The sequence below is a fragment of the Eulemur rufifrons genome, chromosome 27, assembly GCF_041146395.1.
Source record: "Eulemur rufifrons isolate Redbay chromosome 27, OSU_ERuf_1, whole genome shotgun sequence".
Classification (NCBI taxonomy): Eukaryota; Metazoa; Chordata; class Mammalia; order Primates; family Lemuridae; genus Eulemur; species Eulemur rufifrons.
In genome coordinates, this window is record NC_091009.1 from 28399009 (window position 1) to 28523949 (window position 124941).

The following is a 124941-nucleotide window of genomic DNA, read 5'->3' on the forward strand; positions in this document are numbered from 1 at the left end:
ACTGGGAGGTTTTGAGCAAACGAGTGACATGATTTAACTTAGAATTTGTTTTTTTTTTTTTTTTTTTTAGAGACCAGGTCTCTCTTTGTTGCCCAGGCTGGAGTGCAGTGAATATTCACAGGTATAACCATAGCTCACTGCAGCCTCAAATTCCTGGGCTCAACAGATCCTCCTGCCTCAGCCTCCCAAGTAGCTGGGACTACAGGCACACCACTACACCAGGCTTAATTTAGAATTTTTTTTTTTTTTTAATTCCTCTAGTTGCTTGTTGAAAATCGCCACGGAAGGGTCAAAGTCGAAAGCAAAGGGACCTAGTAGAGGCCGATTCTGGAAAGAGGTGACGGGGCTCGGACTGGAGTCGCAGCTGTAAAGAAATGAGAAGTTGTCAGATTTCAGAGAGATTCTGAAGGTAGAGCCAACAGGCTTTCCTGTTCAGTGAGATGTGGAGTGTGAAAGAAAGAGGGAGACCAAGAATAGCGCCACGGTTTTTGGTGTGAAAACCTGGCAGGATGGAGTGTCCACTAGCTGGGACAGGGAAGGCTTGCAGACGGAGCGGGTGTGGGGTAAGCTCGGGGCACTTAGACCTCCAAGCAGAGATAAGTGCTGTAAGGAGTCCGGAGTGTGAGAGATTTGGGTTGGAGACGGAGATTTGGGAGTCGTTGCTGGAAGGAATTTCTGCTGTGGGTGGAAAATCAGGCCAGATGATCTCTGAAGTCCCTTCCCCCTGTGAAGATCCTAGGATTGCGTTGATTAGGAAAGCAGTTCTTTCCGAAGCTGGTGGCTGCTTGTGAAGACTTGTCTGCTGGGACTTCGGAGGGATGAGACCGGGAGCCATGTTTGCCTGGTTGGGATCAGCGTTCTCCTCCTGACAAAATTGTCTTTCGTGCAGTTTGACCTTCCTGAGACTCAGTTTCTCTATCTGTACCCACTGCACAACGAGAGGGCTGTACCAAAAGACTTCTCAAGACCCTCCAGCTCTGAAAACGGCCGCACTGTTTCAAAGGCTTTCTCAGATTTTATAAGAACATGAGAGACGTCGCCCTGGGGCCAGGCCTCTGCCTCTGACATCAGCCCCCGCAGAGGGGCTGTGAGTTGCTGTACACGGTGGAGGCCTCGGGCTGGGAGAGCGATGCCAGTCCTCCTCGTCGTGTGTTTCAGGATCTTTCTACTTCAGACCCCAGGGAGGCTGGGAGCCTGAGCACAGCCCAGGGAGGGCACAGCAAGTGGCTCTGATCACACTAAGGCTGAAGAACTCGCTCAAGGCCCTTAGCCTACCTCTATGGAGCTGCTGCCTCCGGACGAATCTTCTGCCGGGAGGCATTGCAGTTTCTCTCTGGGATAAAAATCTTTGTCTCTTTCTCGTTCTGCCCCCTTTTGGCTCTAAAATCCTCCCCGTGCCATCTCTGCACAGAGGAATTCCCAGCTGTCTCTTCCTTTCTCTCCTCAGCCTCCAGCCCCCTCCCGGAGCTAATCCCACCTTCTCTATTTCACCCTTTCCCCTCTCCAGGGGCATTTAGGTCAAGCCGAGGGAATGAGTCATCCTAGGTGGGGGAGGGGCTTCGAGTCCATAAATGGGCAAAAACTCAGATTTCAGGTTTTAGTGTCTAGGAAAAGGCCAGTCTCTTCCCTCTCCCCCCACCCCCCACAAAGGAATTCCCCAGGGAAAAGGAAGGAGCCCGGGGCTGGCTTTGACCGGATGGAATTCTAGAAATAGCAGAGCTTTTTAGGAGATAGGTTTCGGTCTGACTCAGCTCCCCCGATAAACAGACACTACCGGCCAGGATTTTCCCAGCCCAAGAGGCCAAAACCCCCATTTCCTAATGGAAGTGTTTGGCCATGCCTCTGGGGTTCTAGGCCCGGCCAGCACCGGTTCCTCTGTCCTCCTCACCGCTCTCTCCCCAGATCAGAATGCGGCTCAAGGCCGCACTGACCTGCGCTCCGGCAGGCAGGGCACTGAGCTATTCCAGCAGGGCCAAGCACGCGTCCCCAAGCTAGGGTAAGGGTGTAGTGACCTTCCAGAGCTCCCCCCAGCTGGGTTCTGAATCACCCTCCAGACCTGGCCTGTACAGTGTGAGTCTTTGCGACCCCCTGGCTACAATCACCAAGCACTGTTGTTTTGTCCATCGAGAGGGTCCCTGGTTAGCAGCAGCTTCATCCTGGCAGCAGGCTAGCCACTAGCAGGGACCCCTTCTCTCTCAAGGGAGCCCCTGGCTTTCTCTGCCTCCCTCTGTGCATGGGAAAGCCACTGGAGAGGCAGGGGGACGCGGGGGAGAACCGGCTGGCCTGCCCAAAGGGCCTCCCACGGTGGGTCAGCCTCCCCAGGAGCCTTTTCCCTATTCAGAGTCTGGGCCTCACTTTGCTGCTCAGAAACCTTCTTTGTCAACAGGCCTAGGAGGCGCGGGGGCAAACTCCTGAAGTTCCAGGACGGGCATGGATTCAAAGTGCCAAGTCATTGATTTATAATGAAAAACAACTGCATCCAGCCAGCCAGACCCTTGGGTGTGCGGGTGAGCACAGTCACTGCGGGCGGCAGCTTCACACTCGGAGGAGCCAAAGTTCGGTGGGACGTTTACTCGAAGAGCCTGGGAGCTGTGCGAGCAGAGCTGGCTGGCTGGTCCTCCTGGCGGTGCCAGCCTCTCTGCCAGGGTGGGCCTGGCAGTCCCCTTCCCCAGCGCAGCTCTGGAGAGCTCCCCGGCACACGTTTGACACCACACAGACGACCTCACTGGCTGGCACATTCCCTCCTTCCGCAGAGCCCGCTGCAGTGACTTAGAGAGTCACTTTCACAGTCTGCTCTTGCCGTCACGTTGCCGCAAGGATTCAGTGAGACAACACATTTAACAGGCTTTGTGAGCAATACATCGCCAAAGAAAACCTGAGGAGTGAGAACAGATACTCAATAAATGTTTAATAAAGAGCCTCCACCTGCTTGCCCGGCCCCAGCCCCTTATAAAGGGGAATCTGAGCGTTAAATCAGTGAAAACCTATTCCCTAATAAACCATCCATATTTACTGAGACCTTACTATTGTTCTAGGGGCCATGGAAAGTACAGAAGCAATTAGGGCACGGTTCCCCTCCCTCAAGGAATTTACACAGAATGAAGTGGGAGCTATAAACTAACACCTACAGGACGGTCGTTAACAGCACGGAGGTGAGTGAGCGAAGGGCGTGTGACTGGCACAGAAAACGTGTAGGAAGCCCCAGAAAATGTGTAGGAAGCCACTGCAGCCCCAGTGGCGCTGGTGTGGCGGGACTGCTTGTGTGGACATGGGCTGGGCTGGACACTGGCTGTGGTCAGTCCCCACTCTTTCATCCCTGGGGTGGTCGGCCAAGGAATAAGCCGCCTCACTGCGGGGTTCTAGGTGCCTGGCCCAGAAAGGGGTAGGGTCTTCCGTGGGGCTCTCAGCTGAGATTTGAGAGTCCAGGTCCCCGCTCACAACCCACATCTGCCTTGTTCCCCCCCAGCCATGGCAGGAAATGCCCGTGGAGGCCACACCAGGCAGACATACGCCAGGGATGTAGGGGGGCTGGTCAACCTCCTCCCTTGACATTGACAGCCACGGTCAGGGGCAGGCTGGGGCCGCAAGCAGCTGGCTCACTGACCCTGTTCCTGCGGAGCTGGAGGCCCCCCCCACCCCCAGGCTCAGCCACTCTGCCTCTGGGTCTGGAGGGGCTGACTTTCTGTAGAGGCCTCTTAAAGCCTCAAGGGCAGGCAAAAAACGGCAGCTCTCTATCTTCCACAGCTGCGCCCCCGCTTGGGCCACCTCACACCCTGAGGCCCCTCGGGGCAGTCTCTGCAGTCCCCTCCCCCATCCCCACTTCTGCACTAGGCAAGATCTATCCTCCCCCACCCCACCTGCTTATCTCAGAAAAAAGCACCAACTTGGAATCGTTAATTCTGTGTGTGATGTCACATATCCCCGGCCCAAATTAATTTAAGGGGCGAAGGAGTGGATTACACTGGTTAACACTGAAGCAACTGGCATGGCGCTAGAGCACTGGTTCTCAAAGTGTGGTCCAGGGAACCCTGGGCGGGGGTTCCCCAAATATTTTTAGAGAGTATACATGGTCAAAATTGTTTTGCTAATAATATGAAAACATCATTCGCCTTTTTCACTGTCATTCTCTCATGAGCATACAGTGGAGTTTTCCAGAGACTTCACGGTGTGTGATACTACACCACACTGGATGCAGAAGGAGGTATAAGAATCCAAGTCTGCACTACAATGTGAATATTCTTAACACTACTGAACTGTTCACTTAAAAACGGTTAAGGTGGCAAATTTTTTGTTATGTCTTTTACCACAATTAAAAATTTAAAAATGAAAAAAAAATCACTTGCAAAAGAGGTAGAACAATGCCACACTCTTCTCACTAATTTTTTTTTTGTTTTGGAAAATATGGTTATTTTTCATAGACAAGTAATATTACTGTTATCCTAAAATAAGTTAATAACTATTTAAAAATTTTCTGTTTTCATTTCTAACATGGTAAATACCGGTAGCTATCATTCATCCACATAAAAAGAAGCTCTTTGGGTGTCCTCAATAATTTTTAAGAGTGCAAAGGGGTACTGAGGTCAAAACACTTGCAAACTGCTGCTCTCGTGGGAAGGAATCAGATGAAAGAGAGGATGTCCAGTTACATCTGAATTTCAGATAAATGAATAATTTTATAATATAATGTTGCATGGGACACGTTTAACTAAAAAATTATTCATGTTTAGCTGAAATCCAAATTTAAATGGGCGTTCTGTATTTGTATTTGCTAAGTCTGCAACACTACCAGCAGGAGAGATTTAGGATAGACAATAGGATGAACTTGGGTCAGACACTGGGACTCTGACCCAGGGGAGGATGCTGAATTCCGTATTCTGCACAGCTTTATGAAAGGTGAAGGTGGCTGAGGGCCTGGGCTCAGGCCTCTAAATGCTTAGGGTTAGAGTTTACCGTCAAGAGGTGCGACCTTCCCCCAGCGGGGCCAAAGACACACCCACCCTCAAGAAACCCAGGCAGCCAGAGGATGAGCAGAAAACACAGGAAGTGGTGGAAGTGAAACAGGGTGTCAGTATTGTTATTAAAAGGAGGAAGTGACACCGGATGGGGACAGGGGACAGAGGCCTCTGGAGGGTGTCAAAAACATGAGGTGGTGAGGTCATTCAGCTCCCCTCTCCCTTGTGCTGTGCTAAAAATAGTTATGGTTGTGGTTGGGGTGAAGGTTGTGAGAAGCTGGGGAGCAAATCTCCATTCGAGGTCTGGGTGGGGCAGAGCAGAGGTGGCGCTGGGGTGGTTGGAGCTTCAGACCAGGTGGCAGAAAAACTTAACATGCATATTTGGGGCTGGAAATAAACAGAGAAATAAAGAAGTGACCTGGGGAGTAGCCAGAGAAGGCCCTTCCCTCCCGCTAAGAGAACCGAGGGCGTGTGCTCCTGCCCAATGGGGTGTCTGCTTTCTCTGTCCCCTGGGTTCCTGGGGTTTGGGATCCAGGCCCGCTTTCTTCCCTTGTCCCTCCTCTCTCACAAGCCACAGCCTGGCAGCCTGGCCCCTTCTGTGGCTCTGCCAGGAGGAAGGCTGCTGAAACCACAGCTCACCACAGAGGCCACGCTGGGTGTGCCTCTGCGGAGCAGCAGGAGCCAGCCAGGCACCAGTCTCCCCAGCAGCCAAGTGCAGCCTTTTCTTGGATCTTCCCCACTGGTGGGCAGACTGTGTCGGGCTTCTCTGAGGCCCCATGTGGGTAGGAGAGTCTGGGATGACTCTGCCTAGGCTGGCTGTGTGACCTTAGGCAAGTCGCTGGACCTCTCTGGGCCTTGCCCTCCTAGTCATACAATTATAATCCAGACTCTAGGGTCTCTCCCAGGCGATGCATGTGGACATACACCACGAGCTGTCGAGCACAGCACTCGGGAAAGAGGTTATGACTTTGAATTTGCCCTGCGTCCCACAGTTTGAACAGGGAAGCTGTCTCAGACTTTATTTTGGAGGCATCAGCTTCCAGATGGCGATTTCTATCTGAGCGAGTGGTTGTAGGGAGCCCTGGTGTCATATGCCGGATTTCAAGTAGGTAAGTTTTTCTGGAAAGAGTTTTCATCCGACCCTCAAGGGAATCCACAACAGAAAACCTGTGAGGAGCCACTGTCTGAGCCCTGAGGCTCCCTCCATGGGAGGTCGTCTGCCAGGAAACTGCACCCCACCCCCAGGTAGGCAGAGGGGCCTCCAAATCCTTGGAGCCAATAGTCACGAAGGCTGGGGTGACCGAAGCATACCTGCTCAGAATGGGCATGGCCACATGGCTCCAACAGCGCCAAGGAGGTTTTCTTCGCAGGCCAGCAAGCTACAGAGCTCATGAGATCTGCACGTGCCAGGGCCTAGCTGACGTTTATTACCACCCTCTACGCCAGCCTGATCTTAGCTGGAGCACCATACTCTGTTGAAGACACTATGTTGTACGAAGAACCTGGATAAATGGAAATGTTTCCAGAGGACACAGGCCGAGCTGTCAAAAGGCCTGTGGAAGCATGTTTTAGGAGGAACAACTGAAAGAAATGAGGGTATTTAGCTCACAGCAAAGAACATAGGGGACATGTGCACTGGGAGTGGACACTAAATTCTTGAAGTGTTGCCAGTGGATTCTATAGGGAGGCAGATAGTAACTTAGCAAAAGGAAATACTTTCTAACAGTGAGCCCTGTCTCACCTGGTGTGAAATGGGGACTCCCCACTGCTCCATACGTTGCAGGAGGGAATAAATTGCAGACAGAATCCAAGCTCTGTCCAATAAGGGCATGAAGAAATGACAATGACCACTCCCCTGTGGTTTGGGAGAGTGAGTGATGCATTATGGGGCAGAGCAGGGGAAAGGGGCGGACCTGAGCCCCAGCGGTCACCATCTGCCTTCACAGGGCAGTCTGCTCTGACTGCCTGGATCTACGCAGTCCCTCCCTACCGGATCACACTCCTGGGCCCCTGACGGGGCCGGGCTGGGTGAGGAGAGAAGAAGCCGGCAGCCCTGAAGACTGGTCTCCGGCTCCCGCGGAGGACAAGCTGGGCTGCTGTGGGCCAGGACAGAGGGGTGGGGATGAAAAGATGGCTCATTGTTGAGTCAGCCGTGGCCATTGTCTGTTCCTGCTCCCTCGGGGGGAGGCGGCTGGGGGAGACAAGGCCTCTGGCCAGCTGGGCTTGTGAGGACAGGTTCCCCACCCTTGTCCTCACAGGTCTGGGGGCAGTTGGGATTTGGGTCCCTTGCCCTCCTCGCCCAGCAAGGCAGGGCCAGTGAGCTGGCGTTGGATGGGTGTTGGGTGTGGGGGGCGCAGTTCTGCTCACACCTTGCTAAGGGGCTTAGGGTGGTCCCACAGTGCAGCCCGGAGGCCCAGACCCTGAGAAACGGCCCTGCCCTGTCTGGCGCGGCAGAGGAAGCAGGCAGGCGTGCCCCTCTCTGGTGATCACATCGGAGCCTGGCAGGCGCACCCTCCCCACCGCACCCTGCCTACACCTCCTTCCAAACCTGCTCTCACCTAGCAGGCCCGGCGAGCACCCCACCCTCCCTGAGGGCCCTGGGGAAGCCTGGGGAGAGCAGGGCAACTCTGGGTCAGTGCCCACAGGTACCCCTACCCCTCCCGAGCCTGGTCTGGCCCAAGTGGCGAGAGCCTTCATTCTGCTCTCGGTCAAGCCCGAGTCAGGGTCCCTGATGTCTCCTTGGGTGGGGGTCACAGAAGCACAGAATGACAGACTGTCAGGGTTGCACATGTGGGGAAACCGAGGTCCACAGAGGTCAGACCCTGCAGCAGGGGTGCTCGGTCTGCAGTGGGCAGGTGGGGGACAGAGGACTCCATGGAAGGGGACTGCTTAGCTCCCAGCGCCCAGCAGGCCTCCAGCTTCAGTCTGAGGTTCTGGGGGGCCCTTACAGCTCCCCTGCTGCTGCCTGTGTTGCGGCTTCATTTCTGTTTGGGCCGAAGGAAGATGTTCTAGCACTTGGGGGGAGACCGGAATCAGGCACCGTGTGGGCAGCAGCGTGGGCTCTGGAGCCAAACACACATGGGCTGGAACCTGCGTTTCCCAACCTCCTGCCGCAGCGCCTTGAGAGGTGCCTGGGTCTCCCTGAGCCCCGGTTTTCTCAGCTGTAAAGTGACCGTAATGAGCATCTCATATGCAAAATGTCTCGCATGTATCATCTCATTCATCTCCGAAGACAGACAAAATATGCCACTTTGGCACAAGGCACTTGAAAAACAGCTGATACGAAAGGGACACTCTGAGCTCCTCCTTTCTCCATCAGGGGAAAAGAAACATTCTCGTCACCAGAGAGAGGGCGTTGGGCTGAGAAAAATCCGCACAGCCAGAGCTTGTTAAATGACCCGTGTTCCTCAGCCTCCCCACACATTTCAGCTACTTTTCCAGAACTGCTACTCTTTGTTCCACCTGTTATACACGTTTGGGGTTTCCCACTTCTTCTTAATGAACACTAAGAGGAGAAAGGCGCAGGGCTGACCCCTCCGAGGGCGCCTGCCCTCGTACCCGAGGAAGCCGTGCTTAACTGACGGTGGCTCGTCTGGCTTCAGGCGTGGGCAGTGGCATTGGCGTTGGGTCCTCATTTTCTGAGACGACGTCCATGCACATGCAAAGTTAGATCTGCGTGTCACTCTCTCCACCCCAAGTTCTCCATTTGTGGGGACACGGAGGCCCAGAGTAGTGATGTGACCTGCTCTGTGTCACACAGCACATCTGACGTCAGCCCCCACAGCCCTAGAATTGACAGCCCAGCCCTTCCTGAGGGGAGTGAGTGCTCTTCCTGTCCCTTCTCTCCCAAAGTCCCCTCACCTGCCGTTTGCCTTTAAGTGCAGACAACCCCTCTCCAGGTCCAACCCCCAGAAGTTTTGGGGTGGGGTTCCCTCCCTCTCAGAAAGCTGTCCCCATCCCTGCCCCTTCAAAGCCCCTTCCCCCGGAACCCTGCGCTCTGGGAGGGGGGCCGGGCAATGCCAGTGCCTGAAACAACTGCATCTCCACTCACACCGCGGGCACCTCCATCCCACCCCAACCCCAGGGCCTGACCAAAGCATCCTGCTACGGGACACTCGCGCCTTTTCTCCAGCGTTCTCAGAAACCTCCCCAGAGCTCCCCGTCAGAACGAAGCTCTTTCTCCCTGGACCTCCCGGGCCCCCCAGGCCCTGTGGCAGCATCGATCTCTGCTTGCCTCTGTATCAGTGGGTGTGTGTGTGTGTGTCCCCACTAGCCCATGAGCTCCATGAGGACAGGGTCCATGTGTCTCCAGTGCCTGACACAGAGCCAGAGCTCAAAACTGTATTTCTGGACTTTACTGAACCTAAAGCTGGGTGGCGTGAGGATCACACGCCTGGTCTCCAGCCTGCCGAGCCATCATGAGCTCTGAGACCCCCAGAGGAGGAAATGGGGAAGAAGGGGACCCCTCCTTGGCCCCTTTTCCTTCGGCAGCCAGCATGCCATCTCTGGGGTCTTCCCCTCCCTGCCCTGCCCCGCCTTGGCCGAGGAGGTGAGGAGGAGGAGACCAGTCAGAAACACGTAACAGGTGTGTGCTGGTGACTCGTCTCCTGCATGGGTTCATGTAAGGACCAATTTCATGGGAAATCCTCTCTTCCCCGCCTTCACCCCAAGTCTGGGTGCCTGGGGCTGACCTCATCTATTAAAAAGACAGGAGGACCCAACTCTAGTTATAGCCAGAGATGGGTCCGGGCAGAAATGGGTGGTTTCCTACCTAGGGTGGTACTGAGAGAACTCGTCTTCCTGCAGGACACCAGAGATCAGAGCCCCCAGACCGGCCAGAGAGATACTCAGATCTTTCTAAGCGTTTGCTTTCGCTTGTCTTCAGTGAGCTGAAATCGCTGCAAGAATAACTAAAGTAAGGCAACAAAGAACGTTTAGCCGGGGAGGTTGGCGGGGTGCAGAGCCTGGGCGCTCAAACCCCACGGAATCACCTCTAGCGCTTTTGGAATCAGAGCAACGTGGCGGATGGCTGCCTGGAGGCAGGGGCACGGGGGAGGCGGCACTGCTGGGCCCAGGATGCTGCTCTGGACTGTCGGTCTTTCCGGGACAGGGGGACCAAAGTCAGGGACTGCGGCCAGGGAGGGAGTGCTCTCCTGGAGGCCCCTGGTATGGGAGGCAGTGCTGATGTCACCACCAGACTGCCCTTCTGGCTGCCCGGGTGACTCAGGAGCTGCCAGCAGGTCTGGATGTGCTGAGACAAGCCCCAGCCTCCCCTCCCTCCCCACACTCCATCCCAGCAGGCCTGGTGGGGGCCAGGTTTCCTCCTCCCACCTGCATCTGGAGGGTGGCTGCAAGCCTGGAGGTCAGGGGTCACTGCTGGTCACTTCTCCAAGCCCTGCCCAGCCCTGCCCCTGGCAGAGCAGAGCCCTTCCTGGGGGCCCCAGACAGCTTGGCAGCATCCTGGCAGGTAGCTCCCCTGGGTGGAGATTTGGGGGTGCTGTGGGGCAGGTGTCATCTCTGAGCCTCACCAGTGTCCTGTCGGCAGGGTGGCACAGGCATCTTTGTCCCCGTGTTCCAGGTGGGGAAACTGAGACACATGGCCTCACAGTCTCAGACCCAGGCGTCCTGCTGCTGATTCCTGCTCTTTCCCAGGCCCCGCACTGGGGACCACGGTCAGGGGAGGGTGGGCCCCCCACACTGATACATTTGCAAGGCCAGGTGGGGGCAGTCAGCCGGGGCCAGGCAGGCCCAACCCGGTCCTCGCTCAAGCTGCGGCTTGGCCTCTCGGGCCTGGGCTGGTTTTGTCTACCAGACTGAGGGGAGAGGCCACCGAGGATAAGGAGGCTCCAGGCTCCCAGGAGGCGGGGCCGTGAGGGCCCATACTGGGCCTTCAGGGGTCAGAGGCTGAGACTCACTCAGTCACCCTCAGCCTGCCCGGCTCTGCAGGGTCAGCCTTAGACTTCTCTGAGCAGTTCCGCATTTTAACATCCTACGGGGTCAGGAACACGCAGGATGTCATGTCTCCTGTGAGCCAATGTCCTGGCAGATGAGGAGACTGGTTTGAGAGAGCTAGAACCTTGTGTAAGGTGAGTGGCAGCTCTGGGATTTGAGCCCAGGTCTGCCAGCCCCTTAATATTGGGGTCCAGACCTCACTTAAGGGGGAACTAAGCCTGCCATGAAGATCCCTCCAGGTGCCCCAGCTCCAGCTCCCCTCTTCTCCCACCCCGTGGCCCTAAGTCTCTCCTGCTCCCCTCTCTCCCTCTGCAGCCCCGAACCACACTGGCCCAGGCTGGCAGGGATTAAGTCACCCCCCTCTGCCCAGCGCTGGCTTCAGTGTTTGCCACGGCTGCACCTGCTGCAGCCCCACAGTTTCAACAAGGCCGGCCGGGCATGCCAGCTCTGCACGGGCACAGTAAACACGCCCGCCCCTGGCCAGCCACCTGCCTGCTGGGTGCTGCCGCAGCAGAACAGTGCCAGCTCCAGGTGGAGGTGAATTCTCAGACCCGGGCTGAGGGGAGTGCACCGGCCTGGCTGAGCCCCCTGGCCCCCAGGGGAGGGGCTGGGACCCGTAGGACGGATGCTCTGGCCGGGGCCTGCCTGTTGGCCCTGCAGTCTGAAGGAGGGTGGTCTCCGGCAGAGGAGGCAGCACTGATTGGATTCAATGTCTCACCTTACGAACCCCAGGTGGTAGAAGGAGGCTGGGCAGCAGTGGGGGTAACTCACCCCCTTTTACAGAGGGAGCTGAGGCACAGACACAAACAAGGAAGCATTAGCGACCATCGAGGAACAAAACCCAACTCCCAGATAGGCAGGGCTTTACCAGACACACTGTAACGATGAGGCGCACACAGGCTGGAGTTCCGTGCTTATTGCAGAGGACCCTGCCAGGGCTGACCTTCCCGCATCTCCACAGTTTGCTTTGCAGCCTCAGGATCTGCTAAGAATGACCAGCCGCCACCCCCCTCTTCCCTCCTCCCTCTCAGTGTGGACTGTGGCTGGCAGTGACATTCAATTCGGGGAAGGCACCTGACCTTGGGGAGGAATGTGGGCAATGTCTGCAGCCTGGAGCAGCCACCCCCCACCTGGGGCCCAGGAATGTGGGCTCAGGGCCACCTGCGGCTCGAGGGTAGGTCTGTGCAGGGTCCAGGACTGACGCTGTTGGAAGGTACCGGGAAGGTCATCTGTGCAACTTCTACATCATACAGAGGGTGGAGATGTCACAGGGTCAATGCCACCCTACCTGTGGCACCAGCACAGCGTCTTCTCCAAGCCGGTTAGGCCACTGTCCGTGACCCTTGGAGTCTCCTGGAGCCTGAGGCCACAGATACAGCAGAACCGCGGAACATCAGGGCCCTACAAAATTAGCAGCTACTACATCCATCCTATATTACAGATGTGGAAACTGAGGCCAGAGAGGGGATGTGAGTTGGCTGTAGGTGCACGAATTACGGGCCAGGACTCAGGTCTCTGGCTCCAGGCTGGGTGCTTTCCCAAAACCCCTCCTGTTCCCATGACGCTGGAGGTCAGCATCTCCTCCTCCTCCTTCCCCCACTGGGGAGACTCAGGTGGCCTCTCCCAACCTCCCACGGGGTTCCTGCTGGGAATCCAAGTCCTTCTGGGGTACCCTTCTGGGGGAATCGCCAGGGGTGGGGGCTGCAGCCACAGAGCAGAGGACCTGGTCGCTAAGCGCAACACCGTGCTCGAGCTCCCGGACAGCAGGTGCCACGAGCTCCGGCTGCATGGCACTGGCCAGGCCAAGCTGTACCAACTGCAGCAGCTGCCTCTCTTTGGGACCGAACCCTGAGAAGGGCTTGGAGCAAGGACTCTGCTGCCCTCTTGTGCCCACACCTGGGCATGACTGCTGTCATCCAGGCCTCGGGCAGCTCATCTGCTCCACGCTAAGGCTATGGAAGTCTTTCCTCCAATTCCTCTCCACCCAGAGAACACTCCGGGAGGGCTGGATGGGGCTGGATGGGTGGGTGTCATCCCTCCCGGAAGCATCACTTACTCCGGAGCTGTGGCTGCACACAGCGAGGCGGGAAGGGTGGACGACGCCTTGTTCCATGTCGATCCTGGAAGAAAAAGGCCTCAGCCAGCAGGTGAGGCCCAGCCCGTGCTGCCCAGAGCGTGGCCACGGGGGAGACGTGGGCTTCCCACAGACAACCTAATCAACCAGCACCAGACAGGATGGTTTGAAAATTTAGAGGATATTTATTTCTGGGGGTGCATGACAGCTGGCAGGCACTGCGTTCCCTGTTCTAGGGGACCCTCCTCTCCTCTGGGGAGAAATCCCTTCTCTTCTCGGAAGTGCCCACGGGGAGGCTGGGAGGTGAAAAGAAACCATACACGACACTCCAGAGCCTTAAAAAAAATAAAGCAACAAACAAACCTCCTCCACACAAATACACACGTACAAAATAAATAGATGTATAAAAGAGAGGCCACGTTCCTCCCATCCCGGCTAGGGGCTGCTTCGGGAGAAGGGGGCTGGGTGGCTTGGTCCCACTCCTCCCAGCCAGGAGTATCTAGAGGCTAAATGGTATGGAAGTGCCCGAGGAGACAGGAGTCAGCCCTGGCTGCAGAGAGAGGAAGGGCGGACCTCTCCCTGGAGCTCAGCGGGGAGGACGGGGATGGGGCGTAAGGGACAAATAAATAAATAAATAAAACCCAACACGCTCCCAGAGGCCCAAGGGCTTAGGCTGAGGCTCAGGGCCCCTGGGGCCTGTTTCCCTGAAAATAGCAGATCCAGCGACAGGCAGAAGGAACATCAGGGAAAACACAAGTCCAAAGCCACATTGCACCTGACCTCCAGAGCCAGCATCCTTCAAATCACAGGCGGCCCAGAAGCCGCCTCGAACCAGCTCTAGAGGGAAGAGGGGTGGGGCGCTGAGCTGCTCTGAGCCTGCTCTCTGGCCTTGGAGGCACCTGAAGCCGAGAGACCCCTCCCCTCCTGGTACCCTCTGGGGCCAGCAGAGCCTTCTTCCTTGCTCTCTTGCCTTCATTCTGACCTTCTCCACCAGGGGGATGGTGGCTTCTCCAGGGTGGACTCTTGCCTAGAGAAGTTGAGGCAGAGCCCTCTCCTTCTCCTATTCTTAGTGGCCTCCCTGACCCGGGGCACCCCCAGGTCAGCTGGGAAAAGTCCCCGTGTGACTACAAATAATCAAAACAACCCAATCCCGGTGTCCTCCGCCGTCTCCAGCCAGGGCTGCACTCCAAACTGCCTTCAGGCCGACAGGGAGAAGGTGTCAGACAGAAGCAAGTACAGACAAGGGGGCAGGAGCTGCTGGAATGGACAGTCTGGGCAGGAGGCCAAACCGGAAACACGAAGAAGTCCCAGGGTCCCTCCTGGAGAAGGTGGCCAGCTGGAGACCGGAGAGCACAGGGGAGGGGCGGGCTGGCCACTCAGCTGGGCAGCAACACGTGCTCCAGGAGGTAGGTGAGGGAGTCCCAATGCTTCCAGAGGAGGAACAGGACGAGGACCAGGAGGGCGGTGCTGGTGATGCGCAGGCGCGTCTTCATGAGGGGCGTGATGAAGTTGGCGATGGTGGACACGAACACCAGCAGCACGGCCATGAGCGCCAGGATCACGTTGATGAACTTGCCCAGCAGCGCCCGCGCGTTGGCGTTCTCCACGCCCTCCAGCTGCACCACCTGCTGCTGCTGCTGCTGCAGCTCCAGCTTGGTGACCCGGGTCAGGCAGGACTCCACGGCCTCCTGCAGGGGTGGAGGGGTTGGCACATGGGAGCTCGGGATGGGCAGGACCCCTAGGCCGAGCCCTCCCTGCCCCTCCCAGAAGGTGACAATACACAAGGTCCCCTCTCCAAAGGCCGGGAGGGGTGTAGGGTGATCAGCAGTAGCTGGGGGCAGAGCCCTGTCATGACGACTCTCTGGAGAGGACGCTGGGAAATGAGAGTCTTGATTAATAGGGAGGCGAGGAGCTGGCCCACTCCCAGCTCCCTCTTGGGGCAGGCTAGAGCCTGGCGGTTCCAATGACTCATCTGCAAGGCTGCCATCCAGGAGGAGGGGGCATGGGCGGCCCTCACTCTGGCCTTTGCGCAGTGCACACTGTGGGCCTCAGGCCTGCCTCGCCCTTATCTCCACCCCATCCCACGCCGCCCTCCCTATCCGTGTGCCCATCTGCCCTGCCAACGGCCCAGCCTGTGCCCGTCATCCCCCTCGAGATAAGAACCCTAACCCTCTGCTGCTGCCAGCGCCCCCGGCACGGCGGGGACCTTCCAAGGTGGCCCCTGGCCATACCTGGATGTCCCGAGCCCTCTCGTAGGACTGGTAGGCCACCTTCTCCTCCATGCTGGCCAGCTCCTGCTTCAGGTTTGTCATCTCATTCTGGTGAAGCTCAGTGAGGTCGTTGAGCTGCTCCTCCAGCCTCTCGTACCTGGCAGAGGGAGAAGGCGTGACACCGGCCGGCTCCCCGAGCGGCCCTTCTCCCCCGGAGCCGATTCATTCATTCTCTCCACAAACAATGACTCAGCTCCCCCCACGTGTCCAGCCCTGCTCTAATTTTAACAGAACAACAATGGGAGCTACTATTTGCACAGCACTGCTTACACGCAGGCAGTGTGCTGAGCATGCTACCCTCATGTCCCCGCAGGACCCTCCCCACCACCCCGTGAGATAAGTGCTGGCGCCACCCCCAACTCCAGAGAGGACACAACTGAAGCGCAGAGGTTAAGGGACCCGCCGGGGTCACACAGCTCCTGAATGGAGCAGTTAAGGACTGACTGACGTCAACCTGGGCTCTTAAGCCCTGGGCTAAGATGCTCTCCTGGGTACAAGGGGACACAGATGTAGAGGACACGGTCCCTGCTCCGAAGGCACAAAGTATCCCCAGACGACTGTTGTATGGGGGGTGGTTAGTTTTTTTATTTTTATTTTTTTTTGAGACAGTGTCGTGCTTTATTGCCTGGGCTAGAGTGCTGTGGAGTCAGCCTAGCTCACAGCAACCTCCAACTCCTGGGCTCAAGCAATCCTCCTGCCTCAGCCTCCCGAGTAGCTGGGACTATAGGCACATGCCACCATGGCTGGCTAATTTTTTCTCTATATATTTTTAGTTGTCCTGCTAATTTCTTTCTATTTTTAGTAGAGATGCGGTCTCGCTCTTGCTCAGGCTGGTCTCAAACTCCTGACTTCAAGCTATCCTCCTGCCTCGGCCTCCCAGAGTGCTAGGATTACAGGCATGAGCCATCGCGTCTGGCCAGGAGTGGTTAGTTTTTAGGCAGGGTTCCCCTTCAATTTTCCAAGCCTCCTTCACATGTACAAAGAAGAAAAAGTGCTAAATAAGGAAATGATCCCCCTAAGTCCCAGGGAGCAAGTGCCAAGCACCAGATAAGAGGCCCAGAGCAAGCAGCAGAGCAGGGCCCGAGGCAAGGAGAAAGGGAGGCAGGAGGGAAGACGGAGGGAAGGAGAGAAGGCGAGACAGCAGCTTGATTCTGGATGACCTCAGAGCTCCACCTGGATGTTCAAACTTCTCATGCGACACATTTACATATCTGACTACACAGGTTTGGACTCATTAAATCTTCACTATCACCCCATAAGGTAGGGATCAAAGTTATCTCCACTTCATGGACAAGGAAGCCAGGTGCAGAGAGTGTTACCTAGTTTACTCAAGGTACATAGTAAATAATAGAGCTGAGATCTGAATCCAAGTAATCTGGCTCCAGAGTCTCCCTAGATGAGAGGCCATGCAGCTGGTCTCTGCCTCAGTTTCCCCTTCTGTACACTAACCATATAACAATTCAGGCAGGGGTCCTCAGATCATCCTGAGATAGGCAGAACCTTCCTTCCATACGCCCCGCAATCCTGTCTTCCAGCTGCCCTGACCAGTCTGGAGAAAGGCTCCTCAGGGCCTCCTCCCGGGCCCCTCCAGCAGCCCAGACCCTTCTAGGTGCTCCTCCGTCTGCCTCCACAACCCTGATTCTGAAGCCTGGTGCTCCTGACCTCACCCCAGGGTCCGGCGGGGCAGCGGGGGGCCGGGCAGGCACCTACCTGTAGCGCTCCTCTTGCAGGCACTGGGTCATGTAGGTGTAGTCCCTCTGCAGCTGAGTCTTCAGGTCCTCCATGGAGTCCTCCAGGTGTGACTGTCCCTCCTTGATCTCCCGCAGCTCCTCCAGCAGAGTGTCCAGGTTTCCAGGGGCGCCATACAGCGTGTTGGACTTGGGGCTCCCCAGTGCCCCACCGGGCCCAGCCCCGGAGTTGCTGCCCGCCCCGGCCGAGCTGGCGCTGGCACTGGAACACTCGTCGTCGCTGCCGTACTTGGGGCTGGACACGAGTGTGGCGCTGCCGCTCAGCGCCCGGGCTGCCTCCTCGGGGGGCCCATCTTCCAGGGGGTCCTTCAAGTGGGCGATGTTGTCGGCACTGCCAAACTTGTTGCGGATCAGGCTGGCAAACTCGCGGGGCTTGGACACCACGGCGGTGTGGGTGGCCTGCGAGAGGCCCGAGAGGCTGCCCTTGACGCCCTCCACCACGCCGCCCCCAAAGCCACTGATGCCTGCGCGCACGTTGGCGCCCACGTCCTTAAGCCCCTGCTGCATGTCCCGCAGCACGTCCTTGGGCTGCCGCGAGGGCCCGTTCTGCTCGATCTCCTTCAGGCGCCGGCGGTAGTGCTCCAGCTTCTTGTGCAGTTGGGCGATGGTCTGGGCTGACTTCTGGTTCTTCTTCTCGAACACCTGCTTGATGCGCGACACCTGCTGCTTGTCCGCGTTGTTGGCCAGCTTTAGGTACTCCGCCACGTTGTCGTCTCGCGCCTCCTGCTCGATCTTGATCTGCTCCGTGATCTTCAGGATCTTCTGGTGCAGGTGGTCGATGGCGGCCTTGGTCCGCTGGGGGTCTGGTGCCCCATCCGGCACGTCCAGGCTGATGGGGCCATCAGTGTCCCCATGGCCGGGGCCGGAAGGGAGGCTCAGGGCCACGAGGTCCCCCTTGTCGACCTGGGGAAGGAGGCAAGAGGAAGCATGGATAAATCATGAGCCGGAGGGCATGCCCCTGGACGCCTCTGGACTTGGTTTTTCTACCTGAAAAATGGGTGCAGGGTGAATAAGAAACTTCAGGGAAAGAGAGTTCAACAGAATACAACCACCACCACAGCAGCACTCCCTTACAGCTGCGTTGCTGCTGGCTACTCACGAAGGGTTCTCACGTCTGCTCCCCACGCAATCCCCTAGCACCCCTCAAATGCAGTCTAAGCAGATCTGCTCCTCCTTGGCCCAGAGAGGTCAAGCAAGTTGCTCGGGGACACACAGCTAGGAAAAGACAGAACCTCCAGCCCAGAACTCTCACTGTGCCGGCGCAGTGAGCAGGTCTGAGGCCTCATTTGAAGCCTCACGGTTCAATTTCTCAGCAATGTGACAAACTGTCTCTCGGGACTCAACCTGCCCATAAGGCTCCTGCCTTGAGCAGGCATCTCCCTGAGAGCTGACCCAAGCCGACACCCGGGGGCCACGCGTCCCTGCCCTCCCCACCCCGTCACGAACACAGCTCCGCAGGCCACCTCACCTCTGCTGCCACCTCTCCTGGGCCCCTCTGTTACCTTCCAGTTCTCTACAGTGGTCGGCAACCTCTTCCGCTTCATGGTGGCGGGAGCACGCGGCCCTTCCCAGCCTCCCAGAGCGGGGAGAGCAGCACACGCCCACCCGCCCTGCTGGCCAGGCCCCCAAGGACTGAAGCCCCAGGGGCGACTCACAGGCCAAGGGAAGCAGGGGCCAGTCTGGGGGCCTGAGGGTGTCCGCTGCCCAGCCTTGCAGGGGGCGACTGCAGAAGGAGGAAACCGTGGCCCCTTCACTCCCCACCAGGCAGTCAGGCTTCCCAAGCACATCGGGGTGGCACAAAACTCAGAGGGACAAGGAAAGGAGAGGAGAGGTCGAGAAAGGATGAGGGGGAGGGAGAGAAAGGAAGGGAAGGTCACAGAAGATAGGAAAGATGGGAAGTGCAAGGTCGGATGAGAGCGCCAGGCCTGGCCCCCTCGGCCTGTTGGAGGATCTCTCTGTCCACACCCGCGTCCCCAGCGTCTTATCACCATGCAACAACGGAAGCAGCAGGAAATGGCTCAACCCCGTGTATTTTTACACACAGCACACGCCAATGAGGCCAGGTCAGATCATTCGCTCACTCTTTGTATGTATGGGAGGGGGCAGGGGTGGGGTCAGATGTATGTGGGGGAAGGGGTGAAACACAAAGAAAGTGGCCTAGTCACACGCACCAGAACCGGAAGTGGCCCATGCCAATTACAGGCAGGAGTCACTGGGCTCGATTTCTGTCAAGCTGGAAAGTTATTGGAAAACACCATTGAAAACAATAGCCTGCCAAACTCAGGAGCCAGGGGAGGGTGGCCCCTCCGTGGGCTTCCTTGGGGCTTTTTAAGGTCACAGTTCCTCTTGCGTTTGCCTGGGTCTTCCCGCACGTCCCCCTGCCCTCCCACCAGCTACACACACCTGCAGGACTCTGCTCCTCAGAACCTCTGACCTTTCCTACCCAAGGAGCCAGTTCCACAGTCTCCCTCGAATGATCTGTCCCAAGGTCTAATTACAACTAGTCGGGCTTAAAACCCTACCCTGCAATTAAACATTTCCCTCCTGCCTTGTTCCCTGCAGTGACTGCAATAGCCCATCTCTCCACTTTCCTGGTCCTCAGGGTCCTTGCCTGTAAAATGGGGTAATCACATGTACTCTCAGGTCTCTTGTGAGGATTATGTAAGATGATATTCGCACTTAGCATGGTGCGAGGTAGACAGAAGGTACTCATTAAATGCTGAGTCTGAATCTAGTCAGCACAATCCTTTTTTCCCCCGGGGAAAAAGAAAATGCCTGAAATCCCAGCTGGCCTAAATTTATTTCAGATATTACACTAACACATTTATTCCACACTGATAGAACTACACAAAATTAAGTTCTATGTGTAACACGTGGCCTTTGATATCAAAGAACTCGGCTCTCTTATAAAGCCACCGTCCTGGCTGGGCGTGGTGGTTCACACCCGTAATCCCAGCACTTTGGGTGGATGAGGTGGGAGGATCACTTGAGGCCAGGAGTTTGAGACCAGCATGGGCAATATAGCAAGACCCCATCTCTACAAAAAACAAAAAAAATTAACCAGATGTGGTGGTGCATCTGTAGTCCCAGCTACTCGGGAGGCTGAGGCGGGAGGATCACTTGAGCCCAGGAGTTCGATGTTGCAGTGGGCTGCGATGACGCCACTGCTCTCCAGCCTGGACTAGAGCAACAGAGAGAGACCTGTCTCTTAAAAAGGAAAAAAAAAAAAAAAGCCGTTGTCCTTTCCAAGATGCCCAACCCTCTTTCACTCTCTTCCTGGGAGAAAGAACATCTAAAAAAATGGGTCTGGGTCTCTGGTGTTGTTGCCATTGCCTTTCTTTGTAATGGAGAGTACATCTGTCCCACCTATGCAGGGGAGAGTGGGAGGAGACAATGAGAAATGGGTGGGAAAATGCTGTGAAAAGCAAAAGTGCTTTAGGACCATAAAGGAGTATAAAATAGTAAAGTCCCCGCCTGCCACGGCTGTCCTCTGGCAGCCTGGCCCTTTCCTCTCTCGACTTGCCATCTGTCTGGCTTACAAATGGAAAAGCAGAGGTGAAGCTGGCTGTGAAACCCCCTGGAAGGAGAGGGGAATGGACACTCCAGGGCCTGACAGCAGGGTGCAGAGGCCAGGGCTGGGGTCCCGGCCCCCTTGCTCACCCCTCATCTCTACCCAGACTGGAGCGTGGGAGTCCTGCGGCAGGACACCAGCTCCTCCCTTGCCCTCCATGAAGGCCTGCAGACATCCTTGGTGACATGACGGTCTACAATGCCTGGACCAAGCCGCTCCGTCTCCAGTCACAGAACATCCCCACTGTGTTCTCCTCCCCAGGGAGAACTCAGCTCCTCCATCTTCCAGGCATCTTTTCCCTGTGGCCTCCCGGCTCTTCTCCAAGGACCATTCTAAATCCCTTGGACCAAGGGTAAAGATGACAGCTACAGTCAGCCCTGCGTATCCACAAGCTCCGCGTCAGCTGATTCAACCAACTGTGGATCAAAAGGCAGTGTTTTACACAGAGGAATTCATTTAATCCTAGCAACGACCCGTGAGGTAGGCAGCATTATTGTTTCCAGTTTACAGAAGGGGAAACCAAGGCCCACGGATGTTAAGTAACCTGTCCAGGACTACACAACTCCTAAGGAAAGCACCTAGAACTTGAATCCTGTCTGACTGCAAAACCCAGGGCCTAACCCTGCCACATCCACGGGCTCAGCGGGGAGCCTGGTCCTCTGCCACCGTCTCAGGAAGTGCAAGTCGAGGTCAGAGGTCTTAACCGAGGCCCCGCCTCACTCCAGAGCAATGAACTAGGAGTTTCATATGGCTGGGACTGTGGGCAAGCAAAAAGAAAGTTCTCCCCAGCCCCACCCTGCCCTCTCCACACCAGGTGCAAATTCTTGGAAACGTCCAAATAGTGGCTGCAGGTTTAAACCACCTCTGAAGACTCATCACTGTGACTTCTCCAACTTTCCTCGCTGGAGCTCACCCTAATCCTAGTGGTCCCCATGAAGATGTCCCTCACCCACCCCAGCCCCCTCTCAAGCTTAGGTGCGCACACACGCGTGCCAGCGTGAGGACGAGAGAGGGAGGTGGTTTGTGTGTATGTGTGTGTGGGGGGGGGGGGAGGGGAGGGGAGCTGGGGAAACACGGAGCGGGAGATACCAGGATCCTGTTCGTGGTTTTTGCTCTCAAGACTGAAACACCTCAGCAACCACTTACATCTGCATTACCTCCCTTGAGTAAGTCTCCCTGCCAACTTCTACAACTCACTGACCACAGGAGATCCTGACTCAGAGACCGAGCTCGGCCCGGCCTGCAGCCTGGAGCCTCCAGAAAGCATCTCAGGACTCCTCCCACGCACCAGCCTCCTCCTCAGCCCCCGCGGCCCCCACCCTGCCCATCAAAGCAGCATGGAGGGGATCCAAGGATGTAGGCAGAGATTGCCCGGAGCCCCAGCCCAGGCTGAGACCCTCCTCAAATGGAGGACGGGGAGGCCTCACTCCGGCATTCAGATCTGCCTTCGTCACACACAAGCTGGCCAAATGTAGGAAAGGTTCTTTCAGGGTTTGGAAAACAAGCAAAACATCCTGCATCCCCCCACCTCTCCTCTCCAGGGTCTTCAGTATGGACCCCCATCCCTGGAGGGAAGCTCACACCTCCCAGGTCCCTGACAGGCTGAGCTGTCTGGAAAAGCAGGGTTGAAGCTGGCTGGGAACTCCCTACAAATGAGAGAACAGAAACTCCTGGGCCTGGTGGTGGAGCGGAGGGGCCTGGGGCTGGGGTCCAGATCCTCCGCTGGGGGTCCTGAAGCAGGACACCAGCCCCTCTCATCCTTCCCAGGAGGTTCACAATGCCTGGTATCCGCTGGTCCAACTTTGGTCACAGAACCCCTTACTTTGTTCTCCTCCCCATGGAGGGAGGCGGCACAGCTGAGGAAGGTGGGGAGCTCTCCAAGCCCTGCTTTCCTGGAACACACACCCCTGGTGACAGCTCCCTTTCAGGACAGGAGAGGGACAGGGCAACCAAAGTAAACAGAGCCAAAGAGCTGGCAGACAGGCAGGGGTACAAGAGGAACTATGCTTTAACAAAGAAAGGAAAACTGGTGAACAAGAAGGCAAAGATGAGGAAGATGTTCAGAGGGATGGAACAGGACAGACTATGAGGAGAAAGAGATTTGCCAAAAAAGAACAGCAATGAGACAGGACACAGGGCCCATGCAGGGCAATTAGAAAGGGCCCTAAATTTGGAGTTGGACACTGATTTAGATCCTGCCTCTGTCACCAGCTGTGTACCCACGTATATGTCATTATCCTCTTTAAGACTTACTTTTCCCATCTGGAAAAGAGGGTAATTCTACCTACTTCAAAGGGTTATCAGGAAGATGACATGAAACACTGAGTAAAGCGAAGGCAGCACGTGCCCCAAAACGCACACAAACAAGAGACGCTTCACACCCAGCAGAACGACTGTACTAATTTTTTTAAACGAGCTGAGTGTTGGTGAGCATGTGCAGAAATGGAAACCCTTGTGCGTTGCTGGTGGGAATGTAAAATGGTGCAGCCACGTGGAAAACTGTTTGGCAGGTCCTCAAAGTTAAACATAGAACTGCCATATGATCCAGCAATCCCACTCCTAGGTATATACCCAAAAGCATTGAAAATGGCTATTCAAACAAACACTAGTACACAATTATCTAAGGCAGCACTATTTGCAATAGTCAAAGGGTAGACACAACTCAGATGTCTGTTAACCGACGAATGGGTAAACAAATGTGCTATTCCTTATAAAGGAATATTATCTGGCCACAAAAGCGAATGAAGTACTGATAATGCTGCAACATGGAGGAACCGCAAAAACATTACGCTAAGGGAAAGGAGCCAGACACAGAAGGCTGCACACTGAATGATTCCATTATATGAAATATCCAGAATAGTTAAATCCACAGGCACAGAAAGCAGATTAGCGGATGCCAGGGGCTGGGGGGTGTGGGAGGAAGGGGAGTGACTGCACCACGGGTCTGGGGTTTCCTTGAGGGTGATGAAAATGTTCTGGAACTAGACAGAAGTGATGGTGCTGTGCACAGCCTGGGTGTGGAAGGCCAGGGTCGTCCCCTGGCTGGGGCTATAGCTCCAACCAGCGTCTCATCACAGAGTGGGTCTGCGGGAGGGCGTCGGGGTCCTTCGTCTCACTGTCTAATGTTGAGCAGACACTTCACTAACACACTCCCAATCCCCCCATCCTGGGCTGGGTGGCTAAAAGGAGGGGCAACACAGATCACCTGACCCCCGGTCACCAGCAGGCGGACACACCCAGGGCCCCTCAGCCGGGAGCAGGGTGCAGGTGGGCCACACAGCACCACTGCTCCTCTCCAAAGTGTCACAGAGCCTCACTCAGCCCCTGCCACCCAGCTCTCTGTCCATGCCTGGCTGCCAGCACCACACCTGGGATGGAGGCCCCCGTATGACGGCCTCCTTACCCCACCGTCCAGCTGGCCACGCCCAGGCACCTGACTCCAGCTCAATCCCTGCGAACAGGCCAGGTGAGCACCAGCAAGGGGAGAACTGTGGAGGGAGAGCCATGCTTCTTCCATGACCCCATCCACGCCAGACTGGCACCTGCTCAGGGAGCCCACCAGCCAGGACCAGGGCCACAGACTTTGTTCTACTATAACTGAGGTCCGAGAAGTGCTGATGAATGTTCTGGATGAGACAAAGATGGGACATTCTCTAAGTGTCTAGGACCCAGCTGTCCCTATTCCTCTCCCTGCTCTGGTGAGACCTACCCTCGGCCCGGGCACACCTGGAGGCGCCCCCTCCATGTGGTGTTGGTGGCACCATGGACTCACCTCCCTGCCCCCTTCCAGCAGCACTAAATGGAGCTGGATTAGGCTGCCTGCCAGTATATGGGAGCTGCCAGAAAAGGGCTCCCCAGCCCTGGCTCCCATGGCCTTCCCAGGGCTGTCACCTCCTCCTGGGCCAGAGCTCAGCGTCCTCATGTGGACCCGGCCCTGGACAGGATGCCCGCTCTTCCTCCCGCACACTAGCCCAGCAGCCTGGACCTGAGGTTCCGGAGGCACACAGTAGACGCTGTCGGGACAGAAAGTATCCAGGCTTAAGTGAAGCTGGGTAGGGGGTGGGACGTACCAGCTACGTAAATCGTGACATGTGGACCGCAGTTCTCTTCAGCAATACAAGTGCATTAAGCATTCTGCAAGACAGACCATGGAACCAACTGCCACTTGCAGAGAGTGTGTGCTTTATACCTGTGCTCCTGGGTGCACAAGAGACCGCAGAGGGCCCCACACCTGACCCTCCCCACCCTGGGGCAGGTAGTCCCTTCCCAGATTTACGAAGAGCCCCTGTTAGGGTCCCCGCAGCAGGCTGACAGGTAAGAAGGGACCGTGCTGCCTGAGCCATCTGCTCAGAAGTTGGAAAGACAATGTGAGGTCACTCCTAGGGAAAAAAAAAAGATAAAGACAGAAAAAGAGCTTTTTGGGCTCATGTGCTTCCCTTAGGAAAGCAGGACAGCCCTGTCGTCCCCGGAGAACAGAATCAGGGGTCGACCCCGACTTGTCTGCGGGTCTGGCTGAGCACCCCTGCAGGATGCTGCTCCCGGGAGCAGGGTCTGGCTTTCCGGTGGGTCAGACCCCACAGGCAAGGGTGGCCCGGGGCTGTCAGGCCACAGTGACTCAGCAGAGAAGCTTTAGTCTGCTGACTGCTGCCCCGTGACTCTGATCTCCGTGGCCCTCTCCACACGGCGGACACTCAGATTTTTCTACTAGTTCCCAGAGGGAGAGGGAGGTAAACCCTACCAGGATGGAGAAGAAAACCCACAGCCAGCTAAAACCCTTCAACCCAAAGGGGCTGTTTGACCTAATGGTGAAGCTTGGAGAGAGGGAACCTGACATTCCAGCCAGAGCAGCCTGGAAAAATTATTCCAACCCTCAGTCCTGAAGTCAGGGGCTGCCCCCGTTCTCCCAGCTCAGCAGGTGTAGCCTCGCTGGGCTGGCGGCTCTGTCTTCCTGGTGGGGAATATCTGGGCAACAGGAAGCTGCTCGGTCCAGCTGGGGATGTGTCCTCACGGCTGACCCAAGCGTTCCCAGGTGGGCCAAGGGGCAGGAGGGGAAACAGCCCACCCACCTGTTCAGTGGGGGCCTGGGAGCTGATGCGGCTTCTCTCCAGACGGCAGGGAGCAAATGCCTAGACCCCTAATGGGGTACACGTATAGCAATATGGACACCTGGGTCGGTTCACCTGGCGCAGAGTGGGGTGAAAAAATCTTGCAGCAAGGCCCCAGCCACCACATGGGGGGATTTCAGGGGCAGCACACGCCCTCAGTGGCTGTGTAAGGCATTCGCGCTGCGACAAGATTTCAGGGTGCAGACTACAGATGCACAAGGAAACTCGCTCACCCTTTCACGCGGCACCTGCTCATCCCTCGGCAGTGTACAGCTGGCGGCCTATTGGCCCCGAAGCTGGGCGCCACATGGAGGAAGGCAGGGATCAGATCTTACATGTATTTGGACCCTTCACCGTGCCTTTCTCTTTGAGCCACCCCCTGCTTCTGGTCAAACCCAGACCCTCCCCTCTCAGTGCCTGGCCTATGGAGAACAAAGCCCTTTTGTCCACATAAGTGTCCTGCACTCTGCTCCTGCCTCCTCACACCCACAGACGCCCCAGAGCCCTCTCCCTCTCTCCCTGCTACCCCAGTTGGGGCCCCGGAGCTGTCCTCTCACTCTGGGGTCTTCTCCATTCTCCATCCTCTGAATTCTCCAAAAGTTCTAAGTACTGAACATTTTGCTCCTTCTAGACTCTCCCACTGTCCACCTGGGGTCAGCGCTTACTAGACCTTCATGCTTCCCTTTCCCCGTCTGTTCCTCCATGGACAGACGGGGCCACGACCAGAGACACCCCTCCACATAAGTTCACATCAGCCCCCCTGGCCCCAGCTGAAGTGCCACACGGCTACTGGCTTCTGGAGGCATCTTTGCCAGGGTTACCGTGTCCTCTTGCACTGGGCACCCCATACCCAACCCCAGGTGCTCTCCCAACACTTGTCAACCTAAGTTTCTGCCCTTCTCCCCCCCACAAGGAGCTCTCTACAACTGGAGAGGAGAGGGTGCCGCTCCCCAAGACCAGGGAGTGAGCACAGCCGGCACAACTGCGGAAATGGCCTTTTTCCATCCCACAACCCCAGCCCTGTCCTGCTCCATGAACTTCTCACCCTCCACCCGCCAGCGGCCTCACCTGTGTGGGCACCGTTTCCCGAGGCCGTGCTGGCGACGAGACTGTAGGGGCTCGAAGGCCCCAGCTATCCGTGGACTGCGTCAGCCCCCCGGGGTCACAGTCCCTGGGCAGCACGGGGCTGGCCGCGGGAAGCCGGGGCCTGCGAGCAGGCGTGCCTGAGCTCCCGGGCTCTGCAGCCGCCATCGCCAGTCTGAGGCCCAGCCTGGGGATTAGGGGTGGATTGGTCTGGGAGATTTCCCCCTCCCCTGGGGCTCACGGCTGCTCCTTCCCATCTGGCAGGGGACGTGGAGGATCACCGAGTGGGAGGACCAAGCTCTGACGAGGTGCCCTCCCCAAGTCCAGCTGTCGCCACTGTGAGTTCAGTGTGCACGAGAATGTCCCGGTGTGACAGGCACCAATAGGGAGTGGAGTGAGGAGGGGTGTACATGGGGACATTGTTCACCCACCCAGATGGGCGCTCCACCCTGCCCCTCCCATCACACGCGTCCAGAAATGCCCCTCATGATCGGAAGCCCCTCTCACACACAGCACGGTCTCACCGATTCCCGCATCAGCTCAGAATGGAAGTGGGCCTCCCAGCCAGGCTTCCGGGACAGCAGGACCTCTCCAAAGCCAAGACTAGAGCCCGGAGGGGGCTCCTTAGCAGATCCTAACACAGCCAGCTCTCCCCAGATCCTCTCCTCGCCCTGCTGCCCTGCCCACTGGCTTAGAGCACCCTCGCTCCCAAGACAGCCTCTCCACTCCAAAACCACCGGGGGGAAGCAGGCGGCAGCCAGCCTCCCCAGGGGAATTCCTCGGTCCTGAGATCCCGTCCCAGGAATCCACTATCTGCTCTGGACACTGCTGTGGCCGCTTCTCCACTAGCTTCTGCTTCCCACCCCCGCTCTCTCTCCCCAGCACTGCCCAGGCAAAAACTCCCAAGATAAAACACGATGGCAAACTCACAACAGTCTTTGCTTCCTTGAACTTCATCCCGACAGCCCCAGCAGGAAATCCTGTGAGTGGCCAGCAGAGGGGGCCAGAGGTCCACAGCGGAGGCCGGTGAGCAGTGAGCAGCGGGATGGGGTGGCCGGCAGAGCACAGGGGCCTGCCGGGTCTCTCTGAATCGCTGCTCAAAGACGACCTGGATTTTGCTCCCACTTGAGCCTACAAGGGACTCAGGGCTTAAATACTGAGGGTCGACATGGGTCACGCTGATGGGGCCGTCCCAAGCTCAAGAAGGTGAGAAGAGATAAGGGCCCAGTGCTATCTCTGGGGGCCAGTGCCAGGGCTTGCAGCCAAAGTCACCAAGATCAGGAGTCCCCACACCCTGGGCTCATGGAAACTGTACAAACATTTGTGGTGGCCGATGACTTGGAGTTTGTGAGGACAGAAGCCGGGCACAGGCACAATACACAGGTCCTGATTTCTGGAGCCAGCGCTGACCTGGAGGGCCAGAGAACACTTCCGGAAGCTTCCCACTTCTATAAATGATCTCCCTCCTGTGGGACTCGATCTTTCTACCGTGCACCCAGCACTGTTCTTGCAAAGCAGTTAACTGTAAGGAAGGCAGGGATCAGATCTTACATTTATTTGGAGCTTTCACTGTGCCGAGCATAAGACTGACCTCCCTTAACATTACATTGTCGAATGACTCAATGGCCTAACTCATTTAGCTGCAATGAAAGACAGTCCATCTGCCACAGCTCTGTCCTAGGTACAAAGACATTCCTTCCCTGCCCGCTCCTTTCTAGGCCCCACCAAGCTAAAATTTTTAACCTTTTCTTAAAAGCAAAAAAGCAGGAAGAAGAAGAGAAGGTGATGGTAGCAGGAGACAGCGGTGGGGAGGGCTGGGTGAGCCCCGGGGCCCTCTCTGTGCAGGAGGTCTTACTCCCCAGGCTTCCGCCATCACGAAGGCTCAGAAGCAGCAGACAGAGGTGCCTACCAGGCCACACTGACCCTTGGGAGAGTCACCCCCGACCCCAGGCACCTGGCATCTCCCTGACAGGAGGTTTCAGCTCCACTCCAGGAGCAACTTAGCCGTCAGCACAATAACCAACAGCAGGAAAAGGGGGGGTCAGGGGTGAACCAGCAGTCCGCCAAGAGAAAAGAAACAAATAGGAGGCAGGGGGATGTCTGCGAGGCAAGCTAGCAGGACAGAGAGCCCTTTCCCTCTCGGTCTGTTCTTGTCCTTGTATGTGAGACGTGTTCCCAAATGTGCCAAGGATGCACAGAGCCCCAGGCACGGTGGCAATGGCGGGAAAGGCGACATGGAGCCCTGGGTGTTAGACTCACATCCACCCTTGTTCTGCCACCTTGCTCGAGACAGCTTGGGCTCTGAGGCTGTTTCCACAGGCGCAATGGGAGGAGTGTGTAGAGTGGGGCAGCGGATGGGTGTGTCTGGCAGGAAGATGTCCCACCGCTGGGTGCCCAGGGCTCTGGATAAGCCTTACAGTGGCCCCGAGTGCTTGGGAGTCAGCAGACCCGGCCTGAACCCTCACCCTGCCATCGCCACTCCGCAGCCCCCAGCCCCGTCCCTGCTGCTTCACAACCGCAGCCTGTGAGGAGGCGGGTGCACTTGCAAAGCAGCAGCCCGCACAAAGGGGACTCAGGGAATGACACTGGTGGCCTTGGGAGACAGGGGAGAGGGTGAATGAGCTGAGCCTCGGAAACTTCTCTGCAGCCGAGTCTGTTCTCCTGGCTGCAGATGGTACGTGCGACCACTATCTCCCAGGGCCCTGTGCAAACGCCAGGCACATCGTAGGTTTCATCAAACAGGAGCCTGGTCTCGAGGTCCCCTCACCGCATGTGTATGTGCACACACGCACCCCCCACAGTATTCCAGATGGCATCTGGAAGACTTGGCCTGGGACAGAAAAACCCAGAAAAGCCGCTGCCACAGGGAGCCAAGTTGAGAGAGCGGCAGGCAGAGGCGGGAAGAGCCGCCTCGATTGCTAAAGCAGCAGGCCCTGAAACGACAGGGACTGCAAAGCAACCCTTCTGCAAAGACAAGTAGCCGCCGGGTATGTGCCATCATGTGCACTTCCTCATCGGTCTTGGCCATCCCCCGCTGCCACCTCCTCTTGGGCCTGGCTGAGATGGAGGCCACATCCCAGTGAGGAGGGGCGGTCACCACCGGCAATGCACAGGGCAGGGCGCTGAGCTGAGGCCGGGGGTCTCTGGTCTCTTTGCACCCCTCCAAGTTGAGCCTGAGTTCGCAGTGACAGACAGGCTCTTGTCGTCCTAAAAGGGTGTACTAGAGGGAAGCCCGGGTCCTGGGCATAGGCTCTGCCCTCTGCACATCCAGAAGGTCTCAGCCCTCTCTTTTCCTGGGTTTCCCTTAGTTTAGTTCCCCATCCCCCATATCCTTCTTCCTCTTCCCTTAATTTCTATGCCATGCCCGTTCTTTCTTTAATAGCCTTTAAATATTAAATTTTTTATTTTCTCTTCCTTTGCTTTATTATTCTTCAGTTCTCTGCCACCCCATTTTTAAAAATCTCTCCCCACTTCCTTTTCTTCCTTAAAAAAAAAAAAAAGCTCAAACCACACATTTTGAAGGGTGGGAAACCTGAGAAGTCATAGGTTTAAGGAGCAAAGAACAACGCTGAAAAGTAGTTAAATTTAGCAGCTTAGAACGCAAAGTGAGGCCTTAAAAAGTCTCAGGCCCCAAATGTACTGTGAACATCTCCTAGCGAGGATTCCTCCTTGGAAGGCTGTCGGCGTCTCTAATGTTCGCCACGCCCACTGGACATGGGGCTCTGGGAAGCGGTCATTATTCAGAGGTCCCTCCCCCAATGCTCACCTTGAGACCCAGCCAGAAGGTGCATCTTCTTAGAAACACATTACCAAAGAGCCCTCAGGGAAATGCTAGAGGAAGGTTAATATTCTTCAGCGTGGCCGGGCATGGTGGCTCATGCCTGTAATCCTAGCACTCTGGGAGGCCGAAGTGGGAGGATGGCTTGGGCTCAGGAGTTCGAGACCAGCCTGAGCAAGAGCGAGACCCCATCTCTACTAAAAATAGAAAAATTATCTGGGCAGCTACTGGGGAGGCTGAGGCAGGAGGATCATTAGAGCCCAGGAGTTTGAGGTTGCAGTGAGCTATGGTCATACCACTGCACTCTAGCCAGGCAACAGAACCAGTCTCTGTCTCAAAAGAAAGGGTACTATTCTTCAGCGGGAACTACAGCAACCAAGGCGGGCATGTTTCCTGGGAACACGTGGAGAGGCGCCACCACACGGGCTGGAACAGGAGACGGAATGGCGGGAGTGCAGCCGGCTGCACGCACACAGCTGCTTCTGGGGTGGGGGGCGAGGGGACCTTCTCTCCTGCTGGTCCGTTGCTGATCTAATGCCACAGACACAGCTGTTTAGGGAGTCTTTCCTGGGCACGGGCAGCAGCCAAGATACCGGGCAGTGGAGAAAACTACTTCCCTAGGCCACTTTTAGGCAAATCAAAATTTGAACCAGGCAGGTAGAAAAGACGGACGATTTCACACCTTTACAGTCACTCTGTCGCCCCGGAGGAGATGCTGGGAGCAGACCCAAGAGAAAGTGACCCAGAGAACCACCGGCATCTTAAAATTTTTGGACAATTTTTAGGAAACAGAATGTCCTCCGCCCCACCCTACTTGCCGAGAATAATTTAGAATGACTCCTTTAACAAAAGCAGAGGACTGAAACACAGGACTCTTGGGCCATCCTGCTGACTCGAGGGCTCGGGGCGTACCAGGCGCTGACGTGATTAGAGGAGAAACGTGTGTGTGCGACATTCTGCTAACCGTAGCAGGCTGTTCGCCCGTGGATGCCAGGAAGGTTTTCAAAGGGACACGACCGGCAACATCCTGGGGCACCCGCCCATGATGGCACCGAGCCCCTGAGAAGGCAGTAGACAGGCACGGGGCCCAGGTTATATTTGGGTCTCAAGCTGCCTTCTCAGACTGCGAGGAAACCTTATATAATGAAGCTGATATGACAGCGCGCTCGTCTTTCCAGGGCAGGGTTCGCCTTTCCGGCTGCCCATAGGAGGCCTCCTGGTCACAGTATCCCCCTGGATCTGATTTAGCTTTTGCTGAGCATGCTGAATTATTCACCAGCTACGGATACGGCCTGGCTCTGGGGTCCCAGGGGTGGGATATCTGGAGGGCTGCGAGGAGGAAAGGGCTGGAGTGAGAACTCCCAGAATCAGACTTAGGGGAAAGTCAAAAAGGACAAAGCGAGCAGGGAGCAGGGGGCCTCTGCGTTGGCCTCTGGAGGGCTTGGGAAACAGAGGCTGGCGGGGGCCAAGAGCGGCAACACCCCAGCACTTGTCCCTGAAGAGAGAAGGCAGGGGGAGAAGGTTACTGTCCCCAGAAACTGCACTCATCCCCTGGCCCCCCACCGAAGCTCAGGGGGGCCCAGAAGAAACGCGGAGGGGTACGTGCATTCGCTGGCTGCCACTTCAGAGCCCTCTGTCCCGCGGGGCACAAACAGAGAGAGCCCAGACTTCGCCTATGAAAGCAAGAGGCGGAGGCAGGCTTCGGGTTAATGTTACTGTATTTCCACTGTCTCACCTGGCAGCGGAGGAGACTGGGGTCACGTTTCTCATCTCAGGGATGTGGCAGATCCCGGGAAGAATACGCTGGGTAGCCGGGGAGACCTGAGCCAACTGCCATGACCATGCCCACGGCACCCTGCCGGCTCCTCACCGTCTGGCACCTGACGGCAGGGCGCCTCTCTTGCTGCTGACGGCAATCAGCGACACGGAGGGCTGACACCCGAACCTTCCTCCTGGGCAGCGCCGGACTCCCAGGGAGCCGAGGCTGAGGGAGCAGGGCGGGGACCCGGCTGGCGTCTCTCACCTGTGTCTGGGCTGGCATTGTCTCAGCCCTGGGCGGGGGCTACAGAGAGCATCGGACAGGGAGCTTGTCTCCCACAAATAGGGCCTGAGGTTAGGGACAAGGGGTGTAAGAGGGCGTGACCTCAGGTCTTGGCCAGGTAACTTGGAAATTATCTACTTTCACCCCCTGTATCATGGGGAATTCTGGACTCCCAGAAGCCAGAGCTAATCTGAAGAGCACTGGGCACTTTCAATCTAGAAAGAGCCAGTGGGTGTCAGCAGGGAAAAAATGAATAAAGGCTAATTCTGGAGGCCAGTTGCTGGCTGATTCTCTTCTTTTTTTTTTTTTTTTTTTGTTGAGACAAGTCTCACTCTGTTTCCTGGGCTGGAGTGCCATGGTGTCAGCCTAGCTCACAGCACCTCAAAGTCCTGGGCTCAAGCGATCCTCCTGATCCTCCTGCCTCAGCTTCCCGAGTAGCTGGAACTACAGGCATGCAGCACCATGCCCGGCTAATTTTTTTCTATATATATTTTTAGTTGTCCATATAATTTCTTTCTATTTTTAGTAGAGACGGGGTCTCGCTCTTGCTCAGGCTGGTCTCAAACTCCTGACCTCAAGCCATTCTCCTGCTTCGGCCTCCCAGAGCGCTAGGATTACAGGCATGAGCCACCGCGCCCGGCCCTGATTCTCTTCTGAAAGTCAAGAGGATGCTGCTGTTTATGGTCTCTGGTGCCAGAGCTTTAGATAAGGAGCAGAGGCCTCATTGTTTGGCCCCTCTCCTCATTGGACAGGGCCCTACACGGCAAGGGGCTTCTCCGCAACAGGAGGAATTTGAATCAGACTCCAGGGAGAAATCTTGGCTCTATAGGTGCACCAGAACTACGGCTGTGGAGGAGCCCCAAAGCCTCTGGGAATAGGGGCTTTTAATGGCTAGGACAAGGAGCAACAGTTCATGCCAATCACAGAGCTGCCCTGCCCCGGCCTGGCGAGCGGCCGGCAGCATGGGCACAGCCTCAGAAGGCTCAGAGGAACAGAGAAGGGACGAGGAGACGAGGCGGGGTGCGGGAGGGAGCACGGGAGCCAGCTGCCCTCCCCCGCTTCTGAGTGTGGGGGCAGTGCGTGCAGGTGGGTGGCTGTGTGACTCGGAACGTGGATGCATCTGAGTGAACAGGCCAAGTGACCCAGCTGGGCCCAGGAGCAGGACCCCTTCGGCCTTGCATGGGACCGGGCCTACGGGCTCAGACACGTCAGGGCCCCCATGGCTGAGCGATGATGTTTGGGAACCTCTCAGCAGAGCGGCCCCACCCACTTCTGAACCAGCAGACTCCCAGACACAAACATACCAGGGCCCCTGGGCAGCTGCCAAGATCTCAGTCTTCTTGGCAAGAGCCAGGGGCTGAGGGCGGCCCTCGCTCGTCATCCCTCCGAGTAAACAGGGGTGCCTGTTTATGCCAGGGCGGAGAAGAAATCTTGCTGTTGGGCATATCTGGAGGGGACTGAGAGGAAAGCAAGGCCAGAGTCTGCTCTGATTTAGGTGATGAGCCGGACTGCACTGCTTTCCCCGTCTGGCGCCTGCCGATAACACCTCCAGGACAGGTCAGGACGTGCTCTCTCCAGCCTCCCCACTTCACCCCGAAGCTCCAAGCTCGTCTGGGGAGCTCTTGGCCCCCTCCCTCCCTGCCTGCCCTCAGAGCCAGGAGCAGCAGGCTGGCCTCTCAGTAGGATCCTGTCCCCAAGCACCTCCATGCAGTCACCTAAGGCTGTCCAGACGCCCTCCTGGCTCTTCCCCAAGCTGCTCCTCAGCCACGCTGGGCACAGGAGGGGAAGAGGTGAGCGGGGCAGGGGCCAGCCCAGCAGAGCTGGCTGTAAACCCAGCACCCCTGCACCATCCCCTTCCTGACCCCCTCCAGCTGGGTGCATCTTGCACAAGCCCAGGGTGGGCAAGGCTGGGCAGGGAGCATGGGGACAGCTGGGGAGAGGTCCTGAAGAAGGCCGAGGGGGAACACTGACGCCCAGCCAGACACGGGAGACACGAGAGAAAGGGAATACAACCCACCGACCCTACATTTTCCATGAACTGCTGTTCAGCAAAATAAAAAAAAAGGCAGGGGACCCGTCTGCTTTCTGAGGAGTCAGGTGGCCCAACTCCATCTCCAATGCACATCCGACAAGTGGCTCTTCCTCCAGCCTCCAGGGCCCGTGTTTCCCGGAGGTTATGGCAACACACAGATGGGGAAACGGATGTCGCCTGCATTCTCTATGCACCTGCCAGGGCCCCAGTGCGCCAACAAGTGACAATTTTTTCCCCACTTATAGATGTAAGACAGAGAAGATGGTTACCTTTCTCAGTGTCACACACACAGTAGAAAGCAGAACCTCAAGGCTGAGAAGACAATTATTTGGTTGTATTTACAGGGAAATGATTGAAAGGACAACCTCAGAAATAGCTAACTGGATCTCGCGGGAACAAATGATGGCCAAACCACCATTGCCAAGGCTGAGCTGCTTCCCTGGACTGTGAGTCCTTATCCGTCCCCGTCACACCCTGCTCCCTTTGGGGATCAGGGTGCCCTACCTTCTCAGGGTGGGGGCTGGGGTGAGCCTCTCCAGGACACCTGAGGAACTTCAGCTGCCTCCAGGGTATTGCAGTAACTCAAGCCCAACAGGGCCCACTCTGGTCCGAGAGCCAGCTGGTGAGTTGCTAAACAATGGCAAGGGGTGTGGGGAGTGGGGGAGGCTTATGAATTAAAAATAGATGCTAGTAATCTCCAGGGAGCTTGCAGAGAACATGTGGGGCTGTGTTTACTCGGGAGAGAAGAATACCTCCTATTCATGCCCAGGGACCCGGGCGGAACCACCCCGGCTTCCCACACCAACCAATGGCCTCCGGGTCTGGGGGAGTCAGCTGACAGAGCAGGCTTTACTGCCGGCTGGAAGACCCCTTTCCTCTAGGATGAGGAAGCAGCTCTCTCCTCAGGACCCCCAGGGCCACACCCATCCTGGAGGGACAGCTCCAGGACAGGAAAGCCACGCACCTGAAGTGGACATGGCAGCCAAGAGATAAGGTCATCCTCCTCGGGCTGAGGCAAACCAGCCCCCTATGGATGCTGCATAAAATGGTCCTTAGCTGTTTCGGTGACATCAGATCTCAGCTGGGTCTTGGGGACAGACCAGGAACACAGGATCTAGTCTCCTCTCCACCAAGACCTAGCTGGGTGCCCTCGGCAAGCAGTGTGTTGATGCCTCTAGGCCTCAGTCTATTCACCTGTAAAATGGAGATGATAATACCTGTTCTGCCAACTTCACAGGTACATTGTTAAGATGAACCATGCTCCCTCTGGGAGGCCGAGGCGGGTGGATTGCTCAAGGTCAGGAGTTCGAGACCAGCCTGAGCGAGACCCCGTCTCTACTAAAAATAGAAAGACATTATATGGACACCTAAAAATCTATATAGAAAAAATTAGCCGGGCATAGTGGCGCATGCCTGTAGTCCCAGCTACTTGGGAGGCTGAGGCAGTAGGATCGCTTAAGCCCAGGAGTTTGAGGTTGCTGTGAGCTAAGCTGACGCCACGGCACTCACTCTAGCCTGGGCAACAAAGTGAGACTCTGTCTCAACAAAAAAAAAAAAAAAAAAAAAAAAAAAAGATGAACCATGCTCCAAACATGGTTGGAACATGGATCTGTTCCAAACAGATCAATACATGTTCCAAAGCTGAAAGTTCTAAATAAGGATATATAACAGTCACAGGAACAACCATTTCCCCCATTATCACCCTGAACCCCGGGAACCATCCCCCACTCAGGTCACCCAAGAGTCTCTGGGCCTGGTCTTTCACAGGTGGCAAGAAGAGAATCCCCCTTCCCCTCCACATGTCTTGGGGACGGTGTGAAGACCAAATGCCGGCCACATGGAGAAGCCACACAGAGAAGCTCCCAGATGATGCGCCTGCCTGGCACCCCCCGGGCCCCTGCATTCCCAGCCAGCAAACACTGACAACCCTTTGCCAGCGCCCACGGGGGCCCACGGCCCACCCCAGCCCCTGTGCCTGCTCGGGCAGCCAGACCTCCTCCGGGGAGCCCCAGGCCACCAGAGGCCACGCAGTTCACATTTTCTCTCCTCCTAAAATAGCCACAGGATTTTTCTAATTTGATCTTTCAAATGTACTGACTGACTCACCTGTGAGAGGTGGGCCTGGCTGCTGCTGCACGCGGGGTGTGCGCTCCTGGAGGGCTGAACACCCTGGTTCATTCTGCCGGGCTTCTCCATCTCTGCATCTCACAAAGCCACGCTCCCCTTCTAGCCGACGCACCCGGAGCTCACTCTAAGAACAGACTTCTCCCCAGTGCAGGCGAGGCTTGCAAATGGTCCAGTCCCATCATTTTAAATACTATCTATATGCTGACAACTCCCAAATTTATGCCTCCAGCTTGGATCTCTCCCCGGGACTCCAGACTTGTACATCTGACTGCTTACTTGGCATTCCCATGTGGAGGTTTAATAGCCATCTCAAACTTAATGTACCCAAAACCCAGCTCTAATTTATGCCCCCACAGCCCTTGCCAGACACCTGTTCTATTTGCCATCTTCCTCCACTCGGTTCATGGCAATTTTTTCTCTCCAGCTGCTGGGCCAAAACCCTGTAAGCCGTCTCTGACTTCTCCCCCTCCGCCATGCCCGACCCAATCCATCAGAAACCTCTGTGGCTCGATCTCGGAAGCCAATCCAGAATCCAGCCGCTTCTCCCCACCTCCACCACTCCCACCACCACCTCACCCCCGGAGCATTTCAACAGCTTCTGAACTAGACTCCCTGCTCACACCCCGGCTCACAGTCTATTCACACGGCAGCCAGAGTGATCTTCTTCAAAGGCATTATTCATCCATACAAAACCTTCCAATGACTTCCCATCTCACCAGGGAAAAATAAAATCAGAAATCCTTTTCCTATGGGCAACGTATGTAACCTGCAATTCTGTATCCCCCATAACAATAAGATGAAAAAAAAAAAAAAAAAAAAGAAATCCTTTTCCTGGCCTCCAGGCCCTGTGCGATCTGCAGTCCCCCCCCTACTCCCTCCCCACCCCCCCACTCCCTGTCCACCCCTCTGATTCTCTCCTACACTCTCCATCATGTTCACGCAACTCCAATCACCCTGACCTTCTTTCTTGCAGGTTCCTTGAATACCCTGAACACATTCCTACCTCAGGGCCTTTGCACTTACTGGGCTGCCCACCTGAAACACTCTTCCCCAGCTATCCACAGTTCACTCCCCCACACTATCAGAGAGGTCTTTTCTGACCAACCTGACAAAATAGCACACCTACCCCCACCCCTCTCTATCCTCTCAGCCTGCTTTTATTTTGCTTCTTAGCACTCATCACCTAATATATTACATAGTCGTTTATTTAATGGCCGTCTCTTCCCACTAGATGTAAACTCTATGAGGGTAGGGGCTTTGCTTTCATTCACTGCTGTATCTCCGATGCCTAGAATAGTGCCTGGCACGTAGTAGATGCTCAATAAATATTTGTTGAATGAAGGGGAGGCAGGGCGGCAGGGAGGTGCACAGTGACAATGTTGCCCACTGCGCCGTTAAAGAAGGGAAGAGGCAGCCACTGACCAGGGAAGGCTCTGCTCCCGACAGATGGACATAACCCCCTGTGGAAAGTCCTTTCTTCTTGAAGAAACCTAGAACCAACGTCATTTGTGGACCATATGAAATGATTCAACATCTAGTGGTGAGAAACTGCTGGAAAATCATCCCTCAGGGTAATGATGATGTCAAATTGTGGTCTGAGGTTGCTCGGTGTGGAGTCCGCTGGAGGTTGGGCCCCACCACTGACGGCCGCCAGCTGGCACACGCAAGGCAGCGTGGCACGGCGAAGTGAGCACTGGCCCTGGGGTCAGGAAACCCAGGTTCTGGCCCCAGCCCCATCACTGAAGAGCTATGTGGCCTGGGACAAGTCATGTCCCCTTTTTGGAATCTATTTCCTATCTCAAAAACTGGGATATCACCGTCTGGCTTACCCACCTCACAGGATCGCTTTAATGAATTCCCGAAGCAATGTCTACAAATGCACTTCCTCAGCTGCAAAAGCGCAAAACCAAACCTGAGCTGCCACGCGGTGCCAGGCATACGGCACACACACAAATGTTTGTGGAATGAACAAACTCCCAAACGTTTGCAAATGTCAAGATGCACAAGAACTGAGGAAACCGTCTGTGTTGACGGGAGCACAATTCTAAACCGTGTGTGTGGAGAGGTAGCTGCTCTGCTGATAATTTATGGTAAAAACAACTCCATACCGGCGTTTCCCTTGGAATCCTGATGCTAGAAAACCCACCGGGCCTCGCATCCCCCAAAAGTAGGACTGTCTGGTCATCCATCATCTCTTCTACTCTCACTTCCTTTCCCTGGGGCTGTCTTCTCCTTCATCCGCCCTCCTACTAGACCTTCCAGACTCTTCCTTCCAGGGCAGACAGGCTGCCTCCTACCCACAGTGGCACTTGGCCCCCTGCAGGCTCCTATTGCAGCTCCACATGGCCTGGGGCCCTCGTTAATGGCAGAGACCCTTGTCACTCTCTCCCCACATTGCACGCACTCTGGAGGTAGGACCAGCATTCTGCTGGGCTCAGTGTTGCTTCAGCAGTGTCACCCCTCACCCTCCTCGCCCTCGTGGACGAGCCTGGCCACCTCTGAGGTCCCTGCTGCTGCACGCTCCCCTCTGCCCTCCCCGCTGACCACTGTCCTGGGGAATTTCAACGTCATGTGAACAGCCCGTCTGACAACCTAACCTCTTAGCAGTTGCTCTTTCACATTCATTGTCTTCCCATCCATTCCTTGTCTGCCACGCTCTGTAACTATACTCTAACCCTTACTTCCCTACCCAACCCCCCGCACCTCAAACGCCAATGCCCTCTCTCCTGTCCCTCTCACTCCTCCTGACTCTCAAGGCACCTGCTCCCTGGGGCCTTAAAATCCCCCAAACCCTTTTCTCCACAGTCATCAGCCTTCTGCCATCCCCACCTCCTTCTCTGCCAGCCAAGATGTCAAGGTCCAACCCTTGGGGCATCCTCTGACCCAAACACCTTTGTCACCCCTGACCTTTCAACATGCCCACCCAGCAACCCCCAGCCCCGGATCCGTCTGACACCCCTTCAGCTCTGCCCCTATCCCCTGGCTGCTTTAGACCACCAGAGGGAAAACAAACCGCAACCCCAGGGGTGCTGCCGTGCGAACCTCTGCACAGCACCAGGTGGGTCACCACGTGCCCCTCCTCAGAGCCGTGCTGGGCCCCAAGCTGAACTTTGTTCCCCTCTCAGGCCAGCTCTCCCCCTCCCCCACTACTCTCTCTCAATAAACAGTCACACCTTTGGCTCTTTCCCCACAGAGACTGAATGTCAAGTAAGAACTCATTTCCGGGCCCAGAGGTGACTCTCTTTGTGACCAAGGGCAGCGCTGACACCCTCTCAATGAGAATGCCCTTCCTCATCGCCACCTGCGACCTCCCCCTTCTAGGGCCCTCTCCTGCCCACATGGGGACATGCTCAAGTCCTTCTCATCTTGGAAAACCCAACAAAAACCAGAGGCCCCAACCTATGTCCTCCTGTCCTCGCCCTTCCCAGCCAAGCTGCACGAGCTGCCCCCACCCCCGGCATCTCCTCAGTCCACTGGAACTGGCCCTGGACGCGGTTTCCAACAACCCCACGGCTTGAGACGCCTACGCTCATTTCCACACCCAGACCTGAGCACCGCCACTGCCGCGCTTCATTCTGTCGTGACTTCCTCCTCCCAGTTCCTTTCTCCTCTCGCTCCAGCATCACCTCTTCTACACACCCGGCTGCCCCCTCGAAGGCCCCTGGGGCTTGGCCTGTCCCTTACATGTCAGCTGGATCTGTCCTTGGCCTCCTTCTCACTTAACACACGCCCCTTTGAGGATCTCACCCATGCCCACAATTCCAACCTCTGCTCCGACTCCCAGAGCACCAGCCCCGGCCTCGACCTCGACCCCATAAGCCCGACTGCCAGTTGGTCCTCCCTAGCTGGACGGCTCCCCAAGGCACCTGCAATTCAACAGGTACAAAAGTGAACTCATCTTTTTCCCTCCAAAACATGTTCCTTCTCCTGTGATTCCTCAGCGAGAGAATTCCCCGTCCCTAACGCTGCTAAGCCAAAAACCTCAGAATCTCCTCTACTCCTCCCCACGCTTTGCCCCTGTCTACGTTCTTACCTGGTACTACTGATTCTCACTCCCAGATGTCTTCTGAACTTGTCTCTCCCTCTCCGTCCCCTTGCTACAGCCTACACTACTGCACTAGCTCCAAAAATGGTTTCCTTGACTCCAGCTCTGCGCTCCCTTCCCCCTCTATCATCTACACTGCGGCCCTAACACCCTTTGATAGCTTCACGCTTCACGCTCAACGTGGCAAGTCTTTTGTGATCTGACCTCTGCCTACCTGTCAGTCCCCAGAAGCGCTGAATGCTCCAACCACAATGACCCCCAGTAACCCCGAGCACCAGCTTGCTTGCATTCACACACGCTACACCCTCCCCCAGGTCTCCCCTGGCTAAATTATACTCCTCCTTCAAGAGGCAGCTCAATGGTTTCCTCCAGCAGGTCCTTGCCGGCTCCCCTCCCCTCTCAGTCCACTCTCCCTCGAAGCTCCCAGAGCCTGTCCCATAGCCTTGCCACCCTTTGGCACTAAGTTCATCAAGTGCCAAACTAGCTTTTCTCCTTCCCAAACAAGCAGCCTTCACAGACTCTTCCCCACCTTCTTTGGTTGGTAGTAATAGTAAAAATGATACCATGCCAGGCTCTACTCCAAGTATTTTATAAATATTAACTCATTTAATCCTACAACAACTCTACAATCGTTATCCCCATTTTAATTGGTGAAACAAAGATGTCAAGTGACTGACCCAGCCAGTAAGTGGCAGAACGAGAGCTCGTTCCAGTCTGTGCTCTACACTACGACACTTACTGCCTCTTGATAGTATGTTTAAGGGGAACAGCCGAAATTAGTATCACCCTGAGCAAAATGTTATTTCGAAACACAAACTCCTAAGCAAACAAAAATTAGCCATTTGGGGGATCGTCTCTTGTTTGGGGCCTAATTATACCTCTGGCTGCTTCAACCAGGACAGATCACTCTGCAGGTGGCAAAGTGCCAGTACCGACCAAGGATGCCCCCAGCTCAGCTCCCCAGGTCTCGGCAAATGGCCCTTACCCCTGAGCCGCCCCTACCTGAGAGGCCCACCTCACCTTGTCTCCGATGCCCTCGGCCTCCTCGGCCAGGAGGTACACGTTGCCGCCATCGGCCAGCAGCAGGGCGGTGTCGGTGGTGGAGGAGGAGCGGGGACGGCACTGGTGCTGGTGCAGGATGGCGGCCAGGCTGCTGTCCTGGGGGGCCTTGCGCAGCAGGTGGGGGCTGCCGCGCTGGGGCTCCAGGGAGCTGCTCTTGGTGCGCCGGCTGCTGCCCCCGCTGCCACCCCCGCTGCTGCTGTGCAGGCTGGCGCCCCGCTTAATGGAGGGCCGGGAGCGGATCTGCTGCAGCACGCGGTTGAAGGCGGTGGGCCGGGCGGGCAGATCGTGCAGGGACACGGCATAGGACACGCGGTGCATCTCCGGGGAGCGCTCCTTCTCGTCCGGGGAGTCATGATCGGACATGCCCTGCTGCTGCTGCTGCTGCTGGGGATCCTGAGACGTCTGGTGCTCCCTCTCCCGCGACCGGCGGCGGCTGTGGAACAGGTGCTTCAGGCCGTGGCCAAACATGGAGCCCTCCGAGAGCTGCTGGATTTTCTTAAGGGGGAAGAGATGAAGAACCCTGGTGAGCAGAAAGCTCTTGGATGCCTAGCTGGGTGAGGGGGAAGGTGAACGGTCTGCCCAGCATGGCTACCACAGCTATCTGAACCTGCAAGATCCCTAGAGGTGGCCTGTCATGCCTAAAAGGTCAGCTTGTAAAAAGGTGGCAACCCACACCTATCCTTTCATTCCCAAAGAAATGCACCCCCACTGTTTCCCACAGGACATTCCGAATAAAACGTGGGTTCAGGGTTTCTAGGAAACATGCCCTCAGGGCTACAGTCTAGGGCCTAGTGGCACGCAGGCAGTACTTGGCTCATGGGACTGGATGGTCTAGACTAATCTCTCCCCCCACAACCCCTCAGTCCTTTCCTCCTTCCAAGTTAGACCGTCCTTCAAGCTGCACTGGCTCATTCAGACCACCAAGCATCCATTCCAAAGATGCCTCACTGAAGCGCTCCTTGGGAAAATCAAGGTCATCCAATTGGGTTATGCCATGGTAGCAGACACCACTAACTGCCTACCCAATGTCCATTTCCGTTTCTGTCTTACCAACCAAACTGCAAGGACTTAATTCACCTTGCTAAAAATTCCTGCTTCACCAGACTCCCTTGCAGCTAGGGGTAGCCACATGATGCAGTTTTGGCCAATGAAAAAAAAGCAAGGTGAGGGTTCCTGGAAACATTTTTGTTTTCTTGATAAAGGCACTGGCCCTACTTCTTTCCATCTGGAATGTGAATGTAATGGTTGGAAATGCAGCAGCTATTCTGTACCCACGAGGTCACATGGTTGATGAGAAAGACCTACACACAGATGGTGGAGCCCAACAGACAGGCCTGGGAACTTAGTGGCCTGTGAAGCCACCAAACCAGTCATGAAAGCCTACCCCGGGATTCTCGTTGCACGAAACAAATGAATCTATCTTTGTTTACACAACTCTAGTACGATTTTCTGTTATGTGGAGCCAATTTCATTCCTGATACAGTTGGCAATAAAATAAACTTTATTTCTATGAGCATACCTTGTAGTGTCGCCAAGACTGTGACCAATTCTTTAGTTTACATTTGGAACCAGCTATCCAAATGGGTATCTTTCCCCTCAGACTGGACCAAAGCAAAGAGGCCCTGGCCCAGCCTTCCCTCTTAGCTCGCCACGGAGATTCTCCAGCTCCTGCTAGGCCAGACTGCTCAGAGAGCGGCCGCTGGACGGCCCACAGGCTGAGGCAACTGCGGTGTGATTCCAGCCAGCTGCTTCTGTCAGGGGACGGCGTATCTGGCCAGGCAGAGCCCTCTATAAGAGCTTTGGAGCTGCTGAGAGGACGGTGGCACTCGGAGCGTCAGGGGAGACCCCACACTCTGTGAATCCTAAGAGGGAAACTCAGAACCCAGTCATTCGGGGCTCAATGAGCCATAGCAGGTTTTCCGACATGAGGAACAACCCACAAGCTCATGAGGCAGCCTCATTTTAAAAAACATTCCCAAGAATTACACACACTGGATTTCTTTCTTTCTTTCTTTTTTTTTTTTTTTGTAGAAACAAACTTACAGAGCAGAAAACTTAGACCATGCAGAAACCAAGAAAAAACAATCTTACATCTTCTGAATTAGCTGACCTCATTCTTATGTTACCTTCCCCCTCAGCACTGATTTTGTGCAGGCAGCTGCTCTTACATCAGGACGTAAATAACTCCATTATTGTGTATTTGTGTAAAATGGGTGGATTTTCATTTTTCACCTCATTTGAGCGCCCCACAATCCTCAAAGTAGGTGAGGCCCTTACATCACCCATTTTACAGACCAGGTAAGTTACATCATCACAACTCGTCATGAACTAACGGTTTATAAAAAATAGTTTTCGAGGGGCTTTTTATTCTGCCTGAGTCTCATTTGATTTTCCCAGATACTAACAAAAGCAACAACCGCAACATTGCCATTTATAGATGAAGAAATTAAGGCTACAACTATTTCTTCTCAAGAACTGAATTCTGGGGCAGCCCTGGAGATGTTAGGTTACACAGTGCCAGGTTTTCCCACAGGAGTTACCACCCACTCAGGGCCAGCCCAAGGCAGGGCTGCGAGGCCCAACTGAACCTGCACTGGGGAGAACCAAGACGTCCAAGGCAGAGTGGACGGTGGAGCACACTCTACCATGGACTTGGAACGGGCCAGATCCTACGGCCTCCAGACTAGGGACGAGCCAGGACATCTCCCTCTTCCTTAGGCCCAAGCTGATATGGGATCTCCCTCCAGGCATTGGGGATGGGGCCAGCTGGCTCTGGCATTGGCCCAGCTGCTTCTGCCAAGTGGTCACATTACATATTACAAATTGTCCTTCTCACATTCTATTCCAGGTCCTGTCCTCTGCCCCCTTTCCTAAACTGGCTCCTCCAACCCTGAGGTCCCTCTTCCATTATCCACTCAGGTAGAAAGAGTTAGTTTCTCCTCAAAAGATTCCAGCAGAAGACCTGGAGGTCGGAGGCATTTCCTCTCCCCGAGCCCTGGGAATCGGGGGGAGGTGCCGGGGAGACCCATAGCAGCCACCACCGTCTGCCACAGTGCCTTGGGTCCTAAACACTTTGGCCAATTGATTTTTAAAATTCTACAACACCATTTTTCAAAGTGCCCGCTGATTTATGCTCTCATTTTATGCTCTCAACCCGGCACCAGCCTAATCTCAGGAGGAGCTGGAATGTGACAGATCATGGCTTCAGCATCTCCATTTTGCAGATGAAGAAACTGAGGCACAGCACAGCTAAGTGGCTCATTCGAGCCACACAGACGAACCCCCATCTTCCGGTCTAGTTTACCTTCACGGGCCTACACACTGATTCCAAGACTAAAGTAGAGATGGCATTTGCCTGTGTCCCAGAACAGTACCAAAGGCAGGATTAAAACAAAACAGAAACGCCTGGGTCAGGAGAAAGTAGACCCCCTGCACTGCAGTCGTGGCTCTGCCTGGGCCCCATCGCAGGACTTGGGCAAGACTCTGAACCACAAAGTCAGCACTTCCCACCTCCCTGGCTGTTCTGCAGCCAAAGCAAAGCTGGAAAGGTGATTAGGTGACCACAGGACCTTTGCCCCAGCAGCAACAAAGAGTCTGTAAAGGTCCAAGGTAAACATGAGGGAAAGAACAAAAAAGAAGTCAAAGAACAGTGTCAGGGGAGGAGGTTGCTCCAAATGAAGGGGATTTTCCTCACTTATAAGGTGCCCGGCGGGGGCGGGGAACAGCAAGGTGACACTGGGGCCAGGCTGCTTCTGTGTGTGGACGTCAGGAAGGAGATGGTTAAAGAGTGACAGGGTAAGTATAAAAAAAAAAAAAAAAAAAGCCCTCAGCACATACATATAACCAGCTACAAGTTTGAGAAGTGAGGAAAACCATGGCGACTAGCTTAAGGGAACTTAGCCGCCAACGCAGCAGAAAGCACCACCTGCTCTGACTAACAGGTTCCAGCTACTAAATGTCACTTGCTTTTCCACATTGACTTTTGCTTTTCCCTCGCTGCCAGAAACCATTTTGGTGGCCAAATGAAGCCATGTACTAGAAACAGAGAGCTGAGATGTTTCAGAGTTAGAGCTGGGACGGACAGAACTCCCGTGCTCCAGGGGAACAGAGCAAGAACCGCTGTCCCCCAATCGACCAGAAGTTAGCCAGAAAGGAGAGCTCCCCGGGGTGCGGGGCGACACCTCGGGAGGTGAGCGGGGGAGGCCTGCTCCCTCCCCTGGAACTATCCCTAAGGTCAGGAAGGACCCGTCTCCTCAGGAGGCATCATCCCTTCAGGAAGAGAGGGGACTGGATGGTTTCCGAAAGATCCTTCCTGAGAAGCCTGCGGTTTCCAAACAGTTAGGCTTCATCCGTCCTCCTCCCTGGGTGTGGGTCCCCTAAAGGGGAAGTTTGCTCCAAAATCTGCAAACACAGCTGCATGAAGCCAAAACCAAAATGCTTCAGGGTACAGTGCCTTTGGCACCCTCTGGTTAAAAATGGCCAAAAGCGGTTTCTAATTCCTACAGGTCCCCATGTTCTCCACAATCCCCAGAAAAGCCGAAAGGATCTTAAAAGGTTACACTAACCTATAGCTAATTATCCCACCTGGCAGCTGACGGTGGAGCCCTTCCTCCCACTTGGGTCTGAAAGTCCCTCTGCCCCACCGAAGGTGTGGCTGTGAGGGTTCGGTGGGGTGACTGGGTCACCCTGAGCCTTTCTTTGCAAGCCTAGGTCGCCAACGTTCCTCTATTTATAGGGTCTCTATGGAAACAGGGCCAACATTAGAGAGCTATTCACTGTAAAAACCCACAGAGTTCTCTCAGGATCCAGAGTGGATTGTGGAAGTCTCCAATTGCCCTAAAGAAGCTTTGGATGGGGAGCCTGAGGGAGGAGCAGGGGAGGACCCACCACCCCGGGTTTGGCGCTGGTGACCACCACGGGAGAGAAGAGTGAGCCGCTGCAACTGTTCAGGCCTGTGTGGGGTTTTTACTGGAAACACAGTGATGAAAGATTTTTGGAATCATGCTTTCTTCTCCAGAATCACAACTGACAATAAAAAAAAAAAATAGATCTAAACTCAGGTGCAAATGATATCCCCATTCCCAATTTTATATGAATTCCTCCTTCCTTTATTTGCTTAGAGAATTCTGCCTGGAGCCAACACAGGTGGGGAAAGGTCACCTCATCCACTGGGTCTTTGGGCAGAACTGGCTCAACATACACCTGCACGAAAGACTTTTATTAAAGTTCTCAGTATGATGTGCTCTCTCTCTCTCTGCCTCTCTGCATCCTACCCATCCTTCACCGCTTCCCTGCTCCAAAAGCCCTCTCTGATCACACCAGTCTGCACTGCTCTCGCCCGACTCTGAACGCATAATCGCTCATTATCTGCACCACTCATTTTGCAATTAATCACGTACCGCCTTGTGACATTGCTTCTAGTACTCTCTCCAGCTGTTACCCAACTTCTCACCTACCGATGGATGGAAGCCTTGATGAGAATTTGAGTGATGGGACGGCAGGAGCTGTATCATCTGCATCTTTGTGTCCCTAACATTACCTGGCAGAAACTTCAATGCAAACGTGGTGATTGCTACGTAATTATTTGCTCATTTATTTTGAGCAGAAACTATCCAAATCTGCAAACCCATCTTACAAAGGCGATTTAATCTTTACATTAACTACCTTTTCCAAAGACATCATCTTTTCCAAAGATTTAAAATGCTCAGTCAAGCAGCCTTTTCTTGTGTCTAACTCAGATCCTTCCTGCTGCAGTTTAAACCCTTGTCTCACTCTATTATCTTAGTTACTGCCAAGACTGGAAGGCTTGGAAGGAGATGAATACAGATCAAGGAGCCAGAATGTGTTTGCTGTCTTCACAAATGGCTTAGGCAGGACTTGGGTAGGGGCTCGTGTCCTTACAGCCAGCTTTGTTTTCCACAGTGGACATCACTCAGTTGACTGTGCTGGACGCCTTTAGTCATTTGGTTTGAAAAGCCAAATATTATTTTTCTAACACAATCACAAAACATACCTGCTATCTCCCAACAGCTGTGTTCTGACATCTTATACAGAGACAGACTTAAATGTTTGGCTGACAAAGGGGGACCCTGTCCAGCCATGGCCTCATTCCAAAAATGCACCATGCAAAGCCTATGGGGAGTTCAAAGACAGACACTGTTTCTTAGAGGAGAGTTGAAAATAGAGATGTGTTTTGAGTTGACCTCTAAGACCACCACGGAGAAAGCTGCCTGAGCCTTTTTTCCCAGCTGCTGACATTCATCCTTTTTAAAAAAACTCCAACCCAAAATTCAGGTCCTATCAGATGTTTCAACTTCTTGTTGAGGGAGAGTCTTGTTAACGGGATTGGCAGTGAAGACACAATTAGCTACACAAAAAGCAGCACATTCTGTAAATACTAAGCCTGCAAGACAGTTCCTACTAGAACAACTAGGGCAGCTGGGAATTAATCTAGAACCAGTATGTGGCAGGAGAACAGAGAGCTTCGTTTGCCACATGCTTTCCCATCGGTCACCAGTTCCTCCAGGGCCCACAGACAGAGCTGTTCTGAACATTACTGAAGGCTGAAGGCGGGGGGCAACCCTGGGCCTCAGGACCCTCAGCCCACCTCACACAAGGCGCAAGTGGGATAAAACAGCAACTGCAGCTCTCGCTGTTCCTGACGATTCCAGTCAACCAGGGCAAAGGCCCTGCACAAGCCTTGGCACTTGCCATCTCACCTCCTCCGTTTAGAAAGCCCTTCTCACTTGTTTGGTAATTGATGTTCTACTCTTTCTTTAAAATCTCAATCTAAACCCACCTCCTCCAGAACACCTTTCCCAATTAACCCCACGTGTTTCTGATTCCATTGCAAGATCCTCGAAGCACCCTTAAACTTGTATGTCCCTTAATGGATAGGTTTTTTTTTGCAAGTATTTGCAAAAAAATACTATTTGACCTGGGAGCTCACCTGGAGGTGAGGGCAGTACCTCTTGTCAAAGAACTGATTTTCCATTTCCTTCTTTTCAGGTTCTACCTCCTCTGATAAAATCTGTCCCAGGGGTCTAGCTCCCACCCGAGATTGCAGGAATCTTCAAGCCTGAATGAATATACCACTTCTTCAGTAGAACGAGGGGCCTGATCACGCAGCAAGGCCCCAGACAGCCATACCTACGTCAGAACATGCCCCCAGAGCCCCCAAGCACACACAGGCCTTCATCCCACCCACACTCTTAAGAAGTAGCTTGTCCTCTCCCTCATTTAAAAAATGGAGAAACAGAGGCCCATAAAATGGATCAAAACTCTGGGCCTTAAAAAAAAAAAAATTACAAGAAACAAATGCACAGAAAACAAGCAGGAGCTTTTTGGGAATATCAATGTTCTTTTCCTTGACTTGGGGAGTGGGGAGATGAGGTGTCTGCTTTGCTGTTGTTATTTAAACTGTATCTACATGTTTTCAGGCACTTAATGAGCATGTTTCACCATTTAATTCAGCAGGTGAAGGTGAGCAGTATACCGTTGGCTGCACGATGCCCAGTGGGCTCTCTCCAGGCGTGTTGGAGGAACACGGCTACGCATGGAGGATGGGCCACCTGTGACTCCCAGCAAAGGTGCGGGGTGAGCCAGCAGGGAGAAACATTCAGGGTTCGGTTCTGACTTTCTCTCAGATACGTGGCTTCTAATTGTTTTTCCTACCTTCACTCTGAGCAGGCAGGAAGACCTCAGGGGAAGGCCCCTGGCCAGCATCCCCAGACCCTTGCTTTCAGGAAAGGCTCTGTTCCTCCGGCTGCACAGGGGTGGGAGCGGCAGTGAGGTCGGTACTTTCCTCCCCTGCCTGCAGGCTTTGGTGACATATCAGCACAGCACCAGCTCGCTTTTACACTCAGCCCGGGCCTCAGAAATACAATATCTACCAAACGCTATATTTTTAACAGGAATGTGTGCTCTGTGTCTCTTTCTGGAATTTCCCCCTAAGCTCCTCTCCTCTCCCATTCTCCCTGGAGCTGGGTTTTCTTGCTGGAGAATTCTGGCATACTTTTGGTCAGCCAGCACTGTCTGTGGCCAGCAACCCCAGCGTCTGCTCCCAATGAGCAGGGAAGCTGGCTGGACAAAGGACTGGCGAATGAGGACAAATGAATGGAGACACGAAATCAAGTGGTTAAACTGGAATCCAAGCCACAAGTGGCTGGGGAATGTGACTCTGAATTGTGGAACTCCTGTTGCAGGAGTGTCTCTTGAGATCGTCCCCGAAGGTCACACAGGTGTGTGGAGTGGCTGAGAAGACCCCCTGTGGCACAATGTCCATTTTCAGTTATAGTTACAGTTTTCAAATTGCAATTAACTATTTTTCTTTTCACTGGCCCTTCCCTCCCTATAATCACAGATCCCAGGCCACCACAGCAGAAATTTACTGTGCACAGTAAGATGCTCCACAGTGCTAAAGGACCAGAGGGAGACCACAGGAGCCCCTGAAAGCACTAGCTGTCACTACTTAAGCATCATTCAGATCACTTCGGCAAAGACGAAAATTCTGTCCTCTTCCCCTGTCTCCCCAACCTCTACGGAGGTGCTTTAGACAGAGCCTCTTGTTTTTGCCCCTTTCTCAAGATGATTTCCTTCAGTGCATTTAATTTATCATAGTGTCTGGAGCTGTCACAAGAAAACAGAAGTAGGACTAAGGGATCAAAAGTTCCTGTCTTCAAAGTTTAAAATGAAAACAAAAGCAAACCAGAACTGCTTATGAGCCTTGACCAAACACAGGTGTGGGGTAGAGGGTATTAAAAATTAAACTTGCCCTTTTCTCATCAAATCTAAAGCAAGTCAGCTTCTACCCAGTTCCAGAGCCAATAATGGACTTTTTCCCTCATTGGAAAACTGTGCCAGCATTGGAAAACAAGTTTGGACACACTCCAATATTCCTAGTCCCTTTTCCCCAGAAAAAGGCTCGGAAAAGTTAAGTGATTTGCCTGAGACCACACAGTAAATCATATTGTGCTGGCTCCCAAGTCCATGTCTGTTTGGGAAGTCCCTGTAAGTAAACATGTTGTGATGAAGCAGAGGTAAACAGGAAAAGGCCCTGCTTGTTTCTCTGTGCTTCCACAAGCAGGCAGCAGCTAGGGTTTCTCCTCCTTGCTGGGTTCATATTGCTGTGTTCGACCTCAGTGGTATGTTTTCTTGGGGGGGGGGGTTGGGGAGAGTCTCCTTTTCTTCTGCCTGATGTCAATTCTGGTTCAGAGGAGTTCAGCAGTTAGTACCAAGGGTGGAGTTGTTGCTATCTGCCCCTGACCAGGATGAGGGCATCACCAAAAAAGAGACAGATGATAGAGGGGGGTGGGAATGAAGGAGCTTAAGGCAGCTTTATCTACGGAGACAAAGACACTGCAGCCCCCCACACGACCAGCCCACTGTCCCTCGTGAAGGCAGCTGGGGAAATGAACGCAGCCAGCAGTCTCCACTGCTGGTCTGAGCTAGAGGGTGAGGGATTTCCAGGGCTGCCTCTCGTGGACTCAGGTGAAGGTCCCACCTGGGCAAAGAATCAGGCTTGCTGGCTGGCCAGGCTCATCCGGACCAACTCAGAATGAGGCTGAAGTCTGCAGCAGAAGGCTTGCTTCCCACAACAGCATGAAGCAAAAGGGGACCCCTTTTCCCGTACCCTCTCACTGAAAACAGGAACCACACCTCCTGACCACATGGGGTGGACTCGGGGGTGACATCTGATAGACACCAAGGACTCCCTGGGCCTGACCAAAGCGTAAGCTTCCTGTGCAGAGCCTATCCAGTAGAATGCCCCTTTAGACATACGGCTAGCCACGGACCTCTGAAAGGACAGCAGCAGAACCAGAGATCAGATTTGAATAACTGCTACAAAATTTTAAAGTACACACAACAAGGACCTAGCTGCCCCCCCTTCACCCCTCCCCAAGGAACACAGACAGGTAACATACACAGGTAAGAGCACACACACTCACCTGCGCTCTGACTTCCTGACTCTGAGCCGCTCAGGCCAAATGAGGAATGTCATTGGCTTATTCTGGTGAGCTCCTTTGTGGCTGCTGCCATAGGATACAGGTTTTATTTAGCGTAAGGGAGTCCTTTCCGTTCCCCTAGCCCAGACCCTGCACCCTCTCTGGAGAGAATTCCCCTGAGGCATCAATCTCCAAGGCATCTAAGTTCCTTGCTAGGGCTGACATCTCGCTCAGCCCCGCGGTGAGTTGCCTTGAGAAGCCTGAGCCCGCAGTCTCTGGGGCAGCTCCAGCAAAGGTGCATTATTTATCCCAGCTGCTGTTTTAATTGATACCGAGATATATTCAATACAGCTCGCCAATTGTCTCAGCAACCTCAGGCCGGAAAATAAACAGCTCCATGTGAACAGTCCTCTCCGATTCTGGTTCTAGCTGCCGGCTCAGCGTGTGCGCAACTTGAACCGAGGCCCCAAAACAGCCTGAGCTCTGCTCAGCCACCTGTCAATTCTCCACCCTGGGGGTTGGTTCGGCAGGCAGGCAGCGATCTCCAAGCACTAGCTTAACCTCTGGCTCCACCTAATGGCAAGAAATCTACAGCCCCCTTTCGCAGATGGACAAACTGAGCTTCATCCAGGAAGATCCCAATGGGAGGAGACTAACTGAGCAAATGAAACGAAGGGTCACCCGCCTGGCCTCCCAACTCTGCAATTTTCTTCCCCTGCCATCCTACAGGAGGGAAAGTGATGTCAACTTTTTAGTTAGCATCTTGGATTTCCCCAGCCCTTTGTCTGCGAATAGCACTTCATACACATTATTCAAACAATCTCAGCTGGGTGAGTCACTAGAACGTCTGCTGAATAATGGGGAACAAACACAGAGGCCTGGAATGGAGCTGAAAGACAGAGGCACAAACAGTACCTGACGTCCCCCCAGGGTTCTAGCCGAGCATCCGCTCATCCTCTCTGACCTCTGCCTGGCTTCTCCCATCACTTGTATCCTGTTAAAGCACTTCTGCGCCGGGTGGCGCAAGACAAGTCGCAGGCTGGGCTTGCCAAGGGATGGTCTGCGCTCACCTTTAAATCAGGAGGCTTGCTTCGGGGACCTGGGTTGGGCACCGCGGCAGCGCCGGCGTCTGAAGTTGGCCCGCCAGCAGAGTTAGCACCCGTGGCCTCCCCAGGCCGGAGGTCCGCGCCCGGCAGGTGGCAAGCGGCATCTTCCAGCCCAGCTCCATCCTCCTCGCCCTGTTGTTGCTGCAGCTCGTCCGATTTACACCTCTTCATGGTGTATGTGGGTCGGCAAGGGGAATCTGTCCTTCCAGCGCACCGTCTTGGGGGAGACCGCACCCCCTCTTACACTCAGAAATGAGGCCTGGGGTCTAAATCATTCACAAGAAAGGGAGTCGGCAGATCACAATTTCTTGAGTTAAAAAAAAAAAAAAAAAAGATTTTTAAGGGAGGGTGAGGGAGGGGCGAGGAGGGAGAGCCTTGATTACAGCTTGGAATAGTTCATTACGACCTGGGGGGCGAAGGCAGGTCACAGTCGAGGCTGGGCAGCCGGAGTCCTTGGGCAGTCATTGGAGGAGGGACAAGGGAGACAACCCCCGACCCCCAAACTTTCTGCTTCAGGGCATGGGCAGGGCAGAGGAGAGCAGGGCGGCCCGGCGCATCCCTCCTGGCGGGCCGAGCTGCTGGGCGAGGCAGGGCACCGGGCAGCCGGCCGGGCAGGTCCTCGTCGGCTGCCCTCGGCGCCGGCTGCGGCCCCGGGCCCTGCCGCCGGCCCCCGCCCCGCATGGGCCGGCCGCGGAGCCCGCAGCGCGCCCGGCCCCCTCCCCGCCCGCGCGCCCCGATCCCCGCCCGCCGCGCTGCCTGCTGCAAAGCCGCGGCCGCGGCCCGAGCCCGCCGCGAGCGCGCAACCTACCCCGCCCGGCTGCCTCCGCCCGGGAGGGGGAAGGCGAGGCAAGGAGCGAGTGACAGCGGCAGCCGGCCAATGGGAAGGCCGCAGGGCTGAGGGGGCGTCGTGCGGCCACGTTTTTAGGGTTGGTTGCACTGTGCGATCCCCCAGGAGAGGTCTGGAGGGCGATGTTGCTGCGTCTTTGCATTGCGGAGAGCTGGCTGCGGAGCAGGGGCGGGGCGGTGGGCTGTGCGAGACGCGGTTTCGGCGGCGGCAGCAGCAGGGACCTTCCCAGGAAAGGCTCCCCCGGGATCTCCCCCACCCATTCGCCTTATTTGGCGGGGAGGAGGCGCAATAGGGATGTTTATCATCACTGGGTTTGGGGGCGGGAGGGGCTCCAGCTTAGCACATATTATTTACATAAGGGAGACACCGATCGCCTCTAGGATACTTGGTCTGAGTCCCAAACCTATGCCTCCGTTCAGAGCTGCAAATGCTGAGGCGAAGGGGTATTCTCCTACCCCATAGCCCCTTTTCCTACTTTAAGCACATTTCTCATATGAGCTTTACTTAGCTTTGTGCTCAGAAATTGGAAAGTCTTTCCTATTAAAACACAATAACATATGTGGGAGTTCCTTGCAAACTGAAGCAGAAAAGGAGTGCTGTCTCTTTCCCCGTAAACCTCAGCCAAACCTCGCCTAGTAGTCTGGAGGCAGAAGAGAGCATATGTTGGGGTCACCAAGATGCGGAGAGTAGTAATGATGACAACCCCGTTTGAGTGCTTGTTGTATGCCTACTGTGCTTACAATGGATTTCGCTCCTCCAGCAAACAGCGCTTCTCACCATGTGGCTCTCGGACCAGCAGCATCAGCATCACCTGGACACGTGAGACAAATGCAAATTCTTGGACACCAGACCCACAGAATCAGAAGCAGTGGGCCAAAAAAATCTGTGTTTTGACAAGCCCTCCAGGTAATTCCCACACATGCTAAGGTTTGAGAACCATTGGCATAGACGGTGGTGAAGGGGCCACGCAGTCTGTGAGTCACAGTGACGCTCTCTAAAGGATTTTACAGTTTACCAATCTCTTTCACACCCGTCATGCCATTCTAGCCTCGCTGCAGTCCCACTAGTCTGCGCGTTTCCTGACTCTGTTCTGTCTTCTTCCCTTTCCAACCACTCATTTGACTGTGTATCCTGGAAGAGACTAATTTGTTAAGAATTTACTTCAGTCAAGCAGCTACTTTCTAAACTAGGCAGCTCCATTTTTAGAAGATAGGAATTTAGGAAGGGCTGGGAATGTAGAACCACCCCCCACATCCACTACACAGTATCGGGCACAATGTGGAAACACAAAGCTATAAGCTTTTATTTAGCATTTTCAATGGTGAGGGGATGGCGGAGTGCCAGTGTAGACCGTGGGCAGAACTAGACAGAACCAGTGGGGGCAGATTCCCATGGTGCAAGATGTAAGGCAGAGGAGTATACTGCCCCCTGCCTGACTTGGCCTGGAGAGGTGCAGAGGCCCCACAGACCCTGGGCAGGTCTACGGTGGCAAGTGGTGGCCAGCAGATGATGAGCACACCTTGACACATGTTCATGACCAGACTCTAAGCTGAAGAAAAGGGCAGGGATTCGGTGTGAACCTTTAAGAAAGCAGAGAGCATTATAATTTTGAATTATGTCTCATTTGTTTACTAAATAGAAGTTGGAGTTAAGTTTGGTTTTTATATTATCATATACATAACAGCTTGATGGCCAAACTTCCTGTTGTGGCCATATCTAGCAAGGTGTGATGCAGGTCAACAAAAAAGTCTGTGATGTGCTTTGTAAAATCAACTAATACTTCACTGAATATTGTATTATCGAATAAATAAGCTACTGCCAAAGAAGTTTGGGTGGGAGGTCAATATGGTGTAGTGGAAAGAACACTGGTTTTGGTGTCAGAAAATACATGTAAGAATTGTGATTCTGTTACTTCCTGCGATTTCTCAGGCAACTGACTCCTTTAAGCTCTTTCACTCTCGGTTTTCTCATCTATAAGTAGGGGCTAATAATATCTATCCTCACATGGTCATTGTGAGGATGAAAGTAGATAATGCATGTGAAAATGTTTAACCCATGTGCTTGGTAAAAAATAATTAACTTGTCCAAGCCCCTTGCCATATGAGAAAGGCAGAATTATCCCACTAAGCTTACTGCTTTTTGTGAACAGAAATCCCAGTTAAACTAATGAAAGAGAGCACTCCTGCTAGTATCAAATTTGCTAAACTGGGGAGCATATAAACAAGGAGGATTAAGAGCAGGATTATGGAATCCTGCTCCCTGTCAACACCCGGTTCATTTAGTTTGATAAATTGATGAAGCTTTCATGATAGAGGATAAAGTGCCAAGATCAACAAAGTGTAGAGTAGGGTTTTGTTTTGTTTTTTTCTTTTTGTAAAAGCAATTAGTTTTGAGAAATAAAAGGCTTCTCTTTTTGCCAATAAGAAGAGGTTTGTAGATTATTCAAGAAAAGTCTGTTTCCTACTCTATAGGAATACTTAAAAAAAATTTAAACATCAAATGGATAAGTAGTTGTCTGAGAGCTATTTTAAGATTAATATACTGAGTAGAGTGCTTAGAAGATAAAAGTACTCTCTAGAGGGACTAGATACAATAATTTTGATCACTGTATTTTAATAGCAATATCATTAAAAATATTCCTTTGTTAATGTAATTCTATTCCCTTTCTGTTAGAGATTACCACTTCCACTCAATGTGGTCCTTAAAAGAAATTGAGTTCTGTTGCATTTGGAGGAGTAAACTATGCAAATAACCCTTAGGGAGATTGGCTGGATCACTGATGATTTCACAATCCCACCACCTAAATACAGGCTTTTTATTGGCTATTGTAAGAGGCAGGGAGGACCAGGAAGGCTCTGCATCGCCCCTGAGTTAAAGAAAGCTCTGAGCCCTGAGCTTAAACTAAATTTTATCCTGTTTTTTACTTTAAATGTACTCAGAAGCATTTTCCACGTTATTACATTTTCCCGTATTATTCCATGTCTAAGTAAACATTTTAAATGACTGCTTAACATTCTATCAAGTGAATATATCATGGTTTAAACCACTATCCTCCTTATTCCAAGACACTTAGTTGTCTCAATTTTTTGCCTTTAGAAATAAAGCTGTAACTATGATATTTATGCAGTAATTGTATACATTATTTCCTTCAAAGCATAGAAGTTCTGATACTAAACTGGCAATGCTTCAAAGCAGGGGTCCCCAACCTATGCTGAGTTGTATAATTATTTCATTATATATTACAATGTAATGATAATAGAAATAAAGTCCACAGTAAATGTAATGCTCTTGAATCATCCCAAAACCCTCCCACCCCCCGTCTGTGGAAAAATTGTCTTCCATGAAAACGGTCCCTGGTGCCAAAAAGGTTGGGGACCACTGCCTTAAAGGCGTAAGCAAACCCAGAATGTCAACCTTGTGATCGTCCCTCTCGCCGCGTCCCTGTACAGCAGATCCCAATGTCTGTCTCGGTCCTGGGACTGGTGAATCTCCTATCTGTACCATGAGAAAGCTGGAAGCTCCTGCTTCTCACGGCAGGTAGGATGCAGATTCTTTATTCTGGGTGCTTCTTGCTCCACCAGTAATAGGAGAAAAGTTACGATAAACATGGCCACGAACAGAGGAGGTCTGTGAGGCATAAACTTAAACCCTGATTGTACTACTCTGTGTGAAAGCCTGGGACTGGTAAAATGGCTGCTTTGTGTCCTTTCCCATCTCTATAGGGAATCCATACAAACTTCTGGACAATCTGTTACTTAAAGCTGAAAAATCTAGACTTTAAAAAGGAAGAACAAATATCAGCTTTGCTTGGAGAGAATCAGTTGTTTATTATTTTAATCTAAAGATAAATATCTATGGCAGTTCTATCTATTATTCTATGTGGTACTTTTAGATATAATAGGAAGGAGCAAGCGTCTGCCATTTAAAGAGAACCACAGGTGTTAGACATTTTGCTAGGGGCCTTGTGAACACTGTCTCACTTAATTCCCACAGCAGCCCTACTAGGTAACTGTATTCCTTCTTTACAAATGAGAAAATCAGCTCAGGTCACAGCACTCATGTAGGCCTGAAATCTGCACTCAGCTCTGGCTCTAAGGCCTAAAATCCTAATAACTCACCCTTTCACAACTAATTTTGAATCACTCTAATGGTGAAGAATTTATCAATGAGTATTATCCTACAGGTCACTATATCTACGTTCGTTCAAATATATTTATGAAACACATATCATGTACAAAGGCTTTATAGGATACTTGTGGAGGATATAGAACAATAAAAGACATTGGTCCCTGCCTGAAAGTCCAGCTGGGGAGATAAGACATAAATGAAATGGAAAATAACAACGCAAGATTGAAATGGTAACGTCCATCAACACTCCCAGGGGCAGATAATTAAGTACCAAGGTCCAGAGGAGAGAGAGATCTCTTGAAGGGATCAAGATGACTCCGTTTACACACATTCATCCATATTGCGAGTGGTAAAAGGATAAAATGGTAGCTTTAGGATGATTCTAATTCCTTAAAGTAGGTAAGAACTCCATAATCATCTTGAAAATAGAATCATTCAATATTTGGATCTCATTAATTTTGCATCTGCATGCTATAGAGTTTTATGGAATATTAGTAATGGAAAAAATGTTCCCTCTTTTTATTCTCTGAGATTGTAGGACAGTGTTTCTGAAAGTATGGTTCGCGGACTACCAGTAACATAATCACCTTGAAATGCAGATTCCCAGGCTCCATTCCAAACAGATAGAAACAGAATTTCTGGGGGTGGAGCCTAAAAATCTGCTCTTTAGACAAGTATCCTAAGTGATATGCATATTGAAGTTTGAGAACCACTGATGTAGGCGAAAACTTGGTTGACAACATTTATTGATAGATTTATGAATTAGTTAAGCACTTACTACATGCCTGGCACATACTCCCATTTAGTCTGTAAAACAAACTTTGTAGGTAAGTATTATAACTTCTATTTTACAGATAATGAAACTGAGGCTCAAAGAGGATTTAAAAACTTGCCCAGGATAACCTGGCTAGAAACAGATAGCCAAACCAAGAAAGCTGCTTACTTTCAATGTCCCTATTTTTTCCATAATGCCTACTGCCCTGTTGCCTAGACTACGCTATGGATACTATGTTTATTAATAATAACAGCTATCATTTGAGTTCCTATTAATGTGCTATGTAATTTAGATCTAAACCTTTCCATAATCTCAAATGATACTCTTGCCATGTAAGATAACTAAGATGGAGAGATATGGACACATAACCTCGAAATTACCTTCCAACAGTGGGAACCAAGATTTCTTACTCTAGTGCCACTTTTTCTCACTTTCACTTCTTCCTGAAAGTTCCTGAAACCTTTTTCAGCTCTGTCAGGACTTCCTTTCCTTGGTGTAATTTATCCAACCCTTTTGCACCAAGCTTGCAATGGCAAACTATGAGCGAAAGTCTAGCTTTTGTGTCTAACAGGCACCACACTTTTTCCAACACGGGAATGGAGATCTGCTCTGAATCAACAGGAAAATGTCAGTTGCTTGAAAAACCTTCTGCTGATCTTGTGACTTCAAAGAGAAAAAGACAATTTAATCAAGGAAGCCTCTCGTGAGCAGGGGAATCACACCATCCCATGTGAGACTTTATTACAGAATAAATCTTTTTCAAGGAGTCTCATATGGCCCTGGGGCATACCCAAGCACATATAAAGACAAAGGGCTGTTTTCATTAGTGGATTCACCCAGGCTTGCCTTATGTTAATATCACTCACAGGATGCTGGTGAAAGAAGATAGTGCTCTCTTTCAAGATGCAATGACATAATACAAGTCAATCAGAGGGCAGATTAGTAATATATAGCTAGAGACATACAGATATGTAATACCCTCCTGGGAATCTAGCTCCAGAAAATAATTCAAAAGAAGAAAACAAGCTGCATAAACAACAACAAAAATGCCTATAGCAGCATTGTTTGAAATAATGAAAAACCCGAAACAACTTAAATGTTCCAAGAATAGGGAGTGGGTAACAATGACATAACAATATAATGGAATGTTATGCTGCTATTGAAAAAAATAAATATGATGGGTATATAGAAACATTAAAAGCCTTTTTTAAATAATATAAAATGAAAGCATTAGAATGCAAAATTGTGTAGAGATGAAAGAATTAGAGCTTTAGAGTCAGACAAACCTGTGTTATTGGCTACACGGACCTAGACAACTCATTTGCCCTTAGTCTCAATTTCCTCGTCTGTAAAACAGGGATAGAAATATCCAGGGTTGTTGTAAGAATTAAAGATGATATAAACTATATGGATAAAATTCGGATAAATAGTGGATAAAGATGGGAAAGGCTGGGCACAGTGGCTCAGACCTGTAATCTCAGCAGTTTGGGAGGCTGAGGTGGGAGGACTGTTTGAGGCCAGGAGTTCAAGACCAGCCTGGGTAACATAGCGAGAACCCCATCTCTACAAGAAAGAAAAAAGAAAAACGTTAGCTGGATGTGGAAAAAAAAGATGGGAGGGAGTACTACTAAAAAGTAATCCTAAGTTTGATGCTAGTATATGGAACTGTTGAAAATTTCATTTGAATGAATCTATTTTTATGATGTCTTAAATTTAATACTATCTTTTTCTCCTTATTCTTCCACACCCTTATACATTTTCATATTCCTTATGCAAGAAATGTGTGTGCATGCAATCTGGAAACTTGCCTAAATGGATCACTAAGCCCTATTTTGAGAAGGGTCCTAGATCAGTGCTTCTGAAATCAGCTCTAGGAAAATGATAGGACCTCCTACCTACTGCTCCCCCACCCCCCACCCCCATCCCTGCAACACAGACACGCGTGAAGGTGGGTCAGCTAAGGGTCTTCTAAGCACATGGTGGTGTATATGAAATTTGTTAGGTGGAGGTCCCTCTCCCCTCTGAAATTTGGGAATAGAGAATGTTCTCATGACCAGGATGCCTTTCATCCATCTTTGCTTCAGAATCCTAACCCTCACTTCCATCAAACCACCTCCCTGCAGAGCTAGATTTATGAGAAAGGAAGACAGGCAGCGGAATAAAATGAATTATTTTCTTTTGGCTAATACAGATTGAGCGCACTCTTTGTGTCAGGCATGGGGTTTGGCACATATGAATGTAAACAGACTAAGGCAGTTGGAATATGAGAAATCAGGCTTCAAAATCTTCTAGAAAACCTCTATCGAGATAATGTTGACATAGAAAAGGATATTGGTAGATTTTCATCTATCCTTCTTCATCCAGGATCAGACCAAAGATAAGAATATAACCTGTTGTAGGTGTAAATAATTTCACAATTATTGGTAGGTATTATTAGTTCCCCTATACAGATGAAGTGAGAGAGGCTCCAAAAAGTTAAGTAATTTGCTTAAAATCATGAAATAAGTAAGCAGCACTGCCAGGACTGGAACTCAGGTCAGATAGGGTAAGGAAATAACCAAAAATGGGTTCCACTGAACTGTCAGGTAACATAGTGGAGAAAGGGCCACAACTATTTAGGCTTTGAAAAGCAATACCAATCTACTAATGTTACTGATGAAAAATGAATTAGCAAAACTATGTTCAGGGCTTCTGGAAAGTTTTGGGTCAGTTACTCTAAATAATTTCTGGAAAACCTTGTTCTTCAATTTGGCAGTAAAACAAAGATGATCTCTGTTTGGGGTTATACCAAATTCCCCTTAATTGATTGCTTTTCCTCCCCATGCTCTGCATCCTAACAGCCAGGGATGCCACTGATGAAATATTCAACATTGGAATGATATTTGATGTATAATTAAATAGAATGCATTTAGCAGTTCAATTTTATAGACCTTTAATCTTCAAGTTAATAAACCTTCATGTAGAGAATCTCAAAAACAAAATATTCTTCAAAATACTATCCTCCTTGGAAAAATACATAAGACTGAATGTGAGTAGTTACTACAGATAGAAAACATTTCTTAAGTATATTTATGTGCCAGGTAAGGTGCTAAATGCTTTCTACATTATGTCATTTAATTGTCACAACCCTGTGTGGTAGGCATTATTAGTTCCTCTATACAGATGAAGTGAGAGAGGCTGCAAAAAGTTAAGTAATTTGCTTGAAATCATGAAATAAATAAGCAGCACTGCCAGGAGTGGAACTCAGGCCAGCTTCTCTCTGACTCCCTTGCTTTTCCCTAAATTTTTACAGGATTTCTATTTCAAAGTATTTCTCACTCATTATGGCTCATTGGATCATCCCAACAACCCAGTGATGTTGAACACGATTGATTCTCCCTTTTAACAGAAGTTACAAAGCCAGGATTAGACTCTAGGTTTATAGTCATCAGCCCCAGCAGCAGCTCAGTTACCTTTTATTAAATGCCTTCCTTCTATGTATGGACTCTGCGCTAAGCATTTTATGTACTTTTTTTCCCATTTTAATCCTTATGATAATCTAGAGGTGGCTACTATTAGGATTCCATTTGGTGGAAGAGAAAACCAAGACTTACAGGAGCCAATGATATGCCCAGAATTATATAGTAGCAAGTCAGGACTAGAACTCAGGTTTGTAAAAATGATAACACAATTGATAAAAGCACCAGCCATGTATTGAGTGCTTATATGTCAGATACTGCTCTTAAAAAAAAAGCTTATTTTGACATAATTTGAGATTATGTTGGCACTGCTCTTTTAAATAGTCACAATAACCCTTTGAAGAAGGTACTATTGTCCCCATTTTACAAGTGAGGGACTAAGAGTCAGAGAAAATAAGTAATGTTTCCAAGGACATAACAAACAGGAAGGGGTAGAATTAGGATCTGACTCGAAGGCCTATTTCCTTAGCCATGAGGCTTTGCTAACTCTTTTACTGTATCCTAACATCCTTGCTGCCCAAACTACGGTCCACAGACCAGCAGCATTGACACCACATGAGAACTTGTTATAAATGCAGAATTTCAAGCACCATCCCAGACTTACTGAATCAGAAGCATATTTTTAAAAGATCCCTGGGCTCCATGCAAGTTACCAGAAGAAAAAAAAAAAAGATGCCCATATAATTCATATGCACATTAAAGTTGGAGAGGGCTGGGTGTGGTGGCTCACACCCATAATCCCAGCACTTTGGGAGGCTGAGGCAGGAGGATCACTTAAGGCCAGGAGTTCAAGACCAGCCTGGGCAATAGCAAGACCCTGTCTCTACAAAACATAGAAAAAGTTAGTTGGGCATGGTGGCTCACGCCTGTAGTCCCAGCTACTCAGGAGGATAGGCAGGAGGATGACTTGAGCCCATGAGTTTGAGGTTGCTGTGAGCTACGATGACACCATTGCACTCTAGCCTGGGCAACCGTGTGAGACCCTGTGGCAAAACGAACAAACAAACAAACAAACAAAAAACATTGCAGAAGCATTGTTGTGCAACATTGGCTTCAGTATACAGACTAGGCAGAGAAGAGAACAAGATTGTACAGAACAGGTACTCTCAAACATGTCCCTTTGGAAATCAGTGTTGAGCTCGAAGAAGGTTTGTTGTGTTGCTAAATTTGATAGTGGTGATCTTTTCTCAATTCATAGAAAAAATTAAGTTAATCAATTGTATTTTCTCATCTTTTCTTCCATAACTTTTCCTTTATTTTCGAAGCTGAATATCACTCACCTGTTAGTAACTTTAGAAAATCACAATAATTGAACAAATATTTTAAAAATACCTATGGAAATCTCAGAAATCTGTAATTGTTGTATTTTTTTTTTCAATTTTTGGATTTTAAAAAAATTCTTGGATTTGTAAAAATTGTGGTTTTATGTTGCATAATAGAAAACAGACATACGTTCTGTTAATAAACTTTTATTAATTTACATGGGAGAAGTAAATGTTAATTTTTTTTTTGTTCTACAAAAAGCACCTTATTTCCACCTATATGAACAGGAAGATCAAGGCTTCAGAATCTCTGTAGAAATCACCTAATGAACTTGTAATAGAAAAGTAAAGTTAGGAAGACTAATGTATTTCTCCCCTATCTCTCTTCCTCCAGTGACAACATTTATAGATACAAATACAAGTTACTGGTTATTTCTAGATAGTAGAAATATGAGTGGTTTTTATTTTCTCCTTTGTGCTTTCCTGAATATTCAAAAATGTCTACAGTAAACACTCATTCACTCAACAAATATCTCATGAGCACCAACTAAGTGACAGGCACCATTCTAGGTGCTGGAGATACAGCAGTGAATGAACCAGATAAAAAAATCTCCATTCTGATGTCAGTATCTTTGGATCTTTCCTCTTTGGACAGATTCCTTGGTGATGACACTTTAGGTTTCCTTTTTGGAGAGTGAACACTTAGTAGCCAAAGATCTAGGAACTGAATGGAGGAAGAGGCCACCTAATATCCATACATTCACTGGATCTCCCTGTTTATACAGACAGCTCCTATTTAACCTTCTCTGCGGAATAAATATTTCAGTCTTCTTTTGGGGGTAGTGTGGAGAGGGACAGTTGAAGATGGGGAAAGTGACTGGAGGTTCTAACTGCTCTGAAACAACTTTCAAAATCTGTGTTTTAATTCATGTTCACCACATGACCTGTGTATGGCAGCTCTGTAGTCCTATAATTCCACAGTAGGCAGTGGGGGGACCTACTGTCACCAATTCCTAAGATTTGGGGGATTCTGCAGTATAATCAGGCTGGATCTCAGCTTTTCCCACTTTGGGTTTAGGATTCAGGTTTCCCCAGGCTGGTAACTTAGGTAACTCTTGTCCATTAGCTTTCCAGCTTCCACTTTATTTTCTGCTACTAGCTCCTTTCATTATTGTGGCTTTATGCTTTTAAAAATTCCATTACTGTCATCTTAATGATGTTCTAGGTGGGAACAAAAGTAGATCTGTGTGTTCATCTTCATTAGTTAACTCTCATCACTTTCAGGAAACACTTTCCTATACAACCTTAAACCCTATCTTCTTACCATTCAAACCCTTATTTCCCCCATTTGTCCTTTGAATTAGATATTTGAAAAAATATATATTTTTATTGGTAGGTTATAATTTAATAAGGATTCACTCTCACTGTCACTCAGATCCTTTAAGATTTTAAATAGCAAAAAAATGATTGCTTTCCTCAATAGATAAAAAATGGGAATGAGATATACTTGCACAATTCAGAATGATGTGTATAGAAAGTTAGTTACTGTAGCATTACTTAGAATATCAAAACACTGCAAAAAAACTAAAGGTCTGCCAATAGAAGACTTGTTGAATAAGACATGCCAATCCATATGGTAGTTTATTACACAGTTAAAAAGAATGAGGCAGATCTTTATGTTTAGGTGCAGAAGTCTGCAAGGGTATGATAGAGTATGCATAGTATGCTATCATTTGTATTTAAAATACATATATCTATATATGCTTTCTGGGAGGGGAACTAGGTGACTGGGAGACAGGAACATAAAAACTAAGGAAGACTTAGTTTTTCCTTGTATACCTTTTGCACCATTTGAATTTTATACCACATTCTTGTATTACTTATTTTAAAAATGAATATAATTTAAAGTATAATGAATAGTTTTTAAAAGGGTGGGTTCTGTGACCTTTACCGGAAATAATGCCCTCTCTGATTACTTCTGCCTATCCAAATTTTGTCCCTTCTTCAAGATAGATTCCGATTCTGGACAACTCCAGTTTGAGTGTTCTCTCATTTAATCTCCTTTGCTAGAAATTATTGTGTGTGGCAAATCATCACACATTGCTTTGTTACAGCTGTTCTGTTTTTAAAAATAGTATCAACCATCTTGTATTAAAATTCTCATTTTATATTTTCATTTCTATTTTACTGAGCCTTTGGGAGTTGCACAGAGAATACAATCTAGCAAAAGAAGAATGGCCAATGGAGAATATGTGAGCAAATAAAAGGGAAGGAGTAAATGGGCAAGAGCATAAAGCTCCCCTCTTACAGGCAGCCTTCACACACCTTTAGTAAGTAGAGATTCATTTGAATTAGTGACCTCTTTTTATAAGATGCTAAAACCTCCTAGAAAGGTAAAGCCTTCACATTTTACATTGAATTAATCCGAACAGAATGACATCACTTAGCTAAGATCACTTGCACTCAAGATGAGATGAGAGGTTGGGAGAAATAAAATTTTTAAAGCAGGACTCACAAAATCTTAGAGCCAAAAGGGCTTAAGATCAACTAGTCCAGGGCAGGTGTGGTGGCTCACACCTGTAATCCTAGCACTTTGGGAGGCTGAGGTGGGAGGACTGCTTGAGGCCAGGAGTTGGAGACCAGCCTGAGCAAGAAGACCCCCATATCTACAAAAAATAGAAAAATTACCCAGGCATGGTGGCACACACCTGTAGTCCCAGCTACTTGGGAGGCTGAGGCAGAAGGATGGGAAGTTTGAGGTTGCAGTGAGCTATGATGATGCCACTGCACTCTAGTTTGGGCGACAGAGACTGTGTCTCATACATAAATAAATGAATGAATGAATAAATAAATAAATGGAAATATTAAAAAGATCAACCGGTCCAAACCCTTATTTCATAGATGATGAAACAGGGTCCTGCCTGAGGTCAGAAGCCAAGGCATTGGAGTCCAGACCCAAACTCCAATCTCTTAATTTCAGTTAAGGAACTACAGCGTCCAGCCTGTCAGAGGTCCGTCTGGGTAAAAGATGGGGTCTTTCCACAGCAAGAAAGACATAGGTGGAATTTGTGTCCGGCGAAGAGGGGAAAGAAAGCAGGAAGTGTAAAAGACATGACGTCAAGTTTTGCCCCCTTTGTAATTATGTCCAAGGGTCTGTGACAGTCTGTGTCAATGGAAGGCTTGCATATTAGCAGAAGTCGAGTTAAGATAATCAGAAGTGGTTTGGAAGGCTACAAACCTCAACTTCCCCTTACCCAGCCCGATCTCCCTTCTTTAAGAAACCAATTGCACTTCAGCTTTTAGCTCATATCGACACTTACACATCTCTCCTTTCCACATCTGGAGAAGGAAAGTCAGAAAAGGAGGATGCAATACAAACACGAGAGATTTCCCTATATCCAGAACAGTTTCAGTCAATTCCCCAGTATCTATTGTATCCGGAAAGTGAGAGAGCCATTTAGGGTAACCATGGAGACATTACTGTCCTCAGTCATATTTCCTTCCTTTTCTCTATTAAAATCTTTGGCTCTGATTTCAGTAAGGCAGCCCACTTCTGCTGGAGTCCAGATTCTGCAGCTCCTCCCTCTCCTCAGGGACAGACAGTAGGGATTAGGAACACATTTTTAAATGAGGAGAGCCTGTAAGCACAAGAGCAGGTGAGGGTTTTACCAAAGGCGGGGCAGCCCCATCCACAGCCTCCCCGCCTTCAGCCTTGGGGTTTTGGTGCTCGGCCCCAGCCCAGACTACAACTCCCAGAAGACCCCGCAGCGCCCGCGTCCTCCAGCGATCCTTCCCTCACTCGTGCGCCTCGTGGAGAGAAAGGTTCCGTTGGCTGTGCACTGCGGGTTGGTTTGTTTGCTACGGCAGTGAGGGAGGTTGGGAGCCAGGCCGACTGCGGGCGGGGGCGTCAGGAGGCGGATTCCTCCTCCTTTAAGCTCTGGGGGGGCGGGAAGGAGGGAGGCCGGGCCAGCGGCTGGGGACCAAGCCGCGAAGACAGTGTGGGCAGAAGAGATGGAGGGCGACGGGGTGCCGTGGGGGAGCGAGCCCGTGTCGGGTCCCGGCCCCGGAGGCGGCGGAATGATTCGCGAGCTGTGCCGGGGGTTCGGTCGCTACCGCCGCTACCTGGGCCGGCTGAGGCAGAACCTGCGCGAAACTCAGAAGTTCTTCCGCGACATCAAGTGCTCCCACAACCACAGTTTTCCCTCCTCCCCCACGGGCGGCGGCTGGGCCGAGCTCGGCCCTGCTGGCGATGTCGCCGAAACCGGGCTGCAGGCGGGTAAGGAGGGCAGCTCCGAGGGAGAGAGGGCAGGAGAAGCAAATTGGAGGGTGGGCTGCACGCCTGCCCTGCAAAACAACCCGGGGAAGAGGCAGACAGTGGGAGTCGGGCCGCATGGCTGGGCCCCCCAGGCCTGGGCCGGCCGGATCTGGGATGCCTTGGGAGGGCATCCCTCCTGGTGGGGGGAGGGGAGGGGCTGCAGAGGCCTCGGCCAGGGGATCTGGGGGCGAGGGGCGCCCAAGGGCAGAAGTTCCAGGAGCAGGACCCAGGGGACCAGGCTGTGCGCGGGCGGGACTGGTGAGGGCCTCTGTTTGCAGAGGGCGGGGGTTAATAGCGAGGAGTGGAAGAAGTTGCTCTGAGTTAGGCGAGTGGGCAGCTGTGGTCAGGTCCCCGGTTTAGGGATGGAGGAGAGGCAGTAGGCAGGGTGTCTCGGGAGCCCGAGGAGGCCATAGGACTGTAGTGCGTGTGTGTGTGTGTGTTTGAACATAATCAAATGTGAAATGTTTTTACACAAATCATGAGACAGCTCTGTGAAGAAGTAAGGAACGTACTCTAAATAGGGTTAGGAGTCGCCTAAGGAAATCGTGTCTGATGGGTGCCAGAGAATTACCAGAGCTGTTGCTGTGCTTGGTGAAGAAGTTACAGATCCTTTTGGTCTTAAGCCGTTGGAGAGCTAGCTACTCTAGCTCTTCTTGACATGATTATTTCTGGGATGTGCCAGAGGTCCCAAATCGTGCATTGTCTTTAATCTTTCCTAACCTCTTGCTTCCTTTTAAAACTGCTATTGATAGGGAACTGGAGGGTTTGTTAACTGCATCTAATTAAGAAAAAACTTAGGTTGGAAGGGAGAAGGGATTGGCATGCCATGTAGATAGATATCTTGGATACAAAATAGCAAAGAAGTCAGTGGATTTAATTTAGTGATTCTCAGACTAAAGTGTATATTAAAATCACCCCAGGGGCATATTGAAAACTCCAGGTCTCAGGCTCTGTCTCCTAGTATGCTGATTGAGTAGGTGTGTGTAGGGGGGTGAGGGGGGAGGTCCTAAGATTCTAATTTAACAGGAAAAGACCCTGGGGATCCTGATGCAGGTGGTCTGCTAATGTACTTTCAGAACCACACATTGAGATGCTGTTAGCAGATTTGAACATGAGGCTCAGAACTGAATGAATTGTTCTAAGTTTGTGTGTTAGGCCGTATATTCCCAAAGTTTCATATTTAATATCCTAAGTTTGACTAGGACTCCAGAAATGGTGATTAAAAATAAGAGACTAAGATGCTAATAGGGTCCTAAATGATACCATACCATTCAGTTGGCCTGGATATCGATAAAAACTTTTATTTTACCTCACGTGATAAATGGGAGGAGGATGACCAGCTTTTTTGAAGTTGTAGTTTTGACATTGTATGTCCAGAGATTTGCTGTTCTGGAATAGACTTGCAGAGGGAACTAATTTCCGTGAGGCTATCAGAAAACAACTGGTGAGAAAGGCTGTTTCCAGAGATGATCCCCAGAGTTTGTACTTTCACCCTCTCCCTTAGCAGTGCTTTCTAGTGGCTTCCCCTGCCCAGAGTTTTTCTTGTAGATTATCTTTAAAAGCCCTCCATTGCTCTCCTTGTTTTAAAATAACTATTTATTTTAGAATTACTGCTAAAAAAAAAAAAATCAGAGAATAGATTCACCTCAGAGGTGGAAGTTTTCAGGGAACCTTGGTTATCTCTTGTTTTTAGTCTTTAAAAGCCAACCTAAGAAATACGAATATACCTTTGTATTTTGCCTCATTGGCTTTTCTAGTTGACTGGATCATGAACTAATCTTTACGTATTTAACTCTCTTCACCTTCTGGAGTCTGTCCATCCCAGATAAAAACCTGGGAGGGTGCAGATGGCAGGATCGGGAGCAATTTGATTTTGTCCCATAAAATGCTTCCTTCCTTTCAGCGTGGAGAGTTTTATCTTTTGGGGTGAAAATGCAGAAGGGAAAATGAGTGAGGAGGCATTTACTGTGTATATTTTAGGAATGCATTTTCCCAGCTGTGTAGGTAGTCCTGTCAGAAAGTAGAAACCACTCCTTAAAGGACAACTAGCTCTTGTTTTCTCCTTTTACAGGCTTTGTAAGGTCAAGTTCATTCAGAGACTGTCTCAACTTTCTTTTATGAATGTTGGTTTCTGATTAATAGGAATTTGGAATGTTAAAGGAGGGAACACTCAATTTTTTTTAATGTTATCTCATTAAAAATTTTTTTTTAATTAATTTTTTTAGAGATGGGGGTCTCACTATGTTATTCATGCTAGCCTTAAACTCCTGGCCTTAAGCGATCCTCCTATCTCAGCCTCCCAAGTAGCTGGGATTACCAGCACAAGCCACAGTGCCTGGCTGTTGATTCTTAACCTGGACAAACCTCTAGAAGGTTTTAATTATCATTTCAGAATAGAAGCGTGCCTCTAGGTTGGATGCAGTATGGAATTTGAGGAATCGAAGATCAGGGATTAACTCTGCATTTGCAATTATTGTACTATAAGGATGGTAACAATAGTAAAATAATTTTCATGTCTCTATGTACCACTTCTAATGCCATATAATACCACAAAATTTTATTATTTCACTTTCAACCACAAAAGAGAGTGAAGGACCACAAAATAATGTTTCCCTTTTTATTATGTATTTATTTATTTGAGATAGTCTTGCTCCGTTGCCCTGGGTAGAGTGCAGTGGCATCTTCATAGCTCATTGCAACCTCCAACTCCCGGGCTTAAGCAATCCTCTTGCCTCAGCCTCCCGAGTAGCTGGGACTACAGGCACGTGCCACTTCACTTGGTTAATTTTTCTATTTTTTTAGAGATGAGATCTTTCTCTTGCTCAAGCTGGCCTCGAACTCCTGAGCTCAAGCAATCCTCCCTCTGCCTCCCAGAGTGTTAGGATTACAGGCATGAGCCAAGGCGCCCGTCTCTGTTTCCCTTTTAATTTTGATAGTTCTGTATTCACTGTGGTCAGTGCAGAGAATATGAAATATACGTGATATTTTAGAGGTTAAAAAGTAGGTGTAATAGAACTCTAAAATGATCTTCTTTTTTCTTTTTTTGAGTAGCTTGGCTTGTACAAAGAAAACCGAATTGTAAGTGAGGTTTCCTTGATGCAGTTCTCTGCTGCCCAAATCATTGGTCACCTTTTCAATTAACTATGGGAGATGAGAGCCCCTCTATCTGTTGATTTTCCTCTGTCAGAGGGTTCAGAAGTAATGAGATGAAAGCTTTGAGCACTTCTGAAGAAAGGCAGGCTGGAGTATTAGTAGCAGAGGGAAAAGTATTTTTCTTGTTTTATGATCCAGTGGAGTTCCTGGCTGTTGCAATTTGTCATAAACCTCTCAATTTTAAGTAATTGGAGTGACTCAAATGTGTCTAGTTGAAATGCTCTAGCCTGTGCTGCCTTTCTTGGTTATGCCCCTTACTAACAGAATGACCTTGGGCAAATCACAACTGGGCTGTGTCATCGTTTCCTCATCTGGAAATGGGGATTATAATAGTACTTACCTCTAGGATTACTGGGAGTTAATATATGTAGGATTTAGAGCAGTGCCGGGGAAGGTGCTATGTAAGCATTAGCTATTAATCAATAAACATTTAAGTGCATGGTATGTACTGGCCATTTTATGGGGGATAAAGAGTCAAAGACATTGGCCTTGTCCGTGGTCTAGTGGAGAGCAATCTTTCCCTGCTACACTTTTCTCCTAAGAAAGAAAAAATAGTTATAATTATCATCATTACAGTGTACTTACTTGTTTGTGTTGGATGATAGATAAAAGGGACTAGGAAGACCTGAACTTAGTCTTCTAGAAAGGCATAATCTAATCTAAACGGTCTATGTGCCACACCCAGACACACACACACAAAGCAGAAAGCTGAAGTGTGGCTAGATTATAGGCGCTTCATGTAAATTATAATTCTTAGGTTTTTAATAGTTCTTTGCCTTTGGTGAGCTGACAGCTGTGTTTCTCCAACATTCTTCACCCTTTTTTTTTTCACACCTAGTATACACTGGTTGCCAGAATTTAAAAGAAGGGGGAAAGCGCTACTGTACTTACTTTTCTTGGCCTTCTTAGACAGAAATTTGTATGGATAGTAAAGTTTAATTGGCAGAGTGACATTTGGGGAAGGGATGAAAAATCGGGAGAGAGGAGATTCTCTTTAGTCTGGTTTCATACAGCTGCCATCTTTGTGGGGCTGACGGGTGGGGAGAAGCTGGAGTTGCGGAGTGAAGCGGTGACAGTGGTTGCTGACTTGGGTACTTTCTAGTGGTTTGCCACAATCGTCTGTTTAGAAGAGCTGCCTGTGTATTTCAACACAAGCTCAGTAGAGATGGTGCTATAGTTGTGGTTCTTAATACTTTTATTACCTTAGATTAACAAAACCCCATTTTTTCTCAAGAATAGCTAAAATTTTCTCAGTTTTCTTCCTATATGGAAGCAACAGACAGTGGTGGAAAGTAAGCACAAACATTTGGATCATACCTGGGTTCCTATTCTAGTGTATCCTCTCATTAACTGTATGACTTGGGGGCAAGTTACTTAACCTATTTGAGTCTTAGGTTCTTTGTGTATAAAACAGGAATGATACATAATGCCATATATTGTATGATTCCATTTATATGAAATATCCAAAACAGGCACATTTATAGAGATAGAAAGTAGATTAGTGGTTTCTAGGGGATGTGGAGAGAGGAAAATGAGGAATGACTGCTAATGGGTATGGTGTTTCTTTGGGGGGATGAAAATGCTATGGAATTAGATAATGGTGATAGTTGTATGACTTTGTGAACATACTAAAAACCAGTGAATCGCACACTTACAAGGAGTGAATTGTATCTCAGTAAATAAATAGAATGGGAGTGAGAATGCCTAACTTAACAAAATTGTTCTATTTGGAGATAATATACATTAGAGCACAGGGGTCTAGTTAGTGCTAACTATATATGGCTGAGTATTTGTGAGTGTGTGTGTGTGTGTGTGTGTGTGTGTAGTTGGTGAATATTGGATTAGGAAGTTGGAACATGGAGTTGAGGGAAGAATAAGAGGAGTAGAAAGATGGAATGTGGGACAGAACAGTTTTGAACGGGAACCCGATTTAGGCCCAGGTTTCCAGGCTCCCAGTCCAATTCTGCTTCTGTTGACTCCTCCTTTGTTCTTTTCTGACCTGGCCATGGGAATGCAAGATGCACTTCTGCAGTGGAGAGACTTTGTTACGAATAAGTCATAACCCAGGCTCCATAGCTTGCCATGGAACCAAAGTGTACTTCAGTGGGAGACTTTATCCAACTGAATGAGTGTAATGTGACACTACCTACTCAGGCTTCTTCCAGTTCCTGCACCCTGATGTTTAGGGCATCAGGCCCCTCTTTGCTGATCTTGCTACCTCCTGCTCCCTGGGAGGAACCTGGGAGGAAATGGCCTCCCCAAGCACAGTGGCTGTTTCTACCCTTTCTCTTTTTAGCATTTCCCCTTCCTAATCTTCCCTTCCTGGGATAATCTGTTTCCCCTGGCACAGGGCAGCCTGCTATTAAAAAAGAGTTGGAAAAATTTGCCCTGCTCTTAAAAGAAAAAACACATTGCCTTTAAGCTTATTATTATTTGCAACATGTTTAGTCTTAAAAGTCATTACTGATTTCAGTATGGTTAGTTCTTTAGACTTGCAAATGGTTTTTAAAGAAAGCATAGATTTAAATAAAAATAAAAAAAAATGCAGTCTGGTTTTTAAATTTTATTTTGCTGTGTCTACTTTCATGTTTTCTTTCTTTATGCTTCTGTTGTGTTTGATTAAGAGAAAGAGGAATCTTCCTGCAATAAATGTACTTCTCAAAACCAATCCTTTGAAAATAAAACCTAAAAAAATATGTTATTAAAGTAAAGCAGAATATGAATTTTTCTTTTCTTTTTTTTTTTTTTAAATTTCAGAACATTATGGGGGTACAAATGTTTTGGTTACATGAATTATTTTTGTACAGTTTGAGTCAAAGTTAAAAGTGTGTCCATCACCCAGTGTGCATTGTACCCGTTAGCTGTGAATTTATCCATCGCCTCCTTCCCCCTTCCACCTGCTTGATTTCCGTTGAATTTTACCACCATAAGTACACACGAGTGCTGATCATTTAGTTCTGACTTAATAGTGAGTATATGTGGTATTTTGATGGTCTCCAGTTCCATCTAGGTTGTTACAAAAGGTATTAGTTCATCCTTTTTTATAGCTAAATAGTACTCCATGGTATACATATACCACATTTTATTAATCCACTCATGTATTCATGGGCACTTGGTTGTTTCCACATCTTTGCAATTGTGAATTGTGCTGCTATAAACATTTGAGTACAAGTGTCTTTTTTATAAAATATCTTTTTTTCCTTTGAGTAAATACCCAGTACTGGGATTGCTGGACCAAATGATAGATCTATTTTAGTTCTTTGAGGTATTGCCATACTACTTTCCATAGAGGTTGAACTAGTTTGCAGTACCACTAGCAGTGTGTAAGTGTTCCTTTCTCTCCCCACTAGCATCTGTTGTTTTGGGATTTTTTGATAAAAGCCATTCTCACTGGAGTTAGGTGATATCTCATTGTGGTTTTGATTTGCATTTCCCTGATGATTGGAGATGTTGAGCATTCTTTGATATGTTTATGGGCCATTAATCTATCTTCTTTTGAAGAGCTTTTGTTCATGTCTTTTGCCCACTTTTTAATGGGGTTGTTTGATGTTTTTGTGCTGAATTGCTTGAGTTCTTTATAGATTCTGGTTATTAGCCCTTTGCTGGATGTATAGCATGCAAATACTTTCTCCCATTCTATAGGTTGTCTATTTGCTCTATTCATTGTTTCCTTGGCTGTGCAGAAGATTTTTAGTTTAATCAGGTCCCATTTATTTATTTTTGATGTTGCTGACATTCCCTTTGGGGTCTTGTTCATAATTCTTTGCCTAGGCCGATAACTATAAGAGTTTTCCCAACCTCTTCTTTTATAATTCTTATAGTTTGATGCCTTAGGTTCAAGTCTGTTATCCATCGTGACTTAGTTTTTGTGAGTGGTAAAAGGTGCAGATCCTATTTCAGTCTTTTCCATGTGGCTATCCAATTTTCCCAGCATCATTTATTGAATAGGGATTCTTTTCCTCAGTGTATGTTTTTGTCTGCTTTGTCAAAGATCAGATGGCAATATGAGGATGGTTTTATATATGGGTTCTCTGTTCTGATCCATTGGTCTGTGTCTCTGTTCTTGTACCAGTACCATGCTGTTTTGGTTACTATAGCCTTGTAGTATAGCTTGAAGTCTGGTAAAGTGATGCCTCCCAATTTGTCCTTTTTGCTTAAGGTTGCTTTGGCTATTCAGGGTCTTTTCTGGTTCCATACGAAGCATAGAATTATTTTTTCTAGATCAGCAAAACATGACGTTGGTATTTTAATGGAGATTGCATTGAATCTGTAAATCACTTTGGGTACTATTGACATTTTAACAATGTTGATTCTGCCAATGCCTGAGCATGATATGTTTTTCCATTTGTTTATATCCTCTGTGATTTCCTTTCTTTCTTTCTTTTTTTTTTTTTTTGAGACAGAGTCTCACTCTGTTGCCCAGGCTAGAGTGAGTGCCATGGCGTCAGCCTAGCTCACAGCAACCTCAAACTCCTGGGCTTAAGTGATCCTACTGCCTCAGCCTCCCGAGTAGCTGGGACTACAGGCATGCGCCACCATGCCCGGCTAATTTTTTGTATATATATATTTTAGTTGTCCATATAATTTCTTTCTATTTTTAGTAGAGACGGGGTCTCGCTCTTGCTCAGGCTGGTCTCGAACTCCTGACCTCCAGCGATCCACCCGCCTCGGCCTCCCAGAGTGCTAGGATTACAGGCGTGAGCCACCGCGCCCGGCCTATGATTTCCTTTCTCAGTGTTTCGTAGTTCTCCCAGTAGAGGTCTTTCCCCTCCTTGGTTAAATATATTCCTAGGTATTTTGTTTTCTTTGTTGTTCTTATGAAAGGTATTGAGTCTTTGATTTGATTCTCAGCTTGACTGTTGTTGGTGTATAGGAATGCTACTTTTTTTTTTTTTTTTTTTCTTTTTTTTGAGACAGAGTATCACTCTGTTGCCCAGGCTAGAGTGCTGTGGCGTCAGCCTAGCTTACAGCAACCTCGAACTCCTGGGCTCAAGCAATCCTTCTGCCTCAGCCTCCGAGAGTGCTAGGATTACAGGTGTGAGCCACCGCATCTGGCCAGAATGCTACTGATTTATGTACATTGATTTTGTAACCTGAGACTTTGCTGAATTTCTTTGTCAATTCCAGGATTCTCTTGGCAGAATCTTTGGGGTTTTCTAGATGTAAGATCATATCGTAAACAAAGAGTGATAGTTTGACTTCTTCTTTCCCCATTTGGATACCCTTGATTTCCTTCTCTTGCCTGATTGCTCTGGCTAGGACTTCCAGCACTATGTTGAAAAGAAGTGGTGACAGTGGGCAACCTTGTCTGGTTCCAGTTCTAAGTGGAAATGCTTTCAATTTTTCCATGTTCAGTATGATATTGGCTGTGGGTTTGTCGCATGTGGCTTCTATAATATTGAGGTATGTTCCATCTATGCCTATTTTGTTAAGATTTCTTATCATAAAAGGGTGGTGAATTTTGTGTGATGCTTTTTCTGCATCTATCAAAAGGATCATATGGTCTTTGTTTTTGCTTCTATCTATGTGGTGAACCACATTTATAGATTTGTGTATGTTGAACCATCCTTGCATCTCTGAGATGAAGCCCACTTGATTGTGGTGGATTATTTCTTTGATGTGCAGCTCTGAATTTGGTTTGCTAGGATTTTATTGAGAATTTTAGCATCTATATTCATAAGGGATATTGGTCTGTAGTTTTCTCTTTTTTGTTGTGTCCTCTCCTGGCTTTAGTATCAAGGTGATATTGGCTTCATAGAATGAGTTGGGGAGGATTCCTTCCTTCTCTGTGTTATGAAATAATTTCTGCAATATAGATACCAGTTCTTTGTAGGTCTGTTAAAATTCGGCTGTAAAACCATCTGGTCTGGGACCTTTTTTGTTGAGAGATTTTTTTTATTGCTGCTTCAATTTTGTTCCTTGACATTGGTCTGTTCATGGGTTCTATTTTTTCCTGATTGAGCCTAAGGAGGTTATGTGTTCCCCTTTTTGTCCATTTGCTTAATGTTTTCACGTTATTTGCATCGGGATTTTTATAGTATTAGAGATGATATTTTGTATTTCCATGGTATCAGTTATAATAGCTTCTTTTTCATTTCTGGTTGAGCTTATTGGGGTCCTTTCTTTTCTGTTTCTGGTTAATCTAGTGAGAGGCCTATCGATTTTGTTCACGTTTTCAAAGAACCAACTTTTTGTTTCATTAATCTTTTGTATAATTTTTTTGTTGTCAATTTCATTTAGTTCTGCTTCTTCTGCTGGTTGGGATTGGATTGCTCTTCCTTTTCCAATTCCTTGAGACAATTCTTTAGATTGTTGATTTGCAATCATTCTGTCTTTTGTATGTAGGCACTTATGGCTATGAATTTTCCTCTTACAACTGCTTTTGCTGAATCCCACAGATTTTGATAAGTTGTGTCCCCTTTGTCATTTAGTTCAAAGACTCTTTTGATTTCCATCTTAATTTCCTCCTTGACCCAATAACTATTTAGTTGTAAGTTGTTTAATTTTCATGACTTTTTGTAGAGTTGAGTGTTTCTGTTGGAATTGATTTTGAATTTTATTCCATTGTGGTCTGAGAAGATACATGGCATAATTTCTATTTTTTTAAAATTTCTTGAGACATGTTTTGTGGCCTAGGATGAGCTCAGTCTTAGAGAATGTTCCATGATCTGATAAGAAGAATGTCTATTGAGTAGTTTTTGGGTAGAATGTTCTGTAAATGTGTGTTAGGCCCATTTGTTCTATAGTTCCTTTCAAGTCCATCATTTATTCGCTTATTTTCTGCTTGGAAGATCTGTTCTGTTCTGTCAGTGGGATGTTGAAGTCCCCGGCTATTACAATGCTGTTGTTTATCATTTTGTTTAGTTCAAGGATGGTTTGCTTTATGAATCTGGGTGCACCTGTGTTCAGTGCATTAATATTTAGGATTGTTATGTCTTCTTATTGAATTGTTCCCTTTGCCATTATATAATGGCCATCTTTGGCTTTCTTTACTTTTGCTGATTTGAAGTCTATGTTATCTGATATGAGAATGGCTATACCAGCTTTCTTTTGGTTTGCATTTGCGTGGAATATTGTTTTCCATCCCTTCAACTTGAGTCTGAATGAGTCCTTGTGGGTTAGATGCATTTCCTGGAGACAGCAGATACTTGGCTTGTATTTTTTAATCCATTCAGCCAGCCTGGTGTCTCTTGAGTGGGGAGTTCAAGCCATTCACATTTATTGAAAGAGTTGATAAGTGTGGTGGATTTCTGTTTATCCTACTGAGTAGAACTTTATTGCTTTGTTTTATCTCTTAAATCATTGTGGTATCTGGGCTCTGATCTTTAGCTTTTGGGTGATTTTACACTGGTGGGTGTCTCTTATGCTGATCCGTGTATAATGCAGTTCTGAGTACTTCCTGCAGGGCAGGTCTGGTCTTGACAAATTCCCTTAGCATTTGCTTTTCTGAGAAAGTCTTTATTTCTCCCTCATATAAGAAACTTAGTTTTGCAGGATACAGAATTCTAGGCTGGCCATTATTCTGTTTGGGAAGACTGAGAATGGGACCCCAGTCCCTTCTGGCTTTCAAGTCTCAGTTGAGAAGTCTGCATAATGGGTTTTCCTTTGTGAGTTACCTGTTGCTTTTGTCTTACAGCTCGTAGGAGTGCCTCTTTCGTGTTTACTTTGGCCAGTCTGATGACTGTGTGTCGTGGTGAATGCCTCATCTGAAGAGGTCCTTTAAGTTCCTTGTACCTGGGTGTCTAGATTTTTAGCAAGGCCAGGGAAATTTCCTCAATTATTCCCTCAAATAGGTTTTTCAACCCTTGTGTATTTTTTTCTTCAACCTTTTGGAATATGAATTTTTCTATACCTGATGCCCAATTCCTATAGGCTCTGGCCATACAGATCGTGCTTTTTTATTTACTTCTTTTCCCTTTTCTTTTTCTTTTTTCTTTTATTTTTTGTATGATAGCTTATCTTGCTGACTAGATTACGAATGTCAAAGGGTAAAGACTGTGTTTTACTCTTCTTTGTGTCCTTTGCAATGCCTACCATAGTGCTTTGTAAATAATGGGCCAATAAGTATCTGTTAAATTACTGCCAGGCTGGTAGATATTGGGATGATGTTTTGAAATTAAATGTAATTTAATTCCTTCTTCAGAAGGTACTTTTTTTCCCCATAGAAGGCAAGGATTTTTGTAGATTATACTTATTTTATTATCTGAGCCCCTAAAAAAGAACAATGATGTGCATTTGCTAAATGACTAGTTAGGCTGGAGTTGCATTCTATTGCCGGTATCCCAAAGAATTATTTTCATGTCCCAAAGAATGAGTCGCATGCAGTACCAATAGACCAGAGCTTTCACTGTGATATGAGAAGTAAATACTTAATATTTATTTACTTAACAAATCTTTATTTAATGCCTCACTGTATTGGGCACAGGACACAGTGGTGAACCACTCTGTCCAACTAACTGAGATCATTAATTCCAGATTGACGTTATGAAGGAAAGAAGAATTAGCGTTTCATCATGTCCCCTCTATAGCATTTACTACAAATTGGTTACCTACTTAACCATTAGCTGTCTTTGCGGAGCCAGGGATAGGGCATATGGACAGTTTTAAGATTAAATGGCATTGATAAGAATAGGAGTTAAGATGCACTCCTCACTTTCTGACGGAGTAATTAGCCCTATTTCTCTCTTCGATGGAGTAATTATAATCATCCTGTTCATATGGTTCAAATGCAGAATGCATTCATAAAGATCATTGTTAGAGCTTCTTTCGTGTCCATGTCTTCTTAGAAGTTACTCACAGAGAAGCCAGCAGGAAGAGTATGAGGTGTGTGGGCGGATGTGGTTTTTTTGGTAACAGTTGTGAGACCTAAGGTTAATTTGCTCCTTCTTGTAGGAAAATAGTCGGCCTCTAGGGAAGATGGGTTTTGCTTCCTATGTGGTCTAGGGAATCTGAGTGGTGTCATTCTTAACAAAGAGTACAGAGGGTGAGTCCCTGTGGAAGGTGCAGTTTTTCTTTCTTATGTCCCAGGTGTCAGACTGGAGCACCCTGAGAGGACATCTTAGTCCCAGTGTAGGCCATTCCCAGGCTTGAAGATTGATTGAGTTCTTTGCCAAATGGGGTGTTTGGTGATCTTGGGGATCCTGGAACTTGACACTGGAACAGAGGAGAACAGATGTAGCAGTGGCTGAGATATGTGTCCTCATGTTTTGAGCTATAAATCAGGCTGTCTGGGAAAGTTCCTTTGTACGTAATGTTCCTCCAGAGTCCAAATCAAGACTCTGAAGGAAAGTTGGTCAGAGCATGGGGGACTCAGTATCCCCTGTGGGTCTCCGTTTGAAGTGCCCATCATGTGCATGCATTTTTCTGTTTTATCTGGCAGTGTGAGCAGTTTGGATGTGTTCCCCAGCTGTGTGCCACGTGGCTGTGGGAACCTTTTGACCACCACTTGCTTTGAAATTGGGCTTGATTATAATGTGCTTCCGTTCCCCGGAGGGGTGGGAAGTAGGACTTGAGGATTGTTTTGCCTTTCACTTGTCTAACTAATGGTGCCTCAGAATTGTCCCAAAGAATGATGTCCCAAAGTTATGTATTCAAAAAAGCCTTTGATTTTTTTTAAAATGTACACTTCTTTTTAAAAAGTGCTTTTATCCCAAAAGTGTGTAGATTTAGCTTCATCAGATTAAAAGCTTTAATGCTTTATTTATGCTGAACAGATTTCAGTGTAATGTGTGTGTGTGTGTGTGTGTGTGTGTGTGTTTTAAATCTTTTCCAGTCTATATAATGGGGAGAGAATTTCCCAGGATTTTTTTTTAATCAAGCCAGAGCAAGAATTAAGGCCCTGTCTCAAATGCAACTAGATTGTAAGACTAGTTTGAATAAAAGTTCTCTATTCAAATTAGAGGGACAGTGACTGAACCAATAAGAGGTTTACCTTTTAGGAATATTCCATACAATATACTCTGGCCTTAGCTTTTAATATTACGGAGATATGCAGATGCAAGGGGAAGGTGGGGGAAAACAGCTAGTGGGAGAAAAGTCATTCTTATTTTTTAGTATACAAGAACCCTACTGGGGAAACCTATTTCAGTTTCTCCTGATTGAACAACTGGCCTGTTCAATGCTGGGTTTTGCTCCATGGAGAGAAATGGAGAAGTTCTACTGTTTCAACTTGGAAAAGTGATTTGCTAGTATAGGACAAAAGTAGTTAGTGTATGATAATAACAGTGTGTCCTCTACCTCTCCCTCCTGAGTGAACAGAAGGGGCCACCACTGGCAGTGCAAAGTCAAGCTTCCTCTGGTGGTTTCTTGTTTAATGAACTTGATGGTTACAGGTAACTTTCATCAGAGAGCCCTGTGCTGGGCCATGATGTTGGTCTACACTGCTTAGCCTGGTAGATTTGGATTCTAAATCTGATCCTAAACTACTTACTTAGATTAGTGCCTTGAACTACCCAGATGCTGAGTAGGCAACAGTAAACCATCACAGGAAGATTGATGAGATAGAAGGTAATGTGCAGAGCAAAAGTGAGGACATTGAAGAAACTGTTAGTGTTCAGATCCTATTATTCCTGTATTTGATGTATTTTCTTTCCCTGCTGGTTTTTCTTATCAAGTAAAATTCTGCCTCTTGATCTCTTTCCTCTGAGATCAAGAGCTAGATATGCTTTGCTAGGTATCCCTTTGGATCATTAAAAAAAAATTATTTTGAAATAATTTCAAACATACGTGTTGCCAGAACAGTACAAAGATCTCTCACACCTGCTTCATGAATATTTCCCAGTTATTAATGTTTTTATGCATTTGCTCCACGATCCAATCTCCCTCCTCTCCCATATATATTATTGGCTATATTATGTCTAATCTTTTTCTAAACCTTTTGAGAGCCGAATGCAGATAGGTTGTCTCATCTCCTCTAAACACTCTAGTGTGCATTTCTCCCACACAAGGCTGTGCTTCTACATATCAGCAAACAACTCTCCAAATTAAGAAATTAACATTTATTCAGTACTACCATCCAGCCCACAGACCTCATTCAAGTTTTGCCAGCTGTCCCAACAATGTCTCTTTTTTATCACGGGCTATGTGATGTCAACCCATCCTTGGAGATGTTTTTTCTACCTTAAATTCATCATTTTTCTCTTTGCTATTGATTAGTCTTTTGTGGAGAGGTATTCTGAGATTTCAAGGATACCCTGGCCCTCAAGAAACTTCCTTCCGCTAGACAGCATTCTTCAACAACTCCTATGGCCTCGAGGGTTTTTTTATTGTTTCTTCTGTATTTATTACTTGGTATTCTCCTGTAAAGAAGAGCTTTCTTTTTCCCTTGTTTGTTTATTTATATCAGTGTAGACTTGTGTATTTTTTCAATGGATTATGATCTCTTCCTATCACTTTTTATTTTTATGCTTAAATTGTCCCCAGTTTGTTTGGTCAGTGAGTCTCCCTTCAAGCTGGTTCCTGTGTCCTTTTGACACATTCCTGCCTTTGGATCATTCTTAGTGCTTATAAACTGTTGAACATTACCTTCCAAACGACAGACACTAAGCCCTGTGTGAACCATAGGGTTAGCTTCCTTCGAGGAACTGATTCCACCTATGCATCCCATAATTACAGCCTCAATGGCCAGCTATGTTTCTGTTCCCTCTGTGGCATGACCAGGCTCAGGAGCAGTTTCTCCCAGAAAGGAACTTGTCAGCAGGCTGCTGGGTGTGTTCTCCTCATTTCGCTTGGCCCCCATGGGGTACAAGCCTCTAGGACGCTGTCTCCCTCTTCCCATGTGCCAGTAGTATCTGATTCTTAAAAACTGTTAGAGATCTTAACGTGGCCAGAATATAGGTAACTTTAGAGACACTTCTGCCAGCTTGACTTCCCAGGTTCTAACAAGAGCTTTAGCTACTTGGTCTCTTAATCTCCAAAAACCATCCCTTTCAACTAAAATACCTTGTACTACTTGGTCCTGAAGATTCTGAAATCCAGACTATTCAAGCATATGTTTTCCTTAAATAAATGAGGGTGCCTCCCGTGACATTCAGAGTCTTTTAAATTTAGCTGAAGGTCAGAGAGCTTGTTTGGGAATAATAAATAAATGTTTCTTGGCTAGAATGTTTTCTCTGTCAGCTCCTGGGTTTTGTAGCTCAGTATTTTGAAGCTTGCAGTAGGAAGACTGTATAACATTGCTTTCTAAACTTAGGATTTGTCCTTTTCTCTACTTTTGGCACATATAGCTAATAAGAAATAAAACATTACTACTTATTTGTGGGAATGCATATTTGTGTCACTGGTTGCTTCACTTGACTGTTAAATCCTTTGTATTTCGTTTGCTTTCAGAGAAGACTTAAGGTGGCTTGCCATAAAAACACATACTGTGGCTGGGTGCAGTGGTTCATGCCTGTAATCCCAGCACTTCAGGAGGCCGAGGTGTGAGGATCGCTTGAGGCCAGGAGTTTGAGGTTGCAGTGAGCTATGGTGATACCACTGCACTCTAGCCCGGGCAAAAAAAAAAGCACATATTAATATATGTATTACATACAGGGAAGTTCAGTATTAAAAGTGCGATTAAAAAAAATCTACTGAAGGAAGGAAATCCTTGAGTACCAGAAACAAGTATTGCAGTAGTAACTCTGTCGGGACCTGACTTGACTCTGAAGTCCTTGTCAACCTGATGAGTTGCAGCAGTATAATGAGGCAGAGGTGTGGCATTCCATTTCACTTATGCCATATGGTGCGGTCCCTACGCTGCCCACAGACTGCACCTCACTCTGGCCTCCGCTCCCCTCCCATGAGTATGTATTGTTATTGTGAAGGGGCAGAAAAGTGTGATAACTTTCCTCACCCATCAGAAGGGTCCCAGCTGATACTCCTGTACTACAAGACAGGTTAACAAGAGAAAAGCATACCACATGTATTTAATCAAAGTTTTAGGTGACACAGGAGCCTTCAGAAATGAAGACACAAAGACCCCGTCTGTTTTTATGCTTAGGTTCGATGAAGAATGGACAGCCGTGTAGAAATGTGATTGGACTAAAGGGTGTGATCTAATGGCAATAGACGGAGAAACCCAGAAGGGCTTGTCTGCTCAGATTCTTCTTGGCGTCTCTGTGTATCGTTCCCTCCCCCAGGGTATGGGGCGGGATCCTTCTAGAATGAGAGTCTTCAAGGGAGAAAGGAGTCTGGGTTTTACGGCTTGCTGTGGGGAAGAGTTCTGGTTTCTATGGCTTTAGAGGATAGGAATTCTGGTTTCTGTGACTAGGTTGGGGGGAGACAGAGGGATGGGAGACAGGAGGGCAGAAGGTCAGAGAGACCTTGCTTCTGGGGCTTTCCTGTCTCCTTTAGTTCAATGTACTTTGGGGTATCGTTTTCTGAGCCCCAACAGTTGGGATAGACAACAAGCAAGAAGGGAAATGTATTGATTCAAAGCCATTGCCATTACTCCAAAAACAATTTAAATAAAGTATCTATCCTAAAGGGTCACTAGTGACATAGACAGCTCATTGGCATTTCTTCCTTCCAGTCCTCCCGCTTTAGAATAGTTTAAACTTCAATCCCAAAGGGTCATACACACTATTAAGTGGACCGTTAAGAATTTCTCCGAAAAGCACTTACTGTTTCTTTTAGAAAAGGGACTCTAGAGATATAGGTAGAATAGCAATAACACTTTTTTAAAGTATGCACCTGCTAATACTGTTTTTTCTCTCCAGGCTTTTTTCCTCATGGTTTGGGGCAATTTTCATAGGGACTATGTCAGTCTGGTTTACATTGAGGTCCTACAATTACTAAATTGTATTTGGCCCCAGGTTGGGAAACAATGTGATGTAGGGGGCATTGTCTAGTACCAAGTTTTAACCTGACCTCCTGAGACCTAGGTACAGCTCCTGCACTGCCCTGTGGCTCACCTTTTGGCTGCTTAGATAAATGGAGAAACCTGGGTTGTTTCTTTGTTTGATTTAGTTTTGTGAGCTTCCAGTTCCTCATCTATATATATTTTCCATATATGTATATATGAAAAAAATATATGTATTTTTTTGTAGATGCATGATCTTTTTATGCTGCCCAGGCTGATCTCAAACTCCTGGCTTCAAGCGATCCTCCTGCCCCAACCTCCCAAAGTGCTGGGATTACAGGCATGAGCCACCTCACCTAGCCCCATTTCCTCATCTATAAATGAAGATAATAGTAGTCCTTGTAAGGGAGAATTGTGAGCGTTAAATGAAATGAGGCAAATAAAATGATCAATGCATAGAAAGGACTCAATAAGTGTTATCTAAAACAAATAAACAAAATGGGTTGTTACTTTAGTTGCTCTTCCCCTCCTAGCTGGAAACCTTTGTTTAAAAGTAACCCCAGTTAAAATAATCTGTATTTAAGAACAACCCCCAAGGAAAAAAAAAAAAAGCTTTAGTTTGCACTTAAAGACGATTTAATATGAATTTTCCTCCAGCCAGGGCTGGCAGGGTTAATGTGCACCAGCTGAGAGCCATGCTGTTACCTTCTGGCAGCCCATATGCAGATGCGTTGTATTAATTACAAAAGAAAACCCGATTAATTCGGAAGTCCTTTAACTGTCAGGGAGGCAGCTGCTCCAGCTCTGAAGCCCGTCTCCTTCCTCCCTCCTACTGCCAGTCTGCAGCCTTTGATCTCTTCTGTAGAGAACTGCTAAGACTGCGCTGTAGGTCCTCAGAGCCCCTGGCTAGTTCAGGCAACTTTCTGATCTGCAGTTACAGTAGTCCAGGGGGAGCCTGCATAATTAAATTCACATATAATTTAAAATAAAATGAAAACCACCAGACCGACCACTCATGCCCCCTCACGTCCTTGTTTTTTCAACAGTTAAAACCTGATGGTATGCTGGAATTCTGGAACTGGAAAGAATGTTACAGATGACCTAATCCAGCTCCCTCAGTTTATAGATGAGCAATTCAATACTCAGATCAGCTGGACTGCCCAGGTCACAGAGGTGGTTGGTGGCAAAGCCCGGGATCCGAAAATCTGCCCTCCACCCCAGCGCTGTTCTCGCTTTCATGTCGCACTCATCGCTGAGCAGAGCACCCAGAGAATCCAGGAGTGAAACCATCTCCTGTCAGCTTCATTTCTCTCAGTGCCCTCGTTCGCTCTTGTAGACATGTTGGAGATCAGTGGAAAAGCTAAAGGCTAGTGGGAGAAGCAAAGGGCTTGGATAGTAACGTATCGAAAAACAGATACCACGATGTCCGTGTTGAAGACCTTTCTTCATTTCTTCAGTCCAGCAGGTCGCGTGTGGAACTCTAGCAGAGCACACTGGGCCCAACTTCAGCCCCCTTTCCCACTGCACTGGTCTTTGGTTGTTTTGACAGGTCTATTTGTAGTGTGACTGTTTTTGTGGGAGAGATGGAGAGGGGGAGGCGATACTTTGGGTCAGATGAATAATGGGGTGTGTCTGCTGCGGTTTTGGCTGATGCAGAGTGTTTTATTGGCTGTCCTGTAGTTGACTCTTCGTCTCAGAGGTGTTGAGGCCTTCCCTTCTGGTCCTGAAAAGTGGTTTAGTTGGTTTTCTTCTCTCTCATCCACTCTCCCAGTAGTAGCAGTAACAGAGCTTATTTAGGTTGGTTGTTTTTTTTATTATGGGAATTTAAAGGTTGTCGGTAGGCAATTACACTTGGATGCTCAATGTGAGAATCTGGGGAAGACTGGGAAAGAGGAAAGCCAGGAAGGGTAGATGAGGGTGAAGACAGTCTAGCTGGACTTCTCACGGCTCAAGCTCAGGCTATGGCAGTTAAATTCTACAAGGTGAAGGGGGGAGGTCCTATTCTTTTGTCCACATCTGCTCTCCATGTTGAGTTGAAGGAGGTTTTAGGAATGACGGTTGCTCTTAAACTATTCATCACGCTGTTGGACTTTCTGAAGTTCTTAGGTTTGCTTGTAGCTTTCTGTAGACAGTTCTCCACAAGAAATGGATTCAAATGTATAACATTAAGCCCTTTCTATGTGATAGTCATTGTATTGGGTGTTGAAGATACAGGAAGAAACAGGATGGTTCTTCTTGCTTTTGATAAACAGATAATTAGAATAAACTGTGATAAGTGTTGTGTAGTTGTGAATCTATTATGAAGGGACTCAGGGCTAGCCTATTGGTACTTGTTAGGTGATCACACGAGCAATTGGCTATGTATGTCCCCTTGCTTTTAGATTGTAGATCAAAAATTAGTCTGGTGTTTCACTCTTGTGCTTCGTAAATACCCTGCACAGAATTAGACACTCAGTTAATGCTGTTTGATTTTTCAAAGGACCCATCTCTTTCCCAGGAGAGCAGATTTCCCTGTTTCAGAGTCTGGTCTTGCTGATGTGTATGTGCAGGCCAGGGTGGTGAACTTGGAGACAGACACAAAAGGAAGGGCCTTAATGAAATACTTGGAGGGGTCTGCGTCAACACCGACCTCTTTAACCCTTTTGGTGGTGCCATTTGTAGAAGAGAAGGCGGCTTGAGGATTTGAAATAGTAGCAGGGTAGGTTCAGTCTGAAGTAATCAGGCCTCTCTTGCTTCAGTTCCACAAACAAAATAAGCAGCCAACAAATGCTTTAATGCAGCCTATAGTTAAGTGACTAAAGAGAATACTATTTCAGTTAGTGCCACCAAAAATTTCAGTTATGATGTATGTTTGGCTCAAAGATTGGCCCTTCTTACAGCCTGAGAACTGCATGTCTATGCCTTTCTGAACAAATGCAACGGTTGCTTGAATCATACATTTAGGCAGGCACTGGTACTAAAGAAGTGGGGAAGTGATCTAGTTCAGATTCTGAGAGTTTTGGTCAACTAATTTCTGATTCTTTTTCCCAAATAGAGCTTCTCATACTTTAGGAAGTTTTTTGTTCTCTCTTGAATACTATTTGAATTTGTTTGGGGAAGCTAGCCGCTAGTGGTGGTTGCCCTAAAAGGAGAATTTTTTAATTTTTTAAAATTGATACGTAATAATTTTACATGTTTATGGGATACATGTGTTATTTTGATACATGCATTCAATGTGTAATGATCAAATCAGGGTAATTAGGATGTCCATTAAGAAGAATGTTTTTGAGATAGATCGCATCTCTTCCTAGATTAGCCTGGATTTTTTTCCTGACAGTTCTTTTCCCTTTGTCTTAGGGTCTTGTCATCCACAAACGGAAGGAATATGACTTGATAGGAGGTATTGATCTTAATTGAGTACCCAGTGTTTTAAGAAAACAGATGACTTGGCAGCTGGGACGCTGTCACCTGCTATCAGAGAGATGAACTGGAAAAGATTCTAGAGCTTATGCAAACTCGAATACCATTTCATTTCTATATATGTATATTTACAAATTAGCTCATACATTTAGTTATAAAATATGTCATAGATGAGGAAAATAAGCTAAAGAAATTTAAAAGGGCTCTACATCATGTTCTGCATGACATTTCAGTCAATGAAAGTGTAGCATTTTTACTGTATCTTTTCTATGTTTAGATATATTTAGCTACACAAATACTTACCATTGTGTTACAGTTGCCTATAGTATGCGGTACAGTAACGTGCTGTCCAGATTTGTAGCCTAGAAGCAATAGGCTTCACCTGTACCCTAAATGTGTCATAGTCTATACCATCTAGATTTGTGTAAGTACACTCTTTGATGTTTGCACAATGATGAAGTTGCCTGACAATACATTTCTCAGAATGTATCCCTGTTGTTAAGTGACACATGACTGTATGTATATGTTCAAGTATTAGGTTTTTTGCGAGAAGGAAGGTTTTATTTTTGGCACATTTGGGTGTATTTCTCCTTGGGCTCATGTCCCAGTTAGTGTATCTTTTTGGTTTTGTCATCTTAATGATTGTGTGTTTGTGATGGGAGTCCCTGTAGAGTCCTTGTAATGTCCTTGGGCCGTCCCTCCACTGACTGAAAAAGGGGGACGAGAGAGGGAAGATCACCCACTGCCACCCTTCTGGGTAGAAATAACAGCTTGCTCCCTGGGGAAGAGCTAGGGAGAGGAACTCTGTTTGATATTTGAAGAGCCTTTTCTGACTGGGTTTTTTTCCCTGGTGTCTCCTTCAACTGATAGTTTCCCTGTAATTTCTCCTCTAGGACCTGACATCCTAATGGGGTCTCTGTGTGAGTCTCTCTCTACTCCTCCTCACTTTTCTCTCTCTACTCCTTTCTCCTCCACTCTTCCCTTCCCCAACCAGGCCAGCTGAGCTGCATTTCCTTCCCACCTAAGGAAGAAAAGTACCTCCAGAAGATTGTGGACTGCCTCCCTTGCATACTGATCCTCGGCCAGGATTGTAATGTCAAGTGTCAGCTGCTGAACCTGCTGTTGGGGGTGCAGGTGCTTCCCACCACCAAGCTGGGCAGCGAGGAAAGCTGTAAGCTCCGGCGCCTCCGCTTCACCCACGGGACTCAGACTCGGGTCAGCCTGGCGCTCCCTGGACAGTATGAACTAGTGCACACACTGGTTGCTCACCAGGGCAACTGGGAGACCATCCCCGAGGAGGATCTGGAGGTCCAAGAAGACAATGAAGATGCTGCTCATGTTTTAGCCGAACTGGAGGTAACAATGCACCATGCCCTCTTACAGGTACCAATCTCATGCTTATACGCCAATTGTACACATGTATACCAGCTTTTCTTTTATTTTGACTTTCTCAAAAAGTAATTTGGTAATATATACTCTGCGCTCTGAGCAGGAGCTGATGAGTCAGAGAAACATAATCTAGGAAGTTGAACCAACAGACAAGGCTGTGCTGATGCCCATCCTTGCTTCTGCTTACCATGCTGCAAGGCCCTGAGTGATTTGCTTTCTCCTTGCCTCCTTGCCTTCTTTTCTATTAATACAGTAAAAGGAATGTGTGATACTTGCATCTCAACATGCTTTTATAGAATAGTTATGATCAAAGTTAGAAATTCTTTTTCATTTCTTAGCAGAAAGATACTGCTGGAATTGTCTCTAGGCACCTCTTTCTAAAAGGAACAACAAGATGATGGATAATTAATGTTCTTACTAGAATTGAGACCAAGAGAAGAATTTTGTGGGTTTTTCCCTAGATCGAACCATTAATTTACTAAGTAGGACAGATCATTTCTCCTGCTTTATAAGGAACTCAAGATATGAGGACAGATCTGGCTCAAAGTAAGGAGACAACGGAGATCCCATCATTGGAAGAATATTTTAGCTTTTTTTTTTTTTTTAAATTGAAGTCTCAAAGAGAGCACAGATCCTTTGGTATCCCCTAAGAGATCATATTGTCTATCTGGTATTCATATATCCACCTAGGAAGGACTACTCTCTTTTTCTGGGCTTCTTCTCCTACTGGATAGCTAGGACTGGGCTATTTGATTAGACCAGGTGAGGATGTGACTGTGTCAGGGGTCAGGAGCAGGTGGGAATCAAAGAATGCCAACAAGCTCAGAGCAGAGAGTTCGTCACCGTGATTACCTGTGCCAGGAAGGACGGGCTAGCTTGGCAGGAGTTGGAAGAGTGGCTCCCTCTTTCTTATAACCTCTTCATCTACCCCTCTTCTGAGGGGCTTGGTCTCTAGTCAGTGAATGAGTCCTTTGGTTGTGGCCATGGCCTGTGACATTCTAGAAGTTGAAACTGTCATTTCATTTCCTTCCACAATCCATATTTCTTTTATCTTGGTAAATGCTAGAGGGGGCTATGTAACAAGCCCCCATTGTTTCTCAGCTCAGTTTCAGTGAGCTACTTGGATGGGATGTTAAAATACCAAATCAGCTTTCTCTCAGCATGGTTAAAAAATATATTTATATATGTCTGTGTATTCTCACTCTTCTCTTTCCTTGAGGAATTCTCTAGCCTCTCATGTTATTTCATGTGGTTTGGGGGGCCTCCTTGGCTTGGCCAATGTTTCTCTGTATCTGATTTATTCTCCACTGATTTTGATGTAGAACTAGCGGCAGACCCCAGTGTTTCTAAGTTTAGAACCCCTTGATGCCGACCTTCAGAGAGCCCTGCAGACTTTGTGGAATCCAGGCACTGCCCTCTCACTACAGTCGGGCTCCTGTCTCCATTAAATACATCAGTGATGCTCAGCTTGCTGCAGGGAATGCTGCACAGCTACCTAGAAGATTGTTCATGCCAGTGAGAAAGATTTTTGTTTAGCTCCAGTTATATTTAGGACCAGTGAGTTAGCTCTAAACAGCTCTTCTATTTGATTTGTTAAGGTGGTAGTAAAGAAAGGAAACACTTAGCTAAAGGAAACCAAGATTGAATTCGGGGAAGTTCAATGTTCATTTTGAACTGTCAAATCATCAAAGCAGAATTTCCCCCTGCCTTCTTATACAATGGTCATTCTTCTAATACGTTACTTTAAAGTCCTCATAAATTAGCCATTTTCAGTTTGTTCTAGAATAGGACAACTCACATGGACCCACACTGCTTGGTATTCCTAGCTTTTTAGTTCTGGATCCCCTGAGATTCTCAGTTCATAATTCAGCAATAGAGGAACACTGGTAAGCCGTTAGTATCTGAAACCTTTTAGTGTTAAAACTTAGTCATTTTCCAATTGGCAGTACATTTCACCATTCACCGTATTCACTAGTTCTATCTTTATATGTAAAAGTACTTCCCCTTCCCCACCCTCAACCCCTCTTTCTAGCACATACATCTACCACCTCCTTTTCTATTTTCTTTCTTCTTAAAGATTTTTAGGCCAGGCATGGTGGCTCACACCTGTAATCCTAGCACTCTGGGATGCTGAGGCGGGAGGATTGCTTGAGGTCAGGAGTTCGAGATCAGCCTCAGAAAGAGCGAGACCCCATCTCTACTAAAAATAGAAATTAGATGGACAATAAAACTAGAAAAAATTAGCCAGGTGTGGTGGCCCATGCCTGTAGTCTCAGCTACTCAGGAGGCTGAGGCAGGAGGATCGCTTGAGCTCAGGAGTTTGAGGCTACTGTGAGCTAGGCTGATGCCATAGCACTCTAGCACAGGCAACAGAGCAAGACTCTGTCTCAAAAAGAAAAAGAAAGAAAGAAAGAAAAAAGATTTTTAAAAATCTGGTGGAACACTTGTTTGCCTCAGAGTTGTTCAGTCTGATATTTGTATATGTGTGATTTTTTTTTTCCTGTGAACATCTGTAAGAAAAGGAATAAAAAGCAGCAGAGGTAATTAAACTTGTCCAGCCTGAGCTGGGATTCCTGCAGCCCAGCCGTAGTGTTTCATTTACTGCAGCAGATACGTAGCTTCAGTTGTTCTGCTCTTACCAATAGCCCTCTCGTCCCCACGAAGTGCTTTCTGGGCCTTTGGATGCATGTACGTGTCACCTGGCAGCCAGACTGCCACGCACTGACATGGTTATTGGCTCATGATGATGTCCAGTGGGGTCTATTTCAGGGAACTGAGATAGACTGATATTTCCAGGCAAGGTCAATAACTTGCAAATCAACTTTTTTTTTTTTTTTTTTTTTTTTACTATTTTTACCTCTAACCAATTGAAGTAGTAAACTTTTCTTTTTATAACCCTCAATAGCTTTCAGTGCAAATAATCTGTTTTTAATATCACACAGATACTGATATTTTTAATTTTTCAGCAGTTAATGCTGTTACAACTCATAATCATAATAAAGGATCTTAATATGACAAAAGTTTATATAAAATTTTATTTCCCAAACTTACTAAACACTGTTTGTTGCTAGAAAACTACCTTTTCTCAATGTTTGTCTAGTTATTGCCATTTTTTATGGCACCTTATGAAACAAAATTCATTATGTGTTTTTTACCTTTATTTAGGTACCATATTGCCTCTTGAGTGTATCTAGACTAAAAGATAAAGGTTGATAGGTTAAAATGTAGGAAAAGTTCTGACATAGTGGTCCATACCTATAATCCCAGCACTTTGGAAGCCTGAGGGGAGAAGACCACATGAGCCCAGGAGTTTGCGACCAGCCTAAGCAACATAGCAAGACCCCGTCTCTACAAAAAAAATTTTAAAATTAGCTGGGCATGGTGGCACGCACCTGTAGTCCCAGCTACTTGGGAGGCTGAGACAGGACGATTGCTTCAGGCCAGGAGTTTGAGGCTGCTGTGAGCTATGATTGCACCACTGCACTCCAGCCCGGGTGACAGAGCAAGACCCTGTCTCAAAAAACAAAACAAAAAATAGGAAAGAATGTTGGGTGAGATCCTCAGGACAAGAAGATACTGTTGGGGGGAGGGAATATATAGCATTAAGCCACAAATGGTCATTCCAGAGAGAAAGAAACAAGGGTGGGTCCATATGTAAAAGACAGAGAAATAAAGGTATAATTAAAATAAAGAAACTATTATTTTACGGAGCAAAAAAAAAAAAAAGGGGGTGGGAACTGAAGTGATGTGTTAAAAAAGGATATGGGAAGTTCAGGCAAATGCTAAATTGTAAATTCTTCTTAGGCAGTAATTCTGCGTTCTTTGAATTTAACATCTCTCTCACCTTTCCCCGAACATATACTAGCATACACAGTGAAACATAACCGTCCTGCATACATTGCTCTTTGCCAAAAAAACCTAGGAATACCTGTTATAGGCTAATGTGCCTGTTAAGGATATGCATGATTTAGAGACAAGAATTTTTTTTAATCCCGAAAAGACCAGCCTGAAGCTGAGGCTGTATTTTCTCAATTCACTATCAGTAATTTACCTTTGACCTTCCAAGGTTAACTCCTGGGGAGAAAATATGACAGAGATTCCAGTCTTAATCTCCTGTTTTGTCTTCTCCCTTTGCTAGGATCCTGTCTCTCTCTTTCCTGCACCAAATGGCTTCCTTTCTATTTTTACTATCTCAAAGACTTCTTTGTGTTTCCTTCTGAGTAGAGGACAGTGGGGGTGGGGAATCTTGCTTGAGTCAGAGACTCAAAGGTTGCAAAGTACTGTCCACAGGTAGAAACTGTTGTTGGGGCTATTATAACATAAATACTTTCTTTTTGACTTCTATTGTGATGTATCAGCCAGTCGTTGGAGGTTCTTATCTTGTGTCATCGCAGAGCCCTGACTTCGTAACCAGCATATGCTTCTAACACAGAACCCGCGGGTGGTTAGGATCCCTGAAAGCATCTCTTCCATCCTTTTTTCTTCTTTCAGAGCTTCTCAAACACCAAATCAGACAGTGCCTGGCACACAGTGGCCCTCCAGGGACTGTTTAATTGTCTTTGTAGTTAAACGGACCTAGATTTATATCCTGGTTTTGTCACTTAGCTGTGTGACTCTGTTCCCTGATTTGTAAGATGGCGCTAGTAATCCCTGTCTTGTAGGATCGGTATGAGGCGAAAATGGGAGTATGTTTCAAGCACCGACCGACCGCGGTGTCTGGCACGCAGTAAGCCAGTTCCCTCCTCCCCTTTGATTGAGTACATCAGTGACCTTGAGAAGAAGATTCCTACTCTCTTGGTCACCCATCCCTTTCCTGACAACCATCCCCCTTGAAACTCCTCCCTTTTGTCAAATTTAAGTCCTTGTTGTTCCAGCTTATAATTGTTATTCTGCTCTATTAGAGACAAAGTTCTTCATAATTCATTATGACTTATTTTTATGATAAAATGAAAGGAGAAAGATATTATAAAAAGGTAAATAATACAGAAGTGTATAAAAGTTGAAAGGTAAAGTTTTCCCTCCTTTTTCTTTCCTCCTTCTCCATTCTACTGTTTTGTCTCTCTCTCTTGATGAATCTAATAAGTGGTAAGAGGAGAAAACTTCAGATTCCTATTTTTTTCTGCCCCTATGGATATGTGGGTGTTTGACTGTCTACAAGGTAGAATGAATAGAGGCCGTTCAGTGTATTCTTGGCAACTTGTCTGTTACCTAATTCATTGCAGTGGGACATATAGAGAAGATAGTTCAGATCCTTAAAAAGTCTTCATGCTTATGAGTTGAGACTCAGAGCTAAAGCCTGTGTTTTTAGGTGTTTGGGCTTGTAAATATATTTCTACTATTAGCATGATGGTCTCGTGCTTTCTCTGGCTAGCTTAGGGCTGTGGTTGTGATTATGTTTTTTTCCAAGTCTTATGTCTGGCCTCTGAGTTACCACACTGATGCTTTTACCACATAGGGAGATGGGTTTGTATCCATCCTGTGTTGACAGTGGGGATAAAGCTCTGGGTCGCTTCATGTTAATCCTGGTTTCTTACGAGGCACGTTATGGCCTAGAAACTTGTTCAGTTGCAGCTCTCCCTTGAAGAGTATATGTACCAAGAAGAGTCAAGGTATTTTCTATACTATAACAAGAATAGAGATATTTTACTTAATATGTAATTGATATTTAAGAGTAATAGTTGAGGAAACTATTTAAAAATGAAAAGAATCAACCCTATGTAAAAACAAACAGGAAAAACCTCTCCAGTGTCCTGTGGAAATGGTATGGGAAGAGAATTGGAAGTAAAGATAGCTAGAATATGTGGACAGGGATTGAAGTCAAGGCTGTAGAGATTTCTGAGCAAGGGCAGGACAATTATGTAGTTGTTTACTTTTCTATGTGATGTAAACCTGAGGCTTCAGAACTATAAACAAAGCAAAGACACCTGCTACCTACCAACTTTAGCCAGAGTGGATAACTATTTTCTGTTCAAATTATCAATTAGTGTATCATCCTTTGTGATAATTGAGTTTTCGTAATGGGCCATGAGCTCTACAGTAAGGCATTTTCACCAAGAGCCGATATTCTTAGGAAGTGGTTAGCCTTCTTCAGTGATTGAGTGATTACTTCTTGGCATTTAAAATCGTGTCATTTTACATCAAAAACAAAACCAGAGGTGTCGTCTGGTGTTTGCAGAGTAGCATGCTCCTTTCTATCCCTTTTTCCTGCCAAGAAAATTGATGGTAACAGATCAACTTCTATAAATTCCATGGATTTGTGCAGAATGCATTCCACAGGAGAAATCTTTTTAGGAATTCACTGTGATTCCAAATAGGAATGACGGGATACTGTTGTGATTCCCTGAGATTCTTTTTTTCTTGATTGAGTTAGGAACAAAATGCTTACTCACTGCCTTATTCTTGGAGTAGAGGCAAACAGCAATTCCAGATAAATGTGTAGGATAAAATGTGTGGGATGCATGTTGAAAAATAGAAAATTTTACATATGCTGATTGAAAGTGGTTTTGAGCAAGTAGTAAAGGCATCATTTCTTCATTAGTTCATGCCACGTTTATTGATTGGATGCTTACTTCGTGCCCGGCACTGTCCCGGGTGCTGGGAAGGGATAAAGCCTTCCATGAAACAGCCTGAGCTCAGACTTCACTCTTAGGTGGCCATAATAGGGCCCAGAACAGGTCTGGCTCATCCTCTTTACATTAATTATTATTTTTCCACTCCCTGTCTCCAGGAGACAGTGCTGGCTTCCCTTTTTGTTTGTAACCGTCAGGCATGAGTCACCCTTTAACCGTGAGTACTGCAGAATTGCAGAGCACATTCCAGCCTAATCTGCACTGCTGCCAGGGTCCCAGCCAGCGGCTCTCTGCCTGTCTTCTGACAATCATGGTAGAGCAGTGAGACCACTGCACCAGGTAATCAACTGGGGAAGGGAGAAGAGAGAGCACAGTACCTGTTTTCTGTCCATTTTTGTTTAGTGCAACATATATTTAGGAGTTGGCGACTTCTTTCTAGGTGCCAATATATATCAGGCCATACCCTACCATGAGAAAGCCCTAAATCCATTTTTAAAAAAAAATGAATTTGCACCTATGAGCAAATAAGGCCAACTGGTCTCCTAAAAACAGTATTGGTCTTACAAATGGACTTGGCAGCTTTGGCTGATGGTTCTGTTGCCCACATAGAATGGTCCTTTGAGGAAAACCTGAAATTTTATGTTAGAATTTTAAGAAAATCCATCAAAAAAATAAGCAAACAAAATTCTTCCTGAAAATTTTCTGAACAATACAGTTTGCACACCCCCGAAGACATTAGGAGTTTGTGTACTTACTTTGGTTTTCAATATTTAGGCTTTCTTTCTCTAATAAGTTTGTTGGGTTTCTGTCTTTCTTTCTTTCTTTTTTTTTTTTAAATAAAAAGAGACAGGGTCTCACTCTTGCTTAGACTGGTCTCGAACTCCTGAGCTCAAGTGATCCTCTCACCCAGCTTGGCCTCCCAGAGTGCTAGGATTACAGGCTTGAGCCACCATGCCCGGCCCCTATAATAAGTTTGAATGATTGATTTATATCTTTAAAAAATGTGTATATTTAGGGAAGCTTTGCAATATAAAAAACATTTCCACCTGTAATTCTGTACTGTATTAAACTGTTTTCATTTCTTAGAATTCTTTTAGTCTTTAATTATTTTACTTGATTATATTGTTGGCATTTATGCCATTGTATGTTCTATTCTAAACCTTAAAATTTTTTACTTACCAACTTTTTAAATATTCCTCACTGACGTAATTCATGCTCTAGCATGTGTGACTCAGGGTAGTGAAAGGGGGTTTGTTTTGAATAGCAAGATAAGTGTCAGACTAGTCTTCCAACCAGAAAGCATTCCATGCAATTTGTACACAGATGAGACAGCACATTTCTTCTTGGCCTAGGCTTAGGCGGAGAGTAAGTAGATTTATGCAGTGTTTGTTCAAATTACAAATGGTAAAATGCTGAAAACTCTTTGAGCTGTAGGGAGTTCAAAGTGGCCAGGCAAATGAAAGTTATGTGACCTACCCGAGAATAAAGCTTAGCTTGTTTTTAGAAAAGAAGGTGAGACCTTTGTGCTTTGTTGAGGTTGGAAAAAATTTTAAAAAACAAAACACATAGCAAGTGTCAGTGTCATGGAAAAGAGACACTAGACATAATAGGCTGGCATTTCCAATCCTTTCTTATTTAAAGAGGGAGATCAAAAAGGGAAAAGGCCCAGATTTTGATTTCTTTTAATCTTTTATCAAAAATGCATACTGCTCAAATAAGGTGAGGAATGAAATCAGAATTTTAGTGTGAAAGAAATAAACAAAATTGCTTATCTTTTATTAGATTTCAAATGAAATAAATATTCAACATCTGATAACTGTCAAGGACACAAACTTGAGCATGTCTGTATTGAGTTCTTTCACAGCTCTGTAGATGAGGAATGAAATCAGAATTTTAGTGTGAAAGAAATAAACAAAATTGCTTATCTTTTATTAGATTTCAAATGAAATAAATATTCAACATCTGATAACTGTCAAGGACACAAACTTGAGCATGTCTGTATTGAGTTCTTTCACAGCTCTGTAGATGATAGAATTCTGTGGACGATTGATTCCGAGTTTGCAGACCCCTGAAGACGTCAGTAGTTTGTATACCTGTCGCCTGTGATGGTGATACAGGCATGAGTCCCTGGTCAGCCGTTTACAGCTGGAATGCCAGGCAAAGTGGGCGATTTCAGAGATACAGAGGAGCATCCTCTGCAGCGGATGGAAATATGTGCTCTTATAAATACTTCAAAACTTCTTAGGAAAGAAGTACTAATAGAGCAGAAAGTATAGGCTAGGAAAAGGACCTGTGGAAGGTTTGTTTCTAAACCAAAGATCATTCTTGAAACTCGCTTTAGGAACTTGAGTATATTAGGATTGGGTTCAATTGTGTGTAATAGACCATCAGAAAATCAGGAGGCTCAAACAAGATAGAGGGTTTTTGTTTTTTTTTTTTTTTTTTCCATAATGTAAAAGAAGTCTGGAGCTAGTCAGCTCTTGTTTTTGCTTCATCATCCTAGCTCTGGCTTCTGCCTTCAGGTTTGCCCTAGGCCTTCTGCTCTAGCTGTCATATCTGTGCTCCAAGCAGGGAGAAGGGCAGGGACAAAGGGCACACTTCCCGGTAGAATCAACCCCCTTCTCTCCCAAACAGCTTTCCTGGAAGTCCCACCCACTTATTGGCCACCCCTATTTGTAAGGGACATTGCCTGCCCCAATAATGTAGAGACTAAATATTGGATAGGCAGTCCTTGGTCTCTGCCATGCCAAGTGTTCATATTCTCAAAGATATTATCAAGACTTCCGTGGCTAAGACTTTGGATACCTGCAAACTCTTGTAATAGGACAGTAATGATGTTTGGTGAACCTGGCTTTTAGTTTGCTGCCTAAATGATTGGTTCAACAATATTGAGGACTGGGCAGGCACAGTGGCTCATGCCTGTAATCCTAGCACTCTGGGAGGCCGAGGTGGGAGGATTGCTTGAGGTCAGGAGTTCGAGACTAGTCTGAGCAAGAGCGAGACCCCGTCTATACTAAACATAGAAAAAATTAGCGGGACATGGTGGCACGAGCCTGTAGTCCCAGCTACTCAGGAGGCTGAGGCAGGAGGATGGCTTGAGCCCAGGAGTTTGAGGTTGCTGTAAGCTAGGCTGACACCACGGCACTCTAGCCCAGGTGACAAAGCAAGACTGTCTCACAAAAAAAAAAAAAAAAACCCAGTACTGAGGACTTACTGTGTGCTAGGCACTGGAGCTACAATAGTGAAAAAAGTAGACCTGGTCCCTGCCCTCAAAAGTGTTTACAGACTAATGGGGGGAAATGGGTTTTAAATAAGTGAGTTATAAATGTGTTGAACATTAAGAAAGGGGAAGTGCAGAGTGCTTGGGATTGTGTAATAGAAAAGGCTCTGTACGTATACGCCGTGACATGCACTTGGAGACGTAAAGGATAGTTGGGCGTTAGCCCGTTTGGAAAGGTGGGGATGGGGGTGTGAGAGAAGGGCCAGGGGGGGAAGACTGTTCCAGGCATACCCCCTCCCCGCCTGATAACTTCCATAACAATTCCTTTTCCTTCCATTATTTGTTTCTTCATCAGAGGGAATCGGTGGGAATGTCTAAGCAACAGAGGAAAGCAGGGACCAAATATTCTTTTTATGTGAAATGGCTAAAGGGACCGCCAGCCTTTCTGCTTACTTGTTTTTCACTCTCCCTGGATGAGTGTCTGCCTTCGCAGGCTGCACCAGGGGTGTCGGTAACCGAGGAAGGAAGGGGACGGATGAGTGGGGCACACTGAGATCTAATTGCTCCGTCAGAGAGCTGGATTTGGGTCTCGGTGTGGGACTCTGGGGAGGCGTGGATTGTTTCTGACCCCGAGGTGCTGACTGACCCCCTTCCCCTTCCAGGAAGTGGACATTGTGGTAGCACCGTGCCAAAGCCTCCGGCCCACAGTGGATGTTCTGGGTGACTTGGTGAATGATTTCTTGCCTGTGATAACCTATGCACTCCACAAAGATGAACTCTCGGAGAGGGACGAGCTAGAGCTTCGGGAAATCCGAAAGTATTTCTCCCTTCCCGTATTCTTTTTCAAAGTACCGAAGCTGGGCTCAGAGATAATAGACTCCACCAGGAGAGCGGAGACAGAAAGGTCACCACTTTATCGCCAGCTGATTGACCTGGGCTTTCTGAGCAGCAGTCACTGGAACTGTGGGGCCCCCGGCCAGGACCCGAAAGCTCCGAGTATGCTGGTGGAGCAAAGTGAGAAGCTGAGACACTTGAGCACATTCTCTTACCAGGTGCTACAGGCGCGCCTGGTGGACGCGGCCAAGGCCCTGAACCTGGTGCACTGCCACTGCCTGGACGTCTTTATCAACCAGGCCTTTGACATGCAGCGGGACCTGCAGATCACTCCCAAACGCCTGGAATACACTCGAAAAAAGGAGAATGAGTTGTATGAGTCACTGATGAATATTGCCAACCGAAAGCAGGAGGAAATGAAGGATATGATTGTGGAGACACTTAACACCATGAAGGAGGAACTTCTAGATGATGCTACCAACATGGAGTTTAAAGGTATGTCTCAGAGAGCTTGTTGGGGTGCTGGGACTGCAGAAGCCTCTCACCCTTTTCTAGCTGGAGATTGAGTACATTAATTCTTAAGGTTAGAGGAACCTCAGGCTAATTTCATCCGCCCCACTGCTACCAGCAGGAGCCCACCTTAAAGCATTTAGCCAAGGCGGCCTCTCTTGCTCTCAGAGACCTTTCTGGAAGATTCCACTGTCATTGCTTCCCAAGAACATTAGCCCAGTTTTTCCTAAATTCATCTTAATAGCTCTCTAACCTCCACTTTCTATCTGTATCCCCTTATCCCCAGTGAAGCTGAAGAATGTTAGTAAATCGTGCTTTAAAAGGGCTGAGTGCGGTGGCTCACACCTGTAATCCTAGCACTCTGGGAGGCCAAGGCGGGAGGATCCCTTGAGCTCAGGAGTTCGAGACCAGCCTGATCAAGAGCAATACTCTATCTCTATAAATTAAAAAAAAAAAAAAAAAATTTTTTTTTTGAATGGTTAAGTAATTTGCCCAAGATCACACAGCTAGTAAATAATAGACATAGGACTTGAATGTAGACAGTCTAATTCCTGAGCCCATACTCTTAATTTCCATGTTTTACTGTTTATTAATCTGTTCCCAGTTACTGATGCCACCCTCTTCGTAGTACCCAGCTGCAAAACCTCAGCACGGTCTTTAACTGCCTTCTTTCCCTTGTCTAATCAGTTGCCACGTACGGATGAGTTTTCTTCCATATTTTATACCTGCGTTTTCTATTCTGTCTTCTTTAGTCTAACTGAACTATTGTTACCTAATCTATCTCCCTGACCTCCTTTTCTTCTTTCTCCAGCTTATCTTTATTGGTTCTGATTCCTACAGAGTAAGTTTAAATTGCTCTGCCTACTATTAAAGACTTTCCAAAGCCTAGCCCTTACCAGCTTTTCCAGTCTGATTTTCCATTGTGCACCTTCCTGTAATTTCTGTTTTGGTTGGTCTTAACTGCTTACGGGCCAACATACACTCCCTTCACCTTTTCTTTGCTCATGTCCTGCCTTAAACCTGAAACGGCTTTTATTTGTGAATTTCCAGATCCTACCTACCCTCCAAGGCCTCTCTCAAATGCTATTTTTCACAAAATCTTCTTTAATTTTTGTAGGTAGTAACAGTTGCACTCATCAGAATTCCCACAGCATTTCATCTGTAGCTTATCCCTGGCATTTGGCTGTCTACCTTTTATTATAGTTATTTATAGTCTCCTGTTTTCTAAAATCCTAGAGTTAAAGGAGAATAGAATCTGAGTCTTATTCACCGTATCCCCTTGCAGCAAATAACATAGGCTTGTGATACAGCACATCTTTGGAGAATGAATGAGTTTGTGAATGATGGATCTAGCTAAGTCACACTTACAAATACAAAGGAAATATAGTTGACTTTAGCAGGCATAGCATGCCTGATATTTTATAGGTCTTTCTAAAGATGAACAAAAAAGAATTCCCCATTGCAGGGTGGAGTTGCTGAGAAATGCTCACTTGCAATGGATATCCTTGGAAGTCTTCTCGATATTTAATTAAAGACACTGGCGCATCAATGCTGGCATCACGGTGGGTGTGATGAAGGGAGGTAGGGCAGCTAGGTTGGGCAGACAATGAAATATTTGATTGTCTGTTATTGCCCGTGTTTGGTGTCTGGGATACAGCGGTTAGCTACACAGACGTGGGAGTAACTGGAACAAGTATTAATAGATCAGATGTCTGGCTCTGTTAACTACATTATGGATTTGTGAGTATACAGACTGTACTGAATTGATCAGCATTGTATATATACGTCTTTGGGACTTGTAAGGGTATATTTCAAGAAAAAGAATTCCTAGAAGATGAATAGGGAGGCCAAAGGGTATGTGAATTTTTCTTGGTTGGTTGGTTGATTTAAAATTTTGATAAGTAGTGCCAAATTTTCTCTAAAGAGTGGCACCAATTTAAGTTTCCATCAGTAGACGTGAGAGTGCCTTTTTAGGAACAGATATTTTTGCAGATACTTGATTTCTCTTAAGTTCTGTTCTTTGTTTTACAAGGTAGGTTTTCTAGTGCTAAAAGGTAGTGTGGCATGGGGCGGGGCAACAACTGAGTTTGACTTTTTATTTATCTAGTAATTGATTAGTAGAAAACTCCTGACTCTTAGATTTTTCTCACTAATATGCTAGGCAGTATAAAATTTTGCACTTGTAAAAGATCACAGGCTTTGGAATCAGTGAGCTTTGGATTCAAATGTTAGCTGTCTTACTTCTTAACTGTCCCGTCCCCTTTCTATGCCCACTTTGTCCTCTCTTTAAGGCTGTTTCCTGGTCTGTAATACCTACCTGATAAAGTTACTATGAAGAGGAAATTAGATTACGTATATAAAATGTTGATCATAGTGCCTTTCTTATAGTTTACACTCAATAATTGTCATTCCTCCCCTCCTATAAATGTGACATAAAAGCTGACAAAATCAACACGCTCATATTAGAATTAATTGCTCCTTCTCAGGATCTTAGCTGCTTTAAGTAGCTGAGGGTTACATAGCCCCCGAGCATGCTGAGAATCAGACTTCATCAAAACCAGTTTTTTTGTAGCCGTCATCATGGTAGTTCCATGGCTGTGATTTGGGAGGTGCCTTGATTTAGTGTGTCTGCTCATCACAGACTGACTTATTTCTCTGCTCCTGTAGATGTCATTGTCCCTGAGAATGGAGAACCAGTGGGCACCAGAGAGATCAAATGCTGCATCCGACAGATCCAGGAACTCATCATCTCCCGGCTTAATCAGGCAGTGGCTAACAAGCTGATCAGCTCGGTGGATTACCTACGTGAGAGCTTTGTCGGAACGCTGGAACGATGTTTGCAGAGCCTGGAGAAGTCTCAGGATGTCTCAGTCCACATCACCAGTAATTATCTCAAACAGGTACACAAAGAATGGTTAAGACACCATATCACGTAGTCACACACACCTGTAGTCCCAGCTACTCGGGAGGCTGAGGCAGGAAGATTGCTTGAGCCCAGGAGTTCAAAGTTGCAGTGAGTTATGATCACGTCACTGTACTCCAGCCTGGGAACAGAGCGAGACTTTGTCTCTTTCAAAAAGAAAAAAAAAAGACACCGTGTCATGGATATAACACATGAAACAATTTACACGCAAGTCCAGCTTCAACTTAGAGCCAAGAATTTCCCTTTCAACTTTTTGCCAATCCAGTTCGAATTGTTTTTCTATCACATGACCACTGCTTGTGGGAGGTGCTGGGGAGCTGTAAAATTGTAATTAAGTTGATGAATTTAAAGATGAGGTCGAGGGGCCTAAATCGTCACAAAATAGATGATTAACTTGAGTTGACTCTGCATATATGTTGAGGGATAAATTTGGAAGCCCTGATTCTGGACGGTGTTCTTAAAGTAAGTATCATTTATTGCATTTTTGAAATAGCCAGACTACCGAGGGTGTATTTTCTTTTGTGTGATCTCTTTCAGATCTTAAATGCTGCCTATCACGTTGAAGTCACGTTTCACTCAGGGTCCTCGGTTACAAGGATGCTATGGGAGCAAATCAAGCAGGTAGGGGTTGCTTAGAGAAATCGTTTCTGCCTCTAGGTGGCTCAAGTGAATCCTAGTCACCCCAAGAGAACAAATATCTAGGATCTTCTGTTAAAGGGGGGCCTTTTGTTCTGGTTTTCCTACCCGGGAGAATTCTAGTTTGTGACTATTCTCAAATAATTATTAACAGTGTTCCCTTTAACTCCTAAAAGTTGTGGGTTTCTATGATATTCCATGTTGGGTGTTCTTTGTAGACAATAAAAAGAATGATTTTTATGCAGCTGTAAGACTCTACCTTACTAGCTTCCTCATATTTCTTTCTCCCAGCTTCAGTGTCTTTTCAGAACCAGGCTTTGTTGTTGCCAGAGGCCACAAGTGTGGTTCCCATTCTGGAATTTGGTCTGGCTCTTATGTGGTGTTATTTACTGACTTCAGAAAAAGATGTATCAGGCACCCCTTGGCACTGAATGTGACGTATTGAGGGTTTGTGAGCACGTAGACTAGGCCTGGTATTATTTGATGCTTTCCTCCAGGCTCAGCCCTAATTTTGAGGTGGATGGAATTGGAGAGGAACCTTGGACTTCATATAGCTGCTATCGTCAGTGCCTCCTCCTAACGAGTGGGCAACCCAGAAAGGAAGGGCAGTGGGTCTCTGTGGTGGTTCCTGTCTCCCATTCCTCAGTGGTCTCACTGTCCTCCTCCCGGCAGATCATCCAGCGCATCACGTGGGTGAGCCCACCTGTCATCACTCTGGAATGGAAGAGGAAAGTGGCCCAGGAAGCCATCGAGAGCCTCAGTGCCTCCAAATTGGCCAAGAGCATCTGCAGCCAGTTCCGTACTCGGCTCAACAGTTCCCACGAGGCTTTCGCAGCCTCCTTGCGGCAGGTCGGTGTGTGGGAAAGGAGAGAGAGTTTTGTCCGCAGGGGAATAGTTTGCTCTCTGCTCTTCATGTAATTTTTAAAAAATCATCAGTATATTTTCATTCTATTCTGTTCTGTTACAAGAAGTTTCATCAATAAATTTTTCATGTGGACATTTTTCTAACCCTAGGGAGAATGGAGGGAGGTCAGTTAATTTCTCCCCATTTCAGTGAGTGAGGGAAGAAAATAGAGGAGTAAGAATTTTATTTTAAGTTTATGTAGCATTTTAGGAATGAACAACAGAAGGGCTGACTTTGGAGCTTCCATACTGTTTCATAATGATGTGACATCTGCTTGTCTGTTCGGGAGGGGGGTGTGTGTGTGTGTGTGTGTGTGTAGGTATGTGCGTGTGCATGTGTGTGTGTGTGTGTGTGTGTGTGTGTCGGGGCAGGGAGTGGATAGATGAGATTATGCATCCAGGAGGAAAAATTATTATTTATTGAGAGTGCACTATGTGCCAGTCTCTGTGCTGAACATGTTACATGTATCTTATTTAATTCTCACAATTATCCGTAGGAGGTAGATCCTGTTATCTCCATGAAACAGGTGAGGAAGCTGAAGCCAGGTACTTGATAAGTCAGACTGTTTTTTCCTGTTTCCCTCCCAGCTGGAAGCTGGCCACTCGGGCCGGCTAGAGAAAACCGAAGATCTCTGGCTGAAGGTTCGGAAAGATCATGCCCCCCGCCTGGCCCGCCTTTCCCTGGAGAGCCGTTCTTTACAGGACGTCTTACTACACCGTGAGTTCTTGTTTTTCTCCAAGTAAATTGGAGCAGGGCTCAGGGTACCTGACATTTTTATGTCCTGCCTTGAAGAATCCCAGTGTCTAAAGCTGCTTCCTTGCAAAGCTACTTAAATACTTACTGATGTGGTTTTGAATTCTTGCTTGGTCCTGCCATTTATATAGTTTAAATAACATGACAGAAGTTTGTTTGAATTAAACGAGTTAGGTTACTTTCTGCTGGGTTAGAATGACACTAGAATTTCATTCCCTGGCAAGCTTACAACTTCCTGGCCTCTAGGCAGGACCACATCTAAGAATCTTACAGAGGTTGCCCATCCAGTTCCCATCCATCTGCCTTATCTCTGTCTCTACACCTTGTAGGTAAACCTAAACTGGGACAGGAACTGGGCCGGGGCCAGTACGGTGTGGTGTACCTGTGTGACAACTGGGGGGGACACTTCCCCTGTGCCCTCAAGTCAGTTGTGCCTCCAGATGAGAAGCACTGGAATGATCTGGCCTTGGAGTTTCACTACATGAGGTGGGTCCTGGTCTCATTTATCTCTGCGGGAAAAATCTAGAGAAGCAGCCAGCAGCCTGGGATAAGTTTTGTAAGCTACAGCATGCCCTGTCTCTCCATACCTCAGTTTCAAAATGTTATAGACTAGTATTTCTGTGTCTTGGCCAGACATGTGCTCTCTTTAAGGCCTTTACTGTCTTTCTGGCTCTTTCCCCACCGTCCTGATTTCTCAGACTCATCGCTCCATTTCACTTTCTTCTCTAGTCATTAAGGCCTTATCAACTTTTTGATTTCATGATTCTTTGTCCTTCTTGGGAGAGGCCATTGTTTTGCCTCCTGTCTGCCCTGGGGCCATTGTGTCTGGACCTGGACTACACATGGTCTTGAGGTTATTCCTTCCTGCATTTGGCATGTCATGCAGGATTACAGCCCAAGTGTTATAGCCCAGAACTCTCTCCTTCCTACCAGGTCTCTGCCCAAGCACGAGCGCTTGGTGGATCTCCACGGTTCCGTCATCGACTACAACTACGGTGGTGGCTCCAGCATTGCTGTGCTTCTCATCATGGAACGGCTGCACCGGGACCTCTACACGGGGCTGAAGGTGAGGCCAGGCAAGGAGAGAGCAAGACCCAGCTGGCAGCCAGACCCGCAGGTTCCTTTCTGGCACTTCATCCCTTTCTGTTTGTTCGGAGCTGCCAGCTTTCACAAGAGATCGTTGCAGTAATCAGGCTTATTGCACTTGCTTCCAAAAAGCCTTGAAGATTTCTCAGAACCTATTTTTGGCCCCATTATATATCCAGAATACTGTCATTTATCACTTTGACCCCCTGTGGTGGTGGCAAAAATCTCGACTCCGGAGAAGAGCAGAATTCCTATAACTCTGCTCTTCTTTCTCTTTTTTTCTTCTAGTGAATAAAGCCAGTTTTGTTGTTCAGTCAACAGATATTTATTAGTGACGATTTTCTACAAGGTCCTATATTAAGCACTATTGGGGAATATCAAAAAGTGTAACTGTCAGGAGCTTTTGAGAGAATTGCAGTCAGTGACTATTTCAAGAAGATGTGGAATTTGAGCTTGGCAAGTCTACCTTGATGGACAGAGTTCGAGCAGTTGGAAGAAACAGGCCGTACCGGGGGAGGAAAGGAGTTAATGCCCAGAGCATCCGAAGGCCACCAAGATCACTGGGCGTGTGGGAGCAGCCAGTTTGTTTTGGGAATATGGGGAGATAATGTTCAGAGAGATGCTGGGAACAAGTTATACGGGACCCAAAATGTTAAGGATTTCTATGGAATTCAAATTCTGTTGTAGACAATGAGAAGCTACGGAAGGATTTTATTTGAGGGAAGGTGAAGCCCTCAGTTGGGTGTTGAGTTTCTCTCCTCTAAAACAACTACCAAAAGGGAACTAAAGAGGTTTCTTTTGTCTGTTCCCAGCTGAGTAGGAGAGAAAAGCTGACCTCATGAGGGGTATCTGGGTAGGTCCCTTCTCGCAGATGCCTCTTGTGCCAGTCTATACGGAGGCCTCCAGGGGTAGGGCCGAAGGAGCCTTAGAAGCTCTTCCAGGAGTCAGGAGGAATCAGTAGAGTCAATATGATGAAGAAAATGACTCCACACAGTTTTCCCTCTTCCTTTTGGAGGAGTTCAGCACGGCACTGTCCGATGCTTTTCTGCAAGTGGGCTTGAGAACCTCATTGAGCCTTGGAATGAATGATGTAGCATTTTCAAGAATTCAAGAGACCCTAAATTGAAATAGTATGAGTGACTTTGGTATTTGTATTCGTAAAACCAAACCTGGGCTAACTAGGCCTATAGAGCAGTGGAAGTAAATCTGCCCGAGGGACCTGGGAATACTGACTTTGAGCCTCCAAAGCAGTTCCAGAGTTTGGTTTTTTGTTTTTTTTTTTTTTTTTGAGACAGGGTCTTGCTCTGTCACCCTGGCTGGAGTGCAGTGGCTCAGTCATAGCTCACTGTAAACTTGAACTCCTGGGATCATTCGATCCTCCTGCCTCAGCCTCCCAAGTAGCTGGGACTACAGGTGCGCACCACCACACCCGGCTAATTTTTTTATTTTTTGTAGAGACAGGATCTTGCTATGTTGCCCAGGCAGGTCTCAAACTCTTGACTTCAAGTGATCCCCCCACCTCAGCCTCCCAAAGCCCTGGGATTAAGGCATGAGCCACCTCACCCAGCCCAGTTCCAGGGTTTTAGGTGTTAGAAATGAGCCCATGCCTCAGTTGTTTGGTTGTACCTCTCCTAGTCACATCTGGGGTTGTCCAGTTGGCCGGACTGCAGCCTGTGAGGGATTTGATCTGACTTTGTCTCCTTTACAGCTTGTTCTTTGCTTTCCCTCTGCCTCCCTCTCCTAGCTGCTTTTCCCTGCCTGCTTTTTTTCATGCACTTTTCAGTCTTGGTGTGCCCCAGGGCAGTCAGTCTTTTAGTTCCCCACAAAAGGAAATCTCATTTGGTTCAGGCAAGTTGAACTGAGGAGTCGCCCTGTTCCTGACAAGCTCTTTTGTCTCCCCAAGGCTGGGCTGCCCCTGGAGACGCGTTTGCAGATAGCACTAGACGTGGTGGAGGGAATCCGCTTCCTGCACAGCCAGGGACTGGTCCATCGCGATATCAAACTGAAAAACGTGCTGGTAAGTAAGAGCTGTTGCCCGAAGATGATACCCTGCCTCTGTGGGTGAAGTGACCTTATGGCTGGCACACGTAAGTGGAGGTTCGGTCCTAGGAAAAGTCCGCAGGGAAAGTAGTAGAGTTAACAACATAGTGACGGGTGGTGTCTTGGACTGAAAGCTTAGGGAGCAGTTTCACCATAGACCTAACTTATGTTACATAAGGTTTTTGCCCCTAAGATTTTGGAAAAATCTTAAACTTATAGAAAAGCTAAGAGTGGTACAGTAAGGACCCATATACCTTTCACCCAGATTCACACCGGATTGAGACCAGGCAGGTGTCAAACTCCTGTCCTCAAGCAATCCTCCTGCCTTGGCCTCCCAAGTACTGGGATTACAGGCGTGAGCCACTTTGCCCAGCCTAAAATCTGAAACTTTCTGAGTGCTGACTTGACACCCAAAGGAAATACTCACTGGAGCATTTTGGATTTGGGGTTTTGGATTAGGGATGCTGAATCGTTAGCTATGACGTAAATATTCCAAAATCCAAAAAAATCTGAAATCTGAAACACTTCTAGCCCCGAGCATTTTAGATAAGGGATATGAGTACCTGTAATGGGAATGGAGCTGGAGGTAGGGAGGTTTGAGGCAGGATTTATTAAGTAAAGTCACGCACCATGTGACATTTCAATCAGTGCCGGGCCACATATGTGATAGTAAGACTATGATGGAGCTGAAAAATTCCTATTGCCTGGTGACATCATACTGCAATGCATTTCTCACATGTTTGTGGTGATGTTGGTGTAAACAAACCTACGATGCTGCCAAACATATAAAAGTATACAGCACATACAATTATGTATGGTGCATAATACTGGATAGTGATAAGAAGTGACTATGTAACTGGTTTATTTACTATACTATACTTTTATATGACATATACTGTTTATATGATTAAAAAGTACTACTTCTACGCCTGTAATCCCAGCACTCTGGGAGGCCAAGGTGGGAGGATTGCTTGAGGGCAGGAGTTTGAGACTAGTCTGAACAAGAGGAAGACCCGGTCTCCACTAAAAATAGAAACAATTAGCCGGGCATGGTGACACACGTCTATAGTCCCAGCTACTCGGGAGGCTGAGGCAGGAGGATCACTTGACCCCAGGAGTTCGAGTTTGCTGTGAGTTAGGCTGATGCCGTGGCACTCTAGCCCAAGTGACAGAGCGAGAGTCTATCTTAAAAAAAAAAAAAAGAAAAGAAAGCTTATAGAACAAAGATAGAAAGAAAGAAAATATTTTTGTACAGCTGCACAATGTATTTATGTTTTAAGCTAGATACTATTACAGAAAAGCCAGTTTTAAAAATCTAAAAGGTTTATAAACTAAAAAAGTGACAGTAAACTAAGGTTAATTTATTGTTGAAGAAAGAAAAAAAGTTTTTATAAATTTAGTGCAGCCTAAGTGTGCAGTGTTTATAAACTCTACAGCGGTGTCCAGTAATGTTCTAGACTAGACGTTCACACTCACTGACTACTCACTCACTGACTTCCCCAGAACAACTTCCAGTCCTGCAGGGTCCATGCATGGTAAATGCCCTATGCAGCTGCACCATTTTTTACCTTTTATACCATATTTTTACTGTACCTTTTCTATGTTTAAATATGTTTTAGATACACAAATACCACTGTGCTACAGCTGCCTGCGGTATTCCGCACAGGAACATGCTGTCCAGGTTCATAGCCTTGGAGCACTAGGCTGTACCGTATAGGCTAGGTGCATAGTAGCTGTACCGTCTAGGTTTGTGTAAATACGCTCTATGATGTTTGCACAAGGACAAAACTGCCTGATGACTCATTTCTCAGAACATATCCCCATCATTAAGCAATGCATGACTGGAACTACTTTGAGGTATCTCCTTGAGCTTGGATATGCAGCAGTGCTGTGTGCAAGATCAGAGACGGTGACTCTTGCCCTGCTTTGCTGGCAGCTGGACAAGCAGAACCGTGCCAAGATCACTGACTTAGGATTCTGCAAGCCGGAGGCCATGATGTCAGGCAGCATCGTGGGGACACCAATCCATATGGCCCCTGAACTTTTCACAGGTAAGGCTGGAGGGATGGGGTGGGGTTGGGCAGAGCTCATTTCTCTAACCCTGAGAGCTACCCCTCAGGCTAAGTATTAGGTCATTAAATATGAAATGTCCAATTTCGAATCAAAAGTGTAGTTTATTATATCTCAAACAAGAAGCCGTACAGTTAATCAAAGTATGCAACACTGTTTTGCCATCTTAACGGTAGCTTGTTTACGCCAGCAGGGAAGAAGCCTGGAGGCTGGAGAAGGGGAAATAATGAGGAAAATCACAGAGTAACATAAGCATGACAGTAAAGAAAGCCCTTTAAAGAATGGTGGTAAACAAGGTTGGAGATAAAATACATTGAGCTTGAAAGTCCCACAGAGGAGTTAAGGCTTGTGCAAGACTTAAGGAGCTACTGAGTTTTTGAGCAGGGGAGAGATGAGGAGAAGATGTTTATGGAAGACGAGCTCAGCAGCAGTAGGTAGAGAGGACTTAATTGGGAAGAACCAAGGTAAGGGGACCAGATATGTAGTGGTTGCCTCCAGGATTAGGTTGTATTAGTGATGAAACAAGAGAAGGGTGACAGATTTGAGATCAATTTAGAGGAAGAACAGGCAAGATTTTGTTACTAACTTGATATGGTTGATGAACAGGAAAGAAGGACTAAAAGACGACTCAGGTTTTGAGCTCAGGTGGACAGGGAATGGTTGTTCCGTTGCTAGGAAAGATGCAAAGGTAGGTGCAGGTCAGTCGTTACTATTGGTAAGAGTTAAAATTAGCAACATGTATGAAGTTCTCCCGTTTTGTACACAGGTCTCCCCCCAGCTCTTCACTGAGTGATACACATAACATCAGGTGTTAGCTAGACAGCTATGATCCTACCCACGTCTGAACCAAATAGACAGTCATCCTTTTTCTATCCCTAGATTTACTTTAAAAAAAAAAAATTCTCTATTCACACTGCTATTATTCTATTTTGGCTACTGCATATTGAAATTCCATAGATTGTTTCTCCTGCAGTCTACGCTAGAGCTGTCAGCACCATCTTTCTACAATGTTAGATGCTTCAGATCACTCCTGCTCTAAAACATAAATGACTCCCTGCTGCCCACCAATCCAGACTCTTCTGTCTGCCTTTAAAAACTCTATGTTCCAGTAACAATTTACCCACCCACCCGTATTTCCCAGCTTTATTTTCCCCATCTGACCTTTCAGGTTAATTTTTTTGACTGTCCCGTTAAAATGAAAGGCCTCATTTTTCTTCTCCTTTGTCAAATTCTAGTCTTAGCTCTCTTAATATCCAGCTTTGACTTCCCAATGCCATAGTTTATTGTCTTGTAAAGGGGAGGTAGGAATGTGCCCCGCCTACCCAACAGGGGGGTTGGGAGAGGCAGTGGATGTTGACAGCTTTGGGAAACATCATTTAAAGACCTCCGCAGGTGCCAGGGAGCCGTGCTGCTGTCTTCCTCTCCCTGGCTCACTGCTCTCCATCTTTCCTTGCCACAGGGAAATATGATAATTCCGTGGATGTCTACGCTTTTGGGATTCTTTTCTGGTACATCTGCTCAGGCTCTGTCAAGCTCCCTGAGGCATTTGAGAGGTGTGCTAGCAAAGACCATCTCTGGAACAACGTGCGGAGAGGTAAGAGCCACCAGCACGACTTTGTCCTAACTCCCCTGGCAAGAGTAGGCTGAGCCCAGGCCCTGCCGCAGGGGCCTCAGGTCACCCTCCCTAGCTGCTCCACAGCGGGACTGCACACTCATGAAAACCATCGTGGAAGCCAGAGAAGACATTTAAGTGAAGCCTTTGCTTCCAAACAACATTCTATTGAACGATCTCAAAAAGCCTTCTTTAAAACTTCCAAGTCTTGGCCAGGCAAGGTCGCTCACATCTGTAATCCTGGCACTCTGGGAGGCCAAGGCGGGAGGATCGCTTGAGCTCAGGAGTTTGAGACCAGCCTGAGCAAGAATGAGACCCAGTCTCTACTGAAAATAGAAAAAATTAGGTGGACATAGTGGTGGCACATGGCTGTAGTCCCAGCTACTCTGAAGGCTGAGGCAGGAGGATCGCTTGAGCCCAGGAGTTTGAGGTTGCTGTGAGCTAGGCTGACACCACAGCACTCTAGCCCGAGCAATAGAGTGAGACTCTGTCCCAAAAAAAAAAACTTCCAATTCTTCAACTTTCCATGTCAATATGTTCCAGATTTTTATTACTATTCAGTTCTAAAACACACTTAAAGCTCATTGCATTCTTTAGTCTCCTGAGCCCCAACTGAATAATGAGCCTTCAAGCTGGTCATGCCATGAAGACATTGTGTTGAGTCCCTTCTGACCGTGGTCTTATTTCCATGCTGCTTTCTCTAGGGGCCCGCCCAGAGCGGCTTTCCGTGTTTGATGAGGAGTGCTGGCAGTTGATGGAAGCCTGCTGGGATGGTGACCCCTCGAAGAGGCCTCTCTTGGGCATTGTCCAGCCCATGCTCCAGGGCATCATGGACCGGCTATGCAAGTTGAATTCTGAGCAGCCAAACAGAGGGCTGGATGATTCTACTTGAAAGCAAGGACCTTTCTCTTTCATTCTCTATTTCTCTCCTTCCCCTCACCTTTTGGCCATGGGGAGAATTTGACCTTTATTCACTATAGGGCACTCCCAAGGGAATTGGTGCTTGCTGGGCGGCTTGAGACCTTCCAGGCAGAGACGACTCCAGGACAGTGAAGAGTTGGATGACTGAGCGTGCTCGGCAGTTCACTGAAGCCCCAAGCTACCCGTTTAGCAGGAGAGTGTCTAAGCCGCGTGAAAGCTGAGGAATGTGACGCTCTGGCCTCACAACTGAAAAGGAGGCAAATGTTACCATTGTCTACTCGCTGTATATGTTTCTAAGACAACAAGTGGGACGCTGCAGTGGCAATAGTATTAAAACCTATCATTTCCATGATTTGAGCTCTAGCTAGGAATAGTTTGGTCGGGACCCTTAGAAAATCTGAGCTTAGTTCTGGGGTGATGAGAACATGGGGACAAAAACCAAATTTAACGGATGTCTGGTTCCTGCTATCTGCAACTAGGGGTGTCAGGTTGCCACAGTCAGAAGGCCAGGGAGGGAGGTGGAAACAAAGCTGTGTGCTTCTCCCAGCGCCAGTGTGTTCACGTGTATAGGGCCACAGGTCCCTGGTTTCTAGGGGAAGGTTTCGCTGTTACATCACCAAGAGGCCAAAAGAAGACAGAAAAGAGTGTGTGTGTGTGTGGGTGGGTGGGTGTACACATACATACATACATATATACATAAGCTGTTGAATTCTGAGTTACTGCTAACCCCAGAACAGAATCTGTTCTACCCTTGGGTCTTTTTTTTTTTTTTTTTCTTTTTTTTCCCCTTCTTTTTGTCTCAAGGTAGGAAAACTCCAGATAACATGGTACTTAGGAGTGGGTGTCCGAGCAAAACCAACCCAGCGTGAAATATCTGGCTGAGATCTGAGAAGTGGGAAATGATCCGGAGGCCGTGGCCTGCATACAAACCGAATGAAAGGATACCAGCTTGTTTTTAAAACTTAACAAAATCAGAAATTATTTTTATGTTTGCATCTAACACACTGATGTTTTTAAAATTTTATCAATGAGCTTTTGAACCAAGGTTTCTTCTGCAATTTATCCCTTCTTTTCGCCTTATTTTAAATATAATCTGTTAGAAGAAAACAAGAACCAGACAAAAGAGAAGAATGCTCCTCTGGTAGTTCTCTGTGTGTGACTCACCCCTGTGTGTGAGTATCTGGGAAGCCCCCCTCCCCCGGAGTCGGGAGGTGGTGTGATGGTCTTTTGCAGAGTTCCTCATCAAGGGACATGAGGAGAGAAACTCTGATTCCAGGCAGAGGAAGGGGAACAGTTTAAACATTCCTGCATCTCAGATCTTGACTTCAAGCCTTTCTCAACCAAAGTGGTCCATTAGATTCAGAAAAACAAGTAGAAAAACACGGTGGAGGTGAGTAGCCTCCCTCTATCTGCCTGATCCCCAGGAACTGTGGTTTGGCCCCTGTGCCCAGCTCTAAAGTGTGGGAAACAGGTCCCCAGGTGGCTGTATAAAACAAAATGAGTGGCACGTTTATTGCTGGGATTTTCTAGGGTTGTCTGTGACAGAATGTCCATCCCTTAAATATTAACAGTATAAATGGAGTCTATAATAAGTTTTTCATATAACTTTTAAAGTTCAGTTTTAACTCTTTGGCTGTCCTGGGCTCTGATTATGATATATTTGAGCATAGTAGCCCTTAAGCACTTGCAGCTTTTCAGAAACTCCATGTAGTGCTAAAAACCTTCTTACTTGCAAATGATAAAGTAACTGGCCCAGTGTCTTTGGGTTCTGTAGGTTCCAGCATTGTTTTAGTAGAACGTTTAGTTATCTCTTAGAATTTTTGACACCTGTTTAGCTATACATCAGGTATTCTGTTCTTCTCGGCATTAATTCAGCTACCCTTCCTTCCAGGAAGCCAGGTGTCAAATTAAGAAAGGAGGGATGAGTAGTTTTCTACTTGCTGAAAAATCATTGTAAGTCCGTTCTGTGTGTAATTTCAAGAAAAGTCTTACATAGTTCCCTTTTCCAAACTGCTTTCTTTTAACTCTAGCTATAATCAGGAATCTGTGCTTCCATTGGGGAGACCACATTCCTAACATCCTTTGGAAGTCTTAGCTCAAACGCCAATTCACACATGGGAGGTTAGATTTTCTTTTTTCCCTACTCAGGGTCCCTTTTCACTTTATCCCCAAGGCTTAGTCTGCTATCAGATACCAGTTTTCTAGCAGATTCCCCACAGTTTTTTGCCTGGTGGGGAGGGAGAAATGGAGGGACTAATGTACGTAAGGAGATGAGTAGTTGCGTTACAGTTCATTTAAAAAAAAAAAGTATTGCAAGAAAAGGTGCAAAATATTCCTGAAAGTCTCCGAGCCATCCAAAGTCCACATATGGATATTTGGGGGTGTTATTTAAATACTCAGCAGGCTGAGTGCAGGAATAGGTGTGTATAGCATGTGTATACTTTGCTTTTGTTTTATAACATTGTCAGCTAATTTTGGGTTCTTTGTTCCTTGGCACCCATTCTTATTAAAGTGATGGAATGCCATGAAATGTACTGTATTATATATTACTTGGGAAGACACTAGGTATTCAAAGAAGTCTGGAGGCACTTGGGCTGTAGAGAGGGCTCAGCGTGGCCAAAGTCCTGAAGATTTTACCTCCCAGTTTTGGTGAAGTGAGATGGTGGCTGGGGGAGGAAGCAGTAAGGCATGAAAGAGTGACCCTTACTGTGTTCTCTTCTATCCTTCTAATCAACTTAATTAGGGCAGTTTACCCCAGCACAAAAATGATGACTTGGCCATTTTTAATGAGCTTGAAGTGTGGTCACTCGTTTTGCGTCAGTACTTAGCAAGAGGCCGTCCTGCAGAGCAGTCAGAAGAGATGGCTGACCCTGTGCCTGGAGAGCTAGTGGCAAGGTCAGTCTGGCACGGTTGAGGAAGCCTCGTTTCAGCGAGGTTTCCACAGGCATGTCCCAGTTCCCTGATCCTCTACAGAGAGTAGCTTATTGGTTGAGCAAGCCTTTCACTTCTCTGGGAAGGGGGACTGTGCTGGTTGTTCCCAGACCAAAGAGAGTCACTTTTGAGACTCCATCATCTTCAAGGGGACAGCCTGGGCAGAAGCTTCTCCTCATTATTAACACTAAAATTCAAGGAAGCAGTGAAGGGAGGGATACATTACTCCCGCAGACAGAAATAGGGGAAGAGTAGAACTCTCAACTGGAAATACATTTCTGTATCTTTGCTTGAACTGCCAAAGAAGGGTCACGACGTGCTTTTCCTGATGGGAGAAGTGGCTCGGGGTTGCAGGGCTGTGAAGTGACAACTGCACTGAATGACACTTTATTTTTTGGCTTTGGCTTATTATTTAGCACTGAGAAGCCCAGGGCAATTGGTGAACGCATAGCACTTTGGGAAATTAAGGTGCCCTCTGGCCTTGCTTTGGAGAGAAGGCATGCTTGGTATTCTATTTGGCCAACTGAGAAACCTCCATAGTCCGTTTTGCATCAGAGTGGGATTATCAGCCCTGGAAGGGTCCACTGCCAAAGGAGTGGTTGCTTGCTTTGAGTTTTCAAAGCTTGCCTCTTGGATTTGCTGTATCAAATAATCCACTTTTTAGAAGGAAAAAAAAGGGTTTATCCTTCTAAATACGGGAGTGGGGTGGGTAGAGCTGGTTCACGGTTAAAGTGGGTAAGGAGGGAGTGGCTTTGAGACTTGTATTGCAGACTCCCCTGGAGGTTTCAAGTAGCACTACTGTTCTTAAAGGGTTTTATTTTAACTCCATCTGCTTTGTTCACACCCAGTCCAACTGCAATTGCAGAGACTGTGTGAGAATACCTGGCACTGAGGAGGCCACCTTGCCCAAATGGTTGAAAAGAAAATTGGCCTGGACAGCTTGTTGTCTTTTGTCGTTATGTAATGTTTTTGTTGTTGTTGTTGTTGTTGGTTTTAAAGGACTAATGTTTATTACAGTGTTAAATAAAAGTGTAACATACTAAGTGTATAGAATAAAAGTGCAATAACAAAAAAAAATTTCTTTGGCACAAACTTCAGTCGTCATATTCTGTTTTCTTATGCTACCTGGCTCTTTCCTTGATACTGTTACAGCAAGACCTTGGTAATTGTGTGTATTTTTAAGAGACACAACTCTGGGTTAAGTCTTCATTTAGTGTAATTTTGAATAGTTGGGTTTGGTTTTATAGCATATTCTATATACTTGGGAGACACAAATACCCAATGTGCTGTATAATAAAGATCACATTAACGTTTTAGGTTTACATCTGTTTGGCTTTGGTGTTCCCTTACCTCGCTACCCATGTTAAGAGGATGTTCCCTATTTCATTCCATTTCTGCTGTGACCTGCAGTCAGGCGTCTCAGTCTGCCTTAGGAGAGATTGATGGAACATGTTACTCCCCATCAGGGGCCCTCCCCAGCCGTGATAGCTCTTGGTCTCTGGATACTTTACATTAATTACCACTACTAGAGGCTGGGGCAAGGGCATGGGAGTTAGGATGGCAGAGAAGAAGGGTACAAGGTGGGATGATAGTCAGCAATTGATTTTCCAGAGCCCATCCTGGGGTGACACCCTTTTCTTCAGCATCTTTTCTGCAGGAACTTGCAGTATTCTGAGTTCATACACAAGCCTAGCTATTCTTTATGACACTGTGAGGGAATTGGGGATGTCATCTATATACTGGCCTGTCTGCCTTTAGATATTTTGAATTTTCTATTCGGGCTCACCCCACTGTTGAGATGCACTTGCTCAGCAGTGCCTGACACGCGCCGTCATGGGCCATGTCATGGGCCACCACCAGGAGAGCAGCACCCACCGTAGTGGCCGGGAAAGGTCAGCGTGCAGCGTGCCTCTCCTCCCACGGGCTGCGTTTGCTTTGGATTGTTTTTGGTTACCATATCATGCTGGGCTTGTGTGGCTGAGTCATTTTTTGCTGCGACTGCTTGTGATTTGACTGCCGCAGGAGGTTGGCCAGGAGATGGCAGCATTTCTTACACAGTTGGTGTGTTTGTGCTTAGGAAAAGCTGGAGTTGAATCTCAATGGTTCTCAGCCGACACCCACACCGTAGTCCTTTAATGCAGATGAGCCTCTCATGCTTGGGAAACTCGGGGAACTCCAGCCACCCTTCACAGCTGGGGCCATCCCACCCTGCATGCACACACCTTGTACTCTAGTATAAAGTTCAGTGTGACTGAGTTTTCTTAACCTCCTCCCTTACGGTTATTACTTTAGAAAAAATAGCTGTGCTATATACATTTATAGATTGGGCACACTTTTCCAAGGACACATCCCTCAGTAAGCTCATCCGTGAGTAGGACAATCTGGGTGATCTTCCTGGTCCCGTGTTTGGGTGGGGCTCAGAGGGGAGCAGCCACCAGGTTTCTGAACATTATTCAGCTTCAAGATTTCTACCTTTAGCAGAATCCCAGGGAGTCCGCAAAGTGCTAACTGAAATAGCCTCCTTTTGAGCACAGTTACCATCAGTGGCCACAGACTGACAGAGGCCTCTAATGGCCCTTCTAGGGATGGCCTGTTCCTTTTTAAAAGTAGCATCTCCAACCAGTGGAAAAAGTAGATTATTTGGTAAAATTGGCTATCCATTTGTCTTAGTCCATTCCTGCTGCTGTAACAAAATACCACAGACTGGGTAACTTATAATTAATAGAAATTTATTTCTCGCAGTTCTGGAAGCTGGGAAGTTCAAGATCAAGGCGCCAGCAGGTTCAGTGTGTGATGAGGGCTGGTCTCTGCTTCCAAGATGGCACTTGCTGCTGGGTCCTCCAGAGGAGACTAACGCTGTGTCCACACAAGGCAGATGAGATGGAAAAGCCCTGTCAAGCCTAGGCATGGTGACAGCTTCTCCCTGCTGTTAGTCCTAGGATGCCTTGTTGGTTTCACAAAACCCTGGGTACAGTGGCTCCATAATAGCTCACTGCAGCCTTGAACTCCTGGGCTCAAGGGATCCTCCTGCCTCAGCCTCCTGAATAGCTGGGACTACAGGCCCATGCCATTGCCCTTAGCTACTCCTAAAAAATTTTTCATAGAAATGGGGTCTCACTATGTTGCCCAGGCTGGTCTCAAACTCCTGGCCTCAAGTGATCCTCCCACTTTAGCCTCTCAAGGTGCTGGGATTATAGGCGTGACCCACTGTGCCTGGCCCCTGTTTATGTCTTTTAAATAGCCCCTTCACTGCTTGAGGTCAGGAGTCTGAGGTTGCAGTGAGCTATGATGACATCATGGCGCTCTAGCCTGGGTAACAGAGCGACACTTTGTCTCAAAAAAAAAAAAAATAGCCCTTTCATTAAGTTTTTTCCAGTTCCCCCTTTAGAATATGCCATCTCTTTCCTGCTAGGACCCTGCTTGATACAGTAGCAAAATAAATAATTATTTGTGTAATATAGCAAATATTTGGGGTATATAAATATTTTTGACATATATGATATGTAGATATGGTATTGTGGTAATATTAATGGAATATTTTTTAGCCTTATGAAGGAAGAAAATTCTGTTACATGCTACAGTACAGATGAGCTGAGCCTTGAGGACATTATGGAAACTGGCAAGTCCAAACTCTGCTTGGTGGGCCAGCAGGCTGGAGACTCAGGGAAGAGCCTGAAGCAATCGGTGTCCAAAGGCTGTCTGCTCCCAATTCCCCTCTTGCTTGGGAGGAAGTCGGTCTTTTGTTCTATTCAGGCCTTCAACTGATTTGATGCGACTCACCCACATTGTGGAAGGTAATCTGCTGTACTCAAAGTCTACCGATTTAAATGTTCATCTTATCCCAGACACCCTCCCTGGCAGGGAAGGAAAGAGGGCAGGGGAGATTGCCAAAGGTTGGTTAGCAGATACAAAAGTACAACTATACAGAATTGAATAAGTTCTAGCGTTCTATAACACTATAGGGAGACTATACATAACAGTTTCTTGTATATTTTCAAATAGCTACAAGAGTAGATTTTGAATGTTCTCAACACAAAGAAATGATAAATATTTGAGATTAGAGATATGCTAATTACTCTGATTTGATCATGACACATTGTATACATGTATTGAAATACCACACTCTATCCTATAAATATGTGCAATTATTAGGTGTCAAAAATAATAAGAGAAAAAAATACCTTCACAGAAATTTCCAGAATAATGTTTGAACACATTATCTGGGCACTGTGGCTCTCGGTCAAGTTGACAGGTAAAATTAACCATCACAGGTGATTACAAAGGGCGGGGAGAATAGGATGTGGGATTTAGAAAATGGGACGCTATGGTGGCGGGACTGAGCATGTGATCCTGGGAGCAGGAGGCCGGAGCGGCGTGAAGACAAAGCTCACTGGAGGTGAGAGGGCACAGAAACCGGGAGGCCACGGCGCTGGGCGAAACCTGCAGATGGAGGTCACCAGAATGATGAAAGGAATAAAGAGACAGGAAGACCAGGAACCCTGTACTAAAATATTCAGCGAATTGGGGGGAAGAGGAGGAGAGTTGTTAATAGCAACGAAGAGGAACAGGGGGTGGTGGCGTTTAATGGCAGAGCCCTCAAAGGATCGGGATTTTTTCCAGGAAGAAACGGTTTGGAAGAGGCACTGGGGAGACCTACCATATCTCTAGACCTTACGAAGGTGAGAATTAAATCCTCCTCTACTTTAAAAATCTACAGGAAAGGTGGTGTCATTAGGGGACCATTCACATTTCAGTTAGAGAAAGAAAAAGGAGACAAAGAATTTAGCAAAGAATGTACTAAAAAGAAGACCCCTGAGCGTGGGCCGTTGAGGCTATTTCCAGCTTTTTGCCCTTGTGAGTAACACTGGAGCATCTTTGAGCATGGAGCTTTGTGCCGCTCTAGACTTACTTCTTCGAGGTAGATTCACCTGCGGCAAAGAGAAGGCACCTTCTGATTTCCCCCTCACGATCCACCTCCCTCCTTTCTGTATTTATTAACTGCTAGGCACTGACCCGAAATCTGGGTATCATGCTGTTGCCAAAACCTCGAGGGGGTTTTGGTGTAGGTCCAGTTGCTCGTCCCACAAAGACCCAATTATTGAGACAAGGAGGACTGCCAAGCAAGAAAGGACTTTTCAGTACAGCAGACTTCTTGCTGGAAGAAAGGGAGAAGCTGCCTCAGATTTGTCTTTCTGACTAATGGAGATCATGTGCTTTTTAAAGGAAGGGCCGTGTGCTGTGGGGCAGGTTGAGGAGGGATGTGAGCCCCTGGTGCCAGGCAGTCTTCCCTGGGGGCTTTCAGAATCTCAATGCTTTAGCAGAAAATCCATCATTTCTGGGAAACAACTCAAAAGGTCACGGAGTTAGTTGAGGGAGAGGATTATAAAAAACATATAGGGGGTCCTTGAAATTTGTTCATGGAGCAGGTTGCAGTGTGAGCAGGGAGATAAAGCACGTTCCTCCATGCTCTCACAGAGCTCAGCAACAGTGGGTGTTATTCCTAATAAAACAATTATTTATTGTAACACACAGCATTTCTTAGATGTCAAAGTGAGAAAAAATGTGCATCTTAGAATTGATGGAATAATGTAACCATGATCCCCTAAAGTAATAGGGGATAATAGTGGCAGGGATGGGGGTTGGGTTGCTATTTTATTTTATTTAACTTTTTATTTTGAAAATAATTACAGATTCACAGGAAGTTGCAAATATAGGTGCAGAGAGGTCCCATGTACTCTTCACTTAGTTTTCTCCAATAGTTATGTAACAATATCAAAGCTAAGAAATCGACATTGGTACAATGTGTGTATAGCTCTATGTCATTTTATCACATCCACACATCTTTGTGTAGATCCATGGAACCACCCTATCAATCAAGGTACAGAACTATTCCATCACCTCAAAGATCTGCCTCTTAGTAGCCCTATAAAGCCACACCTACCCTCCTTCTCCCCATCATCCCTAATTCCTGGCAACCACTACTTGTTCTCTATCTCTATAATTTTGTCATTTAGAAAATATTAAATAAATGAAATCATGTAATATGTGATCTTTTGAGGTTGGCTTTTTTTTCCACTCAGCATAATGCCTTTGACATCCATCGAAATTGTTTTGTCTATCAAAGTTTATTCCTTTTGTTGATGAGTGTGGATGTGTCAAAATTTAACAATATTGTAGGACATTTTGGGTGCTTCAGTTGTGGCTATTACAAATAAAACTGCTATAAAACATTCATGTACAGGTTCTGTGTGGACATAGTTTTCATTTCTTTGGTATAAAATAAAAAAATAATCCAAAGAAGTCAAAAAGGGGGGTAAAAGATATATAAAAAGACACACAGTGTGATGGGACACAGGCACGGTGGCTCACGCCTGTCATCCTAGCGCTCTGGGAGGCCAAGGCAGGAGGATCGCTTGAGATCAGGAGTTTAAGGATGGAGACCCTGTCTCTACCAAAAATAGAAAAAATTAGCTAGGTGTGGTGGTGAGCGCCTGTAGTCCCAGCTACTCGGGAGGCTGAGGCAGGAGGATCACTTGAGCCCAGGAGTTTGAGGTTGCTGTGAAGTAAGCTGATGCCAGGGCACTCTAGCCCAGGCAACAGAGCGAGACTCTGTATCAAAAAAGAAAGAAAGAAAACTACTGGGTTATCTCTGCAATGTTACAAGGATCTCCTGGCCCCCACCATACTTCCTGTTATTTGGGCCAGCTGCCAGAGTGTATCCCGGCTGACTGGGAGGTGCTCCACTCAGGGAATTCCTGATTTTTACCTGGAGGAGAGGTAAAGACCTGTGGCCTAACTGAGGGAGGACATGTAATGTCTTAATGAGATGCAAGTTCAGCCTAGCTAAGAACCAAGTTCTTCCTCACATAGAGTTGAGACAGGTACAAGTTGCTTCAGGCCAAGAAGGAAGAATATTTCTTTTCCTCTCCTTCAACACACAAATCTGATAGTAGTTGGTGGTATTAATAAGCTACAACTAACACTTGTAAAGCAAAGTCCACCCATTATATTGTTTTTCATCAAATCAAAAGTACCACAGATTACAAACACAAAGAAATGTAGTACTAAGGAAGAAAAAAACCCTGCTAATTAAAATGAGATATATTCAATTATATCTGTATTTCAGAGATTTTAAAATGTGCATATTCAAATTGATGAAATACAGTAATCTTTAGCCTACACCTCTTTTACTTCCAAACCTGTATGGTCACTTGGATTTCTCACAGGTTTCTTAAACCTAACTTATCCCAAAATGGACCCTCCATCTACCTTGCCAAAGCTGTTCCTTTTCCTGCATTCTCTGCCCTGGCAAACAGAGCCACCCAAACTTAGAAACATGGATGGACCGAGTTCCTCAGAGCTTGTACAGAATTCCAGACCCTCTATTACTTTCCCATTCTATCAATTCTGTCTTGTACATCTGTCTTAATCCATTGCCTTCTTTTTTTCCCCTCTACTGTGGCTTTGATTCAGGTCTTCCTCATCTCTCTATAGGATTACTGCAGTAAACTCTTAACAACTTTCCTCCCCTCTAATCAATTCCTACTCCACACTGTCCTTAAGTTTTATTTCTTAAACACCGATCTATTCCTTGCTGAAAAATCCTACAAGATGACTGGGCATGGTGGGTCATACTTGTAATCCTAGCACTTTGGGAGGCCAGGCATTCAAGACCAGCCTGGGCAACAGAGCAAGACCCCATCTCTACAAAAAATTAGCTGGGCATCGTGGTGTGCACCTGTAGTTCTAGCTACTCTGGAGTTTAAGGTTACTGTGAGGGGCGGTGGTGTGCCACTGCACTCCAGCCTGGGTGACAAAGTGAGACTCTGTCTCAAAAAAAAAAGAAAAAAATCCTACAAGATGAATACTCCATCCAAAACATAGGCAAAGGACACAAACAGACCACCTCATGTAAGAGAAAAAAACTCATTCATATATGTGAAAAGTTGTTTATCCTCCTTAAGAAATAAATGTAACCATGACTTTTTTTTTCGTCTATCCAAAGGGCAGAGAATTGACAGTATGATTATAAGAATATGAGGAAATACTCCGTACCATTGTTGCTAGTGCCATGTTTTGGATGGCATTTTGGCAATGTTTTGGATATGTGGAGGAGCGTAAACTTCTTAGTATCTCTGAGCCTCAATTACTGTACTTGGTCTAATTAGGCTAATACCCTAATAGCCTCAAAGGGAAAGTATTTTGTAAATAATAGCTAGTATTTACTGGGCGTTTGCTATATTCTAGGTGCTTTATAAGTGTTAACTCATTTAATCCTCACAATACTCCTGCAAATACTATTATTATTATCATCCCCATTTTAAATATAAGAAAACTCAGGCACAGAAGGTAACATTTTGCACAAGGGGTGGAGTTATTTAGGGGTGGAGCTGGGATTACCGGCACTATATTTACATAGGGAGATCTAGCTCAACTGCTATTTTCTGCAGCGAGCCTCGTCTCCGCTGTTCGTTCTTTTTTGTGTTCGTCCACATCATCTACAGTCGGAATTCGTTTATGTAAAACTCGCCCCTTT

General features: G+C 47.6%; 2 protein-coding genes across 5 annotated transcripts; one reads left to right on the plus strand and one right to left on the minus strand.

The window, feature by feature from the left end:
• Positions 1 to 14354: 14354 nt before the first annotated feature.
• On the minus strand, positions 14355 to 53061 carry TMCC2 (transmembrane and coiled-coil domain family 2). 3 transcript variants are annotated; one of them, XM_069459514.1, is made up of 5 exons: positions 52855 to 53061; positions 41799 to 42335; positions 16959 to 17899; positions 15210 to 15345; positions 14355 to 14666 (listed from the first exon to the last, which is right to left on the minus strand). In XM_069459514.1, exons 1-5 carry the CDS (start codon positions 53059 to 53061, stop codon positions 14355 to 14357), a joined length of 2133 nt encoding a protein of 710 aa, XP_069315615.1. The 3 variants fall into 3 exon arrangements, with proteins under 3 accessions (XP_069315615.1, XP_069315617.1, XP_069315616.1); XM_069459516.1 differs by lacking the exons at positions 41799 to 42335; positions 52855 to 53061 and adding an exon at positions 27686 to 27712; XM_069459515.1 differs by lacking the exons at positions 41799 to 42335; positions 52855 to 53061 and adding an exon at positions 26741 to 26923.
• Positions 53062 to 67371: 14310 nt separating this feature from the next.
• DSTYK (dual serine/threonine and tyrosine protein kinase) lies at positions 67372 to 114139 on the plus strand. 2 transcript variants are annotated; one of them, XM_069459225.1, is made up of 13 exons: positions 67372 to 67636; positions 89002 to 89390; positions 99848 to 100514; positions 103197 to 103429; positions 103990 to 104073; positions 104761 to 104937; positions 105580 to 105709; positions 106075 to 106231; positions 106679 to 106811; positions 108735 to 108848; positions 110808 to 110922; positions 112401 to 112535; positions 113258 to 114139. In XM_069459225.1, exons 1-13 carry the CDS (start codon positions 67372 to 67374, stop codon positions 113443 to 113445), a joined length of 2787 nt encoding a protein of 928 aa, XP_069315326.1. In that variant the 3' UTR covers positions 113446 to 114139. The 2 variants fall into 2 exon arrangements, with proteins under 2 accessions (XP_069315326.1, XP_069315327.1); XM_069459226.1 differs by lacking the exon at positions 112401 to 112535.
• Positions 114140 to 124941: the final 10802 nt, after the last annotated feature.

Coding starts and splice junctions, on each gene's coding strand:
- TMCC2 (XM_069459514.1), bottom strand. CDS start 53,061: ATGAAGAGGTGTAAATCGGACGAGCTGCAGCAACAACAGGGCGAGGAG. Junction 42,336..52,854: donor GCAAGCCTCCTGATTTAAAG/GTGAGCGCAGAC, acceptor TTCCCCCTTAAG/AAAATCCAGCAGCTCTCGGA. Junction 17,900..41,798: donor CCGAGGGCATCGGAGACAAG/GTGAGGTGGGCC, acceptor CTCCTTCCCCAG/GTCGACAAGGGGGACCTCGT.
- DSTYK (XM_069459225.1), top strand. CDS start 67,372: ATGGAGGGCGACGGGGTGCCGTGGGGGAGCGAGCCCGTGTCGGGTCCC. Junction 100,515..103,196: donor TACCAACATGGAGTTTAAAG/GTATGTCTCAGA, acceptor CTGCTCCTGTAG/ATGTCATTGTCCCTGAGAAT. Junction 106,812..108,734: donor ACCTCTACACGGGGCTGAAG/GTGAGGCCAGGC, acceptor TGTCTCCCCAAG/GCTGGGCTGCCCCTGGAGAC.